The sequence below is a fragment of the Manacus vitellinus genome, unplaced genomic scaffold (assembly GCF_001715985.3).
Source record: "Manacus vitellinus isolate BGI_N305 unplaced genomic scaffold, ASM171598v3 scaffold_19_pilon, whole genome shotgun sequence".
In the NCBI taxonomy this organism is placed as follows: Eukaryota; Metazoa; Chordata; class Aves; order Passeriformes; family Pipridae; genus Manacus; species Manacus vitellinus.
In genome coordinates, this window is record NW_021939395.1 from 10,715,225 (window position 1) to 10,859,403 (window position 144,179).

Below are 144,179 nucleotides of genomic sequence, written 5' to 3' on the forward strand. Positions count from 1 at the left end.
ACTGCTGGGGACAGATAGCAGCTAATAGCTGAGCTGCTGAAGTGATACCTGCAACTTTGCTTAAACAAGAGGAGCATAAATAAACCCAGCCCAGCTTTCTCCAAACCCAAACTCCTCACTGCTGCAGAGGCATTTATGTTGTGGCATTGCCCAGCCCACTATTGCCAAAGAGGCAGGAACAGCCTGACCCACACAAGCCCCATGGGAAATTCATTGCTCCAGCACTGTGACATATCTCTTTCTACATAGCTTTTCCTCATTCCTACCAGCAGCAGCTGGGCCAAACACTCAGCTTCTGTTTGCTCCTTCACTTCAGACCTCTTCTCCTTTCAGTTTCACTCTACAAATCAGGGATAAGCACCAGCTAATGTGAACTGTGGGGCCAAACAAATCCCTATGGGTAGCACCTGTGCCCCTCTCATCCCTTTACATACATCAGCTGCTCTTTCTTCCTGGGCATTGCTTGGAGTGAAGACAGCCCTGCAGCAAAATAATCCCAACTTCAAGCCCATTGCAGAAATTAAAAATTACTTCCTTCCAGTTGGATGCAAGGCTTACTAATTTCCCACCAGCATTCAGGTGGCAAGTTTGCCACATGAATAATTGCGTGTCCAGAAAAGTGTTCCACTGGTAGGGTTATTAGCAGGAAAACAAGAATTCAGTTGGAAAGCATTAATAAACCTTGAAGACAACAGCTGTTATGGTGATTGATCCACCAGCCAAGTGTACACGATTCATGCAGGATGGAGGAGCAGAGGTTATTGCACAGGGAGGGTATGCTGAGAAGCAGGAAAGAAGGCAGGGTTGTTGTAGAGGTCAGGGATAAAAATTGGCATTGTCAGGTTCAAAAGTGTTTAAAACCCCCACACATCTTTTCCAAAGCTGACTTGAAATTAGATTATTTTAGTAGCCTGCAGCGTTTGCTACTTAGAATATTGGTGATTTCTTATAATACTCAGGGACAATGGAAGCAGAAGAGTTTTGTGTGTGTCACAGGACAATTTCTCTGTTCAGTCCCCAGGACCAGCAGATGCTGCAATGCAAAGGCTGCAGGTGCCCCAAGGAACATACATAAATGTGCCCAGTGCACCCACCCCTCCTCCTGAGGGGAGTGATAAAATCACCAAACTCCTTCAATGGCTGAAAGAAGGATTACGGGGAGGATGGAGCTGCCTACAGAAATGCCAGGAATTTCTGGCCCAGTGCACTGGGTCTGCTGCAGGGCTCTCCTGCCCATGAGTACCTGCACATTGGGAGCATCTCTCCTTTCTGCCTGTGTGCATCAGGGGTTTGTCCTTTGGCACTCACTGGAGTACGTTTTCAGTCTGTCTGGATAAGGATGCTGGTAAGAAAAAGGAGAAGGTGAACCTAAGTTGGCATGTTTGGCATGCAGGAATGCCTATATCTGAACCAATGTGATGTTCTGTAGCTCTCTTTGCCTCCCTGGAAACACCCCTTTCTGCAGGAATGCCTCATCCATCCCAGAAGTACTGTCTCTGCAAAAGCTGAATGGAAAAAACCCCAAGGACATAGTGGAGATAGAGCAGAGGGAATTCAGGTCCCTCCACCCAGGACCACCACTAGGGCTGGGCACAGGCTGTGATCCTCCCCAAAGTGTTCACATCATGGCATTACAGTTCACGCCAAACGCACTGTAGGGTGTTGAGCTCGTTGCATTATGTTTCCTTCTGAAAGGAAACAAAAACAAAATCTTGCCAGTTTATTATTTCAGCTAATTATATGAACCAACAGTATTTCATCCAAACCATTTTAGGAAAATAATTGGAGAATGTTTGCAAAACCCAAGCAACCGTTTTTCTCCTGCCAGGGTGGCAGATGCAAACATAAAGAGTAACATGTCCATACATCTCCAATCTCAACTTCTTATGAAACAAAATAAAAGCAATCTGGTTGTGAACTGATCCAAAGCAAATACAATATTTCAGAACACGCCACATTTAGTTGGTGGGGCTGATTTATATGATGCAATTTAAAGACCAGTGTGCAAATATGGAGGGGAAGACTATTTCCCCTTCACACTTTCTTACCTCGCAGACATTGTTTTTGTTTTGCATGTAAGTGAGGAGCCCTTGGCCTGTGTAGCAGCTGCCTTTGAAGGATGAGCACTGACAGGTTTCTATGGCACTTCCAAAAAGGGTTGTTTTACAGGCCAGAGGTTCCCTTCATCATACAGAACGTTTTGCCATTTGTTGAGTGATCTGTGAGATCATCACACGGTGGTCTTCAAAATAAGTGTTGCCAAAAGCATGCCCCACCCAACTTCCATTTGCAGGCATTATCTCTATTCCCAATTTACAGCTGGAAAGAGGGGCAGGGGGAAGGCAGCAGAAGGCTCTCTAGGGAAACGGTGGAGTCACCAGCCCTGGAAGTGTTCAAAAAATGAGTAGATGTGGTGCTTTGTGGCATGATTCAGTGGGCATGCTCAGAGGTTGGACTTGATGATCCTGGAGGTCTTTTCCAAGGTTAATGATTTTATGATTCGATGACCTTTCTCAGGCAGTTCCATGCACAGGCTGAATGTCAGTGTGCCACCACAGAGCCCAGGATGGCAGGATGGGATCACCCCGTTCAGTGCCTTCTCCTTTGTCACACACCATCTGAGAGGCAAAGACCTCATTGTGTTTGACGTTTCCATGACTGGTTTTCTGAGGAAGTGCTGCTCCAGCCATTGTCTCTGTTCTCTTTTAGATTTCATGGTCAGTTTCTAAGATTTACTGGCTTTTCAGCAGGCAGAAGAGCACCTCGGTTTTGTGGCACTGCAGACCTACTTAGGGATAATTGCTGAAGTAAATCAGAAACAAAGGGAGACCTAGTAAAAACTGGAAATTATGTTTTAAAAGTGAAATTATACTGAAAAAAAAAAGAAAACCACAAAAAACCAGCAAACAACAACAACCAACAACAACAACAAAAAACCCACCCCCCAAAAAAAACAAAAACAAAAAAAACAAAAAACCAACCAACCAACCAAACAAACACAAACCAACACACAAAAACAGGAGAAAGAATACCAGCAGGATAATTGTCATTTTCAGTAAGGAGGCCAGTGAAGGATTTCCAAAACCAGTCCAGTCCCAATTCTGTTTGCCTTGCTAAACCTTGATCCATCATTTTGCAATGAGCCTAAGCATATATTCCTCAGGGACCTGCAGGCTTTCTGAATGAAATCCTCCAGCCCTCCATCACAGGAGTAAGGAGGGATGCCAAGTGCCTGCTCTGAAGGGTTGCTACTGCTGCCTTAGACAGACACTCCTCAGTCCTTCCTCATCCCATTTCCTGTTCCCAGGGACAACCAAAGCTGTGTGTTGTTCAAAGGCTACACAAAGACAAATCAGTGTTTTACACCCAAGCACCCTCAATATTTGTGCCACAGCAGCCCTGTAGCATCGCAGGTAAGATACCATCAGACTGCTCTAAGATACACCACCCAGGAATGAGAGAGGTCAACAACAAGAATAAATACATGAATTTAATTCTTTCTCTGCTGCTTTCCCCTTGCTGCCAGCAGTTGCATTTCTGCATTTTGCACACCAGTGGTGTGAGGAATGTTCTCAGGAAGGTCTGCATCCCAGGACCTGGAGGACTCTAACAAGTGGGTTTCATGAGCAAGGCAAAACAGCCACTCTGTGAATTAATGGAAAATCTTATGGCAACACCAATAAACAGAGACACTAATTAATGCCAATTCAATGAAATTCATTTAGGACTCAGATTGCTAACCAAAGCTTTTCTTCCCCCACATCTGGATATTGCAAACCTTCAAGCAACACTGGAGATTTCCCTCAGCTCCCTGAGGAACCTGGCCCCATGCAATGAGCTGCAATGCAAACTGCTGCACTGCCCAGGTCTGCTGGTGGTGCAGGATCCCCATGAAATTGCAGGACTTTTCTGCAATGAAATATGTTTGACATGGGGGTCAGGTAAACTGCGTTGTACTGCATTCATGAGCATTTTTCAATAAACACTAACAGTCTAACACTGAAGATGGTCTCCAGTCTCAAATTTCAGATATTCAAAGTCTGAGGGTTGTTTGAAGTTTGAGCATGGTTGAGCTGCATTATTTTCTAAACATTGACTTTTCTGTCATCTTTATTTATTATAATTAATACTCTCTTAATGCAGACTCTCCCTGGACTTGTTCTGGGATATGCTGTACTCCTTGTTCTTGTGATGAGCAGTATTCCCCCACCAGAACGCAGAAATGGCTTAATGACTTGAATTTGCAAAGGCACTTTGTTTCTTATGGAAATCTGATTATCAGTGCAAAAAAAACCCCAAACCCTTCTTTTTCATGGCAAAGTGGCCTATTCTGCTCCAGATGAAAATGTGGATGTTTCCATAATTGCACACTGACCTGTGTTGAACAAGCCAGCTCAAATGCTATTTTAGCTCAGTGTGGCCAGACTTTATCAGATTTATTCTATCTAGAGGAAGTCACATTGCAAATAAATAACTTCAGTGGTACATTGGAGTGTTGAAAAAGCAAATTATTTGGCAACTATTCCCCCTTTCTTCTCCTTATTCACCTAGTTTATAGGGCCATTAACAAATGCACCCTGGCTAAAAATGTAGCCTCAGAATAGATGAGACAACCTCATCGCTCTTCCACTTCATGAAGTTTTATTTTGAGTCCTTCTTTCTTCTTGCCCTCTAGAGACTTCATGTGCTGTGACATTTTCTGAGTTTCTGCTGCCAGCCTGGGAGGATGGCCAGGAGGTGAAGTGCGGGGACTTTATTCAGTGCTCTCCCTGAAGGACAACAGCTCCTTGCTGTAACTACAGTTCTGCAAATCTTTTTGTGCATCACCAGCACTTTGCCTCTTTGCACACCCCCTCCTTCCACCCATCCTTACCCCAAAAGTTCTGCCATGGTGGGTTGGGCTGGCACTGGATCTGGTTGCAGGTAGGAAAGACAATGATGCCCTCTTGGATGGGTCAGCCCAGGCACTGGCTCTCCCTGCAAGATTTCTTCTTTCATTGCCATGGTCCCTTCTTGCTGCAACCATGACAAATGCCAGAGCTCTTTAACCATTTTCCTATAGGAGAATTAAAGTTTTAGTGATTAACCTTTATAAATTACAAGAGCAATACTCTAAATAATAAATAGTTTCTGGCCAGGTCTAAGCCTCTGAGCTATTATTCTCCAGCATGATATGCTGAGCCTCCATCTGCATTTATTTTCCATACAGTATTCAAGTCCTCTTATGTCATTGAGATAAGCAGTCAGGAGATATGTGTTTTCCAAAATGATGTCCTCATTCATCATTTCTTCCTCGCTGCTCAGCCTGATTACATTTAATTCAAGAAGAAAGAAGCTTCGCCTGGGCCCACTGAGCATATAAGGTTAAAAAAGCAATACAAATGAAGCAACGGCTTCCTGGAGAAGTGGCTACAGAACACAGAATAACACCATCCCTTATCAGCACCAGGACTGTGTACTCTCCTCCTCATTTTCAGAGAAAACTCACAGCACAAATGACCCATTCATCAAGATCAGCAGGTACAACTCTGCTTTAAACACACATGCACAACAGCAACCACCCTCCCTGTTAATAGGAAATGAGCTTTGAGCATTAATTTCATCTGATACTAATGCAAAGCTTAATTACAAAGAGAGATAGGGGAATGAAAGCTTGCTGCAGTCTGAGCTCTTTCCAGGGGCTCTTGGCTTAAGGAGAAATATCTTTTGTTCCTACAAGTTCCTCTCTGTCGCAGTATTTGGCCACTCCAGGATGCAGCAGGGAGAAATAATGCCAAAATGTGTCTGCACAATATGAGCAGTGGCTTTCCAAGCCTGATGAAAGATTCCCTGTGACTTTGCGCACTCACCCTCTCCCTGGCTGCCCAGGATGCAGCCTCCGGGTGCGTGGAGCCTCCTCAGTGAGCAGGGGGGAGAGAGGCAGCCCATACTGAAATTCTTGCTCACCTTCTGCAGCAATGCAGCCCCTGTGAGCTGCTCTTCACCAGCCCAAGCAGAACGATACAGCCTGTGCCAGCTCTGAGTCAGGGAGCTCTGCTCTGCCCTGGTGCCAATCCTGCACCCTCCTGGGTGCCAACACAGCCACTGCTTGTTCCCACGTTGCTCAGTGGCAAAGGTGATGCTGTTGAGAAGACCTACATGGTGTAAACAGTGGCTCAGCTCTGCGTTCAAGTCTGGACATGATGTGGATGGGAATGGGCACTGCGGGTCTTGGCTGGTGCATGGCTCTGCAGTGGCACCAACAAACCCCCCAAACCCACTCCCACAGACAAGTTGGGCTGGCTGCTCCAGAGCCAGGCTGGCACCCTCATGTTTTCAGAAGGAATTTCCCACTAGGAAAGGCAGTTTGCATATTTGCTCTAATCAGACTTCAAAGAAATGCCAAAGGAGCCAGGGAAATGAAACACATACTGAGCCAGCCAAACGGGCAAATAAACACAGGCAAAAAAAAGCCAGTCTCTGATAAAATGAACTCAGACCAACTCTGGATTTAAAATGAAAATTGAAAAGGGCTTAAAGAGATGAGTAGCTTCCTAGCATGTCCAGAGGGCAGCAGATCCATAGCTCCAAGCTCTGCCCCACAGCCACAGCAACAGTGTATGTGTGCAGCAGCTCCAGGGCAGTACAGCTGCTCATCCCACCCCTCCAAGGGGAGAAGGGCTGTGGACGCACTGGAGTCCCAGCTCCCACTGCCTCTCCAGGACTTAACATGTTCTTTTCCAGAGAAGTTGATGCTTTCTTTAGAAAAATCTGTAATAATTTTTGGTAGCTATTCTGAAAAAAAACCCTCCTCCCACCTATGTTTTGATCAACACTGATTTGGAGAGTCCACTGTCACTTAGTTTGGGCATGAAGACACGAGACTCTTTCTAAGGACCCATAAAATTAAACTGAGGTGGGAAAGAAGCAGCCCATGACCTGTCTCTCCCTTGGCCGGGGCCAAGCAAGCCCATGTTAAACCTGCCCTCACAGAGGAACCCTGGACACACAGACAGGGGAGCATGGCTGCTGGTACTGCCACCCTGGACGACAGGCTGGGAGAGCAAGGGAGGGAAGTTGTATTATCCCTTTCAAGCTACAAAAGCAGGCAAAATGTAATTATAATCACCCAAACTGGAGTTCTGCCAGGACATCAGGGCTAATGGTCTTGCTCTTGCAAGAAGTGCCATGGGATTTTTCTAATGATCACAAGTGGTCAGGACCTCGGTTTTACATCTCATTTGGAAGATAATGAAGAACTCGCCCATTTATTTTTGGTCCAAAGGGAGGTAAGGACAAATTGACTATGTCAAAGGGCATGAGGATTTAGATATGTAGATTCTTCTGCTCAAGATGTCACTGGGAGCTCTGACAGCCAGAGGGATGGCAGAGGGAAGACAAGAAGCAAGTGGGAAGCGTGTGTGATTTCATACAACTTCTGTTAGTGTTTCAACTTTTTCTGAATCTGCTGTGACTCCAGTGACATTGCTGAAAGGAAGGTGAATCTTTTTTCATGTGAGTTATTCTCACTGTAAAATATATTTGGAGAGAATGAGTTTATAAAGCTATCTTTGAGATAATTGGCAAGGATATTCCACTCTCCCGTGAAGGTCATGAGTGGGTTACAAGAGGGTCTTCACTTTAAACTCAGAGTAATGAGAAATTAATAGATCTTGTGGTGTCAGTCCCAAGGCAGAGGATCATGATAAACTGGAAACAGGAAGAGAGACTCTCTTTAAGTTACAGAGTGAGAGAAGAGAGATGTATCAAACTCCTGGGAGTTACACAAATTCAAACTGATGCCTCTGCTGAACACAAGCATGATGATTGCCAATAAAAGGTCAGTGCAATTGGAGAGGACAAATATTGCCTTATACTCGGAGGAGAAGCAAGCATGACATCTCTAGAGACCCTGCCTGTTACTTGCCTGGAATAGGGAGCTCTGCCCTGGGAAAATGCACCATAGTCAGCATAGGCAAGTGCTGGCTTTTAAAGTGAAAGCTGCTGTGTGGGTAGAGAATGATTTCCCTCTTTCCAGCCATGACTATTTCCATACCTAAATCCTTTGTAGAGCCTGCATCACCCCTCTTTCTCTGCTTAGAGCACAAGAAAAAGTGATCACACCTAGAAAGCCACAGAGAAGGGTTTGGACAAGAGGAAGAACTCACAAAGGCTGCTCTGGAAGGTCATTACTTGGGTATTGGCTGTTGTATAGATGGAGCTGCCAGAGTGGAGAAAGAACTGGCTGTGATATTGATGAGAACGAGTAGTTAAATGAAAGCAGTTTGGGTTGCAAAATATAGACTGCCATTGAGATCAGCACTGGAATCAGTTTAATTAATTTATATGATCAATAACCTGGAAGGGTGAAGGCACAGACCAGCAATGCAATTTGTTTGTGGTGCAAAACAATCACAGAGGAGCTGACAACACATGGGACGATGCTCTCAGCTCAGAGTGGGGGGAACAAGGTACGTGCAAAGAGCACAGGAAATGGAGGTAGGGACAGTCAGCAGAGTCAGGGTCCATCTCAATGATCTCACTCAGCATAGCAGAGAACAATGATGAGTATGGCTCAGCCCTTAAGCACAGCACTCAGATGCAGGGAGCACAAAAGGGACATCACAAGGGTGTGCCAAAGGGACCTCAGCCAAAGGTGGAAACAGGGTGCTGGTGTCAGTACGGAAATGGGCAAATCCTGCAGCACTGTGGTTTTGATTTCTTTGTATGGGGAAGAGCATGAATGACACATCAAAGATAAGGAGAGCTCATATATTTAGACATGTTTGCGTGGAGCAGAGGCTGAGCAGTGAGGATTAGCTGCCTCAGGATCTGGCATGGCAGCTGGGAGGCTGCCCTTGAAGAAATGGATTTCCAAGAGATGGGATGGACAGGGCATGGTGCTGGTGGAGGAGGAGGAGGGAGAACTGAGCTTCATGCTCCTTTTTTGGGTCCAGGAATCTTGCATTTCAGCCCTCAAGTGAGCATGACATGATGTAAGGTGAAAGCATCAGTGTCAGGGTTGTCTGCAGCTACAGCACATTGTTCAGGAGCTGCAGGAGAGCCTACAGAGAAGGGCTGTTGCTGGTTAGGCTCATTCCTCAAAAGACTTTGGGTAAAACTCTGATAAAACAAATTTTCTCTTTTTTTTTTTCCTTTTTTTTGTTCCTCCTTACCCCCAGGGGGGAAAAGCTTGGCTTCCCCTGACTCTGGAGGAGCCATATGCACTTCTCTCCTGCCCTCACTTGTGCATGAGCAGTGCAGGGCTGGAGCCCACCCCAGAGCCAGCTGAGCTGTGCAGTGATGGGAAAGGGGGTTTCACAAACACCCTCCCACTGTGGGGGCTGGCAGTGAGGGGGAACACACCTCAGCCACGAGCAGGAGACATCTGTGAGGGTCCTGTTGCTGGAGTAAAGAAAAGGGAGTGAGTGTACAGGAATGTAAGGACATAAATGCCAGTCCCTGGGGAGAGAGGCTGAGAATTCCCTCGTGTTTGCTGATCTGCAAACCTTGTCAGAGGCTTTTGATTCTCTTGGAGCAGAGAAAGAAAGAGACAGATGCTGAGATAATTACTACCCTGGCAGAGAACTTATTCTTGTACCCAGAAGGAGAGTTACGGCCTCGCAGCTGTCTTCAGGATAGAGTGAAAGCATTTTTTCCATGGTACATTGCAATGGCAATTAATTTTCTTGATAAGCTTAAACTAACCTTTATTTTAAAAAGGAAGATAACTTGTTGTGTGAAGTGTCTTCTAACCTGGCATTTACCAAGGGCAATGGGATAATCATTTGAAAAGCAATTAAAGGTACCTTTTTTATAAGCTTCCCAGTGCCTTTTTAAGGTGCTGCAGAGCCTATGGCCCCTCTTGCTCAGGATGACTCAGTGCTTCTTCTTCCAGAGCACATTTCCAAATGCTCAGAGCCCAGATTTTAATACCAAAGTCTCTAAAATAGGTAACTATTCTCCTGAAGGTTTGATCAGAAGGTTGGACCATTTTCTTGCATAGCAGGCATGTGAAACAGGGAAAGTTGTTCTCTTCTAAACAAAAGTAGTTGGAAAGCCTTTTTGAAGTTCCAGCCTTTCAGCAGATGGTGATAACATGTTAAATTCTGAGAGCTGTTCCCTTGACCCTACTGCTCTCTTCCACTTTTTATAGAAGAGGTTTTCCCTAGATTAACATTGCTAAAGTGCAATGTTAATGCACTTTAGCAATGTAAATGCTCAGCAACATTTTATAATGTTTATAATCCCTTTATCCTAGTGGAAACACTATTTGGACTATTTTAAATAATGCATTCTAGCAATAGAGCCTTTATAATAATACACATGTAATTATTGCCAAGAACATGACGATATCTCATTCTAAATTACAACAGAGGAGGCAGCAATGAGCCAAAAGGTGCAGTTCATGGAAAAACTACCAGCTTGGTCTTGCTGGTGCTTTTCATATGAAGCATTTAGTCAGAATTTAGCATACAAGTGTGACTGGCTCCAAAGTAAAAGAAGACATCCCTGCAAGAACACCAAGGTGGGGACCTTTGGGTCTGACACTATGCACGTAGCAATGAAACTTCTGCAGGGAAGCTCTCCCCAGAGCCATCCATTGGAAAAGACCTTAGCTGAGGACTTGACAATTTTTCTTTATTCCTGCTAGTGGAAATGAACTCATGCCAGAAGGAAACTTGATACAGGTGAGAGAGAGTAAGGCTGCCCTAGCAAGGTTGTCCTATACAGGGGCACTTGTCCAGCTTGTAGCTGGGTCCTGAGGGCCCTGTGTTGAAAACCCCACTGCACTTGCACACTCACACTGCATGGCCAGAGGAAGATGTGCTGGGAAGCACCATCAAGTGATTGTGGGGTGGCCTCAGGCAGAGCCACTCTGGGCTGCATGTGCCAGCACAGTGATGCTGTTCCCAGGGGTGGCAAAATCTGGGCTTTCTCTCAGAGTTGAACCACAGAGAGCTGGAGTAGGAGAAAGCCCAGCTTTTTTAATTTGCCTTTGCCTGAGCTGGCATCGGTCCAAGGGTGAGTGTCCCAGCCCTGGGAGCTCCAGATGATGGTAAATGATTATTATGCCATCACTCCAGGGATGTACCTGGCCTGGACACCATAGCTACTGTATGTTGTGAAGCTCCTTGTCTCACCTGACCTGCTCCACCTGCCTTGCCCAGCAGCACCATTGAAATGAAAGCAACATGTGAAAAAATATTGCTTTAAGGGTGGAAACACATTTTACTTCCAGTGCAAACAAGCACAGGGTGTGCCATGAAGGAGAGAGGCAGCCCCACCACAGTAAGGCTGGAGTGTGGCAGTGTGCCAAAGGAGGACACCAAGGCAAATTCAGTGAAAGATTTCAGGAGACTTATTTGCTGTCTTTTGCAGCCCCAGGTACATTTGGGCCAAATTCTCCTGACACTGGAAGGACTCTCCTAAACAATGTGCCGTTGCTAAAAGCAGATGGACAAAGTTTTCAAGAGCCACAAACTAGCTTGTTCAAGTCAGTCTCCATCCAGGGAGGAGGAGGAGGAAGGGAAGGGATCAGAGAGGTTACCCCAGCAGCAACTGCTAGCCCTGAAAGCATTGTTTATTTTAAAGTTTTCCTACCATCATGTTTTTGACGTGTAGCACACACAACAACATGACAAAATATCTCCAGTCCCTCCTAATTGTTTTGTGGGATGACCTGTCAAAACATAATTAGATCATTCCATGCATTGCTGTTATGGGGAAGCTTTGTGATCCTTGAATGTCAAGCTGTCACAGAGATAACTGAACCTTTGAAATAACAGTATGTTAAAACCAGGGGTTATTTATTATTGGCAATGCTCTTTACACGATGTTAGTGCAGGAGCATTGCAAGGGAACAGCAAACCAAAAACCCAAGACACAATAATGATGATATGCAGCAATAATCACAAACATGCAGCAAAATGGGATCTGATGATGGAGCCTCTGTGCAAGTCAGCAGCTCTGCAGAGAGCTTCAGAAGCCCTTCTGAAGCACTGTACTGAGCCCTGACCCTTCTGCTTTTAATATTTGATCGGCTGTACTGGTTTCAGTTGCTCTAGCATGATATCTTGGTGCTTCAGATCTCCAAAAACTATACTGCTGGATTTTAGATGAATACAGAAAGTCTGGATAAGATTGCTTACCAGAGGGAATTAGGTTACAACATTACTTTAGGCAAAGAGACCAATGGGAAAATAAATTGTTTTACAGAAATAGCTCCTTCAAAAGTGTAAGGTGGGCCTGGAATGAATTGATAAGAGAAAACAAATCACATATAAACAGATATTTTAACAGACAAAAATACCTAGCAGTCAAATCAGACAATGAAGGGGCCAGAGTGGGGGAGGCTGATGTACACTTATGGAAGCACACACCAAGGACTGACACCATCCCATTTCCCAGATAATCTGCCTGTGTCCCTCTGCCTGCCCCCACAGCACAGCTGCTTTCCTGTGTGGCACAGAGGTATGTCAGTGGGGTTGGGCAGCAGCCTGGAGACTGAGTCTCCTGCCCCCCACCTTGACCACAGACATTAGAAGTCCCAAGAGAGGAATATTTGTATCTTTGAAAAAAACCCAATCTGATTATGAAAATTTCCATGCTAGAGAACCTGCAGCAGGGTCTTTGCCCTAGCTGTCAACAATTTTCAACTTATTTTCCACTTGAATTCCTATTTTAGATATTAAGTAACTCTGCTGCAACACCCACCTGTCTTCCTCCAACACATTCACTGATGGTAATTCAAAGTAATCCTTAACCTTATGTTTATAAATTAAATGAGGCAACTCTCACAAACTCCATGGGGCAGTTTCTCAACCCTCTGATCATCCTTGTGTCTCTCCTCCAGTATTTTGCAAGTTTTCTTCATACCTTCTGAAATGTGGACACTCAAAATGAGCACAGCACCCAGCAGCTGTGCACCAGTGCAAACCCGGAGGTAACACAACCTCCCTACTCCTACTGCCTACTATACTTAGCCATATATCCAGGGAATCTTACTGGTCTTTCAGCTGCAGCCACAAGTGGGAACTCATATGCATTTAGTTTTCCACAGTCCCTTTCCTGAGTTTCTCCTTCCTGAGACAGCCTCCTCCTCCACAAGCCTGACCTACATTCCTTGCTTTTAAATGCTTGACCTTGTATTTGCATGTCTTGAAATGCATATTTGTCTGCTTGTCCTTGGCTTAGCTGGCTGCCCAGGTTGTATATCAGTGAGTCTCTCCTTGTTTACTACATTTTCAATCTTCAAATCACTTGGGAACCTTATCAGTACTTTCAGAATATTTTTTCTCCATGCTGTAGATAAAAATATTGCAAAAAGCATAGGAACGGGAGTTGATCTTTAGGAACAAGAAATTAGATAAACAGCTTTCATTTTTGATGTTGGTTGGTCACTCTTTAAACCACTTAATGTGTGCCCCAATGCCTAAACATCATTCTTGATCGATAGTAAGAATTTGCAAAATCATAAATGCATACAGACATCTACGTGTACTAGGTCAATACTATTGCTTTTATTGATCCTAGGAATAATCTAATGAGAAAACAAATCATACTAATGTTCTCACAGCTCTGCATTGACTGATACAAATTATCTCACCTTCCTTCAGCACTTTATTCACCAGAATCTGCCCTTTCATTACTTGACCCAATGTCAGACCCACTCCATGTCAGTCACCTCCCCTGAGCACTGGGAAGATGAAGGTTTTTTTCCAGGCTTTTCAAGTTGACTTCTAAGATTAACCATTTCTGTTCAGCCTAATGAATCAGGACACTTTGAGAAAATTGAAAAAATACAGCAGAGGTTTTTTTCAGAGCTTCCCAAACTTTCCCTTCTTATGAAGGTAAGCCTTTGTGCTGATTTTGGCTGGGCAAGTTCATAGCAGCTGATATGGGGCTGTGTCCTAGATTTGTCCTGGAAAAAGTGCTGATAATACAGGCATGCTTTAGTTATTGCTGAACTGTGCTTACAGTGGGGATGGGCAAGAAACTGGGAGGAGACAAACCATTTGACTCAAGGGATATTTCATACCATATGATGCCATGCTTAGCAATAAAACTACTGGAAAGTTGGTGAAGGGGCTGCTGATCAGGGGCTGGCTGGGCAATTATCTTCATTTGCATCACTTGTCTTTTTGGGTTTTATTTCTCTTTTTTTGTTATTTTCCTTTTCATTACAATTTTTATTACTGTTATCATCATCATCATCACTATAATCATTATAGTTACTATTTTATTTCAATTATTAAACCGTTCTCATCTCAACTCATGAGTTTTCTCACTTTTATCCTTCCAGTTCTCTCCCCACCATCCTGCTGGAGAGGGTGAGCAGGAAGCTGTGTGGTGCTTAGTTGCTGGTTGGGGTTAAACCATGGCAGCCTCATTTTTAATTGGGAAGGTAATTACCCACCAGCTCAAAAGGCTATGGTCAGTCTCTAACACTTCTGCTTCAAGAGATGTCAAGTAGTAGGTATGGCCTTGTTCAAGCACAAGAAATCTGTTTTAATGCTAGACTCAGTGGAGGCATCCTCCTCTCCCTGGGATTTTCAGACCAGACCAAACTATCAGAGGGGTCTCATCAAATGCAAAGGCATTTCTCAGCCCTCCCCACATATTGAAAAGGGTTTCAGACAGCTCACATCAAGTCATGTATGTTCTTACATCCCTCATATGTTGCATTCCTTCTAAACTTCAGTTTGCACAGGTTCAGTGGTTTTTTTTCTTGCCTCATATGACACTGGAGTGTACACAACCTACGAGATGATCAGCAGCTGGTGTTTCTCTTGCCCTTTGCACACGCAGCAACAAGGCTACGACTTTGTGCCATGTTTTTCAGCCAGGAGGTTATTGATATTTATTGCAGTGATATAGCAGATCATTTGGACATGGAAAAGAGACAGGAAATCAATTAGCATCGATACATGTCTCCAGACTGTTAACTTGCTTATACAAATCCAAATGACCTTCCCTCTTGACACCCCGTGGTGCTCAGGAGGGGAATAGACCCTGACCATCCTCCAAAGGGATTATGAAAACAGGAGGAAACATAGATGGGAACTTCTGGAAGAAAATAGCAATTTCTTTGCATGTAGTAAGCAGTTTGATGGCCTCACTAAGCACTAAACAGAACTAACAAAGCACCAGCAGAATAACAGCAGAGCGAAAACACTAAAACTGAGCCATAAAAGCAGCATTACTGATTCACGTGGCAAGAAGAGCTTTTCTCCCTCCCTTCTGCTCAGTCAGGGATGCACACAGTAGGCAAGACACAACACCCTGCCTGGCTCTTCTCATCCCACTGCAACCAGACCCACTGTAACCACTGTCCCGTGCTGAGCCTCATGCACTGGCCCAGGAAAGGCAAAATTTCCTGTTGCCTGGAACCCAGAACCACAAGTGAAAACTCTTGTGTGACCAATGGGAGGGCTGAGAAGGTGGTAGGATCTCTGCTACACAGGCACTGGGAAATGCTAAAGCTCCCTAGATGCCCCTTGCCATCATGCTGCACATTGTAGGTATGACACGTGTGGTCACCTCTGCAGCCATAGCATGGCAATGCTTGGTACCCAGACACTCCAACAGGCTTTCTGATAGCAAATATTCCAATCTGTGGGTGTAGGAGGATGAGATATACTGGTTGTCTGCTTGAAGATAAATCTAGGCTTTCTCGAATCTGTAAATCTCTGCAGCTAGGCTCAGGGAGCTGCAAAAAGCAAACCACCAAGGAGCTGCCTGATATGATATGGAACCAGTTCCTCTTGAATATCATCTTCGAGTGAGAGCATTCCCACTGGAGTTAGGCACAGATGAAGGATCCAGTCCATATGGGAGGAAGAAGCACAACAGAGCAAGCAAACAACACCCCCATGCTATGATACCCACAGATGTCATTGGGATGTGTCAGCACCCAACCTCCTGCTGGGCATCCCAGCACCATGAGGAGGATGGACAGTATGAGCAGAGCATGGCCAAGGGCTGTCATCCCTCTGGGGGCACCCAGCAGGTGTTGAGATTAACCAACATTCATGGTAATCTGAGTGTCACCTTCCAGCTCTGGGTTTTCACCTTAGAAAGTCACTCCCTGCTTCCACAAGGCTGTCTCCTTTGTAAGCAAAATTCCTCCCCTTAGGTGAGGCACCTCACAGCCCCCGTGGGAAAGCCCATGCTTACACATTCAGACTAAACCCCTCTTTATTTGAGAGCCAAGGCAGAGCTCAGCAGGAGCCTTGGCAAGACACAGGCACACATTGCTGTGCTCTGTGCTGCCGGGCTTCCCCGGGGGAGAGATGCATCCATCCCACAGGGGCTGAGTCACTCCGGAGACACGTTCGCGTCTGCCGATTCCCGCCTTGGCTCCTGCTCTCCAAAGCTAAAACAAGCCCTTGCCTTGTGGTTCCTAGTCACACTCAATTCTGCCCTCCCACTCCCCCCAGATGTAGGTAGTGGCATGGAGCCACACTGTTTGGTCTGGAGCAGGAAGAGGGCAGAGTCCCAGGAGGAATAGAGCTGGTGGGTACGCAGGGGCAACAGGCTGCTCTGGACACACCAAGGAGCTCAGGTAGGGACAGAATATTCCTTTTTCCTGAGTTTCTTCAGGCCACATTCCTCCTGGCATAGTTGCCAAGTGCTGAGGCTTGCACACAACCCACTCCTAGCCTCCTCCCTGCAGGCATTGCATCCACACACTTCAGACATACTGTCTTCCAAAGTCCTCTAAAAACAAGGTGTAGCTGGCTGTCCTCAAACCAACAGGCTTTAAAAAAAAAAAAAAACAAACAACAAAACAAAAACTAATAATAATAATAAAAAGTTTCTTGCAAACATCTGAAGGATACAGTTATTTGGGACCAAGACACTCCTCATGGTTACCTTCCCACAACAAACCCCTTCAGGGCTCTGCAGCCCTGTTCAAACTGAGCATCTCATCACCCTGAGCATGTGGTGATTCACCAGCCTGAGCTCACGCAAGGCAATTCTGCATAAGTCTGCTGTTCCTGTCAATCTGTCTCCTTGTGTACTGACAGAGAGAGAGAGAGCAGAGATTTCTGACAGTGGGCAGATTAATAATACATTTATTTTCTCCATGCATCATGAGGAAGAGGAAGAGCTGTAATTCAAGAGCCTCCCTGAGAGTTTTGCAAATTCCTCACAATAGGAGACAAGAGCAGGGAAGGAGCTTTTGTACTTCGACTCTTAAAGCTGGTGGCACTCTGTATTTTAATGTAACATTTAAAATGCACAGAAAGAACTGTGTGTATCATAAATACAAAGTGAAAATATTAAACCAGTCGATACAACCAGAGCATCATTTTTCATAAGCTCTTAGAATCAGAAGATAGCAGCAAAATGTGGGTGCCTGTGACATTGTCAGCTCCTCAATATCTCTAAGGAAGAGGGTTTTGAGCACCCATAAGAGTCTGAATCAGAGCATCTCTCCATGGGGAAACACCATGGCACTGAAAACAGAACTGGTCTGTGGCACCAGGGAATGTCTGATTCTCCTGCACTGCCCTTTTCATGGAGATGCATCTGCTTGGCAAATGAAACATGAGCTGTGCTTAAGGAGAATGGCTAGGTCTAAATAGCCAAGGTGGAAATCTGACAATGCCAGCAGTAACTGGCATTATTTCAAAGCTGGCAGGAGCATGGCAGCTCCTGCCTGCTTGTGCAATGCCCTCTCCTGCCTTTCCCACCAGCCAGGTGCTCCCTGATGCCTCCCAGCTCTGCCCTTCAAGATGGGTTTCTGTTCCTATCCCTTTTTTACCTCTTCACCTTCCTAAAGTTTCCACAGTGACCAGATGAAAAGTATGAGGCAGCAAGAGTACATATTGCATTTTTTGTCCACTTAAACATTGGCATTCCAATTTTAGGGAAGGAAATTGCCATTTAAAAAGCCAAAGCTATTTCTTACAGTCCTTTTTTATATACACCTTGCTTGCACATTCACCTACTTTCAAACAAAGAGGAGAAGAAGATGAGATTTTCTGATACTGGCATTACTTTACATACCTGCCTGGTAGGTACAAAACAGGGTGATAATGAAGGCATGTTGGTGTGTATTCATCAGAAACACACACTGAAAGGCACAGGCTGAGACTAGTAATTTATATGTCTCTTTCTTCACAGTTTTGGTTTCTTTTTTTTTTTTTTTAAACCTCAAGAAGAGAAAAGTGTAGAGAAACCAGAATAAAAATTAGCATTAGATGTCTGCATTTCAGAGAGCAGATCTGAGCAAGTCTCCCTGAGCACACCAGCCCTGCAAAGTCCTGGTTTCCTTAGGGCTGTGCAAACTGGAGCAAAACCAGCAAACTAAAGGAAAACCCCAAAATAAGATATGCAGATGATGGCTGAGAAAAGCTGAGCTCCTAGCTTGGCTGAGAGGCCCTCAAGCTAACCTGGTTAAGAAACTGTCTTTGAAACACACACTTGGGCTGAGAGGTTGAGCAGAGCAGTGTGGAGAGTGCTCTTGTCTTTCCTAACCTGAGACCACAGACACTGTCATTATAAGTACTAAAATAATTTCTCTTTTTAAAAGTCCTGATAAAAATGACAGCACAGGGCAATGCTGTTACCAATAGCCAGAATAAGCCATGCCAAGAACCTCCCAAAGACAACCCTGCAATACCCGTGACCTCCCAAGACAGTCTGAGTCCTTATAGTATCACACACAAAACAGATGCCATAAGGATCATGAAAAACAATTTTAAAGAAACAGAATTTGGGTAAGAGTGTAAGCCACAGTTTTCAACATGCCTACATTATCGAGAAATCTTATGATCATGACAGCATTATGCAGCCTCCTATATGCTTGTGTTAGACACTGTTGGGTCATCATTTGAGTCAGTAGAGATGCTGTTTCATCACCATTTCAATTACAAAACTCCTTTGCAGAGATTAGTAGTGTAGCTCATACTTTAAGCCATGAAGCAATTTTTTTCCCCTTAAAATTTCATTAAAGTCTGCTGATAGAGCAAAAAGCACAGTAACTTTTTTTTAATTTCAGATACTACTTCTAAACTCTCTCACTACAGAGAAATTTCGCTCCAGGCAATTTGTTCTTCACTGGGAGTGGTTGTTCCTGACCTCTAACATTTCATAGCCCCGATACCACTGCAAGAAGCCTGTGCAGCAGCAGCAATTCTCCCACTGTAGCAATGGCTACAGTCTATATAGCAGACCTGTATGTACATATTATTCTCAATATTGGCCATGTCTCAAGCTGAATACAGCCAATTCCCAGCAAAATAAAACATTAAGGTTTAATTTTGTAAATGCCTGCTTGTGTTTTTATACACATGAGCCAGACTGTAGAGTTGGATGGGTCTAACACACTATCCCAGAGCACATCAGACCATTGCATTCCCTGCCTGTTTTCCATCAAGTCAATGGCTACAGACTGTGAGCAAAACACTTCACTTCAGCCCATTATTCCAACCAAGCATCACTGTGATTTACTACCAACAGTCTGTTCAAAACAATGGAAAGAAAACATCATTTGTGCAAAAGATCTTTCTAGCAAGTCATGACACAGTGACTGAAGCCATGTGGGGAATCGCCTCCCAGTCTCTGTCCCTGTGATCCCTCCTTTCCAAAGCCTCCTCCATACACAGGCCAGGGCAAGCACCACGTGGGATAACCCTGGTCCAGCAAAGAAGCAGCAGCAGGGACTGAGTTAGAGTGTAGTATCATCCCACATGTTCCCAGCACCTGTTTAACCACACACTCTAAAGAGATTTTACTGTTGTGTGAAGCCCTTTACAAAAGCCACCAACCTCAGGGAGATGCCACCAGTGTTATTTCCAAAGTTGCTTTGCATTAAAGGGTTGCTGTCCCTTAAAGACATACCTGTGTGTCTTCCAAACACAATTTATCAGGTGGATTTGGAATATTGTCCCGATTTTCATTTTTTCCCTCATATCTCTGTCTTCTCTCCCTCTAAGTCTTTTCCTGGGCTTCAGTAAGCCAAGCAGCAGGACTGCAGAAACAATCATATTTATCTGAAGAGAAATTGAATCATAACATTATAGGATTTCCATCTGTAAGCATTCAGTTCTCAATTTCAGCATGTTTTGTCTTGCTTTGTCTTAATGGTCAATAGAAAGATTCCCTAAGACCTTGATAGGATAAAAGAAAACTTGTTAACATAATAACAGCATCTCAGGGATTTCATTTCAAAGCCACCAAGGGCTTTCTGCTCCTTCCAAGCTGCCTCAGAGGCTTATTCCTGAGTGCTGCTGGTAAAGACCACATCTCTTTGTCTCAACAGGGTCCTGGAAGACTGTGTTCCAGAGCCATCTGTAAATTAGAAATTCACATTATTAGGCGAAAAGATGGCTGCATATGCACAAAAATACACCTGCTCCTGTTATTAGCAAAAATCTACAAAACACAGCATAAAGTCAAAGGCAGAGACAAAATGCCAGACCTTCATAACATACAGCAGGGCTGTGGACGTGACTGTGCCTCACCTATACAGTACAGCCCTTTAGATAACTCCTCACACTGGCATATCTTTAATTAGTGCCACAGAAGAGCAGCAAAATTTGGACTTTTGAGTTTCCCATCTCAAGGGTCAGAACTGCCAAAAAGTGAAGCACTTTGCCTTAGAAAGACCAGGAGTCATACCAGTTCTCGGTGGGAAGAGTGGAGAGCTGAGGTTTGCGATGTTCCTCAGGTGCCAGAAAGCTCACGCCCTTGTTTTGGAGGAGGTTGATGGAAAGCCAGGCTTCTGGGACCAGCAGATGTCGTGCCTGGGACAGCACCAGGTCATGTCAGTGCTCCTCAGCATGCAGGTCCCAGCGTCTTTCTGCTCTCTCCAGCTACCTGAAAGGAGGTTGTAGACAGGTAGGAGTCATTCTCTTCTCCCATGGAACAAGCAATAGAAGAAGAGGAAATGTCCTCATGTTGCACCTGGGAGTTATAGATTGCATATTAGGGGAAATTTCTTCACTGAAGGCATTGGAACAGGCTGCCCAGGGAAGTGGTGGAATAGTGATTCCACTGTCCTTGGAAGTGTTCTAAAAGCCTGTAGATGTTGTGGCCAAGGGCATGGTTTAGTGGTGGACCTGACAGCATTAGGTTAATGGTTGGACTCAGTGATCTTAGAGGTCTTTTCCAGCCTTAATGATTCTCTGATTCTAAGATGCTAATCCCAGGATAGGGAATTTAAGCCTAGGTTTTGCTAACTGTTTCTCACAGATTCTTGAAAATGACCCATACATCTCCAGAGGGTGGCCTGAACCACAGAAAGAAAATGCCATGGCTCTATGAAAGAGAACTCTCACCCACAGCTCTCCCAGCTGATGTCTGCGTGAGCTCTTAAGCAACACGGGAGCAAGCAAAGGATGCTAAACACCAAGACCACAAGCTCCCCTTTTTTTTTTTAATGAGAAACCTAGAGCAGAAAGCCAACAGCTCCATCAGGGTTTGCAACAGGTCACAGCAGGGCTCAGCAAGGCCGACACAGGACACAGCTGGCTCGGCAGTGTTGGTCACAGCCCAACTGGCTCCATGGCCCATGAGGAGCAATCCAGCCCAGCTTTAGGAAAGACAAAACCACGTTATTAAATCACAACCTGAGTCTCCTTTAAAAAGTACAGTAGCTAGTTGTTTGGTTAATTAAACTATTAAATTATGCTAGAAAATAAACATTTGGAAGTTTCAAGCAAGAGAAAACCATGAATACTAAGAACTCCCCAACTCAGCGTGATTGATTACACAAACAAACCGTATGTATTGAAGAAGTGTTACGGAAAAACATCGCTTTCATCAAATTTTAAGTGAACAGTTGTAGAGTGGGGAGGGGGAAATTAATTAATTACACCCTGAAACATTTCACTGATTGAATCCGTGACCCCAGCACTTGTAAGGTCATCAAATGATAGATTAGTGCTGCATGGAGTATCACAAATGGCATTTGCGCTAGGAAGCTCATTATATGAGATGTCAGGTCATGTAAATCATAGGAAACAAATACAAACATCCATCAGAAAAATGCAGATAGTCATTACAGGCAGCAGAGAGGAGTTGAATTATTATGCAAAATTTATTTTGACTATTAAAATACAAAGAGGTGACACAAAATTGTCCTTTAAGCAAACATAAACTACAAGCACTCTGACAGGAGGTTTTGTTTATAAATGTTTCATCTCCTCAGTATACCATATCTGTAAACAGTACCTGAAAAACAAAGAAACAGGGAAAAACCAGAAAAAAAATAAAATCAGTGATCCAATGTTTGGGTCTTCAGAGCATTTCCTTTATTCAGGAGAAAACTATTCTTTCCACATCTGAATAATCAATGCAAGATAGGAAGAAATAGACTGTAATTACTGCATTGAGTCATTTGTTAGATCCTGTCTGCTCCAAGAGAACAGAAGCAAGCACTTGCTTCTTGACAAGCAATTTTTTTTGGGGGGGAGATGCACTAAACAATTTGGTAGAAATATGTGGGTGCTCAAGGAGAGAAAATCAGGCAGCAGGAAATACTAAACCAGAGGGGCTATTAGCACTCTCCAAATGGCCCAACAGGAGCCCAGCCACCTGTTCCCAACACCATCCATGACTCCAGGAGATGGACTGGCTTCTGCTGGAGTGCATTTCCTTGTTCATTAAAATAAACCCTTGAGCGTTCTTCCTATTTCTTTTTCATTTGCTTGATGAAGCCCAATTCATACCTGTTAACAGCACAGATGAGAGTATTTTTGATTTGGATTAGGGAAGCAAGTTCTTTCTTAAGTCCAGATACAGCATTTAAGCACTCAAGCCATAACTAGTAATGATAATTTCAAAGCACTGTAAATTACAACCAAAGTATAATTTCCTCGTGTTGAATGCAAATAAAAATATTTTTTTCACTTACGAAAAATTCAGTGACTCAATATTTAAAGGACACTATTTTACAACAATATCCTGAAGAAGACTAGTGGGTCTTGGGAACTTTCAATCTGAATTTCTTGGTTGGTTTTATGAAAGATAAAATCAGGGCTGGGGGGTTATGTTGGGTCATGTTTTCAGTGCTGAAACCCCTCAAAGGTACATCTAAATCCCCTAGACTGCTTTGGAAAATCACAGCACATCTTCCTGAGCGAAGCAAGTTCCTTCCAACAGCCTCAGGATTATGTCTAATGAGTCACATCTCCTCTTAGTCTTGTTCCATCTCTCACTATTGTAAATCACTCTAATCTCATTTTATGAACACCGCATAAGAAGGGAGGCACTGAAAATTACAAATAATAGGTCAAACTGTGATTTGTGAATAGCGAATGCAATATCCCTTCCATTACCTGGAAGTTGTTTCTATGATGGAAAGGAAGAACTGGACCTTACAATGAAAGAGAATAAAGCAGATTTATTGAATCTTTTACCATCTTAAAAAATATTTACTGTGTTACTAATGTAAGACTGATTGATACCATCTGTATGGTTCTTCTACTGCTGCTCCGTGGTGGGATAAATTAGTATGCTCTGAACTTTCCTTGGGTAACAAGCCGTGAGTGCCCGAGCACTGCCAATCTCAGCACATTCAGTGCTGCCAATAGAAATTGCCTAGTCCCTTTGCCACTAGACAAATGGAGTACAATTCCAGTAAAATAAACACAATTCCAGCACTGAAAGAAATTGCATCTGCTGGTGATGCCTTTTCTACTGATGCACAAAGGGGGTTGTGACAAGGAGCTAAACACAGTTGTTAGAGATGCAGGGAGCAGTTTTCCAGTTCACCCAGAGATAGAGAAGAAAAATAATGATGTGGGATCCAGATCCTCCTGGCCATGTTTTTGGAAAGCGTTTTGACAGCAGCTTTTGCAGGAAGCCTGGCTAGCACCTGGGAAAGCCCCTGGCCCAGTGAGCAGTGAGCCCAGCAAGCCAGTGCCAGCACCTGCAGGCATATGATGCTCTTGCAGAAATGCTGAAAAAGTCAGAATGATCCAAGAGAAAGGGGAAGATTGGGGGCAGGGGAGATTTAAAATCAATGCCATCAGCTGCTGTGCCATTTTGTATCAGAAAAGGCTCATGACCTTGTTAGAGATGGTGACCTTGAAAAGCCATGAACCCTAGTAAGTGTGGTTAAACATTTCCAACCTGAAAAGAAGGGTAGCTTCATGGAGATCTTGTCATACACTCGGTATTTTAATTGACAGACTACCTCTGAACCTCCTGGTGCAGGACCACCACAGGGAGTATTTGTGCCCCAGGGTGGTATTTAGGATTAAGTCTCCATAGAGGCTCTTGCAAGAAAGTAGATAGTGTGATCTGCCTCTGGCAAGCAGTGCCTGGCACAGCCTTTCCCGGGGGGAGCCAGCACAGCCCTGGCTCCCCCCAGCCCCACCCCAGCTGTCCCCCCAGTACCCCGTGGCTGAGTGCTGGCACAGACATCCCCCCACACCTACGATGCTTGGATGGGGTAGAGACAACACTGCCCTGTGGGACTGCAGAGTGTCTTGATGCTATGTCATGGGGTGGCTTAATATATAATCCTAGAGGAGCTCACCTGGTGACATCTTTATCTTGAAAGCAGCAGCAGCCGGTGTGTGCTATTTTGAGCTTTGCAGGCTTGTTTTGAGCATCTCCCCTGCTGTTTCTTGAGTCGAAGCCCCAGACGAGTTCATCCCAAAGGGAAAACCGGAGCTGCCTTGGGGGAGCACACAAGAACATGTTTGGAGCAGGGAAGGAGCCTGGTGGTCTGTCCTGACTTATTCCCGAACAGCAGTTGGGAGACAGGACCCCCAGCAGCTTACCTGGTCCAGCAGCCCTCATCTCCTAGGACAGGCAGGGGCTGTCTCTGTTTCTGATGGAAGTAAACACCAGACTTGGTACTGGAGGAACCGTGCCCCACACCCGCCCCTGTCACCTCAGACACGCACCAGTGATGAACTATTGCCATATCACTTTAAACAGGGGAGGTTTATTAGAATCTCCTGTAAATCAGGCCTGAAATTACTGCTGTGGTTTTGCAATAAGCCCGAGTCCTGCTGAACGGCTCACGCAGCTTCTGCTTGAAATTCCTATTTTAAAACCACTTTTGCGACTCCCCCATGAAAGCAGCTCGATTTGTAGCTGCACACCAGGACGCAGCACGGCCCGCCAAGCTGGGAGAAGCTCTTTCCCTTTAATGACAGCCATCTGCAGGTTCCTATAACTTAGCAATGTTCCCAAGCCATGATTTATGGAGGGTGCTTAGCTTTACGGTATAATCTTTACTATTTTACAGGGTTCCCTTTTTCTCAGTTAAATGTTGTTTTCTGAATAATTCCAAGCTGCCAGTAGGTTTACAGAGGAGAAAACTGGAATGAATCTCTTCTTGCTTTTATTTACTCCTATTTGAGTACTGTGTTTCTGCATCCATTTTGGAGATTTACAGTGGTATTAAGGTTGCTTCCCTCATCCTCATTTTATAGATTTCTGCTGCAATCATTTTGAAAACCAGGAAGCTGACAGGAAAATTAGGAAATTAGATAGCATGTTCCTGTTCCCTCCAGTGCCCTGATGAAGAAGGGGAGAAGAAAAAGCAACTGAAGGCATAATAAATAACACTATATATCCCAGAGTCCCCTCACTGATGCTGGCACCTCCTCTGGGCATCCCACTGCATCCCATCCCACCAGCACTGCTCTGACCCTGAGAACGTTGGGCTGTACCTGCGGCCGCTGTTGAGGCAGCAGTCATCCAAGTGCCAAGTTCACAGGCTAATTGTTCACCTAATTTTAATTGCTAATGGTGACCCATGGAGCAGCAGCTCCCTGTGCTGAAGTTATCTCAGACAACTGTTAAAGTTTTTTGAAAATAATCACCCCAGAAAGAGAAAAGTGACAGTGGTGACTACCAGTTTTAGGGATGATGGTGTGGTGGCTCAGTATTTATTACCTGAAACATCATCTCCATCACTGTGACCCCCTCTGAGGGCAGAGGAGTCTCATAAGCTTACGGAGGACCCTAGACAGAGACCCTCCTGCAGCTTGCTGCACACAGGAGTTGCACTAACTTTCTCCAGCACCACCAGCTCACCAGACAAACAACCTCCAAATCAACCTTTCAAATAATTCATGTGATCCCGTGGGCCAAACTTAGGCCTTTCCAATCAAAATGAGCATGCTGAGCCTTTCAAAGGAGTGGCTTATCTAGTTATGAACAAAGGCTGGTTATCTCATGGGACCTTGTACCACCAGCACTCAGAGACAATCTCATCCATAGCACAGGCAGTATTCACCTATGTGAAGGTTTCTGCTCTACTGCATGTGTTAGTCGTTATAGGCAAACCAAAAATTCCAGAAATCATCCCAAATCACAAAGTTACCTATTTCTTCTGGTTTCTTTCCATCTTGGGTTACAAAGATGGGTATTTTATATCATGTCTCCTGCTCCCATTTCCAGTGATGTGGTGATTAGGAAATGGGGTTTGCTCGTTCATTTTACTCCAGATATGGTTGATTTTCCACCTATCTATAAAATCTGACTCATCCATTTTGTGTCATACATTAGCCTTGATTCATGTTGAGAACAGGTATTTTCATTTAAACAAAGAGAACATCCATTCTATCTTTCCTGTTCTTTATGGAAACATCTGTGAAACGAAGCAACCGAACACTGCAAAATGTTGAAATTGCCCAGGGAGCAAAATTCTGAAATTGTATCCTACAAAAATGTCATTTCATTTTAGCCCAGTGAGTTAGAAAGAGATTTAAATATAAAGTATCACTTTGGCTTCATGGGCTCAACCTTTGTACAACAAAAACTATGACTTTATGTTAATATATGACATAATATATAAATAAAAACAAACCCAACTTTTTGTTGTGGTTTTTATGTTTGCATATTTTTATACCTTAAAATGCATGTGTAAAGCTCATTTAAATTATAATATAAATTAATCTCATTGAGTGACTTGTGCTTTGCTTTGGCACCTGATGTTCTGACAGGCAACAGGGGATTTTCTGATGCAGTAAGTACATTGGATATAAAATATAAAGATGAAAATGTAGGAAAAAACGCAATATAAATAGAACAATGATGAAGTAAAGAGAAATCAAATGGGCTGCTGGCTGCAGTGCAGGGGCCCAGCTGTCCCAGGGAGCCAGCCAGCTGGGCAGCAGGCAAGGAGGCCAGGCAGATGTCTGGCTTCTGCTGACAGCTTTGATAGCATTGACGTGTTCCCACAGAGCATCTTGATACCATCAAATCAGCATTTTCCGACAGAAAGTAGCTCAGAAAACTATTCTGCTGGAAAATTGTTGACCCGCTCTACTGGCTGCTGATCATGGAATCATAGAATAATTCTATAGCATAATATTGGAAGGGATCCATAAGGACCACCGAGTCCAACCCCTGATCCTTGAAGGACCACCTAACACTAAATCATATGACCAAGAGCATCCTCCAAATGTTCCTTGAACTCTGACAGGCTTGGTGCTGTGGGGGGCCTGTTCCAGAGACTGACCACCCTCTAAGGGAAGAACCCTTTTCTAATGTCCAGTCTGAACTTCCCCTGACACAGCTTCATCTCATTTCTTCATGTCCTGTTGCTGGTCACCAGAGAGAGGAGATCAGCAGCTGCCCTTTCACTACCCTCCCCCAAGGGGGGTAGACTGCAATGAGCTCCCCCTCAGCTTTCTCTTCTCCAAGCTGAATAAACCAAGTGACCTCCAACACTCCTCCAAGTCTTGCCCTCAAAACCTTTCACCATCTTGGTTGCCCTCCTCTGGACATGCTCTAAGCTGAGCGTTGCAGTTAAAAATAGAATAAGAAATTAAAAAGTAAGCCCTCCTCTCCCCAGACTAGGAGTTTGGCGCTCTCCCTCTTGCATTACAAGCAATGTTCATTCTTATCCACTTTCACATCCCTCAGGATGGTGCAGGCCTCTACCCTTTACCCATCAGTCACAGCTTTTCCAAGCAAGAGCCCCCAACATACAGAGCTTTTCCTGTCACAGAGGTTGGTGCCTGTGTCTGAGATTTGTTGCCTTCCCTGTTCCTTCTCTTGTTCTCCTGCAGCCTTTCTGCAGTGGGCAGCCAGACCTGCATGCAGGATCAGAGGTGTGGGTGTGCAGGGATTTGACCTTGGCATAGTGGTGCCTCTTATTCTTGGAGCCTTCCTCCATCCTCCCCATGGCCACGAGGATGGTGCCAGCGTTTGGAGAGGAACAGCTGCAAAGGTTCCAGTACATTTTCCTGCTTAAGGGCAAGTGCTAATTCAAAGCTCACCATTCTATGTACATAGGCAGACCTGTTTTAACAGGGGCATTAATTTGCACTTATCAGTACTGATTTTCACCTGCCAATTCCTATCACCCAGACACTTATTTCTGTAAGATCCTTCTGCAAATCTCTGCTTTAGGTCTGGCTACTCTCAACAAATCTGTGTCACCTGCAAACTTCACCATCCCACCATTCACATCTTTGTTCCAGGTAATCTCTGAATATGCTAACAGTGTCCAGCACAGGTACCTGCAGGATTGCTATTCTAATTTCCACCCACTGCTAAAACTCATATAAGACTTTATACCTAGTCCTTGTTTCCTACATGTCATCAATCCATAGAAAATTAATCTTGTGAAAATCTAGTTCCATTAACTCCTTTCAGTGATTCTCTTCTGTGCTTCAGCCCTGCTGGCTGCTTCCTGGTGCATTTGCCTGCTTTCAGTAAGCATTAAATGAGCAATCTCTGCTTGTAGGTAGTATAGAAAAGGTCACCTGTCTTGGTTTTTTAAAACTTTTTTAATTTAATCTCTTCCAATTCCATCCTAATCTGTTTCCTCATTCCCCTTTAGCTTCTTCGTTTAAAATGAAATATAGCTGTGGTAGGAGGTTTTTTCCACAGGGATGCTGAATTTGATAACAACAGTCACTATTAGAGCAACTCATCAGTACTTACATCTCGAATGAGGTCATCAGAAATAAATCAAGAACTGATTCTCCCTATCTGGGCTTTCTGACTGTTCACCCCCTCAAAACAAAGGGACACTTTTGGTACTTTCAAACCTGGTCTGTGTGTCATTACCCCACATGACATGGGCAACTATGGCAAAAACTGAAATCTCCCATTCAGGGACAGACACTTTTTCTGCACAAATTCTGAAAGCTCATAGGATTTAAACAATATTCAGAAAAGCTTTGACACGAGGAAGCTGGGAGGGATATCTCAAACCTACCTTGGCAAAGCCAAGCCCCCACCACACTGGGGCAGGTGGAAAGGACTGTCCCATGGCTGGGCGTGCAGCATCCATCTCCCAGCCAGCCTGGCAGGGCTGCTCCGTATTGACCTGTTTGGAATGAGAATTGATTTTCATAGAATCACATTGTTAATCCTTTTGGATCACCGAATGGTTGCATTACTTTCTTCTCTGGCTGCTTGCATCCTCCTTGCCAAAGTTGGAGCTTACTCCACTGTGTTCAGCTGTGAACAGAGTTCCTGTTAGAGAGCTGGGAGAGAAGGGGAAGGGGCTGCAGCACTGGGAAACAGGCTGCACAAATACTACACAAATCCTTTCTAGTAAATCAGATTTAATACTTTTATGCTATTACAAGCTCCATTGAAAATAGTGCAAAAACTCTTAGTAAATCTGTCCCCTAGGTGCCTTATATCTGTATTTATTCTGTCTTTTGAAATTCATCCATTTACCCAGTTCAGTTTTTGCTTCTGGGTGTTAGTTTTTATCCAACATGATTTAATTTTATACTGGGGATTGGGTTTAAAGCTTGCACCATGATATCTAAATAAGTTCATTAAATGCTCTAAGTTTCTCTGGTTACAAGTATAAATTCATCAGCATGGAAATAATGACATCTTAAACCTATTAAATTTAAAATATCTTTATGCACAACCCCAGAGCTCAGATATGCCAGCCAATGATAATCAAATGCCACCCGACCACTTGAAAATTCCAGGGAAGAGAAAATGAGCTGGTTTGAGGATGCCTGCGAGGCAAATCAGGCTGTCAAAATCCTATCATTTTTGGGAGGAATTTACATAGCTCATATTAAACTCACCAGAGCGACTGGAAACCTGGAGTAATTAAATGCTGGGGCAGGCAGGATGCTGGATGTGCCTTAGTCAGGAGGTCTCTGCAAATAGAGGAGGTTCAGGTGGGGTTCCCAATGAACTGGGATGCCCTGGGGACTGGGGAAGCTCTGAGCTGAGCTCCTGCAAAAGGGACAGAAACATCCCAGGCCCCCTGTCATGGGTGTGGGTGGGTGGATGAATGGATGCTCAAGGGATAACAGCAGAAATCTCTTGGACTTCAGGAAAACTCCTTGACTTCCCACCAAGCACGCTGTTTCCTCCCCCTGCGTGGGCTGACAGGGCTTTACATCCTCCTGTCCTGCTGTCTCACAGCCAGGCACTCTGCACGTACATTGCTCCCATATTTCAGAGAGAAAACACACTGCCCTATTTCCATAAAGAGGACTGGGAGCTACTCCCAACCTGCTAGTTTGCTCCTTTCTCCATGGCAGATGGCCCTGGCTCCAGCCACCACGGCACAGGAGCAGGTGAGCCTGGGGGGCTGGAGAGCAAGCACCATCTTTGGGTTGCAATAAAGGAGGGCAGAAGCAGCTGCCTCTGTCCAACCCCCAGTCCCCAGAGCACAACTGCACTGCAGGGTGTTTAAAAGGCAATGGCTTTTGTTTCACGCCAGCAGATAGACTCTCTCACTGCACCAAGTGTGGGGGACCTTAATCCTCCTCTTGTTGACATGACATACCGTAATGGCTTCTGTGGTTACCTATCAAGTCACTGTGTACTTAGAAAGCTTTAATCTGTAGATTATTTACTCAATAGACTGTAACGGCTCCGCATAATAGCACATAACAGCTTCCAGCAGTTACGGCCTATTGTGTCACAGGGAGTTTGTGTTGATTTTCCCCCCCTAAATCTAACTCAAAGCATCTAAGAAATATATGGTATTGTGCTGGCCTAATAAGAAGTACCTAAATTCTGACTGTTTCTTTTTTTTTTTCACTTTTAAAAAGACAATATTGAAAATGGTGTTTGTTTTCCAAAAACAGCAAGAAGAATAGAAATCCCTTTTCTCCACAAACCAGAGAACTGAAACGCTTCCATTGGCTCCCACTCTGATCTTGCTGTGCCTTATCTCCCTTCAGGAGCAGGCACCTTCCCCATCCCAGCTGTGGATTTTCACAACACCCGCAGGAACTCCGCAAATCTTGAAATTTTTGTCCCACTACCTAAAGTGGCCAAAAATGGGCAGGAGGCTCACAGGTACTGGAGGCTGAGCATAGAATACCCATATCCCGCTCTTGTTCAGCAAACACATTAACAACGTACAAAATTACTTACGTGCCCACCTTCTTTACTTACCTGTTAGTGCAAAAGCTGTCTTGCACCATGAGAAGTTGTAATAGAAAGGGAAACCAGCATATTCAAGACTGTACAAGCCAGGTTTGACAAGAGTACTGCATGTCTGGAAGATGTTGTGTTAATGCTGGTCTAAATTACAGCATAAAAGGCTGTAATTTAGACATACTGTTGTTAGAGCAATGACAGTAATTCCAGATTATCAGAATATTGGCCATTCTCTGAGAAAAGGGAACTATGTGGATGCAACTTCTTTAAGGCATTTTTAATTTTCTTTGTCTTTAAGAATTTGAAGGACATTCCCCACCAGGTGAAAACAACATTAATTTTGAGCCTAACTGCTCCAAATTGATTTGATTTCATTTAAAACCTAGCTAATTAATTAAAACCACTTGACAATGCCCCTTTAATGTTTAACCAAAGAGCACACCGTATTCCAGCTGAGCTGCTAAATGTTTATGTCTTATTAGCAAGCTTCCCAAAGCTTCGAGAAAAGGATTTCCATGCAAGTTCTCACTCCTTCTTTTAATTACACCTAAAGAGCTCAGCTCATTATAATTCTACTACAAACTTTGCTCTCAAGAGCATCCTGCAACATGCATTTAGCAGGTACCACCACTACTTACTCCCACACCCGTACTCTCATATTCCTTCATTTTTAAGTGGAAATTCCTCAGCTGAAGGCCTCAGAAAGTCACCCTGCAACGTTTCTGGCACAGTGAGCACTTTGGAATTAATTGCCAATATGAAATAAATACAGTGTGAAGACATGCATTAAAACCAAGTTATAATTAAGCAGTATGGAGATTAGTACCCGGTAATCAATAAGCTCAGGGAACTTCGGAGTAGTTGGGGCTGTGGGTGGCACAGGGAAAGGGTGTGAACAGTTCTCCCTCATGGGGTGTTTCACCATCTGCTTCCCACTGTTCTCCCCCGTGGAAGTTGTCCCTGCTGGCTCAAAGCTGGCTGGGTGCTGCAGTGCCCCCACAGAGTTTGCCTCTTCCAGCCACTCCCTGCACTCGGGTGTCTGTCTCCAGGCCAATGCTCTCCCTGTCCCACCCTGGAATCACCCCACAGCCCCCTGCAGCTCACACTCAGGGGTTCAAAGTGGGGAGTGGAGCCCTTAGAGCCACATCTCTACATCTCTCATGCTGCAGGGGCGAGATGCCAGTGCTGCTCTGCTAGACAAGGGTGGGGCGGGACTTTCAGCATCTTCTGTGGTATTTTTCCACAGTAACAGATTCCTCCCGACTTGCAGATGGTTGGTCATGCAAAGCAGAAAGAACACTGAATCCAGTCTTCAGGTGTCATCAGCTTGGGCCTCCCTTCTTAACTCAACCCAGGAGCTGAGATGATAATTTGCATGAGTTTATGGAGTCATTTTTGAAAACATAAACAACATCTTGCCATGTGCTGGCCTTTTTCTGTTTACTGGGTTTGATTTCACGCCTGAAAAACAAGCCCATTGCAACATCCTGGTGGAGGGATTCTGCAAGAAAGTGTTGGCTGAGTGAGGAAAATCATTAATGCCAGCTCAGAAGTCCTAATTGCCCCAAATGAATTACAAGCTAAAATAGTCTGCCCCAGTTATTAGCAACCATCATATCCATAAGAGCTTGGCATGGCAGCACAGAGGGAAGGCTGCATGCAAGATGCAGTTCTCAACCCTCTCCCTTTTCCTGTTGCTTTTCTAAACAACTCCATCAGGATTTACACTGTTGATGTGGGATTATTTCCTATACTTCTATTTCTTGTTCAAATGTATAGAAATTAATTTTCTGGTCATAATTTCAGTACCTCTGGGACATTAGCAGGCTGAAAGTAAAAATAGAACGTCATTACAGTGTCAGGTAATGCGGATGAGTGTGACTAATAACCTGAGTGTCATTGATTTAATAATCTAATAATGTCTCTGCACACTCAGCGCTCAGACTCACTGAGTGCAGATAAAGATTTAAGCCCGGCTGAAGCTGCAGATAAGAATCAGCACCTTGGCTTTAGGGATCAGAACCAACGATAAGCAGCCCATAGCTGGTATCCAAAAAATGAAAGCAGAGGAAGGAGCCAGCTGGTATCTGCAGCTCAGGCTGCAAAGGAGGCAGGTTTCCCTTCCCCGGGGTTACAGCAGCAGGAGGCCACAGCTTTGCGTCGGAGATGCTTCTCAAGCTCAAAGAGAGATGCTCACCAACTAGCAAAGGTCTGGCAGCTCTCAAATAGCTGCTGGTCCGCCAACACCTTGGTCTATGGTGGTCTAAAACACAAAGGAAAAGCCTATTAATGTCAGTTACAACACCAGCCTGGCAAGGTCTGATCCACAGCCTGGAAACAGGAGGCAGAGTGAAACAATTGGACTTTTGATTGGGACCCAAATCTTCTGACTCAGGATAATCTGGGTTATTTATTCAAAGATAAGCTACCACAACAGCCCATTTCCTTACAGAAAGCTGTAGAAAGGACCTCTGTCCGTTCAGAGCATCCCTTTATCCAGGCCCATCCCTTCACCTCCTCCGAAAGCGATGCCAGATCTGGCCCCCCCATACTGCTGTTGGATGGTGGTAAAGGTGTTGCTTCGCCCTGGCAGCCCCTGGATGAGCTGGGAGATGGATCTCATCCACAGGGTATGAAACCACACAGAGATGCCTGCTAATGAGACATGACACCAGGTTTATTATAATTTAGTTGGAACAGGGACAATCGATCTTCTCAAACTGCCTGTGAAAATCCCATTCCCCAGCAAGGCACCTCCAGGCTTGGCCGGCTTGGGCTCTGTATGCTTTAGTATTAATGCAGCAAAATTTGCTTGTACCTGGGACTGCACTGGCATCACAGAGGGCAAATGCACTTTAGCCACAATCTTTGACTGCAGGAGCTTCAAGCCTCTTACAGTGAGGGAAGTTCTGCAAATAATTCAGCTTTTTTTCAGACCACGCTCTGAAGGCCTCATCAGTCTTCTACGACACCACTTCATCACAAGCATATTTACTTGTTTCCAGTTAACTTCATCCAGATAACAGGAAAACTCCCTGGGGAGTTGCTATAGAAACACCCGATGGAAGCATCGTAAGATTAGGGCAGCAGAGCCCAAAGATACCGTTAAGATTAAGAGAGATTTCAACTCCTACTCTGTAAGTATCATTGCCCTGGAAAAGGAGCAGAAATGGGAGTTCAAATGGAAAATGCCCTGCGTGGTTAGTGATGGAGTGATCGTTGATAACTCCACTCTCCCAGGGAGATTCACCACTAGGAAGCATCAGAAAAGCCTTTCCAGGTGTCCTCTCCAAAGGTTTCCAACCTTAGTGAGACTGCTGACTCTCAACAGGACATGTTAGTCCCATCTGCAAAAAGGTGTTTAAAACATCCCCAAATCTTTCCCAGTGTCTGATGACATTGACAACCCTTTAAGCAAAGCAGTGTCCTTCTGCATAATGGTCTGAGAAGGATTAAATGCAAGAAATATAACGAGAAGTCAAGGAGCTACCTACCATTAGCAGCTATTTGAGTGTCAGGCAGTCTCGTTTCGGGCGATTTATCAGCGCTTTTGTCCAAGCCATTCATTCCACAAAACACTATTATGAAAATAGATGTCATTAGAAGCACTTTTAAATATATAAAATATTCTCTTTTTTTTTTTTTTTTTTTTTTTTGCAATTCAACTGTGTCCTTAACTCAATTTTCTCTGTGAAATTCTCTTACATTTCCTAGACTTTGATCAGAAAGACCCAATAATACAAAACTGGTGTTCTGATCTTCTACCTAAGCCAGATTTTTGGAACAGTAACTGTCCTTCCTCCTATCTACACACAGATACTGAGGGTCATTAGAAATTAGTTGTCCTTGATTGCAAAATAAAAGAAGATTCATCAACGATATTGATTTTTCTCATGTACGTGTATATCTGTAGCTCCTTTGGCAATTAATCATTAAATAAACACTGTTTCATTCCTGTGAACCAAATTTTAGTTGCAGTTTCCTTCATTGTAACTTTGCACTGTTTTTCCTCATGCGGATTATCTTACAGCCAACGGGGTGGTTAATTAACACTTACTCCAAGAGCCAAAGGTGGAGCTGATGGGGGAGCCTAAAGAAAACAGGGTCTTCATCAGGAATGGATGTGTGTCTGCCCATGAGCTCCTGGACAGACAGCCCTTAGTAGACAATTAAAAACACATGCAAATTCAGAAAACTCCTAAGGCAGGAAAAAAAACCAGTTGGTGCACATCAAACACCTGAAAGAAATTTGGAAGAAAAAAGAAAGGAAAATAAAACCCCAGCAATTTTATAGAAAAGATACATACTATAGCCAAATATCACCTTTCTCACACTAATTATCATCAGGAGGTTGGCTGGGCTGGGTGGAATCTGCTGGGGTTTGTGAGCATGTTTATCTTAATTGCCTTCATGTAGTTGTGGGGTTATTTGATTTGATCTTGAGATAATTGATGTCTGATTTTTATATGTATTTCTGACAGGCAGGAAGGACACCCAGAGCAGGGAATGGACTTTGTCTATGCACAAAGTTGTGTAAAATGTTCTTAAGGCAAAAACAAAGTCAGGTGTTAAATCTCATAAAGAAACAGGCAAATTCTGCATCTAATGACTTACCATGTAAAATTGTAGTCAAAGGAAATGATATCAATTTCTGTGGTTTATGAGCACCACAGAGATGCTTCATGAAAGGAAGAATAATATGATTAAAAGGAATATAAAACATCTTAGGCAACATAACTTTTAAGTTTCATTTTTCCAATACTGGGACTTCCAGAACTACTTAGAATAAAATAATCTTAGAGCATATTGCTTTCCACTGTAAATACACACACACAGAAATTAATGTTCCTAGAAACTAGCATTTTCCTGAACAACAAAAGCATAAGTGATGACCAACCACCTTCATCACCCAAGCAAACCCTCATCCAAATCACTCAGCTGCTCCAGGTTCATTACTCGGTGTGCTAATGTCCTATACAATAAACACAACAAATGAAATATGGAATTACTCTAACCACAAATCATTGCTAATTGGTAATCCTCAGCATACCAAGATGCAAGGAAGAAATATTACTTTGAATATCTTCCTGCAAAGCTATCCCTGGACACACTTTCAGGTCTGCATCCTCCCTGCCACAGAGGAGTGGGAGCTCAGTGAGTCACTCAGAATGCTCTTCCCATTCATCACATCTCACCCATCCTGAGTTTCATCATTCCATGCTATATCCAGTCATTTCAATTTCAGTGAACTTAATTACAAAATTTTATCTTGAGTCTATTTCCCCATAGATTATTTGTTTCTTAAATTCCATACTGATCCATGATGATTGTCTAAAACAGGATGCAGCCAAAGTCTTCAACTCTGTATTAGCTGAACCCCACAGATTATTCTGGAAAACACAGCTTAAACAATGCTTAAACCATTTACAGGTTATCTAGCCTTAGTTTTCTTATTACATGCAAAACAGCCTGAGGATTTAATAAGGTGTTTCCAGTTTTTGTTGCAGTTCAGATTGTGTCACCTCTCCTACACACACTGCCTGCCATAGAGATCATTTAATCATTCTGAGGATAAGATAGCTGCATCAGTTGCCTGTGAGGGCTTCTGGAGCAACACAGCACATTTGCAAACCCTTGTGTCTTCTATACAGTAGAGAGTCCCCAAACCTACTCTTAAGTATTTTGAAATGGTACTTTGTGCCTCCCATCAAAGCTGTTATTTAATTTCCAACTGGATTTAAATTAATTAAATTAAAATAATTTTATTAACCAAACAACATTTAATTCTGTAGAAGAAAGCAGCCTCTTCTCAAAATTGTAGCATGGCCACTGTGAAACTCTCCTGGCTGTGCTCATGAACAGGCATGGATCTTTTTGCCACCTCAGACATGCTCAGAGGATAATGAAGACAAAGCCCAAGAGAAGCACATGTGAAAGGACAAAAATTTTTTCCACATATTAGCTATAAAAATGCAGCTTACATAGCACAGTGTTCCAGGCACCAATGAAGTAGAATTACCAGCAGAGCTAATCTAGGGGTGAAGTGTCTTAATGATAAGAATACAAAAAGAGAAATTAGCCACACATGTATGTGGGCAGGATATTAGAGCCTGGCCCAGCAGGGCAGTGTATAATTCTCCCATTTTCACTGAAAAGTAAAAAGCCTCACATAAGACCTCATTCAGGAATTGCTGACAGAACTTCATCTCTCTTTCCTGCTCTACTTATTCTTCAGGTAGGAAAAAGTAAATGGATGTGAGGGATGAAGTAGAAATCTTTCCCAGAGACAAGTAAGACCTGGGTGACTATTCCAGCACAGAGGGTAGTGGCTCTGCAGGGACAGCCCAGGGAAAGCACACAGGACTCCTGGCCTAATCTCTCTGGACCACCCAGGTAAACCCCTAACAGTAAGGGTCCATGGTTTTCTATCTCCTTTTAAAAATATATTTCCTTATGGTAGCTTGATTTTTTTTTATTTTTTTTTTCTGTTATGCACATGAACCCTGGCTGCCATCCCCTCTGGTTTTTAGATTTAAAAAGCAAAAACAGAGAGGCTGCTGGATCAGCACTGGTATTTCAATATAGCATTTTCCTTAGGGAAACATCAGCACACCAGGTAAAAAATAACCCTTAGAAACGTATGGCCTTTGATTAAGCTTTTTTCTTGTCAGACCATAGAAAGAACCTTTGCCAGCCCTGTAGCTGCATACCAGCATTCCCAGTCCAGAGTGTTCCAGTGTCTCTGAGCTCAGCACAAGCCTGTTTTCCCCATCCCAAAGACAGGGATATCCCAAGAGCTGAGAAGTCTTGTGGAAACCGCTCTTACATTTTAATTTACTGAAGCAGCTGGTGCTGGTCCTTTGCCATGTGATAACCAGTTGCCCCAAGGGTCTGCCAGACCCAAGGTCTCCAGCTGCAGCCTCAGCTCCCAGCAGCCATCAACACTGGCGATGAAGTTGTCCCTATCATGGCTCTCACTTAGTGAAGTGACAAGTATCACAAGACATCTCTGTTCTCCCTGCCAGGACCACTTATTGCTGGTTTTGGAAACACAAAGTGAAAATCCATAGTTAACACAGTTCCCCAGAAGACCACGGACCTCCACACCTTCCCAGTTAGAATAATATCAAATCATAGCATGTTTGGGATGTGCATGCACCTGGATTTATGGACGACCATCAACGCTAAATACAGGCATGGGACCTTGTGTTTGACTGATTTCAGCTCTATCTAATTAAGCTTTTAGGAGGGTCACTGGAATCCTAAGACCTTTATCCTCATAAACCTTCTGGATTTAATAGTGACAACTTCTACTGGGTGAATTAGGCAAGTCAATTTTATAGCAAAGGCAAGTCAAGTCTGCTATAATTAATTCAAATTAACACACCCACGAGCTCCTGAAGCCTATCACTGGTAAGGTGTCGCTTCAGGGACGACTGCAAAAACATCCAAATACAAGTCATTGTTAAGAACTTTAAGGCTAAACATTTCACAGGAATCCAAAAGTAACCTGCACAAAAGCAGGCTGGGTTACAGAAACCCAGATGTCCTCTTTCTGCAGAACTTTATTATTAATATGGTCAACAAAGCAAAACAGTTTCCTGTAAATCTGATTATTTAACATTAGTTTTATCTGTTCAATATTAAGTCTCTGTGGAGAATTACTGGAGTGTATCCCATGGTACATATGGTCTGCAATAGGAAACGATACCTCTGAAACTCTGAACAGCACAATGCCATCCAGGAAATGAGAAAGGAATGTGGTTTGCAGTTACAACCTTCACTATTTTTTCTTTTCCTCGAGGAAATATCCAGCATGGATATTTAACATGATGAGGTATTTGTGACAGGAAATATCAAAGCAGCAGCTCTAAGGCCAAAAAACCTTATCTTTAGACAAAAATAAAAATATTATTTAGATGCAGAAAAATATAATTTTGATGTTAGAATGTGAACATGGCCCAACTGCTTCTGGACAAGGTTGCTGGAAATGGAGGCCAGGGAGCAATTTTGGAACATTAGGTTGTGGAACAGGCTCATAGATCATTGCTGGAGCACAATCAAGCTTTTCTGAGCTGTCAAATGCTAAATAGTTAATTGTACAGAGAGGGAGAATAGCCAGAGAAATGTTCCTAGGTGCAGAAGAGGATATTGCTGGATAAATACTGTGCACACTACCCTGATGCAACCGTGGAACAAGCTGGGGTAGATCCTGTCTGCAGCCCAGCATGGATACTTGGCACTGACTCGCTGCTGCAAGAACACTGCTTTGGGCTTGATGTTCATGTCAGAATTTTACTTCAAATACAACAAAAATGGTCACATTTGCCACTATCCAAAAAAAAAAAAATAATGAATTGGCTTCATTTGGTGATGAAGTCCTGCCAGAAGACCAGAGAGGCAGTAGGCAGAAGTGAAATTGGATGGTGAGTGTCCAGAGAACCCAATGATTGCTTAGAACCAGGAAACTTTGCCAGCAGAAAAAGCACAACAGCCACACACCAATGTTGCCAGCCTCTATTCACCTGAAAGAAACTGGCTATTTGAGCAGAGATTCACATGAGAAAAATATGCTGGTGTGTTGAGGCTGGACACCCAGCTCTGCTCTGTGCCAGCCCTGCATCAGCCACCATTTCTCCTCCACCGAGAACTGAGGCTGCTCTGGAGATGCTTTGCATTAGATGAACTCCAAAAGCACCAAACACCCCCTGGCACAGTGAGACGGGGCAGGCAGACACGTGTGACAGGGCAGGGAGGCCGAGCAAAGAGGGGCAGGTTTTCTACAGGCTCTCTTCAAACATAAATGGCACTTCTGTAAGCAATGCTAAACGACACCACCTTCCCTCCACCCCTCGCTCCCGGTTGCCTACTTACATTAGCATTTGCCAGCTGTCAAGCTCTTGCTCAGTTTCAGTGAAATCTCCTGGATTTTCTCCTCTTTCACTGATTGTGCTGAACTTCTGGGATCAGCTCCTGGTGACACTGGAATTGCCAGATTATCCTCTGCTTTTTTTGTATCTTCCCATTCCCTTCTCGTTACTAACTTGAATCAATGTAGAGCCCAGCACAGACACGATGCTCTCCAGCAGGACACAGGAATGACTGCCAGCCTCCTCAGGACTGTCTCCTAACAGAGAGTTGAGGCTCTTTGTAACACAAACAGCTTTCAGAGACACTGAAAGCTCACATCACTTACCCAAGAGATCCTACAGATTTCACATCTTCAGGAGCTGTCTAAAGCAGAGATGAAAACAAGCCATCTCCTTTTGCTCTATGAGAATGGTCAGGCTTGCTCTGATCACCAGTCCCTCTAGCCTAGCACCCTGCCTCTGACACCAAATAGTTGTGGATGTCTACAGAAAAGCTTAGGAACAGGAGAACCACACAATAATTGCCTGGGGTGCTTTGATGGGCCCCAGTAATCTGGGTTTAGAGACTTTCAGTCTCCTGGGGTGTAACAGCCCTTGCTGCATCACTCTGCCATGAGCTCATCTAATTGTTTTTTGCACCATTTAAAGCACCATTTGACCACCTCAGCCTCCCACAGCAATGAGTGTCACAGTGGAACAACATGCAGGAAGAGGGGACAGCTCACTGGTTTGTGCTGATGAGGTCTCCAGGTGCAGCTGAGGTGCAGCTGAGTTCACTCTCTCTGCAAAAGCCCGGTGCACTCAGCCAAGGCACTACTCTCCAAAGCAAGCCCAGCCTTGTGGCCTCACCCATATGTACCAGCCCCAGCACAACTTTTGAGCAGAAGAAATTGTTAGAGGTTAGAATGAGACCAGAACCCCATCAGGACTCATAATACAAATAATTGACTAAAAATTAGGCATGGTTCAAGTTTTACTTTCTCCTGGATCCCACAGCTCAGCAGCTGCATTTGGACAAGCCTCTAAACATCTGGCTTGTCTTAACACCTCTGAGCCACTTTGGGATTTAGGATCAGAAAATTTTAGCAGGCATGGAGATTCAAGATGTATGTAGGCTTGTAGACATCCTTCCATTTCACTCTCAGGTTTTTTAAAATCATTTTCTCCTAAAACCCAATTTAGCAACTGCAGCAGAGACTTGGTGTTTTTATGCAAATTCTCAAATTTACAGAAGTGCTGAGCTGAACTGGGATTTGAAGGGAAGGCTTCCTTGCTATTCCTCCTGCCATTTAAACACCAAGCAGGGATACACTGGTAGAAGTGGACAGAAATAGATCCAAAACTTCAAAAGTGTCAAAATTGAATTCTGAAGAATAGGGGATTGAGAGAGAGCCAGCCAGTGCAGCCTGGGTATCAGAAGTCTGAGCACTCACACAGGGCTTCAGAAAATCAGGTTTAGATAACAAACTTCGCTGGTGAATGCCATAACCCTTGTGCTTTGCCGAAGTTAGAATTCTCTGCTGAAAGTTTTGGGACAGATAAACGAATATTTCCTGATGAGAAATTGTTTTGCTGAAAGTTTCTGACTATCCCTCCATATCACAGAGCACCCAGATGTGGGATCACAGCCTTTGCCAGATAACACATTCCTGCTCCACGACACTCAGACCAGGCCAGGCTGCAAAAGTTAATTTACTGTGAGTTACTGATAGTGTCACTGATGCTTTATCATTCCCAGGCCAGTATGTATTTAGTCTGATTTAATCTGCTAACAGTTTGGCTCTCATTTTTAATTGCACTTTGAGTCTATCTGCCTGGTTATTTGTACAGGCAAAACTATTGGTGTGCAAATCAGGTCATAAACTGTCACTCAGCCAGATCATACAGATGAACAGCTAAAATGTCATGTATGTTACCATCACAAGCATCACTCCTAATAATCGTGTACTCCATTCAATTCATTTTTTAGCAGGTTGTGTGCAAAACCAGATTGCAGTTCTGATATGCCCTGCACATGAGGTATTTAAAAGTGCTGTGCTGGCTCTAATGTCCCTCTTTTGCATCCTTTTAAGGAACAAGAATAGATTCATCACCATCGTGACATTAGCAAATATGGAGACTGCAGAGATTACATGAAATAAATTGGGAATGACAGGCTATAGTGCTTGAATTGACAATGCAGGAACCATGGGGCCTGTCACATTATTGCTGGGAGAATCCACACTGCACCTCAGCATTAACAACTGCAGCCTCATCGGCTGTGCAAGGTGGGAATTCAGCTGCAGCATCACCTTCACACAGCCCAGCTCAGGCAAAATTAAGAGACTTCAGCCATGCCTTGGTGGGTGATCTCACAGCCCCCCTGCTGCTCAGCCTGCCATGAACTTCACCTGCTACTTCAAATGCGAGTTTTCTCTGTAAATGCCTCAAACACATCAGCATCAGCCTGTCAGAGTTGCCTTCATGAGCAGGGTGACCTGACAGCCAAAAAACTCTTGACCTGATCTTGGGCTTGATGCAAGAATGGTGAAAAAAAAAAAAAAAGAAAAAACAAAAAGCTTACATTAAGGACTAAAAATAAAACATACAAAAAGGATTACTAATTTTAACAAAAAATGGAATAAATAGGCAACCTATTTGTGTGTTTCTAATCTAGAAATCAGGAAGAGAATGGCATTTCCAGACATATTATCTCAGCTGTGAAACAAGGTGAACCAGAAGGAAGCACGACCTTGGCATTCAGCAGACACAGGCTGCAGATTCAGAGCACAGTCACCTCCACAGGGTGACCACCATCAGCTCTAACCTGCCAGCACAGCATGTCATTACCACACCCACCTTCTCTGCTGCTGGAGGAGCAGGCTCTGAGGTTCACCCCAAGCACCATTCTCTGGGTTTCCATGGAAGATGATGCCCCATGGCTCTGCAGGAGGCACAGACCCACTGGAAAAACCATTGCCTGCAGAAAGATCAAGTAAAACAAGCAGGCATTACGTGTGTAGTCTGACAATAAGAAGGTGGGAAGCGACCAGCAGATTTCCCAAGCAAATCACGGCAAACCAATTTGTCAGGATAATTAGCACAGAGCCAAAGGGGAGCGGTAGATGTGATACATCTTGGCTCAGGAAGGCTTGTGACACCATCCCATTTAACTTCCACGTGAGCAAAATGAGGAAATGGAAGCTAAATGAAAATTTACCACAAATCTACTCTCTCAAAATCATTATCCACAGTTCAGTGTCATACACAGCCCTGTCCTGTAGCCCATTGTTCTGCTGGCAGGATGGCTAGTTCACCCACAAAACTGCAGATGCATGGCTGAAAAGGGTATATCATTCTGGGCAACAGCATCACAGCTCAAGATGACCTCCCCAGGTAGGAGAACTGGCCCAATATCCCCATGGTAAAGGTCAAAGCCACCTGTGAAGCATCACAACCCAACAAGTAGGTTGAGACTCTTTAAACCCACCCCTTTTCTTCTTGTAGGATGAATCAGTCCTTTTCCTTGTGAAGCCTTCTGCTGAGGCTGCCTTGAGAGATTCTCCCTGCAATTAAAACTAAGGGAACATTTCCAGCAACAGCTGGGCTTCATTGTCCCTCATTTCCAGATGAATGGTTGTGTGCCTTGTTCCTCTATGCTGCTCATTCCTGAGGGACCTGGGTACTTACCTTCATCCCCAAACTTGGGCCACAAGCCTCTAAATTACTTTTGCAAGTGACACTAAGCCTTACAAAAATCAAAGCTTTTTCCCAAATTTTAAGCCTACCCTTAAGTTCTTCCATTCTTGGTGAGTGCATTTTTTTACCTTTTAGCATGATATTGCCTTTAAAGTACCACAAACAACATTTCAATAGATAAATTATTTAAAGAAAGCAAATAGATGCTTTATGAGAGCACCCAGCTGCTCAGCCATCCAGCAGGCCATGTAGACTGGGGGTAGTGGAGGGCTTTGTGTCGACCTGATTGCCCATTAAAGAGGCCCACATTTTCACAATGCCACAATCAAAGCTCTCTGGAGAATTAAGCATTGTGCCCGCATGTAATATATCAGTTATTTGCCAGCAGGGGAAACACTGCAAGAAGTGAATGAGTTTTACTCTGTTCAGTGACATTACTAATGACTCATGCAGGATTATGGGTAACAAACCTTTGAAATGAGAGGTTGAGTTGTACACTACATTATACATCTGAATTTCATGGTATATTAGTGACAGTGATTGGTAATACAATATGATGGGGAATTGCTAACATCAGGGAGAAGTTAATACGATGCACTGCAATTTCTCAGAGAGTCCCGTACTTTTTCTAGCGCCACCCATAATCTGCTCATTACAGTTTGGCAAAGAGCAATCCCTCTCGTGGAGTGAGGGGCACCAGTGCTCTGACAGCTGGTCATAAATTTGAATACAAGATACGCAATCTGAAATGTTCATGTTTCCATGGATCGTTACCCAATTGTATCTCCTCTAAGAAGCAGGTGATTTTTTAACATCCTGCCACACTTTATTTCTGCTGGTATTTTCTCTCCCCAGACAAATCTGATGCTAGCTTATGTCTTAGAGCATTTCTTCCCCATCTTGTTTTATTAAAATGGCTGATACAGCCTACACGCATGTTAACTAAACACCAGTTAATGGAGCGTAACCAAGAATGATTAATATATTTACCAAAAAAAAAAGTACTTCTAGACCATCAACATCAGAGCAAAAATGTCTCACATAAGGCATTAAAATTGCAAACGTGACCACAAATTTATGTTTACGGATTATGGCAAATCACATGGCCACATGTGTCCCCTCAGTCACTCCTGTTCCAAACAGCACAAGCAAATGTTTAAACCCTGGAATATTCTGTGACTGTTTTACAAGGTTGGTAAATATCCACCTGACCTCCACTTGTAGAAGAGTTGGTGTTTCCTGCTGGAAGTGCCCATGAATAGAGAAGAGTCCTGGAGAGGCCCTGAAGGCCAAACCCCACCTACTCATAAAGCAGATGCACCAAGAGCATGACCTTCACAAGGAACTTGAAACTGGGAGTCATTCCTAGGGCAAGATGGGAACACCAGTTTCCATGCCTTGTCCACGCTCACACCAAACCCAGCAGTGCTTCACCACCGCCAAGTACCTCAGTGCTTGCATGTATCAGACCTGCCCAGCAGCAAGGGGCTGATCCTGTAAGATATTGAGGTCAGTGGGTCTGAGGCTGAAGCAAAGTCACCCTTCCACACTACCCACTTGTCTGTGTATCTGCTCACCCTCTACCATCAGCCTGTTCTGTGCATCTGCAGCTCAGCCAACCAAACATCTCCCAGAGCTGTTCATGCAAAGTCTCCAACACAAAAGGGTCTTCATCTCTCCTAGAGGCCCCTGATGATGCCTCCAGATAGGCAGCAGACAGAAGAATGACACATCCTGCCACTGATCTGGCTCAGGTGCTGTGCCAAAGAAATGGGATTAAAGACTGCATATTTGTTTTAATCCTGCTTTTGCTGGAGAGGCTTTTGGAGAGAGGCCCAAACCACTTTCTGTGGCAAGTCCATTGAAAACCATAGCTGAGATCCCATCAGCAGGAGAACAGGAACTGGATGGTGATGATGACAAGTAAATGGAAGAAAGTATCTCCCTCAAGCATTAAATTCAAGCCCTGACCTTTTCCAACATAATGACTAACTCAACCTTTACATAATAATGTGTGTGATATTTGGAGAGTATAACATATGTGTCATTTTAATTAATTGAACAGAAATAGATTCACAGAAGAAAAATGAATTAGCCAATCAGCAATCCCCTTTCTATCTATTTGATGTCAGAATAATTAGTTTGTTCTTGTAATCTCTTGACCCCTCAAGAAATCATAACCTTGCTGACCTCCTTGAGAATAGAAGCTCATTTGAATGGCACCATAATTGTGCTCTTGGTGCATTATCATCTAGTTTCATTTTTATTAAGGTAATCTTATCCCTTCCTATTATGTCTCTCCCTGAAAAGCTGACCCAAACCCTGGGAAAGACTGCAGGACTTGGCTCAGTAACATCACTGTACTTTGGATCAAGACCATGGCCAGCAGAATCCTTCCTCCTAGAAGGTGGGCTGGTTTTCTTAGCTGGAGGATCAGCAATAATTTTACCACTGTTCTGTCCATGGACAGCAGTATTCCTACATATGTCCTGACATTGGCAGTTGCAGACTGTTACCAACTAGCAAATGCTTAAACAAAATCACAATTTGTTCCAGAATGATAAAATGACCCTACAAAGTGAATTACACTGTGAAAAATAAATGTAAAACACTGTGTAGATGCACAAATGATTATTTCATTATCTGGCCAATGTAAGAACGACAGATACAAATTGTTCCAATCATAGAGTGATGAAAGAGTAATGAACAATGGGTTCTTGAATGAGCACAGGAAGAAAATAATGAATTGCAGTTTAAATGAAATCAGGAGTCAATGGACTGGATCACAGACTGTCCTTCAGACATAGGAATTCTGCATTAGTTAAACATTGTCATTTGGAGAAACGTCCTTTAAGAAGGAGGAATCTAAATAGGTCAGAGAAAGAGACAAATATGATGAACCTGGACACTGGTTGGCTTTTAGCAAACTGGACTGGAGCATCCCCATTCCTGATGCTTTGCTAATTGACAGTGATCTACTACAGATTAGCATCTTCCACTTTGCAAAGTTAACACACCATTGGTACTTTTGCCTCTTCCCTGTTTTAACTTTGCTCTTCCTCTGCCACTCAGTTACTTTGATGAAACACGTGACGAGATCTCTACACAGAATTTGCGCACAGAATGAAGACCAAGACACCAAAGCTTCTGGGAAAGGAAGTGTCAGTTAAAAATAACGTGGCAAAAGCTTTACTTATTTTTTTGTTGGAAAACTTTCTGCAATAGATGGATTTATCTTCTTTTCTTTTGTTTCATACCAATAAACCAGGAACAAATCAAGGATTTTTAACATTATTGTCAAAGAAACATGTCACATTTCGTGTATCATAGCTATCCATCACATTGCACAGCACCTTGTTAGCTCTGTACTGAAACTACATTTCTCTCCAGAGCGCAGGACATCTGGCCATTTTAGCTCTCTGTACAGAATTTCTTTACACTCTGTGAAGACATCTTAGAAATGAGCAGAAACTCGTCGGTGTCACAGGCGGGGCTCAAAGAGTCTCATACACCAGCTCACCCCTCCTGCTGCTCTGCCCCTGCTGTGGCCAGGGCAGCACCTGCCCTCCTGCCCCTGATGCAATACCAAGCACAAAAGCGAGTGACAGAGCTTAGAGCTTTATGTGCCTCAGCAAAGGACACGGTGCCCTGGGATGAGCATCCCCGAGGGAAAGGTTGTCTTTCATCCTTTGGTGCTCAATAGCCTTGAGACTTTTGAAAACTAGAAAGTCCCAAATCCAGCAAAGAGGAGTGCCTTCAAAAGCCACAGAGTGGTGGTAACAAAGTGAAAAGCAGCAAAAAGCAGGTTTTGCTTGCCTTGTGGACAGAAATATTTATTGGAGAGAAAAAACTACAGGAGAGAGGGTGGCATCTCTGCTGTGCAAGTGACTGAAAGGCCACCTGTTTCTGCCTAATTCAATGACATCTTCTGCAAAGTTTCTCTCCCCTTCAAGGTCAGGGTAAATATCATGTGCCTGCTATGTACACCTGAGCCAACATCCATAAAACATTACCCGTCGCTGTATGTGGCAGCCTGTCCAGGCAGAATCAGATCACAATCAGAAACACCACTTACAGCCCTTCACCCTCTAGTGAGATTTATGTTTCAACAGATCCTGGTGCTAAGCACACCAGCCCCTCAGCAAATGTCCCCACAGCTCCATCGGGGAGTCCAGAGGTGCTGAAATAGCCCAAGAAAACCAGGGCAACTCCCCACAGGCACACACAGAGCTATACAGCACCCTTAATGTACAGAGAGCAAGGGTAAAATACCTTCCAGGGGATTTGTTCTGGATATTCAAAATCTTTCCTCATTGGCTCAGAGAGACAGAGTTCTCCTCATCTGACAGATGAGTTTTACAAAATGTGATGAGGATTGCAAACTCCAGAGTATTTTGGTTCCCCTGAAAGCCTGGTACAGGGATAAAACCGTGCTGCAGTTCCATGGAGTGGGAGGGAACACTGAGGATGGGCTCTCCTTTCCCACTGTGCTGTCTCTGGAGAGGTGGATTAAGGCACAGCTGCCTCGACCTGCCCTTGTGCCAGGGGAGTTTTCCACTTCCCAGAGTTCTGTTCCTGACAAAACTACAAAACAAGGAGATCCTATTCCCCTGGAGTTTGATAAACAGCTCCCTATAGGGCTGTTCGGCAGAAACTCCCACCATTGGATCCAAAATCAAGCTGATCCTATGCATTAAGTTATCACTGGCTTGCTGCCAGACCTCTTATACAATTTTAGGTCTCAGATCATCCATAGCATAACATGATATGATCTTTCATGGTCTCCTCCAACCAACCTGGTGTCAGCAATTCATTCAGCCAAGCAAGACAGCAGTGTAAACATCTGGCTCTAAGGAGACACCCAGCCACCACCTTGGATCTGAAACCAATTTGAAAATATTCTCCAGTTCTCACTGCAGACAGCCCTGTTTCTGTCCAACAGTCGGATCACTGCCTGCAAAAATCCACAGCACCCTACCTGGGTGATTGGAGAGGTGGCCCTGCCCATGGAATAGGGCCTGGAATTAGATGATCTTTAGGGTACTTTCCAACCCAAACAATTATAGGATTCTATGATCTCTACTGGGACCAAGTAGCATTGCTCCTGGGAGACCTGAGGAAGCTTTGAGTCACACCTCCATTCCCCAGCCCAGAGCCCACCTCTTGTGCTGCTCAGACCTAGGAGCTGAAGCAAACTGATAAAAACTGAGTCTCACAGCCAGACACTCAATCTGTGCCCCCAGCCCTTCTGACTGACCAAAGTCTCAGTATGTGGTGCTTGCCAGCTTAAGAAACACCTCGACAGGAAGGAGCTGCTTGCCAAACCTGCCTCCATCATTACGCTAGATTTTGGAAATTACCACAAATGCCTCCTTACCCTCTGACAGTGAGTGCTGTACCCGCGGGCTGCCGGGAGCAGCAAGGCTACAATGTAGGTTGCAAGACTGTACAGGAGGGAGGGGGTGAGTGCCAGGAGCCAGCCTCTTCAATAAGAGCAATCCACAGCAGAAAAACACCTGGAAAACAGTGCATTATTCATTATCCAGAAAAAGAAATCCAGTGCACAGGGTGGAGGGCACAGCATTGCTTCTGCTGGGTGATATGGGGAGCAGTGAGCACTGGAGACAGGGAGGTTGGCAGGCTGAGCCATACGGACATGCCGGGTACTGCAGGGCTCTCTCGTGCTGGGCTGGGCTTGCTCCGTCCTTCCTCGGCGTGCATAGCTGCACAAGTAATAGATGTGCCTATTAAAATCCAGCCAGAACATTTGTCTCTGTAGCTGACAGTGAGGATCCACACCTCGGCGATGCGCTGCATTTCTTTGTATTTGCTCTGAATGCTCCACACACTCGGTTCGGGGTTTTTAGGCTCTGAGGCAGATTCTGATGTAACTCTCATAATTACCTACACTTTGTAATGGTCTCAATGCAAACACATGAAGCAGACATGGAGGCAAAGACTTTGTTGCATTATACCACGGCTTCCCACGTACTTTATGTGGTTCAGAGCACAGTGCCTCGTTCTGGCTTAGTATTTGATAAACAGGAGCTTCAATTACCCAGTTGAGCATCAAAGGACAAACATGCGGTCAGTAGGTGAGCACAGCTTCACTGAAGCCATCACTGGTTACATCATAATGACTTGGTTTTCAGTGCTACATTTAATTAACTGTTTCATTCAAACTTACCTGGTTACCGAAATAGTTTGCACGAGATTCCAAAATTTCATCGGAAAAAAAAAAGTGTATGGCTCATAGTGTTCCATGAGGGGTCCAGCATGGCCCTTATCATCTGAAGAGCTGTTAATTCAGAACTTCAAGATGATCAGAGTGGGCTTTCAAAAACAAAAAACAAAAAAAAACCCAAAAAAACAAAACAAAAAAAACCAAAACCAAAACCAAACAAACCAAACCAAAAAAAACCAGAAACAAACAAACAAAAAAACCCCAGCATCTCCTGACTCCTACACCTTTGTCTTTCCTTTCTCATCATGACATTAACACTTTTGTGTTATAGAATATTTATGAGGCACACCACATGCTTAATGGTTTCCTCCTTCATTTGCAGCTAGCCTGCATTAATACAAGACTCACAGTATTCAATCTGAAATCCATCAAGGATTCCCAGGCTTAAATTCATCACCACTTTTAATGAGAAAGGAAATCTGTAAATCCAACTTGCAAAAGCAAAAACAAAGCCTTATGGGAGCAGCAGAAGCAGTGCAACTGCATACTTCACTTTAAAAACATCTGGAAGAAAACTTCTGTCATTTGAACCAGTTCTAAAGCTGTGAATTACAAAGTAACTCTCTGCCCTAAATCTTTGCCATAGTTCCCCAAAATAGATGCCCACATACCATGCTGCATTCCCCTCCCTGCTGTCTATCCTGTAATGGAGGGATACATGAGCAAGGTGAGAGGTCAGGTGCATTACAGCTGGCCTGGGGACTCTGGTGGTGCCCAAACCACTCATATTTGTGTACTTTCATGGCAGTAAGAGATCAGATGAAGTCCAGGCATCCATTATAGTATATATGTTTAGATCTCATTTGCTGGGCATGAGCTGCTTAGCCTTGTGCTGTTGGCACCACTAGATGCAGGTGAATACTCACCATTCCTCAACCTTTTCATGTCTTAGTGCACCAGCAAACCTCTGAGCACACGTATGGTGTAAGGGGTTGGGTCACTGGGGCAACATGGACCATCCTCGGCAAGGGAATGCTCTGCCTGGTGTGACTGATCAGCTATTGCTGCCAACTGATGTGATCTCTGAGACTTCTCCCATATGATTGTGTTTATAGAAGTCATTCTTCCCTATCAACATTTCCTCATCATTATCTCTTACACACACATGTGCCCAAAAGTTAACCCTGACTATTAACATAAGACACAAATCTTGCTACTAATGAGACCACTGCAACCCTATATAAATCAAGCCAATTGCATGAAGTAAGAGCCCAACATTTAGTGCCATTTAGCTGCCAGACATGCACTGAAAATAAAGATGAAGGTGCAAAGACAAGCTGATGCTTCGTCGATTAAAAAAAACAAACAGTAGGTTGTACTTTCCTGAAAGACCTCTGGAAGCCTTTAAGGCCAGGCCTTCTTTGAAATACCCTAATGCAGACCCAAGGGGGTCAGCAGAACACCTCAGAATTTTCTGGCAGAGGCTCTGAGTCTGTGGATTCACCCTCTGTTAACAGCAGGTGTCCCTGGGTTTGTGTCTGGAAAGGAACCTCAGCACCAGCCCCTGTGCACACCCACTTCTCCAGCTGCTTACAGCAAAGTCTCAGCACCACTAACAGCAAATTTGAGCTCCTTGTATTCCTTCTGTTGTCAGGCTCTATTTCAGGAAGGGACCTCAGGATACGCCTAACTTCCAGCTACAGCCCTTTGCCTTTGAAGATAATGGGGTAATCAGACATTTAAAGTTAGATGTCTCTTCCTCTCCTGGGAAAAACGGTCCTTAATACCTCTGAGTTTAAAGAAGATCTGGCAATACTCACCATCGTGCAAAAGGCAGAATTTGCAGATTTAAGAGGGAAGGCAATTTCCCCTTCTGTGTTCAGCAACAAAGAACAGTGCCGTAGGCTTTCCAACAGACAATCCATTTGGTACTTCACTGACAAGGTTAAAACAGTCAGAAATATATTGTGCCACCCTTTGAACAGAGGTTTTTTGCTCATATGTAACTAATTTCTACCGAGATGTTGGTTAAGGAAAAAGCATTAGATTATCTGAGTTTGCAACTGGTGGCAGAGTCACCAGGTGGGAAACAAAAGAAATTCAAACACAGGCTAAATTGGTATTTGCCAAGCACTTGATTTCCAAGGAAATTAATACATTCAGCAATTCAAAGGGAACCTGACAGTGCAGGAGAAGAGCTTTGGAACAGCACATTGTTCCTGGGGTGTGTTCAGGAGAGAAATGCGGACTAAGGGGATGTCACAGGCTGGAGACAATCTACCCTGAGGCAGCTCCACTCTCCTCTCTAAATCCTGGCTGCACAATTGGTCAGAAATGGGGTGTTATCAACTCCAAAAGCACATCCCAAACAACTCTAGTTCTATACTTCCCTGGATGGATGCAGGTCCTTTTGGCAGAGCTTCCACTGCCTATTTCATGGTGTGACACGGATGGGGAGTGGTACCCAGCATCTGACTAAATCCAGATGGGAGCCTGAGATAAACTACAAAAGGAAACCAATGTCTGAATCAGCACATGAAAAGGTGTAAGCAGAAATAAATAGATTTGTCTGCTCTACAGAGTTTCTGCTCAAAAATAGGAGAGGCTGCTGCAAACTTAGACCCCAGGAGAGGGAAAAAGCCCTTAGGAAAGCAGAGGGGCTCAGGAGCACCACCTAAAATGGGCCCTGCTGCTCCATAAAGACAACATGCCAGGTTGTGAGGAAAAGCAGCTCCAGCAGACAGTATTTTGGCAGGACAGGCTGCCCAGCAGCATACTGCAAAGAGTCCCCTGCCAGCACCATGCTGTCCTCATCCAGTGCTTGGCTCTGACCACGCTGCAGCATCTCATCTGCACAGCACAGATAATGCTCCCACAGCTGCCTGCCTGGCATTTTGAACCTGAGGTTCGTGGTTGTGCAAACCACCTCACACATAGGGAGACCTCCATGGAGCCACCCCCCGGGTGCCAGCACCATCTCCCTGACGAGCAGGTACCACCCACTGCGCCTGGATGTGCCGCAACCCATCCCAGTCCCTGGCTAGACCTGTGCCAAGGGTATCCCACAGGCACTGCCACTGCTCCCGGGAGGGCTGGAAGCAGCACAGGTTTGGGCTGGAAACAGCTTCTGGAGAAAATGGCACTCCAAATCTCACAGCTTCCTGATCCCCCCTAGGGGAGCCCGGCTCACACGCCTGGGCACATCTTCTGCATTCAGCCAAGCTTTTGTGTTGCATTATTTAATTTTTCCAAGCATTTTGAAAAAAGGTTATTTTTTTTCCCCTGCCCCTTCAAATAATGATGGCATTGGAAATGGATGGGCTCAAAGATGAAAGCATGGTCACTTGGTCACCTTTGGAAAAAACAGTAGGAAATAGCAGCCTTGGCAGAGTTTGAAAAGCCTGGCCCCTTTTGGGCTAATTGTAGTAATTAGGTCATATGGGGCAGTGCCCTGACAGAGCCTCAGCCTTATGTTTAACTTACACCAGGGAAACAAAGCACAGTGGTGGTGAGAAGGGGAGGAAGATGCCTGCTGAATTAATATCTACTCCACAAAGAGTGTTCAAGGTCCACCAGAAAGCACAGAGCTGGGGCTTACCTCCTGCTGCAAGTGTACCCTGTGTGAGGTGAGACATCTAAGGGAGTGAGCTCAGCCCTGCGTGGGGAAAAGAGGAAAAACAAGCCTCAGAAAGGCTCTGGGTCAGCACAGGTCCCAGGCATGGTTGGTGCTGCCACCTCCCCAGGGGACTTTCCACAAAAAGATGCTCTGGGAAGGGGGGAAATCACATCAGATGGGGGAATGACCAAGACTACCCCAAGAAATCCTGCCCAAGGGGAGACCCCAACCCACTCCACAGTTATCTGAGCTCATTGCTCTAGCTCACCATAGGCCTGTCAGGGATAGTGTTGCTGTCGGCTGCACTGCATCATCTCCAGGATCCTCGCTCTGGGGGCAACTGGGAGCTGCCTCCGTGACATCAAGACTCATGTTGCATGACTTAAGCACAATTTAAGTGTGGAGCAGAAAAACTATATGCAGAACCAGCAATTGCAACACTGAATTAGGGCTGGTCCTGACTGAAACTCAGCAGATCGACACCGTCAGATTTTGTTGGTGCCTGAGACAGAACCCCCCCGGCATTTTTAGATGACTTTGTGATAGTTATCTTCCCTTTCTACTATTTGCTTTACGCTTGGAAAAAAAAGTTATCTCGGGAGTCCTTTGAACATTAAAATTTATGCCATGCATGCTACTTTCTTCAAATATTTTAAAATATTCGAAACGTAAGAACCTTGGCACAGTGCCCAGGATCCTGCCTTCTCGGATAAAAGTTTCAGATAACTGACACTTCCAATTACCGTTTCTCCCTGAAGAGGTCATCTCTGCTTCGGCTCCAGAGCAGAGCAGTGGAGGTACCGGAGGTCCCCGAATTTCACAAAAGGTTAAAAAATCTGCACGGGTGCTAATTAAAGCCAACGCACTCCGTGTCTGACCTAGTTCTGCCTTGCTTTCAGGAGGCTTTACCCGAGTATCTTTCAAACCACTCAAAAATTAAAATGGTTAATAATGTATCAGAGCCAAACCTTACCCAGGGGCTCGCTGCCTGGGGAAGATCAGTTTTGCTGGCAGATGCCAGCGTTCCTAGTGACTGAGGGTGGGGAACACTACCAGCCTCATTCTCTGCCTTTACTCCCACTGTGCACACCTTTATGACACTTACCGATGCCCCAAACCTTTTTTAGCTGGTTTCTGTAAATGTTAAATATCATGCTGGCCAAACCAGCATGATATTTAACCAGGAGGTAGAAGTTGGCTGACTTGTTCATCTGGTCCCCAACACACCCATCTGTACACTGAGACTCTGCTATGAAAAACTTGTACGTATTCCTACAATATGTGTATCACTGTCTCCTCTCAAGGTTTAATTTCCTGGGATAAACAGCAGGGCATTTCCGGGCTGAGGAACAAGGGCTTAGAAATTTTCCTTTTTGCTTCTGCACCTTGCATTGGCATCAGCTAAAATATTTATCCAGGAAAGTTTCATTTTACCATATTTTTTACTCGGCTGCCACTTAGTGGCAATGCAAAGTCATAGCTCGGGGAAAGGCACGGGTAAACCCACAGTCAGCAAATCAATCTGGTGTTTCAGTGATTCTTCCCAAGGCTGTGGGGCAGGTTACTTGCTCACTAATTCAGCTTTCACTCCACTTTCCACAGGTTACGAAGAATGTTATGGAGCCCCATCTCATCTGAAAAATCATTAATAATATCACAGTCACTATGAAGGCAATGGCAGCCTCTCAGTGCTTTTTTTGTTCATAAAAGAAGGTTGGTGGTGTCCACCAGCACACACCTTGAAGAGACTTTTAGAGGTCAGCGTTGGAAGTGCTCACCTGCCCCTCAGCCCCTCACAGTGGGGCAGATACAGCATCACATGTGGGTCCATTGCTGCTGCAGCCCAGGAGAAGGGTCTGTCTTCTGGGGTTAAAAATATATAGATGTTTCTTGCTGAAAAACCAAACTTCTGCAAAGTGAAGTGAGCTGTTTCATAAACCCCAGCACTATATCTCATGGGAATTCCCAGTGTGAGGTGAGGACATGTCCAAGCTCCCACTTGCCTGCTTGCAGCTCCTCTGAAGCAAAACAGCTGGGTTTTCAAGTTTCTGCTGAAATGTCAACATTTCCTATGGAAACAGTGAAAAATGAATTATGGCATTGTAATTTTACAGGGGGCAACAACAGCAACATGGTAATTATCACACCAGGGCAGAATCTTAAAAAGCCAAGGGAGATTTTCAAGAGAGGGAGGTTGCACACTTTCTGTGGAAGCTCTGTGCTCAAAGTCTGGCATCCCTGCGACATCCCAGTTTTCATTTCCATAAGTTTCATTTCTATCTCCATAATTGCATTGGAGATATCAAAAGAGTATTTTTTTTATTATTCTCCATGGAGGTAGAAGAGAAGGAGCTGAAATTACAGTGTACTGGAGCATTCACATTGCAAATGCTTGAAGTTTCTCTTGTTTTCTTTTCTTTTATAACCTGCATTGATTACTGTCAAGACAAATTTCTTGCTGTGAAATAGAGGTAAGTCCTTGTAACCAGACCCTGAACTCAAAGTGACAGTCACATTATCTAATTAAAAAAAAAAAAGAAGAAGAAGAAGAAAAAAGCCAAGTTAAAAAAAAAAAAAAAGATAATATTCAAACCTCCCCTAAGGCCTCAATCTCACCTCTCACTCTAATCACAACTCCTGCAGAGGTATAACTTACAAAGTCACCCAAAGGACTCTCCTGCACCTGGGAGCACCCCTTGGGCAGTAACCCAGCACATACCATGGCAATGGCACTCTTGCAGGATAGGGTGGCAATTTGTATTCCCTTTCCCTCTCACATCAAGCAAATAAAGGATATCTCAACTCCATTTCCTTGCAGCATCTGAACTCATTTGGAGATCTCATCACACTGGGACCAGGTTGCAGATCTGCTTTGCCCTGCACAGCTTCAAATGTCATCCTGGGGGTGGAGGAGAAGCCCCTGCCAGCTCACACACAGGGGTGCTCTGGATCTCTAGGTCTGCTCTCTGTGTGTGTGGGGGCCCCTCATCTTGTCCATGGGGGCCACAGCAGCACCCTGACACAGCAAGCTCAGAAATAGGTCAGCAGAAACCATTTTTTGTGCTGTGGATTTCTTTGTTATGAAATTTAATGGTACTTCAGATTAGTTCAGCTGCTGAGAGCAGTTGGCATCCCATTTGAACAGCTCTACCTGTGCTGGCATTAAGATGAAATGTTTACTTTTCATACCTCTGCACTTTAAGCTGTGCTGCGGGAATCCAGCTTTTCAAAGCCTGAGCCTGCACAGGCATCTATTATCCCCTTTCATCCACTTTATCAATTGTCTCCTTGAGGAAACATTTTGCCAATGTTGCAGACGATTAAAGGCTCAGGAGCAGCACATGCCAAGAGACAGCCAGGAGTGCTCTGCCATGGGACCATCCCCTGGCAAATGCAATGGGACCCTGAGCAGGTTGACTTCAGGCTGTTTGCCATTTCTATCTGAGGGGAAATGGCACTGAAGGTGCAGAGAGATCCTCACAGTCAATCCATGGGAGCAGCAGGGGCAGGGTCTGCTCTCCTGCTGCCAGTATTTGTCCCTCCCCAGGAGGACGTCTTGCTCAGTGCACCTTGAAAAGCCCCATTTCATCTGGCACCCACTGATGGTCAGCTCACAACCATCCCACCCTCCAGCCTGTCTGCAGCACAGGGAACTGGAACAAAAGTTGGCTCTGGTAGCCATTTCCTCTCTGTCTTGTGATATAGCACAGAGTAACACACAGCAGAGCAATCTGCAGAGAAACAATGCACAAAAGAAATTCTTCATGGCTTCCATGACTTTGCTGGACTAATTTCCAACCCATTTTACTCACTTTGAACCATGAGAAAGAATCAGATGGGGCATCTTGGCTGGTGCAGCTGGACACAGCTTTACAGCCAACTGTACCTAAGAGGAAGCAGGGAAATTAACAGTTTTGCTAACAATTACACCTAGTTTACCTGGTCTAGGAAGAGCCATTTGACAGGCAGCTGCAGGAACAGGTAACATTTAGTTTGCTCCTTAACAAGAAAGAGATGAGAGTAACAACATGGAATCAAGAAATATAAACACACACAGAGTAAAAACAAATCACCCAAGTGGAGCAAAACACAAGTTGTCTGTTGTGGCTATTCAAACTCACAACATTTAAGGCACAACTGGTTATTGAGGGGGCTCTTGATCTAAAGATATTTTGCCTTCTTTGGGAGGATACCACAAAACACCCACTGGCCCTAGGGATTTTTGCTTGCCCATGCACCAGGACATCCTGGGAATGCACTTGCAATGCCCATTTCATGCTCCCAATGCAAAGTTCAAGGCACTTTGTAGGTGGGAGAGATTCCCCTGGCCACCATCCCAAAGCAATGGGCTCGGCAGGACAGCTCTTTTTCCTTTGAGATAATATATTAGGGAAAATGGGATAACTGCATTTTTGTCAAAAGAGCAGCGTTAAAATTCTGCCGTGCTAGCCTTGCCTTGCCCAGGGCAAGTAATTTTTTTGACAGGTGAATAAAATATCATTAGTTTCTCCACTGTCATCAATCATCAAAGTGAAGGCTGGGCGAGTAACCTCTCCAGACAGTCCTGGGGACTGCATTAGCCCCTGGTTTCTAAAGAAGCAGAGAGGGGCCAAGACAGGAGGCTCCCTTTATATCCAAATGCATGGGAGGCAGGCAGCTAAAACCTCTCCCCAACTTTGACTTTTTTCCCCGAAGTGTTAGAAGCTGACAACAGCATAGAAATGGAGATTTCACGTTGTCACTCCAGCCTTGCCCAGCTATTTGTGGCCAGGTAGCCCAGGCTGGGCTAGATATTGTATCAGGGCATTGCTGAGAGCAGCAGCATAAGTTAAGGAGAGAGAATGACAAATCTGAAGCTTTTGTCCAAAGGTCACACACTTGAAGCTTCTTTCGCATTTGTGTGAGTTAATTTACTTTAAAAAAAAAAAAAAAAAAAAAAAAAAAATCTTCACAACAAAGAAAAATGAACAGAAATCTGTCCCTGAGACTGCCATGGCCGTGAACTTCCAAAGCTATTGCGATTTCAATAGAAGAATAGGAGACACTGCCATCGAAAATGCCATTGATATTGTAACAGATCATTGCCTAAATAGACCATAACAGCCCCCATTTCAATGGTTACTGAGAAACGCGTTAACCCCTTCCCGTCTGAGCGCCTGCACAATCTCTGCGTGACACATCAAAGGAGACACACCAGATAGCATGAATTTCACACCCTTTTTCTACCCCTGTCAGCTCCTCTGAGCTTCCCTGTCCCTTTCCTTTTCCACACCATATCAGAGCTACCCACAAGGGCAAATCCTTTTAAGCACAGGCAGAAAACCTGGGGTTAGTGCATTGTCTCATCTCCCCAGCCCCACTCCCCAAACCACCCAGGAGAAGGCAGAGCTTTCCCCAAAGGTCTGGAGCTCAGGGGCAGGTGAAATGCCAAAAATTTACAAAAAAAAAGATAGATAGATAGATAGATAGATACTCTCTCTATATGTAGAGATATATTTTTAATTTCCAGTGGGCCAAGCCCCAAACCCTTCCAGCTCTGAAAGGGCTTTCAAAGAAAACAAAACCAAACAAAGTAAAACAACTCCCCCCTCCAAAACCAAAAAAAACCAATAGTACTTTCTTTGAACTACAGCTCTTCTCTTCCAGACCCAAGGAGCCTATTCAGTAGACTCTCACCAAGCTCCTCTTTGAGGTTACTCATTTAGCTTGTTCTTAAACACTTAGCCATGTTCTACCTCTGGGACATGAAATATTAAGCTACTACTGAAAATATTAAGCTAAACATCTTTCAAAATGCGTCATTCCTCCCTGTCATCTTGATTTACACATCTTGGGGAGGCAAAGAATAAAAACAGGTTTCTTTGCAAAAAAAGGATGATTTCCATAATGCTCCACATTAATTGAATCTCAGTCCTTTAATTCTTTACTAATTGAATTTGCCATTAGTTAGCAAAGGATATATGCCAGGCTAAGCAATGCTTGCAGAGCATCCTCCTGCTTTTCCTGCACCATACTCCAGGCAAGCACTGTTCTGGATTTGTGACATGCTTTCTTCACTTTTCAGGCATGTACATATAGGTGCTACATATATGTGTATGAATAAATATAAATATAAATATAAATATAAATATAAATATAAATATAAATATAAATATAAATATAGCATGCAAACCCCTCTAATTTCCTGTCTTATTCAATTGTTTATCTTGAGTTTCTCTAGGCTGATTTTTTCCTATGAAACAGTACCCTGTTATGCTCCAGCTGTTTGATGTTTCATGACTTTAAAAGCTCTTTTCTACAGTCTTGATGTCTCTTCTACGGAGGAATATGAATCAGAAACATAAGTGCTCCAGATTTCCATGGGGCAAGGATGCCTGGCACCAAGCTGGCACCTGTCTCTTTGCTGGAAGCTCACAGCCATGGCTCCAAGTCTCTGCTCAGCAATTTGCCACCCAAAAGTCCCATGGGGCCACCAGCCACATAGGGATACTTCCTGGAGCTTCCAGATGTTACCAGGCAGCTTTGAATTAAGAGATAATTGCAAAAGGCAACTACACTCTTTGGTGAATCCTGCAGGAAATGGAGGTCCTGGAGAGGACATTCCTTCGACTGAGGATTCATTAATCCTAATGAAAAGACCAGAGGTTCATTAATCCTACACAACTTAGGCTGCTCAGGGTCTCCTGGGAAGCTCCTCAGCTCCTTCTGACATCTCAGGGAGAAACCCACCTGTGCAGAGCCTCTGGCAAGGCCCTGGGCACATCCCCCAAAGTGGCTGCTATAGGATCAAAGCTTTTTGCAGCTGGGGCAGCTGGACCAGTGGCTGCTTTGGGAGGTGCCACAGGGGTGACAAGGATAATCTTGGTGCCTGGCACGGACAAATGCAACACCCAGACAGGCAGAGATGCTCTTGGTGCCTGACAAGGCAAATGCAATGCAAGGGCAGGGTGGGGTGCTCTCAGTGCCTGGCATGGATGAGTGCAGCCCTCACACTGCAGCCCACTTCATTGCTAAGGTCTGAGCATGATCAAGAAGACACCAACTGGGACATTATTTTCTTCTGGTTTCTGGGGAGAGATGGCTGTATCTTCAATTCAATCCCATTATTTATGAGTCTTAATTACTTTTTCTTTTCCAGAAGATTCAGAGGCAAGTAGCCATCTTGTAAACAAAAAGGCAACAGATTCAGAGAGTTGCCACAAAATGACTCCTATAACCCCCTGTCCTATTTCATAGAGACCTTGGGAGAGCCCAGCACAATGAGAAGTAAAGCTACACTTTGCAGGGCTTCAGTGGCAATTTCCTCCCCATATGTTTCTCAAGACATTCTGTTAATTTAGTTTGTCTATAATGAATTCTGTCATTATTCCAAACATCCATTCTCATGACCTAGTCTTATAGCATATCACCACCAAGTATCTTTTTTTGGCTATACAATCTCCCTGGGGAACTGAAAATTGTCTCCGTCTGCAGCACAACTATGCTGGGGAGCAGCCTGGAAAACAGATCCGAGATTATTCCTTTCTGTGTCAGTCATTTAAGCCTCTTTGTGTTAAAGTTGACATTTGTCTCGATGCTGTCTCAATAGGCCCCGCTGGCTGGGTTTCATTCAGTGCTCTGAGCCGGGGGGAGAACTTGCCTCTTGTTTTACTTTCAGGCCATTATTGTGCCAAAGCGTGAAGGGAGGGAGCTGAATAACCACAAACAGGTGAGGCAGGGAGAGGCTTTCTGTCTCTGCTCTCAGCTTGCGAGAGCTGAGCTCTTTGGATGCCTTTCAAAGCCAGGAGAAGCCAAAAGCAATAATCCCCACCATGGGAGCAGGCAGGAAGGAAGGGTATCTGGTGTTGGCCAGAGATGTCCCAGCACAGGGGAAGCGCATTCCCGCGCGGTGACATCGCGGTGAGCCAGAACGGCCTCTGCGGGGCCAGAAACGCAGAATTTGAACAATGTCCAAGCTCCACACCCACCCTGACTGGAGCTGCAGAGGAGCAGGGAGGCGAGGGAGGCTCTTTAAGTTTGTGCATGAGAAACGGCTGCTAAGAGTAAGAGGTCCTTTCATTAGCCACCGCTGCCTCTGCCTGCCCCTGTTAGCAATCCGTAGGTGCCAGATGTAGGCTTTTTGTCAAACCACAGCCATTTTTCCTCCCTTCTACTCCCTACCTCTTGCTTTCATTTAACCAGCGTTGCAAAAAGAGCTATTATTTTTGCCTGACCTTCACACAGTTGCAGGCTGGCTGGCAGTGGGTGGGTGCCAATGGGAAGTGCAGGGAACATCCTCCATGCTGAGATTGGATGTGGAGCTTCTGCTGCTCGTGATTTTGCCTTCACCATGCAGTGCTTCTATATCCATGTTTTCAGCACCAAGCCAGAAGGTGGCATTATCCTGAGACATCCCAAAAGTGCCCTGTCCAAACCGTAACTAGAGCCCCTCAGAGGTTCCAAGGAGTAGGAAAAGCACATGCATGCTTCTGGAGGTGAACAGGATCAACTGTTATTCTCCCTCCTATTCCATCCACCCTGGAATTTCAGTGACAACTCCAGCAGGAAGGTTTGGCTCACGCAGTCCCCCTGCTCAGGAAGGCTCTCCAAGGCATGGCAAAGCACATGGCAAAGCATCCCCCCTTTAGAGAAGCACAATTAGGCACCTGTAGGAACATTCCAGCAATATCTGCATCCTTGCCTCGGCCAGCATCCTGGCTCCAGCACACGCTCACTCACTTCAGGCTCCACGTCCTGGGGAAATGTAAGATGTTATGCCAGCATTGCCCTGTAAAGAGAGAAAGGGAACAAGAGCCTGTTGTTTGGTAGCACCAGGCTTTGGCTCCTGCAATTGTGTGGGCTAATCAGCGCTATTACATGCATGTCCTCGTGCGACTTCAGACGCCTCACCCCAAAAGCTCCAGTAACAAGGGATTAGGGAAGAGGCTGGGGAAGTCAAAACCTCTCCACTGGAAATTTGTTTCAAGATGTTTACAGCCAGCTTCTGAAAAGAGTTTGCTTTGTCTGTGCTTTACCTCATGAGCCTGAGGATTGTGGGTGCTCGGGACATGCCGCTGCCCTGCTCTCACCAAACAGCCCTGCAAAGATAAAAGCAACCAGCAGGGTTGTGGCACCCCAGGTTGAACCCATGCCAGATCAAGGACAAAGCATCTGTACACGTCATGTTCTCTCATGATAAAAGTCCTAGTTTAATTCAGACACCCACACAGGCACGCAGGATCCCTCAGCAAACAGCAACACCACCCAGAACGCCTTGTGTGATGGAAATGAGCCCATTCCACCTGAAATATCCAGGGGCCATGGTCGCTGATGAGGGGCATTGGAGGGGATATCCCTGTCTAGGCTGAAAGGTGTACACTTGCCCATGCCCAGCCCAAAATCTAAGAATTGCATGAAGCAGAATGAATATCCAGGGTTTCAGTGAAAAGGTGAACAACAATTCCAAAATGGGGAAGAAAATATCCACAGAAGCCATTCACATCATGGTGATACAGTTCCCTGTAGGAACTGTTCCCTGTAGGAACTGTATGGGCAGATAACCCAAGCAGCCCAGCAGCTATGCTGGCCCATGCTGGCCCAGAGTATTCACTCAGCATCACTCCTAGTTGCAGATCTCAAGCACTTGAGCACCTTCATTTAGCTCTTTCTCAGCACCTCTTGTCTTATCTCTTTAGAGATCTCTAGGACAGAGCAGCCATGGCACCCCAACCACCAGCACTTGCTGGTTGACTGCACTGAGCATCCATCCCATGGCAGGCACAGCAGAACACCAGCACTCCCTGCCGGGACCACCTTGTCACAAATGTTTGTGGTAGAAACAACAATTTCTCTTCTCAGGACCCAGTTTGGACCAATGCATGAAAGAAAAGGTTTCCCAGCCAACACTAGCTGGCAGAGCTGGTTTGTAATCAGCCAGGACAGATGGGAACATACAATGCCTTGAACCCAATCAAGAAAACATCCCAGGAATGCCTGGTAATGCAAACCTTTAGAGGGGTAAAACGGTCATTCAAATCAGAGCAGGAAGATTGATTCCAACCTAGGAGAAAAGCACAAATCAAACTGATTTCTATCCAGGGGGAAAAAACCAGTTTGATCTGCAGCAAGGCTTGACAGCAAATTAATTCAAACTTTTTCAGATTCCAAGATAAAATAATACAGTGGAGATCTGAATGCATAGGCACTGAGGAAAGCTGTGTGAGTAAGCCCCGTCTGGATATTTTGCAAAACTAAGAGTGGTTACACTCAAACTCTCATGGGCATCACTTTCCTCCCAGGAAGCATCCTTTGCTTCTCAGCTTTACCTGTAAACCACATTTAAACCCTCTGTGTCACTGTGGCAGTAAGTAATCACCATCCCTTTGGAAGAGCTTGGGCAGCAGCTCCAGTTCGTGCTAGAGGTCACCTCCTCTTCTTAAAATTTCCCTTCAATACAGAATTATAATCTCATGTGTCAGTATGAATTTTGGTTTATAAAACAGGCATGCAACACATCTAGAAGAAAAATTGCACCTGTCAAATGCCCTACCCCATGAAATAAACCTGTGCAATTTCACTTTTCACCTAGTAAATACCCAAGCGCTCTTCAGAGCGGCCCCTTCCAGTATTCAAATCTGTTTCCATTAATATTAGAAGTTAGGAGAGTTTGGGAGAAAAGGAAGGAATTGATTAAAAGCAGATGGTATTCATTATCTTGCTAATCACAATCCTGCAAGGGTTTTTACAAAGAAAAAAAGAGAAAGAAAAAGCAACATCAAGAAAAGGTCATGCTAGTACTTTTCAAATAAAACATTAGAAAAATAACACTTCCAAGGATTTGCTCCTCTCTCATGAGAAAATCAGCTTGTTTCATATCACAGCTAAGCCATGCTGGGAAAATGTCTTTGTGATACAGTCATCATTCTCACATTTTGTGCTGGGACTGCAAACTTTTGCTGAATGTCTGAGAAAAAAACCTGTTGAAAGGATCATTACCACGTGCACCATCCCACAGCCTCCAGTGGCACTGCTGTACTTCCCAGCCTGCTCTTTTCTTTTTTTTTTTTTTTCCTAAAGGGAAGTCACAAATAAGCAAATAAAGCAAACAAAACCAAATAGAACTGAAACAAGTAAGCAGTTTATTGGCCGGAACCAGTGTAGTGTAGGAAAACCCAAGGATGGATTCTGTTTGAGCTGACTGGCTGGAGGTCATTCTGAACAATTTTCTTGGGAGGATTTTCACTCCTGGTATCTGATCCTTCTCCCATTAAAGTCAATGAAAATGTTGTTATTGAGCACCCATAGCACCGAGAGAGGGTGACATGCCTATACCAAAGGCCTTGGCACTTATTCACATTATAAGGTCCCCAGATTCCAGCTGGTCATACTCAGCCTTGGTTTGGGACAGCAGAACAGAATGACAGTCACCAGGAGAGGGAGGCTTGAGAAGGAAAATCCCAGTGGAATTTCCAACGGCAGGAGCACAACTGTTAGCTTGTTCACCACCACACTCTCCTCTGGCCTTTCAAAACCCACCAATTCTTCACAAAAACTCCCCAGAAAGTGTGTGAAACCAAACCTGTGGGTGGCCCTGGCCACCTCTGGGTAGCCAGGGCAGGGGCTACCAGTCTCCACAAGATAGCGGCATCTTGGGGTGGGTTCAGCGAAGACAGAGCACAAAATCCAGTTAGGATATGCTCAACCTCCTGGAATGAGAGGCACTAGGAAACCACAGCAGTTGCCCCTGACAATAGACTTTATTCTTTTCCTATTATATTCTTTTTAAAATAGGAAGCGGTTTTACAACACGCAGCCAAAATATTCTGCAAGTAGACATGGTGCTACATAAGCCAAAAAAGCTATGCACTGGTGAGATTTTGTGGTCTTCAGGCTGAGATTTCTAAGCAGCTATTTATATGATAATTTATTTTTTAAACCACAATGACTCCAGGCTGCCCTGAATGGCAGCAGATTCATTGTTAACAGTCTTTCTGTGCCATCTCACAAGGTATTAAATAGCTCAGAGACAGCCGAGTCCCAAATATGCCTCAACTCCACCCCTGCTCCCTGTCTGGGTATGTACAGCACTTCCATGCTGATATTTAGACTTGACCTAAGGTTTTCCTTCAGCTATCCCCTCAGCTTCTCTTGCTGTCATTTATTTACCCTCAGGTCAGTCCCTTTGCAACTCAGGGTTCCTGCCTGCAACACATTCCATTTTCAAGATGAGGTGAAAACGTGTGAAATGGAAAGATAGATGTAGGTCTGTTTACAGGCACACATACAAGAAAAACAAGGAGACCTGTGAACAGTTAAACTTAGGAAACCCAGTTTTCTGCAGCTTTCACTTGCAGGTTTCTGAAGGCAACTGAGGTAGAGGCTCACACTACAACCTTCTCCCCAAACTTGAGTCCTTCTTTATAATTCTGCTACTTAACTTTATAAAATTTAGAAAAGCTTGATCTCTCTGGCATACCAAACCACATATCAGACAGGGCTGGAATCAGGCAATTGGGCTAGAAATACTTCCCTTTTTTACCTAAACACTGTTATCTTACGAAACCAAGTGAAAACTCCAAGTTCATTCTTTGAATAAATGAGGAGGAATCACACTGTACCTTCATGGAATTAAAACTGGTCTCTGCATCCCATGTGCATGCAGAACTGCTGTATATACAATAGGCAGAGTGTAGAAGTCTGTCCCTGCTGCAGTGAAGAGCACCAGGAGCTGGGCACCACATAGGGGTTTGGTTCTCATTGGGAAGTGGATGCTTTGGGAGACAGGAGACACCCACACAGTTCCAGACCTGTGAGTCACTGCTTATGTCAAGGGCTGGTCCAGCACTGCATTTAACATCCATCTTTTCAGGTCTAAGCTGCGAGTACTCCCAACATGAGATGGAAATAATACCAGAGCACAGCTGGAGCAGCATAAGAATCACTTGAGAGGAAAATGCAGGACTACAGCACCTCCTCAAGGAGCATGGCAGTATTCAGAGCTGCCTTTTCCATCATCCCTATGCTCCAAGTCTGCTCCTCAGCCCAGAGAGTTAAACCCAACTGTGCCTGCACCAGGGCATTGCAGGCAAGGGCTCACCATTCCCCCAAGCCCTAGTTTGCCCATTATTTTGCCTGCAAGTCCAAGTCTCTCTGGTGCTTGTGAGAGGGAAGCTGGAAAGCATGTATTTCTGGTTAGCACTCATTAAATAAAAAGATCCCAGATAAAAGAAAGGAATACAGTACAGTATGTAATGCTGACCATCTGAAAGATAAACAGCAGCCTGGAGTCCTCTGGGGCTCTAAGTTATCTGGTTAAATAAACCACCCCACCCTGTGTGCCGAGAACAAAGCGGGCTATGTGGTCCTGGCGGGCTGCGCGGTGACCGCCCGGCGGTGAGCTCAGCCCAACACCAGGCCAAGAGAGACCACCACACCCAAGAGAAGCAAAACCCTTCAGGAAACATGATTCTCCTTCACATCAGTTTTTGTTTTAATAATTTGGGCTTGCTTCCATTTAACTTCCCTGACCTGCAAGCAATGCTGCTGGGTCAATCTTCTGCTTGGCCAAGGCTACAGATCAAAAGCTCCCCCTTCTCTCTCACTCCTCCCTCCACACATATAGATTATTTAAAGAAGGGGAAAAGAACCCCATAGAACAAGCCATCTTTCATTTTCACTTCACAGTCAGCATCACACACAGCTATTTTGGAGAAGGACAAGGAAATATCCCTGGTATTCCCACCTTTGCCACTGGAGCCCATTTCCACTCCTTCCCAGCTGAACGCCGTGAGCTGCCAGAGTCACACAATGTGCTGTGATCCTTTGGTGAAGCCAAAACCAAGACACCTACACAGAAGTGGAAGGAAAGGCAAAACATCTTGGCCACATCTGGCTCCCAATCCAGCTGGGCTTTTGGGCTAGGGACTGGTGCCCGAACCCAGCAACTCCTTGATGGTCCCAGTTGCAAACCCTCCAGAGCATTAGTCTTTCTCCCTCACACAAGTCATTTGGTTAGATTAGGACTAGATCTTTCAATAATATTCTTTTGGGTTAGGACTAATTATGTCAGAACTTCAGCCCAAAAGGCCAGCTTCTCAAAGCAAAGCATACTTACCAGGCAGTCACAGAGGCAGAAGGGACATTTGTTCATCATGTACAGTGGGAACATCAAAATTTAGCCAAAGGGAGGTTTCCTTGGCTGGAAAGACACCACCAGCAAAAATAAATGTGCAACATATTCCTTGCAATATTTCTTAGATTTTTGTTTTTTCTTTTTTAACATGGTGATTTTGGGGCATGGGGGAGGTTTGGTGGCCAAAGTCCTTGGGGACTTTAGCCCTGGGAATCCAACCTCATTACTTCTGCACATGTGGCACAACACAACCACATTATCTGCACCCAGGGAGAACATCCCTGAGCCCCCAGTGCACAGAGCACAGAAGCAGCCATGGGAACTTCAGCAGCTCCCTGGGTCTTGGGAGAGCAGCTTTGCAGGAAAGGCTCCAGCTGAGCACACAAGGTTTTCCTCAAGACAAAATGCCTTTCTCCCTTTTTTCTTTTTATTTTTTCCCCCTCCTCACTGAGTTGATGGGAAACTGTTTGCAAAACTAGAAACATCCCCTGTGGAAAAGTCTGAAAGAATTCAAAACGAGTGAAACAGCTGCATTCTTTAAAAGTCACTGGAGTGGAATTTGATGGAAGGTAAGATCTACTCCATAGTGTTTTCTAATGCCTTTAAGAATTCAGTGGCAGAGATCTAATTTTCTGTTAAGTTCCACAAGGAGCTTATGAACAAAATCCATCGAGATAAAACTCTCTGTTTAGTACCATATGCTTAAGGTTTTTTTTCTTTCTTTCTTTCTTCCTAGATAATCAAACCTTCACCCAGATACTAAAATGCAGAGGTTTAGCTGTAATTCTAAGATAGAGCTCACACACTGAAAGACAGATCATGTCTCGAGCATATTCTGAAACATACTTTTAGGTATTAATTCTGTTATGAAAGCACTAACATCAGCCCCCGACTTCAGATGGAGCTGGCTCGCACTCACAACAGAGTTAATCACACTGACACATGTGAAAACCACCAAAAAGAAATACTTTCTCCAGGCATATGGCATCAGGAGCATCTGATTGCTAGTTTGCAAGATGGACTCACAGGTTTGCTGGTCATCGGAATAATTTAGAAGTTATTACCTCATTTTTGGGGATCCCTTTTAGAAATGGACAGTTTGTGATCAGACTACTTTTCACCTGGATTTTAGTGCCTGAAGAGCACAGACCTGCTCCAGCTCCTCCATTCAGAAACCCTGACTATAAGGATGGGAAGGGATCTGTTTTTGAGTAGCAAATGGAGGACACCATCCCTCATTGGATAGGTGTCAATTGCAAACTGCTCAGCACAGAAGAAAACAGACACAGCGCTGACACAGCGTGCAGAAGTTACCATGATGATGCACATTATGTTTTGGAACTCGATCTCCAACTGTTTGAGTTGGAAAGGCCATGGTGAGGATCAGCATCCTGTGGTTCCATGAAGTCCTGTAGCACTGGGAGCAGTGGGCTGCAGTTTGGGCCACAAATGCTGCCCTGACCTCCCTGGGCTGCCACTGCACGCTCAGAGACTGGAATACAGAGATGGAGTTAGAGCCAGTGGCAGCAACTCAAGTGGGATGATGTATCACTGCACAACAGTTGGCCCTGATTGGGAAAGACAGTACTGGGAATTGCCTGAGTCAAACAGGAAGTTTTGGGTCACATCTCTGAGGAGAGTTTCTAACCTGCTCTTCCAAATGAAGTCACATGTGGTCCTGCCACCTCCAAGGCAAGTCCTATCAAGAGATTTTCTCAAGCTGCTGCCGTGATGAGGAACATGCAATGAAAGTAGTCCAGCCCGGCAGAGCGAGGGCCAGCTGAACACTCACACAATTTCAACTGTAAATACCAGTATCTCACTTTTTATTTACCTAGAAGATGAACACCACTCAGAGTGACTGTAGCAATCATAATGTTTGGAGACTGGCACTCCAAGTCATGCATGTGCATAACTGGCTCATTTAATAAAGCTGAAGACTGACACACTCTCTTACCCCCCTTCTCCAATCACTTATGCTTACAGTAGTCTCTAGGATTGTGTCCATACATATGCTTCCTAATTTATCTCATTAAGAAGGACATTACAGATGCTGCTGGTTTATTTTCATTGTCTTAAAGACACAGGCTGCACTGCTGGAGGTCTGGGTTTTGCCCAGGGAACATAATTGGTTTGAGATCACATGAATTTAATGAGATTTTGTCCCTATGAGAGCACTAAAAATACACATTTCCTGTCCACGTCACAGTCCCTGGTACAGATGTTCGGTTCTCTCAATATGTCACATCACACAGGTCTGCAGGAATACCAAGGAATGAGTTGCATTTCAGGTTAGTCAAAAGGGTTGGTGGCAGCGAATTCATATACGTTATGGAGGCAGATTTTTTGGCTCCTAAGACAACTGGTATGTTTGCATAAAGGAGAAGCAAAAATTAAATTCAGCTCAGCATTAAAATACGAACCACTAAGTTTTTGGGGTTTGCTCAGCATTTCAAGCATGAGATGGCACACGCTGGTGGCTCACATTAACAGGAGAATCACCATAATCCATCAGAGATGGCAACATGTGGCACTGGTGCAACGGGTGCAGAGCAGTAAATCAGGGGGTAATGGGAGCAGAGAATCCTGCAGCAGCACTTCTAGCTCGCAGCTATTAGTCTTTGCTAGAGATATGTTCTATGTCTGTCCCTCCAAGGGGGTAACAGAAACAGAGAAGGGACTTGAAAAGATCCTACAAAATATGCCTCATACAAAACAAGGCATGAAACAGAGAATTGCTGATTGACAGTGCTGTGATGGCCCAAACAACACACTCAGGCCAAGTCCTCCTGGGAAGCTCAACTGAGCACAAATGCTTCATTTTCCAAGAGCAGTTCAGCTCCAAGCCTTGCATTTCCAGTCCGGAAAGGCAGCCAGGTTTCCTCTCCATGGAAACTTAAATACCCAAAGTGGTGTGAGCAGCTCTCCCCACAAACAAACTCTTAGTTACATACAGAGAGAAGGATTCTGCAAGTCTGCAGAGGAGTGTTGCATCATGAAGTATCCCACATCACTAGTTTTTAGAGGGTTCCAGTAGGAATGAGGAGACTTATCCTGAACGTTTTTCATGAGCATTTCTGCAGTGCCAACACTGATCACACAGCTGAGCAGCACAGAAAGTCACACAGATACTCTGAGATGCTAACACAACACAAATAATACTTTTGTTGATCATTAGATCTGTTGGCAGCCACACACCAGTGCCCTGAAGGACACCCCAGGCAACCAAGGGAACTCTAAATGAAAAACAAGCCGTCAACCTGCCTGAGGACACAAGCTGGAGACAGCAGACGTTTCTAGGGGAGCATATTCCTCACTGTTTGCCATCTGGGAAAGCAGGAACTGTTTTACTTGAATGATACTCAGGATTTAGTTTTCAAGAGAAACTGCAAGGCAGGATACAAACAATGACACATTTGTCCCAGTGAAGCCCTGGGGCTGACACTGCCAGGGCAGGAGGTGCTCACAGTCTTGGAGCACAAACACCCAAGAGGGCACTAAGCAGCTCTGGTTGCTTGTTCTAGAACTGTTTAGCCTCCCAGGGTTGCACAGTGGGGTGGACACCCTGAAGAACCTGCCCTGGGATGGGTTTCCTGCTTTCAGGGATACTACTGTGCTTCAGATCCAACCCAGGCATTCCTCCTTGATTTTATGGACTTGGTTTGCTCTCTGCAAATGCATGTAGGGATATAAAAACAACAGCGAGGTACCTTTGGCTCTTAAAAATCAGCTCAGATTCCAAGGATAAAGTGACAGTTTAAGAAGACTCGCAGGATTACAATTCCTCCATTTCTGGCATGGTTTTCAGGCATTCAGTGCTAGCTGCTGTACACAAGGAACCAGGTCACAATCCCTCAGGTGCACCCTCTTCCCACAGCTTTCTGTTCAGCTTCAGTGCTACTGATCTCAGCCCATCATGCACAACCAGGTGAGAATCTGGGACAGGGAGGACAGGTGCAAGGCTCTCACTGGACACAACAAAATGGAATAAAAAGCCTGAATAGGGAATCAAGAGGTGCTGCTGAACTCCTGATGTCTCTGTTGTTCAGGTTTCTCCCTAAGATCCCACTGACCCAGCCTCTCTCATATTTGCCCACCTCACCTGTAGGAGTTGTTGGCAGCAGCAAAGACCATTTCTTGCCGTGTGTTCAGCCATTACCCAAAAGCAGGACCCCAGGCTGGATGTCAGCTGCTAAGGATGAGCACAACCTGGGCCCTAGTCACACCCGCTGTGACAGCAGCTCTGGGATGCCCAGGCACCAGCTGGAGCTGGAGCTTGTCCGTGTCAGACACGGCAGTTGTATCTGAGAAGCTTAAATATAAAAAGTAAAAAATCACAGATTATCATCAACAGCACTGCTGATACACAGTGTGCAAGAGCTTGGATCCCTGCAAATGATGCCAGCCTCCAGCCCTCACCAAGCACTAGCCAGGAGGATGCCACTGGAGCCTGTGGCAGTGCCAGTGTGCCCAGACAATGCCGGGGTCGTGGTTCCTCACCCCCCCCCCCCCCCACTGGAGCCCACACTCCCTGTAGCTGAGTTGGCAATGCCATCTAGTGCATACAGGCAGAAACAGCACAGAGCCCACGGGTGGGCAGGTGTGCACAGCCCAGATGTGCAGCCCAGATGTGTCCTCAGCCAGGGCGACGGCACCAGGGTACTTGTGCCCTTGCCACACTTGTGGCCCTTGTGCCACACATTCATCCAGGCTGATGCATTGCCTGCCCTGGAGTTTTCCCACACAGAAAGAGCCTGGACTTATCCAGAAATCCCCACTTACCTGGAGAGGGAAGGGAAATCCTTCCCTTTCCCCAAAGGCTTTCAGCTGAATTTTTCCAGCTACATCAGCCTGTGGTCATTACTGCCAATATACAGCTCCACATTTTGGCTCTCTGGCGTCACTCAAATGTAAAACATCTCCCACACAAACATTTTTTTGTGCAAGGCAAACACTCTCTCAGTAACTAGAACCATTTCTCTTAGACATGAATAAAGGGTGAGGTTTCTTCAGACAAAGGAATCGAAGGTTTCCCTTTATTGAGAGTGTTCTCTGACGCAGACTGAAATCTTTGGCATTTTGGGCTGGGATTTTTTTCTGAGAGCCTACTTTTAAAAAAAATATATATAGGCCAATTATAATTTTCTTCTTGTGTAACTTTTCTGGAATTCCACCAGTGATTTAAAACAATATTTTTTTTTAAACGGTAATAATTTGGCTTTTAAAAATATTTTTAACTGAAAAAAGATACGTCTTTCACCAAGAATGTGTGACCTCTACAAGCAAAATATTTCAACAGCTATTGAAAACAGATACTTTTGTTAAGAAAATGATGAGTTATGAACTCTTTGTTTTGTTGAAAAATGGGTCCATTTCTAGCTCTAAGATGCAGCTCATTCCTCAACTGTTATTTTAAGTTGTTCTTCAATCTGATTTAAAGGAAACAACCTTTTTCCCAAAGCTTTCCATTTTTTCCATACCTTTAAGAAAACATTCAAGAAGACTGTTCTTCATTACAAACCCTTTGCCTTATAGTTGCTTTATACACTTAATAGGCACAAAAAGTCAGAGGAGGGGGAAATTGGTCTACCTGGGCTTAATTTAGAAATAGAGTTTAATATATAGACCAGGTCCAACCCACTCATCACTGCTGCATGTAAGAGCCCAGGTTGGCTCCTGCTGTGACGTGGAGATAGAGCAGAGGGGATATTTCAGTGGCTACTGATGTGCTCCAAGGGTTAAATCCACCTTGGCCATGCACAGACCAGCAAAGCCTCCCTGCAGATGAGGCTGAAGCTGTCGGGGCTGGATGAAGCAGGACCGGAGCAGGCTCAGTCCGACTGCTGCTGGAGTCAGCGGGAGCCACTCTGCAGGCTTGGAGCTAAGTCAGGGCTTAAATAGGAACTGGAGGGATAAAAGCTTGTGGGATCAGGCCTTAAACCAACAGCTCCTGACTCAGTACAGCCTCAGAGAATATCTAAAATAACCAATATTGTTACAGGTCTGCATGTCAAAATAAATGAAAATCAATAATGTTAATAGACATTAATTCATGCTAATAGAATCACCGCTCCAAAAGCAGAGTTAATAAGCTCAATTAGACCACTACCACTGTCTACATATTAAAAAGATCCAAAACATTTAAATATTGACCACATTCCTTTGAAATTAATAGTATTTCCTTTGGATTACGCATTGATCTTGGCTGAGCCACGCTTGACATCTGGAGCAGTTAAAATAGCAACCTGAACAGCCCTAGTCTGCCACTAATTTTCAAAAGTTAAAAAACCCCCACAATTTTAACTTATGTGCTCTCATTAAAACCACTCTGCTGTCTCAGTGCTGGGCCCAGAAGAGGAGAGCCAGCAATACACTGTGCATGGATGGATTAGCTGAGCTGCTGCCAGGGCTGGGGGTGGCTGTACCACCACAGCCCCAGCTGGTCTGAGGTTAAGCCCAGGGGCTGCTTACAGAGGTCCCAGAAATCCCTGTCTTCCTGGAGGAAAGAGACTGCACAGAGCCAGACCCACAGTGGAGACATCATTTCACTGCCCACTTTCACAGGAGTCTGCGTTCACCACAGCCAGGACTGTTCCTGTGCTCAGCTCTGAGCCACAGTCCTGTCTGCTCCCAGGGATGTGCAGCCTCAACACAACCTTTATCACTGGTGGGGCTGGAGGGGTTTTGGGTGCTGGTGGGATTTTTTCCCCTCTTTGATGCTTTTGAAAAACAAGAGTGGAATCTATTGCTTCCTCCATTCACTGAGATAGGACAAAAATATATGTTTGGCCATGGTTTTACTCAAGTTTTCCATGCACCTCACAATTGTATACGTTTAGCAATTCCTCACAGCTGGGGTTCCTGCTTCTTTAACGCTCTGGGTGTGAGCAGCAAGGGCAGGACACCAATGAAGGGATCAAATGCAATGGGGCCAATTGACAGTGGAGGATATTTTTCCTTCCAGAAGCCTCAAATTAATTTCTGGTTCCCACAAACCAGGCTGGAGGGTGCAGTGTAAAACCCACTAACAAACCTGGCTCCTGCACCTGGCTGCCAGCCGCACCTCCCTCCCATCCGAGCTCCAAATGAAAGGCTCTCACCCTGCAGCAGGGTTTAAACACCACCATAAGAAGCGACACTGCATCAATGGCTCTGTTGGGAGGGTGGTCAGCAAGAGCCTCTGCATTGTTTGTTACAAAGGTGGCCAACAAGAGAGGAAACCCAGGAAACACTGCAACCCCACTACCTTTTGATGGAGGTCATGCCACGTCTCAGAGAAAATCAGCAGGGCAGTGTGGGCCAAAGGATGCTATCCCAGCCCCTCAGGAAAGGAGCTGCTAATACACCACCAGGAGACTGATCTCCACTTGATGCACTTTAAATAACAGAGTGAAAAAAAGGACAGGAAACAAGGAGGTGGAAGAGATGCAGCTCAAGTGCTGCCCAAGGCACTCATCTCCTGTCTCCCTCTCATTTCTAACCATTGCCTGTCAGCTCCACAATGCTGGGAGCTCCTGGATGAGGCCCATCCCATGTCAGCACAAGGCTCCCCAACAGCTTCTCTTGCCTGATATTACCTGTGCAAAGCACAGCCCCATCTCCTCCGTGGGTGCTCCCTCCCAGGGGCAGCTGACAAAGGAACAGCTGAGGTATCTCTGTATGTACATTATTCCTTTCCCTAGGAAGCCAAATGTCAGAATTACTTAGCATGGAGCACACCCAATTTTTTTGGCTACTTTCAGACAGCAAGGCTCCAGAAGACCTCTGATAATCAAAGACAACAGCTTCTTTGTAATGCTGACTCTCTTGGCCCCTTGCTCACCCACATAAACTCTGACCCTCAACTCTTCCTGCTCAAATCTGAAAATCCCACATCTTATAGCAAAAATTCCCATTCAACACTGGAGTGGTTTTGGATGCACAACCATCCAAAGAACTTAACAATGAATAAAGAGTGATCATGTATTTTAAGGTTTTACAAATTCAGATTGTTTTTCCTATGAGGAAAAAAAAAATAGAAAAGTTGTGATACACCAGCCAAAGTTCCCACTTGCCTCAGACATGAAGGCCCTGGAGCCTCTCAGAAATCATCACCTGGTCTCATTCTGTGAGGCATTTTACCTTGAAGCACACTCCTGAAAGTGACAATAGCCTATGCAAGTACATGAGAAATTCAGAGCAAACAACAGTCATTTAGGACTGTTCAAGTGAGAGCCACTTATTCTCGTATTCTATTATCCCATACATTTACCAGGGTGTCCAGCTCCTCACCTGCAAATAGGGCAGGGTGGCTGTTCACCCAAAATCAGAGAGGTGGTGTAAAGACATGCATTGAGAGCTGCCTCCAGAGCCCTGCCATACAGGAACAGATATATTTAGGATTGCACATACCAGCATCAATACAAACACACTCAGTTATGAGGATGCAAATGAAAGCAGCCATAAAAAAAAAAAAAGAAAAATAGAAGACTCTTGGTTAAATCAGAATTGTCTTTTTGCTGTAGGAATCCAGTGGTTAAGTATTTGTGACCTTGCTTCCATTAAAAAGTTCCTGGAAATGCAGATGCACCTCCTGTTAACGTCAGTGAAATGTCTCCTGTGGACTTAACTGTCCTCAGATCTGCATCTTGCACAAGACAGCGAGCGTGTGTGTGGTACTGGCATGGGGGAAACAGCTGAACATGTACAACAATTAGCTTTAAAAATGTAAGATTCCGGCTATTGTTTCATTTGCCTGTCCCTGGGGATCCTCAGCATTACTGTATTATTGGTGATGCTAAATGGGGTTTTCAACAAAGCTGGTCTGAAGGCTTGTGAATGCCAAAACAGCATTTCAACCCATTAAACTTCACAGACGAAACAACTTCTTCTAAAAATAACCATCGGTTCTTCCCACTAGAAAAAATAAAAGTCTGGCCAATTCCTACCATGCCAAGTTTTCAGGCAGTCCTGATTTTTATGGCTGAGCTTATTAAGCTCTGAAGAAAAGCAGATTTATAATGGAAACAACCGACAGAGCCGAGTTATAGGTAAAGAGCAGCCACCCTACACAACAGAGCTGCCAGCAACTGCTGGCAAACACATTCCACCTTCCTAATCCTGAATTTTCCTGTTCAGAGGAAAAGATGAGATGTCTTAGCTCCTGCTAACACCCTTGCCATTATGTTGATGCAAATACAGTCACGAGGCAATTACCAGCCCAGCCAAGGGCCAGCCATTGTGGGGCTGACAATAGATTGTCAGAGGAGAAACAAATACCCTCAACCTTCTCCAAGATTTTAAGTCTCATTAGTATAAATCAGTAACCCAATTAATGAGGGGTTTAGTATATTGATTTGCATCAGGTTACATAAATTAATGACACACGTAGTGGGAGTCAGTGTGGCAGGACATGCTGGGAAGATGAGCAGCTACCTAAGGGAATACGTGAAAGGGGGCACAAGCACCCCAGATTTTGTGATAGGGATGAAGCTGCTCCCACCACTCAGCTCCTACACAACCACCAGAGAGACAGATGTTACCTGGTTGTTGAAATGAATCATGGGGTTGGAAAAAACCTCTAAGATCATCAAGTCCAACCATTAACCCAGCACTGTCAGGTCCACCACTAAACCATGTCAATTACTAACAACTGAGGCAAATCTACTGATGCAAACCCATTTCAACAGTTGCAGGAATCTCTGTCTAAGGGTTAAATGAACGTAGCTTGCAGGGGATGACCAAGGTCCATGGCTGAGACACATTGCTGCCCTGCTCCTGCTGGAACACAGGGCATAGATTAAGAGGGGCAACCTTGTCTGATTTGGGAAAAAGGAGCCAGCAAAGATTTGGGAAAAAGGAGCCAGGTCAGAAAGGAACCACGAGACCAAGACACAGTGAGCAGGCTGAAAAGGAGACCAAAAGGGCAAAGGGCAATGAGGCAGAGCAGGTTCAAGGAGGAAAAGCATCTCCACCAGCTACTCTCCACCTATCCACCCGACAGCACAGGGATAGTAACCAGAGGAAGGCAACACGACATTAGGATGCGCCATCAGCATCCTCCAAAACCTGCCTAAAGGTTTAGCAAAAGCCTCTTTTTCAGGGCTGCCTGCTCCTTCTGCACCCAGCTGGGTCCCCAGCCCTGCCAGGCTGCATAGCCCAGGGGATCATGAAAAGGATAGTCGTCCCTTCCAGAGGAGAGGGACAAAGGGATGGGCCATGCCCAGGGTGCTTTCCCCTCCTCCCAGGGCAGGCAGCCCCTCCTTGCTCCAACAGCTATAAAAGGGCTCTCAATCCATGTAATCCATTAGATACAAATTACAGCGATTTGAGCACACTTGACCCAGAATTACAGCATGCCAATAAAGAGCTGTGTCTTCCCAGGCAATTTACACTGTTACAAGCCCTCAAACAAACCACAGCAGAGGATTAAACAACAAGAAAAGCAAACCAAACCCAGAAAACTTAATGCTGAAACAGCATTATTAAGAAATGAAAACCATTACTAGGGTTACTTCACACTCAGGTGGTCCTAAAACCACCACTATTGCACCATCTCTAACCAAAATGTGTCTTGCAGACACCTTAAACCATTAAATTCAGCCACTTGAAAGAAGATTCCACAAAGCACAGCACTACACATTTGGGATGGGGACTGCAATGTTTCTGCATCAATTTTCACCCCCTTCTACACAGTTTTTGTGTTCTTTTTTTTTTTTTTTAAATTACCATCAGTCCTAGAGAACATTCCAAGGAAGAAAAGCAGTAGAGATCAGGCAACCCTCCTGCCAGCCTGGCAGGCACTGCAGTGTTGACTTAAGGACCACTGCAGGCAGATGGCCACTAGCCATCACATCTGGCAGAGTCACTGCAGTTATCCCAGTCAGTACAGCTTACACAGAAAAAAAAAGCCATCAGCATTAAAAAACAAACCCAAAAGTTCAAGTTATTTTCTTCCAACAATCAAAGGTGGATTTATCCAGGCTCGGATTTCCTGCAGCAGCAATGCCCACCAGCTTACACACACACAATCCTTGGTTCTCAGAGTGTCCAGGATGCTCCAAGCTTGCCAGTGCTGGCAGGACCCGGGTGTTTGCCTCTCCAAGCAGTGCCAGTGGCACAGGCTTTCCCAGGGACAAGAGAAAATGCTGCAGTTTTATGCTGGCAAGCAAAGGGCAAGAACAGGGCAGCAGCCCCCGGTGCTGGCTGTCACTGATCTGGCTACTGCTGTCACCACGGGGGCACACTGCCACATTTATGGGCAGGAGGGAAGAGGGTGGCTTTGTGGGAAAGGAGACAAACAGGGCTGGCAATTACTATGGGACACAGGATCATTAAAAGCATCCCAACAGACAGAAGGGATTTTTATGTGCCATGCTCCGAGATGCCCAATGCCAGATGCTACCATGAGAAAGGAGCCAGGACCACACCAGAGGCTTGCCCTGTCCAGCAAGGCTTACATCCAGCAAAGCAATTAGGGGATGGTGATGGAAAGTTCAGCACCATCTGGTCTAAGAAATGACCACTGTACTGAGAGGTTGCACCTCCTGATATTAATACCCCGGACTGCTTGTGAGGACAAACCCAGGTTGGCTCAGCCAGGGGGAGGAGTAGGACCCTGTCCTGGGGTGTGGAAGGGCTCCTCTTGTTGCTGTGGCCATTTGCCCCAGCTTGGGGGGGCACCACCCATCGAAGCACAAAACAAAAGACTGATCACAGCAGCCCCATTATGTGCTCTCCTTTGAAACACTGACCACAGCAGTCCCAGTAAGTGCTCTGCTTTTCCCCCTCCACGTGTTGACTGCAAGGCTGTGGCAGCACTGAGCTGCACGTGTTTCAGGAAAGGCACCTGAGCTGTTAAAGCTTTTAAGTCCTTTTAAGGGCTGGATTTTTTGTTCCAGCTCACTGGGAGACAGCACCTCCCATGCTGCCAAGGACACCACCTTTCTGTTTCATTTTGCATTTGAAGCTCATTACCAACTCCAGTAACTTTAATTATTAATTCTACGTATGGGAATTTTTCTTTAAATCATGCTTATAATGGCAATGGTTATGTGGAAAAAAGGGAAATACTTGAAGGAGGGGAGTGCATGCTTTCCCTGAAGTCAGCAGTATGACTTGTCCCTACCCGTATGGTTTAGTTTACAAGCTCATGTCAGAGAGCCAGTTTCACACACAAACACAAAATAAAAGCAGGAACACAACTTTTGATCATCCTACATTGATGTTTACTCTTGTTTCCTGTAGCCCCAGGTGACAAATCTGTCCTTTATAGAGTGGAAGATCACTGTGCTATTAACAAAGTCAATTGGACACACCTAAAATTGATGGCAGGTCTTTCCATTGGCGGCTTGTAACAAATTAAGGAATAATAATTAGTAAGCAATTAGTTGTAAAACGATAAATATAAATTCAGAAGTGTTTTTCTTTTCTGAGCAGAAACGCTCAGAAGCAGGAGAATTTACAAGCAACTTTCTTACATATGAACACTTACGCCAAGAAGGGAGATGTTGGAGCAGGCAGCCCCTCCCAACACAAGAGCTTTTGTTCCACCAATCTCTGAACTCTGAAAAAGTTTTATTTTTTTATTCTTTTTTTTCTTCATTTAGCTCTGCTGGCCTGCCAGCTGGGTATGAGCCAGAAGGGTTATCCAGTCAGACCTTACTGCGATATATTTACAATGGTAGTGCATCTAAGGTTTATTTCAGGATTAAAATTCAAATGGCTAGAACCATTTAAATAATTAAAGGGCAATCAGAAAATTCCATGAAACCAAACAAATCAGGAAAAGTCATGGAAACCATCAGTAATATTTAATTCAGAAATTCTCTTTGTTAGGGAACTTAGCTGAAAGAAAACAGCTGGATGTAGTTCAACCCTCTAAATTAAAAACAATCTAACAAGGTCTATAGGGATAACTCTTTCAGCTACATACTGGAGACCAGATTCACTTCTACCAAGTAAATGCAATAGCACTCAAAGCTAGAAAGGAAATTCCTCAGAACTGAGGTAGTTTCTAAGTATCAGCACATTTTCCAATTCCTTGCAAGGCAACTTAGCTATTTACAATCCACTTTTTCCCACACATAAATTTATAACTTTTTCAATTTTATGGTTCCATGATTTATTTTCTAAAGAAAAATAATCTAGCCAGAATATCCCTAACTCTACTAACATCATGTTTTAATAAATAACTGGCTACTTCTAGTAAAATTAAGCCTCCAGGATTGTTTATACCAGCCAAGAATACGTCTTTATAGCTTTGCAGAAATTTGGTGTGAAAATAAAGTTGAATATAATGCTGACCCTGAGCTAACAAGTAATTAATGCTTCAATATAAAAATAGAAAATTATCCTTTATGACACAAGGGTGGAGTAGAGCAAACCCTCTCTCTCTGGGTTGCTCTCCTGGCCAGATCTCAGTGTCCAGTCAGACCTGAAGGCTACCCAAAGCAGGAGATGTGCAGAATAATTTTGAGTCTTTTCAAAGACACGGCTTTCGCTAAACTCTTTTAAAAATTATTTCATTTTTGTTTTTAAAAATATACACTTCTTTTATTCATGAGTTGCTGTTCACCACAACACTGTTCCAATTGCAACAGCACAGGTAGAGAGAGGAGAGTGTCTCAGGTAGTGCCAAAAAGCTTCAGGTGCTGGGCATCAGCTCCCAGGAGGCCAAACACCAAAAAGGACATGTCTTCAGCCCTGCCAGCTCCTGCCTGCTCCTACTCCCATCTGCCTGCAACAGTGCCTGCTCCTTCCCTTTTGCCCCCATCAGAGAGGAAACAAAACTCTTGTAGAAACAAACCCAACACCCCCCGCCTACCCTCCCACAAAGGACTCCTTAAAACCAAAACCAAAACAATTAAAAAAAAAATATCAATCCAGCATCCACCTAACAAATTTGCAGACAAGACACAAATTGGCATTTGGATCTGCGAGACGACAAGTTGCTTCCAACCGAACAAGTTTAATGCCTCATTCCCATAGGGGATGCACATCAGGAACTGACCCACGGGAGTTACAGCCAATTGTAAGGATCCTGGGGAGCAAATGACATCTCTTCTTAGCGTCTGCAGAACGGGAATTCTCTGTAGTCCCTTTCAATTTAACCAAACCTCCTGTAAAGCAAGCACAACCTGCTCCTGGCATTGATGCCCCATACAAACAGGGCCCTTGGCACGCTGACCAGCTCTGCCTTCACCTTCTGTTTTACCACATAATAAAGACAAATGACTTCCACCTCTCTCCAGATAAGGCAACTAACATAATGTGGATAAATGGGAAGTTAACTACATGAAACATTTTCTGCTTGTTGGGCAATTATTTTTTCCCCATAAGATTACATGATAAATAAAACCTGCTTCTGTACAGATATTTCTCATTTCAGAAACACATACTTGTTACAGGCCAAGAGAAGACCCTGGGGTTTTTGTTTTTGTAAGAAATACAGCAAAAGAAAAAAAAAAAAGAAGTGATAAAGACACAAATGCAGAGCTAACTACAGGCTTGTATATACATTTTTGTTATCCACCTCTAAAATGGACTCTTGGAGAACAGGATAGACTGGTAGTCCCCGTTCCTGTTATTCCCAGAATAGCAAGGGAAAAAAAAAATAAATCAGTATCTTAAAACCAGTGGCAACATAGTAAAAACTGTACACTGTTGTCCATTAACTTAAAAAGCAAAGTCTCTAGATGGTATAAAAGTGAAAGCAGATGCCTTCTACCTTTGATAATAAAAGTCTTTCCCCCCCCCTATGCTGCACAATTATCTCCATTGTCTTTGCATGGCCAAGAACAAAATGCTAAGGAGCAAGGCTGCTTGTGATAGACCGCTCCTGGCAGCGGCAGAAGTGTTCACGTTCTTATCGCTCTTGTTGGAGTTCCGAGTGACCTCGGTGGCGTTGAACTCGAACTCCGGGGAGCACTGCTGGAGCTCGCAGCCGCTGCCGCTCTCCTCCCCGCTGCTCTCCTCACCTGTGGGAGACAAACACACCTGCTATCCTCCTCTGCTGTCTGCAGCCCCAGGGCAGAAGGCAGCAGGGGGAAATGGCAAGAGAATGGCTGTTTTGGTATTTACAAGATGTCAGCGTGGGTCCTGCGGTTAATGTGACTGCTGTGTGCATCTGTCAAATCTGGGCAAGGTGTGCTTGCAGCCAGTTGTGTCCTGGGCTGCACCAAAAGCAGTGTGACCAGCCAGTCGATAGAGGGGATTTGCCCCCACTACTCTGCTCCTGAGACCCCAGTTGGAGTCCTGCCCTCAACATAGGAAGGATCTGCAGGAGCAAGTCCAGAGGAGGCCACAAGAATGCTGAGGGGCTGGAACACCTCTCCTATGAGGACAGGCTGAGAGAGCTGAGGTTATTCAATTTGGAGAAGGGAAGGCCCCAGTGAGACCTTACTGCAGCCTTTCAGTACTTCAAGGAGGCTTATAAGAAAGGTGGGGACAAACTTTTCAGCAGACCCTGTTGCAATAGGGCAAGGGTAACTAAAAGAGGGTAGATTTAGACTAGATATAAGGAAGAGATTTTTTTATGAGGGTGGTGAAACAGCGGCACAGGTTGCCCAGAGAGGTGATAAGTGCCCCATCCTTGGAAAGACTCAAGGTCAGGCTGGATGGACCGGGCTCTGAGCAACCTGTTCTAGTTGAAGATGTCCCTGCTCATGGCAGGGGGGTTGGACTAGACAACCTTTAAAAGTCCCTTCCAACGCAAACAGTTCGATGACTCTGTGGGAACAACCCTCTTCACACAGCCCGTCAGAGATGCCACTTCCCACCCTCTTTACCAACACGCTTACCCAGAGCTGAAGGTTAACCAGCTACCCCATGTTAGCATGAAATCCAAATAAAAAGGGAAAAAAGAAAAAGCAAAAGGCGAACCACAGCAAACATACTTATGTCAATGAAGTCGACGTCGTTCCCACTGTACGCGTTCTTCAGCTTGTTGGTCATCACCCGCAGAGCCATGATTTGCCGGCGAATCACCATGTCTGGCTTGGTAATATCAACTTCCACCTCCGGGTTGTTCACTTGACTCGCTAAGCCATTTCCAGTCACCGCAAAGTCATACCTGAAAAGAAACCATTCCTGCTGGCACCAGAGCTGCAGCCTGGCAGGGTCCCTGTGCCAAAGGGTGACAGCATGGGAACTTGGCAATGCCACCCCTGTTTTCAGTCTGGGTGATACTCTGAGCCCAGTGTGATCTTCCCACGTGCTAAACCTCACAAAGCACCTCTCTGGCTTCTTACTCCATCTTCCCTCCCTGCAATCTCTGCAGCATGTGGAAATAAACACTGTTTTCATTTATGCTGTGCCACATAGGCAGGGGAAGGACAATTTTCTCCCCAACTTGAAAAGAGAAAGAAGATCTGGGGTTTATAATAATAATGGCTTTCAACAGCATAAATCAGCTTGCTGCAGGCAACAGAGCAAAACAAGGTGCTGAGATGCCTTGATGCCCAGTTAGATGACACTTTTGGGAAAACAACCTTCGAGGCCATAGTTATCCCAGAGAAACCTATAGTGACTGTTGGAGGCAAGTGTGTCATTCTGGCTTTGCATAATGCACCTAAACCATCAAGCTGGGATATTGAATGTGTGCTTCTCACCATGCAGACATGAGATGCAATTTCCCTAATAACCCCAGCAGGAGAAACACCTGTGATGCTGAAGATGAGAACCTGTAGCCCCACACATCAGAGGAGGGAAGAGCCAAGCTGCTCAGCCTCAGAAGGCATGCATGCTCAGGTCTGAACACACGTACAGCCTCTTAGTTAAAAAGAGAGACTAAGCAACAAAATCCAACAGAACACATCTCCTGAAACTGGTCTTTGGAGCATCATCTTATAGAGTAAGAACAGGACACATTTCTCCTTCCTCCAATTACCTGACTTGCTAGAAAAATCAGTTTAACAGAAGAAAACATTACTTTTCTTAGTTCTGATACCAACATCAGTATCATGAGAGAGAGAAAAGCTTTTAGCACAGTCTACTGATTCTGGAGACCAGGCAGTGAGACAAAGCATATGTGTGAAGAGTATGCTCAAATCCTGTCCTGTGTATGGGAGTAACAATGATGATGATTATTGGTAGTGGTAGTTTTGTTATTATTTGTGATCAATATTATATGTTTCAAAGAAGTTGAAGACCAAAGTGTGGAAGACTACCAAACTTTTAGCTTCTCAGTCACTGGGAAAATGCTAACAGCAAATCAAATTATCTTGCACAACCCCATATGTCCAGCCCCCCCTCTGCCTCCTTGCCCAGTGCTGCCAAGTCTCCATCTCTCCTCTGTACTCATGTGACCCTTGCACACACTGGGGATACCTGCTATGAAAAGCCCTGTAGAAGCTGCTGATAAACAAGACTTCAGGAGGCAGAGCCATTTCTTGTCACAGAGACCCAAAGCATCACCCTGGCCAAGTATGGCAGAGTTTCAGGCACAAACAAAACAGCGCAAAATTTAAGCAGTGTGTCTTAGTCCTGTGGCCCAAAAATATCAAGGGCAAAAATTGCTATTACTCAGAAAAACTGCTGGAAAACCCGGGACAACTGTTTTTTTTTTTTTAATGGAACATCTTGGATTGTGCTTATTTCCCCAGTAAGCAAAGAGAAAAAAAAGAAACTTGTATTTCCAAAAAAAAAGTTAAACAGTTACATAAACCATATGACAGAAGAACTTTGGCTTACTCATGTGTTGGCAATTTCTTCCCTACAAGAAAAAAAAAAAAGAGTTTCGTAACTCTTTTTCCATCAAAAGTGTGAATGAAACCACTGGCCTCCTTGTGCCACTGACCTCAGCAGTGGAGAAGGTCTCCAGGCTCCATCACCCCTGCCCTTGCTCAACAAAGAAACCAGTTCCTGGTGCAAATACCAACTGGGAGCACTGGGGCAGCAGCACTGTCAGACAACACAAGCATCCCTGCTCTTTGGTTGTGATACAGCATTTTGTACAGATCATTTCTCCAAATACATAAACAACCAATAAGAGGCTTAAGTCCAAGAAGAGGTGCCCTATCTGGGTATCTACACTTAATTCTCTCCTCTAAAGCAACCCCCACACAGAGCTTGGACATCCCTTTGGCTTTGCGTTCCAGTTCTCTCATTTACAAAAACAAGAGGGGTAATGGCAACAGCATGTCTTGGGAAAGCTGGAGTCACTCCAGTAGGAGAAGAGGGCTCAGAGAGAGGGGCCAGCACACTGGGAAAGGCTGGGGCAAGAGGGAGAGGGTTAACGAGGGGAGGCAGCATCGCCAAACCTGCTCTTGGCGCTCCCATTCCAGCACTCGTTCTCATTGACAGTGCCTACAGACATCTTTTCATCATTGCAAATGTTGCCAGGGAGAGATGACCAAAACTTTTTGGCTTGCTTCAGCTTCTCTTTCACATCAGTAACCTATTAAGCCAGAGAAAAAAAAGAAATACAAAACATAATCCAGAATACCAAACGCTCATTAAAAGCAAAGTAAGGAAAGTATTTTTTATCACAACAGACATACACAGGCCAGATCTTCAGGCTGCGTGTTTTGATGGTTGATTTACTTTTTTAATACAAAATTAAACACTGCTCCTCAAACACATATTACTCATAAGCCAAGCCTTTAGCACAGGCACTTCTCTGACATAGAAGCATTGAGGTAATTCACGTCTAGAGCCATGGGCAGATTACACCCCTCAGAGAGTTAAAGACAGCCAAGGAATATTAAGCAACCCTATAAATTAAAAATGGAAAATTACACACTGTGGTACACGGGTGTGAAGCACCTGAGTGGCACCAGCAGGACCAGGCACTCACCAGTCGGTCCAAGCTCGTGCCAGCAGCTGTAGTTGGCCGCTCCTCGGGGTTGTAGGGTCTGAAACGAGCACTGAAACCACTTTCAGAGACAGAGCGAGCAGTCCGGCCTTGGGCAAGTGTTTTTGGCTGGCCACATCCCTGGAAAACCTATGTGAGAGAAGGAAAGGATTTTATGAAATGGGATGTCACAGAAGCCTCCCTTCTCCAGGTTCCAACCCAGCCCCTGCCCAAAATCATACATCAACTTTATATATATACTAGAAAAGGCATTCAGGAAAAAACATATTGATGAGAATAGCAAAATAAAACACATTGAATAAATAAATCCCAAATGTCCTCTTGGCCCATTTACCTTCTGAGACACCTGCATGCTGTTCTCCTGCATGTTCATGATCGCATCTGAAATTTTCACATCAATGGGGTCCATGACTGACTCAATGTTGAAGGGACCCTCCAGCCTTTCTGCTACCAGCAGCATCGAATCTAACACAGAGAGAGATGAATGAAGGTTTTTAATGGAGGAGCTGCGAGAATAACGGGTACAAAGGATAACTGTTTGAGCACACAGACATTAACCACTGCAGTGTTGCCTCTGACCAGCGCACGTCTCCAGGAAACATTTTGCTCCATTCCCAGAGCCTACACCTTCACCAGGCACTTAGAGGTTGCCAGCACCAAACCACTGGCTCATATACATCAAAAGCCATGTTAAACGAGGGGGAGCCATTGCAGCCTGCCAACAGCAGCCTGTAATCAGTTCCTCCCATCAGAACAAGCATTACTAACAGCCTCCACTCCGTGCTCATTTATTAAAGGTTGCCTTGTGTCATTTGTTTTTCAAGACTGCTTTCAAAGCCACTGGCTTCCTCATGCTGGTCCTGAGCACAAGACACCAACTTCCAAGGGTCCAAGATGATCCTTGATACCATTTTTCCCTTACAGACAGCTACAGGGTTTTTGGTACCTGGGGAAGGCAAAGGATTGCACTCCCAGCATTACATGGACAATCTGCAGGATGGAGTCTGCAAGAGACCAGCGTGAATGCTGTGCACTCATGATGTATTTGGCACATCTCTAGGCAAGGGGAGAAGGAAAGTCCCTCAGCCAGCACTGGGTCACTCCTCCTGTGCTGACATGCACATCCTCATCAAATGCATCATTAAACGCAGCAGCTACTGAACATCCACCACTTCCTCTGGGAAATTACAATTGGCAATTGGCATTAAGGCTTTCACCTTGTACTGTGTTTGCATCCTCTCTCCGCTTCTCCTCTAGAAGGTGCCTCCAGGTACACACCTGGCACTAAGCTCTTGTTTCTTCTCACCCATCACAACCTTAATTTAATGGCAGTTTTCACTGCGGTCCCTCAACCCCAAAGCATTTGCTGGTCTCATCTCCTGCATCACTTCATGATGCTCTGCCACAGACTCATCTTTTTCCAGTTGCATTTAATTCTTCAATTTTTCCTAGCCTGAGTGATGAGGGAGGTCAGGACACAACAGTCCCTCCGGCCCTAAGGAGCTCCTCCCCGCTCCTAAGATACGCCTGTTCCCTTCCATTAAGGAGAACAGGTGTTTCACAGTCAGTCTATTAATCCTGAAAAGTGTTTCTCATGACATTCATCCTCCTCCTAAGTGCAGAAGGTATTTTCAACAAGCAGAAAACTTCTGTGGGCTCTGGCAATCTGTTAAAGCCCTATAAAGAAATTTGACATACCAAACAATTTAGTAATAGCTTTGCCTTAGTGCCCAAGTCATGTTAAACTACATTAAAAACCCCACAAACTGGTGACAACTATACGATTAAGCTATGTGTGCATCTAAAATGATAATAATAAGAGGAAGAGGAGGACGAGTAATAATAATAATAATCCAACACCAAAACTCCCACATGAACTGCAGATGTCTTCCTAGCCTGTAAATTCACTTTTTAAAGACAATTCAATATTCTAAAGTTTTGTTGGGTGTCAGTCAAAGGACTATCAGTCGATTAACCCACTCTCACTCACGCAGCTCCTCCAAGGTGTGGTTGTTTGGGGAGTGAACCTCAGGAGGAGCTGGTGTCCCCAGGAAAGCCCCTGGCTCTGGAGGCACACACCACCAGCATCAGTGACAGAGCTGTTGCAGGGCATGGCTGGAATTTAGCCGTCAGGGACTACAAGTAGGTCTGAACTAAATGCATTTAAAAAAAAAAAAAGGAAAAAAAAAGAAGGTAATAACAAATGAAACAAAGAGTCTTAGACTGTATTGTGGTGGGCTCCAATAAAGTGATGCTTCAAATCTCTGAGTAATGACTGCTAGCATGAATATACTATTGTGCCGGAGGAGAGAAAAATGCTTTTGATGTGCTACCAAATGGAGACTTTTGTAAACAAGTGGAGCACAACTTAAATGTGTTCATCATTGTCAAAGCTTTTGGGGTTTTTCACGCGCATAAAGAACATCCCAGTGCAGTTTTGCAGGAAGCCGCTCATTTCAAATAAAAATATTATGAATTGACAGATAATAAAACACACAAAATGCACAGGGCTTTTAAAAAAAAAAAAAAAAGAAAAATCATTCCATTTTGTAACTACTTAATTCTTCGAGTGGCCAGGAAAGGCCACAGATCAATAAAGTGTTTGTGAAAGACTGAAAGGAAACATAAACCCCAATTCTTCTGGCTGTTTGGCATCTTTGTAAACTTTGAGCCGGGCAGGCCATCCACAAGACCATGGGAATGTAGAGCGAATTGGGTCCTTTGTTAGCAGGGGTGCCATGGCGTTCCATGTATCACAGCCCAGGAATGCAGCCTCTGCTTTGACTGCCGATAGAGAAAATGCATTCGGCCTCCAGCAGAGCTGCCAAAGCTGGCGAGAAAAGATAAGGAAAGTAATAATTGGAGTTGGGATTGATACAGGCGAGGAGCACTAAATGAAATAAACTTTCATTAAAAAGCAGGGAGGGGAGAAAGGGGCTGAGGGTGGGGGGCTCTCCCTCATCTGCAGTTTTGATTTTGGAGGCATCCTGCAAACTTTTACCTCCCACCAGGAGCTGGCTGGTGTCCCCAGCTGCTGGCGAGCAGCAGTTCCCTCTGGCAGCCCCGTCTGACGTTAATAAGGCTGGCTGGGGTTCCGGGTACCGCCGGCACCGCTGCCCGCAGGAGGGGAGGATGCTGCTCCAGCACCAGGAATGAATCTTCGGAGCCATGCCTCTCCCAAAAAAGATTTTCCATTATTGGGAGAGAGGAGTTGATTATAAACAGCAATTACTTTGCCCCAGCTCTGGCGCAAAGTAATTGATATTTATAAGCCATAGCGAGGTGGCTCAGCTTTGCTTCACGAAAAGTCTGGCAGAGTGAAAAATGTACCCTGGCCATGTGTTACAAACACACAGCATGACAAAGACAGTCTCTCCTCCCTGTGATGGGGAGATACAAGTGGATTTGGGGGGGGGGGGGGAAACACAACCATCTAGCACCATCCTTTAAAGACCCTTTTCCTCTTGCATACATTTGTCCTTGCTACTGGCATTGAGACAATCCTTGGCAACAAAGCACCTCGCTCTCATGAAGGAAAGCAATTCTTTTGCATTGTGCCACCAATAATCAGAAACCCACATCTTCAGCCTCACTGTCTGACTTGAAGAACAAAAGGCAGTTTTCAGTCTTAACCCCAAGATCTGATTTAAAAGGGGAGGGAAGGAGGGGGAAGACCTTGACCATTCATTAACAACAATCTTTTTTTTTTTTTAAGGGGAAAAAAATTCTTTGCACACAAAGTAGTACTCCAGATATGTATATGGAGCCTGAATTCAACATCTTTGAGCAGAGTAAACCTTTGTGGGGGAAAAAAAAATCATGAAAAGGCACTGGAGATTAACACTGTTCATTCAGGAAAGCTCCAACCCCCCAATAGCCTGTTTGAAACAAAGTATACCCCTGTCTAATTGGTGTACAATTGTGTCAGGAATAGAGGGAGAAATAATTTAGATAGTTAAAGGGGAAAAAAGAGTACAATTCGGTCATTATTTCATACTCCACAGATTTAAATGGTACTTTGGAGAAATAAGGAATTACAAAGTCTTCTTGTCTCAAAAAACCTACAAACTTTATATTTGAGCTTGGAAAAGCTTTACGTAAGTGGCTTAACATACAGACCCACTAACACACACACGTGAGTATTTCATATGCACATGCACCCAAATTAATATAGACTGGCAGCATTTGTTGCAAGTTCTCCTGTTTAACTATCTTTAAATTGATTTGCTAGGTTCAAAATCTGATTTTGACTCATAATAAATCATCGCCATAATGTGGTACATAAACTCATGATGCAAAATCGCATTGAGCTCATGCAGGTGGGTTTTTGGTATTTTGTGGAGTGGTTTTGAGAGGATTTTTTGGGGTCTTGTTTATTTATTTAATTATTTACATCTTTAAACACAAACACACAAGAGATTTGTGGCATATGCCCTGCCCTAAACACCAGATCTACCTAATTTAATTTGTCTCGAGAGGAAAGTTGAGACAGAAACCAAAATCTGGAACATAACCAGCACCTGTTCAGTTATTAAACTGTCTAAAGAAAGCACAGCTTAAATTTTCTGTATCCGTACTCCACTGCAGGCATCAACCCAAAGTGCACGAACCAAGCAAATACTGCCAATAAACTTAACAAAGCTTAATACCATACTTAAGTAATGAGTGGGCAGGAAGCCCCTTGGGAAGGAAGCACTTCAAGAAGAAAGCTTTGCTTCCAACCTGGAATCACATGTATTTATTTTGTCTTGTTTAATAATCTTAATTATTGTATGCAGTCCCTATCAGTCTCGTGTGACAGGGCTCGCCAGCTTCCCCCGAGGTTCGAGGTTCGTTTTTAGCCGCATACCACCTACAGCAATTAGCTGCTTGTGCTTTTGTCTGTTTTCTGGCATTATGCCCTTCCCTTTCATGGGATTCCTCTTTTCTACTTGGACTAGATGTTTGCAAGTCTCCTGGCTTTGAGCTATTTCAGCAACAATTGTAGTTGAAATACTTAATATTCTCATGAGAAAGACTGGCTGGGAGGAATGGGGGGGCGGGGTGTCAGCCTCCCAGAGAATGACTTGGAAACCCAATTTAGTGTCACATTTAACTCCCTATATGGAGTACACACACACAAAAAACGCCTTCTGAAAATAACACCCTGCACATACCCAGTTGGCAGAGCAGCAAAGTGAAAATCCAGTGCACAAAACATGGAAAAACACATTCTAAGATGTAAATCTAGCCTCAAATGCCAACTATCAGCAATTTCCCCTTTTTTTTTTTTTTTTATCTTGCAGCTCAATGAAAGGGAAATCTTTTCTTTCTAACAGTCTTTTTTTTCTTAGAGTGGGATGGGAAGAGTACCGCAGCCTTTTCAGTAGCAGCAGATACTTTACATGTGCACTTCATCACACATTAACTGGAGTGAAGCGACTGCTCCCAAAGGATGCTCAATCACAGATAAATCAAACCTCCTGGAAAAGGAGCACAAACGAAAACATTTAACATTATCTATTGCCTGTGCCCACAAAATGTGATGCATTGCCAATTCTGATGAGCCTTGACCCAAGGAGGAATTTAACATTTCAGTCTAAATTTCATGTATCGAATGATACCGTGTGTAAGCACGGAAGAGAAATAACAACCAGGAGGAAAAGGATGGCAAAAGCACTCACATAGCGTCACGCAAGACCTATCAACAGTGCAAAAGGATGGTGGCTGAGTGCCAAATGAGCTGTTTAAAAACAGATTCAGACACATGTCCTATTCAATTTTTTAATGTAAAATCCAGGTCTTCAGCTTTTCCCAAAGCTCATCATGGCTGGCAGCAAGATTCCCAGGCTGCTGAAGAAGAAAGCTGGCTTTGGAAAAGACAGCTGTATGGTGACAATAATGTATAAGAAGTAGTATGGAAAAAACAGACTGTACACACGCTTGGTCCAGCAAGAAAAGACACTCCAAGCCTACAAGCACATGGCAGCTCCATGCTCCTAAAGCTTGCTGCAACAGAAGTCACTGGCATAACAGAAGTCTCATTTATTTATAAGTTAATGTGAATGGCAAAGGTGTGCTGTATAGAGAGGTGTGGAAGGAAAAGATATCCATCATAGACACCTGAAAAATCTGCTACAGCTCAGCACAGCCACTCACCATTCAGGTGAGGGACACAGTATCAGTGTAGACTCATATGCAGTTTTAACCCATATTGCCTTACCCATAAAGATATTCCACTCAGCGTCCAAGTCCCCTTGGTTGGCCAAGCAGCCTCTCATGACGTTAAAGCAATAGTTGTAACAGGGCTTCACTGATACCAAACCTCGGCAGTGTGGGCAGTACATCATTTTCAGCAGTGCTCGTGTACCCTGTGGCGTGGGGTTCACCTTTAAAAGAGAAAAAGAGAAGAAAATTAGCACTCAGTCACTAACCCACACATTTACCCCAAGGTGCATGGGACAGAGCTGTGCAGAGGAGATGCAAGGGCTCAGCCATCACCATCACCATCCAGTCAGAGCTCCCTGTTTACGTGGTCCAGGGATGTGGGGAAAGGATGAAGGGGTCTAGCTCACCTCCTTGGGTGTACCTGCCACTCCAGGGGTCACAGACAGTCCTCATCTCTGCAAAACATCACTTGTACTGCAATACACCTTATGTGTCATGGGACCCCTCCCAGGGTTGCAAGAACAGGAACTACAAGGGGACACGCAGCACTTAAGCTCAGGGAAGGCAGTAAAATGTGACCAAGTCAAATGATGTCACACAAAGCTGCACTATCTGAGCCCTGCTGCAAACACGTGCTGAAGAAGATGATGCTGGGATTTTTCAGGAAAAAGCGTCCAAGACAGGATATCTGCCACTGTCCCCGTACCAAACCCGCTGGGAGTGTGCCCTCCTCCTCGGCGCACACAGCACTGGCTCTTCTGGGACAATCGCCCAGCAGGGCTCTCCGGCACAGAGACCAGCTCCTTTATCTCGCATTCAACTCAGCATTTACATGACAGATACCCGGGTTCATTTACACTCAGCACTCATCACACTAAGTAACAGTTCCCCACACCCGGAGGAAGTGGCAGCTACAACCCCGCAGCTGAGGACAAGGCGGGGAGGACCCTTGAAGCCAACACGCAGCCACTGGGCGTGTGAGCAGAGCTGTCTGCAGCAGGCATGTCACCCCTGAGCCCTCAACAGGGCTATTTTCCAACGTGACTCATGGTCATTCATGTTTGATTCACTCTCTGGCCCAGCTTCAAAACATTCATTGAAACCATTTCCACCCAGCCAGTCCGAGGAGCATTAGCTCCATCCCAACACACTAGTGCCGACCACATGGTGGGTCTGTCTGAAGTGTTGAACAGAGAAGCTCCCTCAAGAGCAAGTTTAAGTGTTAATTAGCCACATAGGAAAACAGGAAATTTAGATTTTCTGATTTAGTGATCAGAGATACACTGACAAAACAGAAGTGGTCTCTGGTGTTTTAAATGATGCACTTGAGACTCCTAGTAAGGCGTTTAGGGAAAGTGCTCTAAATAGGTTGTGATCCATGACCATGCTGGAGGAGACACACAACATCCCTGAAAAAGAGGGAAGTCACTCCATACAAAGCACTGGAGATGTGGATGGCCTCCACATCTCATCTCTGGAGTTGGGAACAGACTTCATGGCAGAGAGGACAACAGGACTGAATGGAGATGAATGTACACGAGGAAGATCTGGTACCGCACACATGCTGAGGACCTTACTATTGCAAAGCCAATCTCAGTGTGAAGGATATGGAGAAACTAAACATGATCTTCTGGTGCAAAAACTAAGTGGCAACACATGAAACTAGGAGCAACAGATTTTAACAAAAATAAAACAGAAAAGAAAAGCTACATAATCAGGCTGGCATCAGCAGAATTTTAAACCCTCTTTTCTTATGAGAAGAGATGATAGATAAAAATCTGCTGTTTCTGACAACCCCAGAAAGACCACAGTTTCCCTTCAGTAGGCAAGCAAACTGGTTAGAGAGGCAGAAGGACAGTTTTCTGCAGCCGATGGAGCTCAGTGTTGGATTTTGGCTGGCCAGCAATGTTAATCAGACAGCATTTTACCCTTTTTTTGTCCATGAAGAGCCTGTTTGGCTGAGCAAAAGGAAACTCCATGTAGAAAGCTATTTGTGGTGATGGTGGAATCTGATTCAGATCCTTCAGAGAATATATACATTTTATATTTATATATATATTTGGAAGGCATAGTGGGAGCAGGAGCCCTAGCAGAAAGCTCCCTGTTGGGACAGCATGGCTTTAAAGCAGAGCTGGTTCAAACACTGGGAATAGCTCAAGCAACAGAAACCAGCTAAATCAGATGATTTATAGTTGGAAAACTGGAAACAGACAAATGTAAAGGTATCATCTGCCATCCAGATGGTGCAGTCCTTGCATAACAAAAAAGTTGTGAGGAGAAAGAGGGAACTGAATAACATCTCGCACCCAGAGATGAGCTCTGAAGGATGCTCCAGCTTAGCAGTTTACTTGTTTCTCTGATAAAAATCCCTGCCTATGTCACTTGGCAGTAGGTGCCAGGACCTCCATGCCTAGTCCTGAGGCTTATCAGCAGATCCTGGCCATTCTAGCGCTGTTGGCCCTCAAAGGAGTGCTCTGCATCCTCCTTGGGAAGAAAAGTTAGGAAAATGTTGATAGTACCAGCCAAGTGCTAAAGTAGTTTGAAGCTGAATGAGGAGCAGGAAGCTTCCCCAACCCTATCATGGAAAGCTGCAGCTCTATGGGAGGGATTGCACAGCAGTGAATTGCAAAAACCCCCACACAGAGCCATGACCCAGGAGGCCCCTTCCCATCTTAGGTTCCCCCCTCGCCCCACGAGCGCCAAGTGGCTGCAAGCCTGCAGCATCCCCTGCTTTGATATTTCATAGGGGTTGATCTTTAAGAATCCCAGCAGATGCAGGGGAAACTGAAGCTGCTTTCCCACGTTCCATAGCAGACGATATGCAATGGTCACTTGGATTAGGTCCTTTGAACAAAGACCCAGGATGATTTTAAAAGCGAACAAGGTTTCGCTTCCTTCCCCAAGTAGGTTTGTGGCTCTGAGTCCTGCACAGAGCTGAGCAGAGGGTGCTCACAAAAGGGCAATGGAAAAGACAAACCCCGGCCTGCAGTGACTGCTGAACTGAGCCCTATTAGTGATGGACACCATCCACAGGGAAGCTGTTAAGTGTGCAATACAGCTAACACAGATAAAGAGGAAAACAATGGACAAATTCATCAGTCCAGAGTTGGCATTTTATGGTGCCAGAAAGCAACAGGAAGGCACAAGCAGAGATCACCTCTAAGAGAGAGTTTTGGGTAACATTATGAGCAATTACACCTCGTTACAACAGTGATAAACGCTTAACTGCTGGGTATCACTGCAATGAGAACCTTAACCCCTGGCACAGGGCCCATACCCGGTCCAGACCAGCTCCGGCTCTGTCAGTGGGATGTGCCATATGTTGCACTGGCAATTCTTCACAAGCTTTTAATGCTGGCCCTGCCACACCAGGTGCAAGCTCTTAAAACACCATTGTATGTAACAGTAAATCCAGATATGCTTTGTTCTAGGGTTGTGTTTATCTTGGAAAGCAACTCAGGTTCATTCAAACTCTACTCTAGAATGACCCTCAAAACCAAATAGTCTCCTTTCTAATAAAGCAGAATCCCAAAGAAAGTTTTATTTGCTGGAGAGGATTTACTCTGCTAGATCTGAGCCCAGGTACTAGTATGCTGCAGTACACATACCCTGTAAAAGCTTCTAATAGAAGCAAATGCACTCCAGTCCCTTCCTTTTATCTTGTGAAATTTATTTCCTGCCCATGGCATGCCATGCCACTGCAGCAATCCATCACCCTGTGGTTTCATGTAAATTACAATTTGTCCATATCTATACGCTTTGTCAAATGTGAAGATTAAAAGCTGCTAACAGATGTGTTTTGGCACCAATCTTCACATTCGTATTGAACTTGCTCCTTAAAAATACAGATTTGCACACAACTTACAAAAATTAAGTGAAAAGAAACCAATCCTGTGCTTAATGCAAACATTTCGTATCATATTTGTTGGGATAACTCCCCTACTCATATTGACTGGTGAAGGTAAAATCATGTTCTTGTAAAAGTGCCATGCTCTTGGCATAATAAAATCTGGGTTTTATTGGTACCTTGTCACACCCATCCCATTTCAGAGTCTCACATAAGGGAAACTGCCTTACATCCTTAGCCTTTTCCAGCCCACTTGCAATTGCAGTTGGATGCATACATCAGGTAGAAACTTCACCATTAAAGTATACACCTATCAAGTGCAATGCCTTGATCACAGCCTATCACAAAGCCATCAAAACTCAAGATAAACTGATCTGTGTAAGCAGTCAAAGTTCAGAAAAGCAACCAGATTCTTTTTTATCTCCTTCCCAAGGCAAGGAATAGCTGAGAAAGGATGACAAAGCTCCAGCTATGGACAGTCCTGCAGGGAGCTCCCACCAGCTGCCAGACAGCCAGAGACACGTTTCATTCTCCCACTCTACCCTCAAGTTAACATTAAGAATGTTAATAATAACATTTAAAATCCTGTCAGCTTTAATAACTATTTATAATAGCACTGATAACTCAGGCTTTCTTATTTTCCAAGCTTACACAACAACAGTGTTGCCATGCCAGCAGCACAGCCACCAGAAAACATAAAAATCCAACAATCTGAAAATAAATGCAGTGAAATTACTTTTGGTTTATACTGTGTTTTCTTTGCAAAAAAACTAAATGAGGGCAATACTGGCTAAGGAAAACTAAAGGAGTAACTTCTCAGTGACATGGAAAGATGATCTCAGAAACACAGTTCAAAGCTGACTGTGGGATGCTCCAGGTGAGCAGTCAGCTTAGACAACTGAGGTGTCATCGATTTTTAGGACCAACACAACCTTATTTGCATCATTTTTTCCTTCTCTCAGTGTTGTGCAAGAGCATCATCTTGGCACACACTGGTCCAGACATTCAGCTCTCTGTGAGGCAGAAGATCACTCAGGAGGCTCTTGGTTTGCTTCTCCACCCCAAATATTCCAATGAAAGTGTTTTGGAATTAACTACGCATTTAACCAATTTTGCTGGCCCGGTGCTAGGACATGAATAATTTAGACAGCATCTGTTTCAACCACAGAGTTGGGCCTCTGAGGTCTAGCATAAGGGAGCATATTTAGGAATGGTATTTGGGAACTGCAAGACACTCTGTCTCATCAGTATTCGCTCCCCATGGTGACGTCTGCTGCAGCTTTATCTTTTGCAAGGAAAAGCTCAAGAGTACATTTATGCTCAATTCCCTATTTACAGCTTGCTCCCCCCACTCCAGATGTGACACTGCCCAGAGGAACAGCAGAGCTCCTGAGAATCACACCACTGGGGACTCAACCTGCTCAGTCCTAACACTAGCGTGTCAGATGTGAAGCACCATGTGCTTGTCTTCCCCAACGGGGTAAAGGGGACCTCAGGGCACCAAGTGGATGCCTCTCCCTCTGAAAACTTGAGTAGCAATGCTAGGGTCAGCATATCCTGCTCCTGGTACCCTTGGAACCAAAGTGCCTTTCACACCAAGCCTGTTCTCTGCAGGACCCACCTCTCCCTGCCTCAGACACTGCAGATCACGAGCAACGTTCTGTTTGCTTTGATGAGCAAAACAGCAGGAACATTTATCTGTGCAGCTACAACCAAAAACATCCTTAGTAATCCCTCACATTGTTTTCAAAATTAGCACCAGAACCACAGCGTGAGGGGGGAGGCAAAGAAAGAAAAGAACAAAACCAACCCAGTGGACTGAAGGGCTCCTGCACGACGCCATCGGCTCCAAACCCACAGCCACATCCACGCGCTCCCAGCCCCTTAAATCTGCGATGACTGCTGCTCCAGCATGCTTTGAAGGCTGTGCCTAGCACAGACCCTCGGATGGCTGGAGCTGAGGCAGATGCAGTCACATTCTTGGCAGGTCTTCTCAGGGTCATCTTTGATGTGGAGAAGTGCTTGGTATTGTTTGCTGCATTGATGTTTGCCCTTGGTACGTGGAAGGCAAGGTCCTTGTGCACGGCAGCCCCTCGGTCTGGCCCCGCAGCTTGTAACCCACTGCCTGGACAGCACTGCCCCTTTGGAGGACCCCCTGCTATACTAAAAGGGCTTCTTGGTTTCTCTGGCCATTTCTCGGTTGCCCACAAAGCAGAAGTGCTGCCCCTCTGTCCCCTCCCAATGCATGCATGCAACACATTCCATTTCTGTCACTTCCCTGGCAGGGTTTGCTCTCGCCTGAAGGCTGCCCAGCTTCGTTGCATATAGGAACATGAACTTCTTCCTGAAAGAGGATTACAGTCACATTCCCCTTAAGTCAAACCAAGGACAAAGACTGCACAGAGGGAGGTTGGACCTTGGCTCTCTGACTAAACTTTTAGATCCTCAAATGGTAGTTACAAGGGGTACAACTTTTACCAAAACGAGAGCTCAGCGCCTTATTATCTGTGATGACAAACAAGCCTTGTTGTTTTATTATTTTCATTACTGCTTCTCCTAAACCAATGTCTGGTCCACATTCAGCATCCACGCCGAAAAGGACAGGAACCACAGTTCAGGGCACAGGTCAGTAGGTTGGTTGACAAGAGGTTCCAGTCTTAACTTATGCTCCACAGATGCCTTATCTGAGACGAGGCAGCTCAGAGTAAAAGGGGTTAAAAACCTACCAGGCTCCCACTCCAGCTCTGAAGCGGTGTGGGAAGGCAATCACCTGTCCCCTCTGCAATTCTCTTCATAAACAGTTGGAAGAAAATTCCCTCCTTGGCTGCTATCATTACACTTTATTAGGGAAGAAATGCCAAGACCAAGAAAGCTGACCTCCTCCACCCGCCGTGAACATCTCCAGCAGTCTCCTCTCATCTGCTAATGTCACCTGAGGACAGCAGATGAGGAGAAAAATTATTTCACACGGTTCATATCTGTGCTTCCAAACTAAACACCATTTCTTGCACACAATTTTCAAGCTGCTGCCTTTCCCAGGGTTCCCAAGGATAGGTTGGAAGACTCTTTCCAGCAGCCCAGATGCTTTGGTGGCACATGCATCTCAAATGCTTGTTGGGGAGGTAGTTTGGGAGCCTCTTGAGCTCCCAGCAGTTCTGCCTCAAATGGCAGGACATGAGGGCAAGAGGGAAAAGTGGTAAAAGAATCCCAAAACAACAGTTCATCAGCATAAATTTCCTGCGGGGCTCCAGAAAACTCACACCACCACTAAAACTGCAGGAGATCACATCCACAAGTCCCAGCCTGCAGGTCTGTGGAGAGATGGTGATGTAGATGCAGTGAATTGATGCCATGTGACTTCATGCACACTTCATCTTTCATGTGCCTCTGCTGCTGACCTCCAGCCAGACCTCCCCTTCCAGCTCCTCCTGACCCTACGAAATGTCAGAGCTCAGCCCCTGATTTCACTTCTTCCCCCCCCACAAACAGGGACCTCCGCTCCTTACCTACAGCTGACTCTACAAGCCCCACCACACTTTGCCCTCAGAGGTGTCATGACCCTCAACCAGGCTGTGGTTTTAATTGCATGCAACTAATTACAGGAACATCTCTGCAGCTTGAGAACTGCCCAGTTGCACGTTCTCATCCTTTTTTGGTCACTCAGGGCTCTGGCTTGTATTTGCTCCTTTTTTCCAGCCCTGGCTGGGGCAGGAAATGTCACTGCTGGCAGCAATTTAACCTGGCTGACTTCAGCGTTTGTTGAGGGCTAAGTAGCAGGTGAGTGATTAGGGGATGGGCAGATTTCCGTCTCCCGAAGGCAGGGGCAGGAAGGTCAGGGAGAAAGCACCCAGTGTCAGCAGATGACAGAGGGAAGCGCCGGAGGCCCCCAGCCCCTCACAGCCAACCCCAGAGGCAGGGTACATCTCTAACAGGCAGAAACAGCATCCTGAGTTTTCTCCTCAGATCTGTGTTCAGGATAGATATGGAGAACTTTGTACTTTTTGGGTCCAAAGGAGGGAATTTGAGGCATGAAGACTCGAGCATCAAAATTGTAGGGTTTAGACATAGTTTGAAAAACATTTTTGCTTTCTCTCAAAGCCATACAGCTTTCTCTCTACTGTGTATTTGGGCACAGTGGCACACCTGATCCATTCAAGGCCAAATTAAAAGTTATTTTCTAGCATTCTGGCTTGGAAATCAAGCACACTTAGTTTTTCAATATCCTCTCTTCTTTTACTCCTTTACTTCCAAACTCACACAAGAACAATACCCTTCTAAATTCATCTCCCTAGTGAAGATGTAAAAATATCTAGGATCATTAAAAAGCCATCAAGGCCATTCCGCTGTAAAGTGCTCTTTGCTCTCCTGATAGTATCCCGGGAAAGTATGCAGCTAGGTCTTGCACTAGTTTGTATTTCTCCTTCTGAGGATTTTCAATTAAGTATTTTTTACTTACTTGTTACAAAATGCATTAAAAGTAAAACTAATTTGCATTCCTTTGGACATTTTTTCATAAAGAAGAATTGAAGATTTATCCCTCAAGTTAATCCCTGGTATAAGCAGTCATTCCACTACAACTCCTGAGTAAAAATAATAAGGAAGCAAAGTCAATGGAATCATTATACAGAGCTCAGCAAAGCCAGGCTAATCTATATGTAATGTGGGAAGCCCCAAAACACAACCGCAGAGCAGCAGGCATAAAAACATCAGCTTTTAAACTCACGTCTAGAATTTCCCATTGTGTCTTGCAGAAACGTGATGTTAGATTTCCACTGAATGAGATTAAAACACTAGAGAAAAGATTATTATTTCTTCTACTGCTGCAACTAAACCTTAGGTATTCAGCAGCAGGGACTTTTGTTACTGCTTGGAAAAGTCAGTCTGTTGTAGAATTTCCAGTGCAACTTGTGAAAGTGAAGTGGAAAGTGCAGCAACTGTGATCGTCCACGGCACGTGAGCTATTTTTGCAGCTGCGTGGGACTGTGGGTAGCTTTCCACACTCGAGCAATTAATTCTAGGGTTGAAGGCAACTCTACACTCAAGGATCTTCAAAAGGGAAAGAGAAATCACGACGCCACCTCGGGTTCACGACTCTGATTCGTAACAGATGCGGGGACCGTAGCCCTTGTGGTTCCGTGTCAAGTCTGGAGACGTTTTGATGAATTCTGAGCAGATGGAGCATAAACACGATCCCTCACCCATGCACATTTACTGCCTACCAAGTGATTGCACATTCCCAAAACTGTACTGGGGCTTAACGGGCAGACCTCCCACCCGAATATTTCATCCACACTCTACAGCAGTGCAAACACTGTCCCACGACCACAAGATCTGCCACACAGCCACAAACAAGGGACACCAAATCTAAAACCCCAACCAGGAGATCAGCAGGCTTGGCCAGTGACCTGGCACATAGACACTCGGCCTCATCTGGCACAGACCCTGCCTCCCACCACAGGACGGCATCCCCGAGGCTGGAAGATTTTGTGGTCTTGTAAGAGTGACCCACATGTCACACATGGAGTTCCACACACCCACCCTCAACCAGCAGCACACATCTAACACATCAGACACATCTAACTTGAGACTCATCACTATCAGATGGCGAGTTGAGGGGGTACAAAAACCTAAACCTGACACTGTTAACCTACAACTAACTCCCAGAACTTGGATAGATTAGTATAGCAACTCTTGCCTTGCTGATATTCTCTGCCCTGCCACACTTGTGGTTTATTGCAGTCTGTTTTTCTCATTTCTCTTCAAGAAAAATTAACGTGGAAGCAGACTTTTTTTCCCCCTATCCTCAGAGAGAGTATTTTAATATTATCCCTGTAAGTCAAAGAAATTTGAATAATTATCTCCCTTAACAATGCTGCTTGTGCTGCCTACAAAACTGCATTCTGCTTCTAAGAGTGTCTGAACGCTCTTCTTTCTTTTCTTTTCTTTCCTGGCACTTAGGCTGATTCAAACTCCTGCCTGCTCTTTCAGCTTGGTGTTTTATTACTCTGTAACCAGGTAGAGAGAAAATAAACCTCTCTCTGCCTGATTAAATTATTACAATAAATCTTCTACAGCCTAAAGGAAATGAGCTGAGTTTGTTAAAAGGAAATCACTAATATTTGTTATCTTATATAATTACTTAAAGGGGATTATTGATTGTTCCCTATACCATACAACTCTACCTAAAATTAAAGACAAATCTCATGTCAAAAAAAAAAGTCACCCCACTTAAACAACTCTAAAGTGATTTATATGAAGAAGGAGGTACATATATAAGTAACCAACATATTGCAGCTGTTTGATCCCCCAAAAAATGACCTTACCATAAATGTTTGAGGTCTAACTTGTGCTGTGTGTGTGTGGCACCAAGTACAACTGCCTTCTGCCCTGTGACTCCAGCTTACTGTTATCACAGAAGTGCTGTTTGTTCATGTGAACTGCCTCTCCCCATGCCCACGGTGAGGAGCAAATCATCAGCTGCTCCGTAATGGATGCCTGTAGCGTCCTTGACTCACCGTAATTTAAAGGCAATATTAAGAAGAAGATACGGCCATTACACAAGCAAACATGGTTATTTCCACTGGAGAAGGTATTTAATTTCCTGTTGTTACTGTTCCCTAGACAGGAGCAAAGCATCCACCTGGGGAACATCCCTGCTGCTGGGCTGCAGGTGTCCCTAGAACGTGACTCTACCAACACAACAGATGGAGTTTGTCCCACTTGCACTCAACCACCACCAACACCTTTAGGTACTAGCCAGGACAACAGGGACAGATGCTACCCATCACGGGTCCATGGGACACGGGAACAACCACAAGACGGAGCTCACCGCGGACACTTTGCTCACGACGTCCCTCGCGACGGCAAGGCCCTGCGCGAAGGTGCGGGCGGCCACGAAGGCTCGCGTCACTTGCAGCTTGAGCTTCCGCGGCACGTCCCCAAAGGGCTTCAGCTGCTCCGTGTACTTGCTGACACACTCCAGGTACTCATCCGTGAAGTGGTACTGGGGGTTGACCAGCCGGAACATGCGCTCCAGCAAGCGCGCCCAGAACTCGTTGAGCATCTCCTCCAGGTTGACGTTGCCGCCCACGTAGTAGCGCTTCAGCTCCACAAAGAGGTCCTTGAACAGCTCCGAGTTCTGCATGTACAACCGGCCGTACGTCCGCACGAACATGTCGTTCAGCGACTTCTCAGCGTTCTCGAGAAGCTCTTTGAAGAACTCTAGGAAAGAGGAAGAGAAGATATGGTAAACGTGGGCATTGGGTTGTGTGTTCACACACTTCTAAAACCACTGCTGTTGCTTAACTGGAAAATTCAGCACAACGAGGCCACCATCCAAATGAAATGGAAGGTTAAAGGACTCTCTAAAAATTTTCAAATAATTTCTATATCTCAAAATTTTTGATTACTCTTCATAAACCAACCTCCACAACCTCTCTCCAGGTTGGATGACTTTGCATAAGTGAAATTTCTTTTGATGCAAATCTGAATACCGTGACAAGAGTCAGCAAAAAGACAAAAAAAAAGTACCAGTTTCTTATGTTTCAATTCAGCCATCTTAAAAGAAGTAATTTCAAAGCACAAGAGTATCGGAAAGAAAAAAGGTGGTTTTGTGTAAAAACAGATGTTTTACACAAATGGGTCTTTCTTTTCAGTTCTTGACAAATTCTTTTTCCAAAATGATCATAAACCAGCCTCAAAACCAAATAAATTTTAATAAATTTTAAAAACAAATCCAAAAATCTACCTGCTGGTTCTTCCTCTGTCCTGCAAGTTTGTCATCTCTCAGGGAAGGGCCTGTCTCTAATTACCTAATTGGTCCTGATTGCAGACAGGGCTTCAGATGCTTGTAGCAGTGCAAAACCCCCCATAATTATACCAGAATTTGCTCAAAATCCAAGGTTAAACACTTGGCAGAAGAACAAGAGATTTTTCAAATGACAAAGGACAGACAGGGGCCCTCGGGATTTTTATCACTTTCTAAAAGCAAATCCCCACTTTGGTTTACCCTCTGAGAGCACTGGACGGCCCAGAGAGCGGCTGCTGCCAAAGTGTCTTGGCAGTGCACCTACATCTCCAGCACTGATAACAGGCTCACCTGATGATGTCTGGCATGTCAGACGCAGTTTAAAGAACATGCCCTGCCAAGACCATGCCACCAAAGCCTTGGCACGTGGGTCTAAGCACAAACTACTCTGCCAAAAAACCTTTGCCTTGGAGATTTGGCATTGATGAATTAAAACAAAACACAGGGGAGGGGTCCGCTAGGCCAAAAGCACTTGGGCCATTTTGGAACAAAACTCTGTTCTATGTGGCCCTGGGAAGGAGCTAAGGAGAGCAAGGGTGGGCGCTGCCGAGACAAAGCATCCCGTGCTGCCTGTTTGCTCCAGCCCCACGGGAACACCGGCACCCTGGGGCGCGGGCACAGCCTCTCTGCCGCTACGCACGGCGCAGGCAAGGGAGCATATTATTTTATGCATGCCACCAGCAATTGAGGATTCTGACCTCTGCTTTTCTGTGACTCATATTCAATAAATATTCTTTAATAAAACATGCCTCTGTGGTTTTTTAAATCCTCAAAGGAGCAATGTTTAGGGCCAGAAGTTGTTAGAAGGAGGAGGGGGGAATATTTTGGCCCAGTGTGAATTTAAACCTTGTTAAAAGACATTAAAAGTATGCTGAAGTTCAGATTTTCGTCTTCAAAGTGCTCCAGTACAAACAAAGCCTAACACAGAAAACATTTTCTGGAAAAACTGAAACATTCCTTGAGTTCCTGATGAACAAAGTCATGGAGTCCAGTGCCTGACATGGCTGTATATAATGCGGCCTCTTAGGAGTACAAGAGAAATGATCCAGGGAAGAGGAGATTGCTTTCAAACACCCAACACATCCTCTGTCCAATATCAGCAGGAACCTCCACTTTCGTTCCCATGACTGGCATTTCCTCTCCAGGAAGATTTTTTTCTTTTGAGTTTATACTATAGAGATTAACTTGGTATATATTAATTTCTAATTCACTTAATCATTTTGAAGGCTCACTTCCTTCCTTTGCTCAGACCTTTTAGTATCACCAAATAAGTTGTTTATTTAAATACTTTTGTGCCAGGCACAAGACCTGCTACATTCATCAGCAAACTCTTCAATAAGAATTAGATTTTGAAATTATATTGATGGCAAGTCTACTAGATAGTTCCAACCACCAGTCTAAAGAACCCAAAGCAACATTTTCAGCCAAGAAAGTTATCTTTAGTAATACATACATATTACCATAAACCAATGTATTTGCCTGCCCAAACTCATTTTATTGGTTACACTCCAAAGTGGAAGTTGAATAAACTGTATCCAGGCATTAGAGCTCTTCATCTCTTAGCAATTTTTCATGTGGGCTAGAACTGGGTATGTTCATTAATTATCCTGAAAAAAACCTGCATTCTAATTAGCAGCAAATACCTGTGCACCTGCAGTCTTCTAGCCAGCAGCTTCCCCTTGCCCGAAAGGAAGGTAAATAAAGGAAATGAAAACCTCCCACCAAAACCAGGCACTTCTAAAAGCCCAACGCAACACTGCTGACGGAGGCAGCAGGCACACACAAAGCCGTCGTCTCTGGCTTGAGCTCCAACCATATTTCCATGGACAAAAAACACCCCTTCTCAAGTGCCACTTCCCAAATAAAGAACGGGAGGAGGGCAGAGGACGCTGTGTGTGTGCAACACAGAGTCAGCATCCACCCTCCCACCCGCAAAGCCCCCCTGCCAGCACGTGCCTGCATCCCCAAACAAGGTCAGAAAGGATGTCCTGACTGGCAACAGTGGCTTTGCCCATAGGTGCCACTGCTGGCATCTTGAGGCTCCTGGGGTGAAGATGAGATTGAGATGGTGGGGAGGAGTGATGCCAAGCATGGCACCAGTGATGAGAGGCCACCCAACACCAGCAAGCAGGGATGGACCCAGCAGTGGGATGTGGATGGTGTCTTCCCCCATGCGATGCAGAGCACTCTTAATTTGGTCAGCAGCAGTGATTAAATTATATATATAGGCATGTTTTAGTCCAGCTATTAGCATAATATAAGTCTGCATCCTCAATTTCTATCTCCACGTCAAGAAATCGGCTTGGGTGCAGGAAGGAACATTAATCTTTTCTCTGTGCAAACCACGGACAGAGATGTCTGCAATGAAGAAAAGAAAGCCCAAAAGTCCTTTTTATGAGTTAAATGCTAATCTGACTAGTAACTCCCTACATCTAATTAGATATTAATTCTCCCCTTCACGGAAATGAGCTGATTAGCAAACACCAATGTAACCCAGCATTAACCTTGCCACCACAAGAAGAAAAATGGCAGGTTCCTCTCTTACGTCTTGACTGTTTGCTGGGTAAAATAAATGACCACCTTTCATTTGTATTAGAAGTTGACTTGTTCTCAAACAAAGCAAACACACAAAGGCCTCGGTTGCTTATTTTACAGCACTGTAAAAGCACGTTTTACATCTGTGTTGCAGGCAATCTGTACTCATTAAATTATCACTCTGACAGGCTTCCTGTGAAAAGCTGTCAAACGCAAACATTTTTCACAGACGACAAATCATACTTTGCCAGTGCTCTCAGAGACACTGCTATCTGGAGGGATGGCAGGCTCTCTTTTCCCTCCAGTTATCTTGTTTAAACTCCCCGAACAAGGGCTGGCCCCTCTGTCGACAAACAGGCACAAGCATACACACGGCTGGGAAGGGCTTCACAAACTGACCTGCGGGAGCAGAACGTGGCTCAAAGGGCTCCCTGGTTCTCCTGGCTGAGAGCAGAGTGTGGAAAGATAGCTGGGTTACACAGAGAGGACGGACCACAGGCAAAGCATTGGGCTACCATGGCACAGTCAGCTCTGGTCCAACCTGACACAGGAGCAAGTCCACACTGTGCTGCTTCAACACCTCTCTGCTTAGTCCCGCTGATACAAAGTCACCTTCTCGCTCAGGACAAAGGCAGGGGTGAGGGTAGCAGTGCTGCTGAGCTGCCTGGTGGGGCCAGAGCCACAAAACCTTTCCTAACACCAAGAAACAAGTTTAAAATTTGTCTGTACTGTAAAATAAATCCTGTGGATGCCACCAGCTTTGATGCTCAAAGGAAGACGACATTTCCAATGCAATTAACTTTTAGAGACAGAAAAGGCAGTAATCTGCAGTCGGGCAATCTACAGCTCTGGGTTCTGTTTATTCTTTTAACACGTTTGAACTTCAAGGTAGAATTTCAATTCCCAACATTCGGCAAAAGCCTAGAGATGTCATGAAATGGTAAGAAAGACTAAATGTTACATATCTGGTATCTCTGCAATAAAAATCCCAGGGAAAAAAAGTCTCTATTTTTAAACAAATCCTTGTATAAAGGAGCACAGTGGGAAACATAACCATAGCTACTTGGCAATTTCCTTTTTTTCAGGTAATAAGACGTATTACCTGTTTGCAGCTGGAGGGCAGACCAGCCCTGCCAGTAACCCAGCACAGGAGAGCATAGCATCTCCCCAAGGTGCTTCCACATGACATCAGATTCCACTGCCAGAATAATTCAAAACAATCTTTCTTCCAAATTGCAGATACATGAGCTAATTGAAGAAACACAGTCACTCCACCTACTGTGAGACCGAGCAAATCCCACCTCCAGACAACACATCCACCTCCTTTGACTTTTGAACCCAGTATTTTTTTTTGATCCTGGATTCATGTCTCATCTGAAAAAAATCCTCTTTTTTTTTTTTTTTAAGTAAGAAGGGAGACAACATTTTCCTATTCCTCGTGCTAACGTTTTCAGGTATGTTAAGACTGGGATTTTCATACAAGAGGGCTTTTGCTGAGGAGAGCCTGGTGCTGTAGGGCACAGTCCTACCTAAATCAAAGGCAGCTCCTGGAAATGAGATGAACACATCAAAGGGGCACATCCCCCTCTACCCACAGGCAGGTTTGGTATTTCCCTATGAACGCTGGTGACAAAGGAAGAAGCAGCAAAACTGCCTGGTCTGGGCTGCCTCCTGCCACTGTATGCCCTGTGTCAGAACCAGAGCACCAGTGCCCTCTGCCTCTCCAGCCCTGCCCCAGGCAAAGTCCACAGGGTTGAATCTGTAGCCGACCACTGCAGGAATGCAAAGTTTTGCTTTGAACTTCTTGATCTTCAGGAATGAAACACATTTATTTTAGAGAATAGTTTCACACAGAGAAGCACATTATTCCATGGCACCCTGACTGCTCCTCTTCCAGCCACTGCAAAGAGTTAAACCATCAGTGACCCAGCACCTGAAAACTCCACATTTTATAGAACAAAGGAAACCTTAACTGTGGTGCAAAAAAAGTAGAGTCTTATCCAAGGGCCGTTTAGCCAACATGCTCACTACAGGCACCCATCTGTTGGCCATGTTCAGGTGTGCTGCCGCCCTTCCAAAAAAAGACCAGGGTTGCCACACACCTTTCTGCTCCCAAAAGCCACCAAGCATGCTGCATTTCCCATATACCAGCTTTCCTTAGCTTAGAGCTGAGTTTTCAACTGTCCTTATTCTGTTTGAGGTCTGCAAATGAACTACACAAACATATTCCAGGTAGACATGCAATTACTCAACACACATTAAAAAACAAATAAAACCAGGTTCAAGTATACAGATGGAACATGCTGAATTTTTATAGGCACAATTAATTAGTTTCAGATAATTTGCCATCCAGCGTTTCAGGCATACTCTTAATATGTTGTCCAGATTATGATTAATTAAGGACCGTCTGTCTTACCAAAACCTTTAATTTGCTTGTCTGTACAGACAATTATGCTCTCTAGTGCGTACAGGAGAACACTGCCACAAAGAGATTAATTATATTTTCTCCTTAAATGGTTTACTCATAAAATGTCCACAACAGCAAGATGGATTCCCAGACGAATGCTCCTGCCCAAGCCACGGCCCCTCGGGCTGTGCCGCGGAGGGGCCGGCGCCGGCACCGTCCCAGCGCCTTCTCAGAGGTGCATCTGCGGACGCAAACTCCACCCTGCAGCTGCTCCTACCATGCAAAGCAAAATTCAATCCAGACAGATAAAAGGAATTTGGAAGAAGAGAGACGAGTGTTTCACAGCTCTCTCTTCACCTGGAGGCCGAAGCCGTGCACAGCCGTGCCACCTAGTCCAACGCGAGAAGAGGGATTTTTTTTTTTTTCTAAATGTGCTTCATTATTTTTAATATGCCTTCACTTCCTTTATTGCATATACCGCATTTGTAATTTCCACCAGGGAAAAACAAACTGTAGCTTAACAACCTTTTTCCGGAAGTGTCGAGAAACCGATGAACACATAGTGTTAACACATTTATGGAATATGAACTCAGGAAGGGCAGGGCAGATCCACAAGCTGTTTCTGTGTCCTGTTTTCAAACATGTGTTAGCACTTATTGACATGGGAAGAACTCTTTTCACAGAGCTTGAAGAAGTACAGGCTTAAATCTTGCCCGTGCCACAGCAACAGCCCCAACATGTGAACCCGGGAGAGCTGAGAGGAACATCATCATCTGCCCTAACTTTGCTTGATTAGTGAAAAGTCAAGACAATAACAAGAACTGGGCCGCAGCCTCATAGGTTAAAAAAAACAAACAAACCACCAAAACCCAGGATTTTTAGAAGTTCTTGTTTCTAAAGCACCATGGGGCTGGTGGGAGCTCAGAAGAGCAGGGCAGAAGAAAACACAGTGCCAGATACCACCATCACACTGAGACTGAGCTTGTTGGAGAACAAGAAGCAATGAAGGAGGAGGAATAACAATGTGGAGATTGCTGCCTGTGATTCAAGAAACAAATAGCAGCACATCACATCCTGATGCACACACCAGTCATCCCACCAAGAGAAATGCCCTTGGTCCCCTCTTAGTCCATTCCGCTCTGCCACATCCCATGCAGCAGGATGAGCCCAGTCTCTGTAGCCTCCTCCTCCCTGTTTTCACGGCCTCTCTGCTCATGCATCCTGTTCTGGGTCAGCTGTAGTGGGTTTCTCCCACTGCTCCCATGCTGCCTCCTCCTTGAGCTGGTCCATCATTCCCAGCTCTTCCATCTCCCTCCTCGTGACAACAACTCAACAGTATTCTTCCCCAATCCACCTCCCTTGCTACTGCTTCTTTTCCCTCCACTGTTTGCTCTTCCCTCCACTCTCCCCAATGTCTAATTTTCACTGCACACATTTCTCAGTCTCAACTGACCTTTCAGGCACATCTATGATTTCTCAGCGGCTTCAGCCTGCTGATCCACATCCATCCAGTACCAACCCACCAACTTCCCACCTCAAACAGCAAACTCACATTCACCTGGAAGTGAGCTCCTTCAGGCTGCCTCTACTCAAAGGAGCTTTCTGGGACACTCACTAAGGTATTTCACACATATGTGTTTTCCCAAGCCTCCCTTTCCACTGTTGTCAAAGAGTGTGAGGAGGGCCTGTGCTGCTGAACGGTGGGGATGGCTTTCTTGTTCCCATTACCTCAGTTGCCCTCATCTCGTTACACTTGCACTGAGAGTTCTTCCAGCTGGGGCCGCCTCTTATTTGTTCAGCCAGCACAAGAATAGCTGTACACTGAGACATTACAGTACATTAAACACTAACAAAATATCTCCAGCTCTGCACTGATGGGTTATTACACCCCCAAGTCCACCACAACATTCCAGAACAGCACCACCTCAACAGGCATCCAGAGGAGCAGCTACCAGGACTGTGCACATAGGGTTGGTGGCTCCTTTGTGCAAGAAGGAGGAAGAGAGAGTTAATTTTAAACAGACAAACAATAGCTCATTGACTGGTTGACAGTAATTAGTAACCAGAGAGCACTAGCACGTTTCCTGTAGCCAAGTACAAAGCCTGCTGCCTGCATCTTGGTTTTTGGGAAAAAAAACCCAAGTGGGTAAGAGCAGTTTACCTGTGACCTTAACAGCTGAACTGCTTGGACCTGAGGTCACAGAAGAGCGTTTGAACCCTCCAAGCCCATACACAAAGGGCTTTTGCCCATTGCTAAAGTCTTTGCTCAATTACAAGATCTAGTCTCTTCCCCCCCCCCCACAACCTACTGGGCAGGAGCTTCTCCTCCCTTTGAGATTTCCTCCTTCTGAGTTAACTTCACTTCAGGATCTTTCCAAACCTCCCAAAGAGAGATCTAGTTCCTGCCACTTTCAGATAAGCATCACCTCTCCTCAATGAACAGGACCAAAAATCATAGTGGCTTATGTACCTCCTTAAAGACCTCCAGATGGAGAGGAGCCAGTTGAACAAAAACAAAGAATAAACAAACTTCCAAGGCACAGACAGCAGACAATTTGTTTCATTGCTGTTGCAGTGAGTGGGAAAGCAAAAACAAAAGCCTACAAGTGGGATTTTCTAAAGGAAGTGCGTTGGTGGTTGCTACCATCACCCTGGGTATGCACTGGTCCGAAACCAAGTCTGAAGGAGCCTCTCTGCAAATGGTTCTTCCACAAAATTTGAGGGATCTTTACACTGTTTTCTGCTCTGGTTGGTATAGGTTTGGTGCCACCCCTTTCTGGAGAGGGAAGAACAAGGCTGTGCCTTTATCTAGACATGAGCAGCAGCAGATAGACCAAACCACTCTACTACTTGTACATTAACAATGCAGTCATCATCAGTGCACTTGCCTGAGGGTGGGTTGCAATGGGAGAGTTCTCTCCACTATGCAGGTTTATTCAGAAGCTCGAATACCATGCAGCTCTGGCTCAGCAAAGGTCCAACAGGTCTCTATTCAGTGCTCCTGCTGTGCCACACACCTGGAGATGCCTCCTGCAGAGATGAACATGCTGGCAGCCAGTATTAACCCCATGGTCCTGGGTGCCATGGACATGGGGGAACCCTGACAAAGGAGCAGGATGAGGCCCTGGGTCTCTGCCCTTGCAGGCAGTTTCCAATAAAAGAGTTAATGTGAGATGAAGGTCCCCAAAGGGCAGTTATTTCGGTAAGGCAGAGTGCCCCGATGGTCTGCCAAATTCTAACTATAGGAGCAGCAGGCTGGGCACCTGCAGGGCTCGTCTTTCACCGTTTGCCTCCACACTGCCTGAAGCAGCAGAAAGAAGACCACCAAAAGCTCTCCCTCCTCTCTTCTGCCTCCTTCCCAGTTACTAACATATCCCAGCCATGTGCCGCACTGCACCAGAACACCTCCCTGTTAACTCCTACCTGGAGACAGCAGCTGGAAGCCTAGGGTTATCTGAACAACAAAAACTAAATTCAGAAACAAGATTACAGGCTTTTTTTCTCCAGCTTCAGCACAGTTTGGAAGGTATTTGGCCAGTGTTCCCCCGACCAGTCTCTCAAACTCAGCCACATGCCAGTTTTTGGAAGTAATTCACGCACTCAGGAGTAACGCTGGGCTCACACTAGAAGGTCAAGGGCACCTTGAGATGCTTCAAAGATGCACATCATGATCACACACTTTGTACCTGTAGCTACCCTGCCCAACACAAACATGGAGCCCACGAACAGGAATGCCTCTCCAGCCCCTCTGCCCTCTACCTGTGCAGTAGAAGGGCTGTGTGCACCACAGACTCGGGGACCCCTGGCCAACCCTTCTTCCTGGATTTGGTTTCTTTCCGCCCGTTGTCCCAAAGGGGTTTCCTTTTACATTTCTGTATTTGTTTTATCTTAAATGTTAATGGAAAAGTCAGGGGGAGTGTATCAGAAACAAGACTCTCAGCGTTTAACAGCTTCCCAGATGCTGGGTTGGGCTGTACCGTTTTGTACAAATCCTTCTGACACCTGGTCATTGGGAACACCAAACCTACTGCCAGCCCAGCCCAGAAAAGGACCATCTCTCATTCACCTCTTCATTCCCATACAACAAAGGCTGCAGTAGTTTGCTGCCTTCCCTAAATCTAGAGCACACAGGAGAAAGGAACAAGACTTGATTTTAAGTGCAACAGCAAAAGTGCTTGTGAAATGCAGTGGCAGGAGAAACGAGGACCCAGCAGCGCCTCTGGGCATGGGGGATTGGGGCTCTGCCTGCCCAGTCACTCTGCAACCAGCCTATACAAAATAATTTCTCTCCCCAGAAAAGGGCTTGGCACAAGTTACATCTTCTAAGAGATTCAGGAAGTGCCTTTAATAAGAAAAAAGTAAGAACATCTTATCTAGGAAGAAACCGAATAGCGGAAACACTGCAGAAGAATTATGGGCTATGTCCTGTCCCAGCTCCAATTCCTCAAAACAGCTGAGCAATTTCCCCAAAGCACTGCTTGGCTAGCACAGACCCCAGCATGGAAAACTTCAGCCTCAAAGGGCAAAAGAGGTGAAAATTTGAATTTAATAAATGGGATTGAACATTTATGCAGTCTTAATGTCACTATTAATTCTATTAATGTTATTAATCCCTGAGAGAGGGAAGGGGAGGGCACTAACTTGTGAAGATAAGGCACAGGAAATTTTATTTTAAAAAACGGGGGGTGGGATCTTTAAAGCCCTGACTGCTATAACTGCTTCTGTGGCATGAGATGTCATCACAGTGGCTTTCCTGTGACTGTCATTGTCAGAGAGGGAGACGCTCACTTGGCCAGAGAACCTCGCCTACTAATTTCTCAATGAATTCCATAAATGTATCGGAGATGATACTGGAAAAAACAGCAAATCTTCACCTCTAAAATCATTTAGCAACAGCGAATCCAACAAGTCACAAAGTGGTTTTCATTTTATCAGAAAATCATCTCCCTTACTGCTGAAAATACATACCTTACTGCTACGCTGGGATCAGGCTAGTGGTTTAAATTACAGCAGGAGAGACCTCCAGGAGCATACGTAGCTGTACTGTAAGCAAATATTTAGACAGGATATATAAGATATGGGACTCCAAAGCTCCCAAGTTCTCCCAGTGCCTGCAAACCAAACACATGCAGGAGGATCTGACGCTGTCACATTACGCATTAGGAGCCGAAATGACTCCTGGTCAGCCCTCTGGGGATGGATAATCAGCAGCTTGTTCCATGCTCCCGATTAAGAGGAGATAATCCATTTCTGTATGGCTTTGGTGTCAGATCAGAGCAATTCTGGCAACAGTTCCAACAGCACACAGCGCTCCAGCAACAGCTGATGCAAACACTCCAGAAGCCACAGGGCATCCCAGCCTCCATCCAAAGGACATGCCGCCACTTCGACTGTCCTTCTGCAGCAACAACTGCTTCAAAGGTCAAGCACATAACGGAGGCAGTACAGGTTTGCCTCTCAGACCTGAATGTCAAGGCTGAGAGATTAGCAGCCAAAGAACCCACAGCAAAGATTTCCAAAAGGCTGGAGGACAGGGTTTGCTGCTTGGGCTGCATCCTGGAGTGGCCATTTGCAGCATGGGGATGTGTCACTCTGCAAGAGAAGCGTCCATTCCACTTGCTGGAGTGAATTTTGTCTCTGTGATAACTCATCTTGCCTGTTCAGTCATTCTGCACAGCTGTAGCACAGAGGATTTCATGTGAAACAGAGGAAGGTGCACAGCTCCTATTTGTCGGCTTCATTTTCATTTGAAAGGATTTAGCTGTGAGTAATGAGGAAGCCCTGAAGAGCTGCAAATGGTAAAATCAGAGCACGGGTCCATGCAGAGGAAGAGCTCTGGAAGGGATCGTGTCCTTTTCCAGTCTCATTCCTAGAGATCAGGATAAATATATGGATCTCAATTGCCTCTCCTTCCTGTAGTAGTTTGGGCACGTAACATCAAAAAGCGTGCAATGAACTATGTTAGACAAGGAGAACTCAAATGTGCAAGGCAGAACTGACCACAGCTGACCTGATGACCAAGCACTGGGACAAAAGGAAGGAAACAGCACCCCACAAGCAGACAAACACTCAACAGCAGGCTCTTAAACAAACAAAACACAGCAGTCTAGGGTATGGAACTCCAAAATTTTTGCAGAAGAGACTGAGAACCTCAGAGGGGAGACTCTTCAACCTGCCCCAGCCACCAGCAGGAGCACTGCTGAAGGTATGCCTCCAGGTGACTGGGCTGGAGGGAGAGAAGCAGTCATGATTAAAAGTCTTCCAAGAGGTAAATGATGGAGGGCGGTAATCAGTTCATCTCTGCTTCCACTCCAGGTAAGATTAAAAAAATCCCTAAATCAGCTTTGTCTGCAGCAAATGAAGATTTAGATCTGATATTAGCAAACACTCAAAGACAGAGCCATTAGGCTTTGGGACAGGCTGAGGAGGTTGCTAATTCTCCTTCATTAGTTTTGTACGAGGCAGAGAAACACCCTTCAGAGACAGGCTGGGCACAGTAAATCCAGTTTTCAGGAATAGCTGAACACCACCATCCCCTTCCAGATTTGCCGGTCAAGGACTCTGCAAGCTAAAATGGGAGTGAGACCAGCACAGGGGACACTGCAAGTGTCTGACAGGAGAAACACAGCACAAACAGAACAAGCTTGTACAGGGCTCCCTCCCAAAGCTCACCTATTTTGAAGCCTTGTGCTTCAACAGGTATCCAGCGCAGCTTAGCTTAATATCTCCCTGCCCTCACACAGCCCTGAAGCCATTTCTCATCCCACAAACAGGTAGATGCACCTTGCAGTATGTCTGCTCCATGTCAGGGATGCTAATGCAGGGAACTGTGCATGCTCTTTGTTTTCAATGCAGCATTTCAAAAAGCTTCGTCGTTCATTTAAGGTGAAGCAGATGCTGTTCCTCTGGTCTCTTTGAAAGGGCTTATCTATGGGCTGGATTTCATTAAGTGTCTTGTTCTGCATTTAATAAGCTTGCAAGTCTAGACACTTTGGTTCTCCCTCTATCACCCCTTGGTGTACCAGCAGGTAGAGACAACAGAGGTTAAGAGGGAAATATTTAGCTAGCAGATTTAGATGCTATCAAGATGACTGCGTAATTCCACTTTGACTCACTGCAATTTCGTACCCAGGGATTTTTTCCCTCACCCCAGTGCCAATCCCTTTTGAAAGAAAGAGGCTGCTACCTGCTGCAGTAGTGTAGGGGAGGTTGCTAGGAGGTTCAGGGCACAAAGTCTGGGATATTTGTAGAAAACTCACATGGAACCAATGATTAAACAAGGGAGAAAAAGGTCCAGAGGAGCTGCGTGGTAGAATCACCCTCTACTACCAGATGGTGATATACAAGCAGAACAACTATCTGAGCAATCCAGTCCACTCGACTCATCATACATTTCCATGTGCAACTGGCTGTCATCTCATTGCCCCAGCCAACAAGAACAACCCAAGCAGCAGCCTGACACCTTGCTCCTCCCTCCAGGGGATGCCCAGGCGCAGGGGCTGCAGCGTCCAGGAGCGCTGAGGTGCCTGCAGAGTCCTGCAGGAACTGACCAAGAGCTCAGCAGCAAACCAAGAGACGCTGCTGGGATCTCAGATGGGTGCTGTGCCTGATGTCTGGGCATCGACTGCAGCTGTTTGCAAGAGGTGGTCTCAAAAGAAAGGCACTGGGCTGCAAGGCAGGCAGTGCTGGAAGGCTGTGTGCCAGCTGCCTGCTAAGGGAGCTTCTTCCTGCAGCTCCCATGAGCCAGGCATGCCCTATGGAGGCCCAGTCTGACAGGACACACTGTGCACCCGAGGGCAATGCCGAGACCAGTCATTTGCTTATCTGTCAGCAGTTCACATCACTGCAGCGATGGGAACTCAGCCGAGACTTGTTCGTTTTGGTTCTGACCCTGCATCACACTTGAACCCTCGGCCTCCACACAAAACCAGCTCTGTGTTTATCTGTTGCTCTGCTTAGCCCCAAAGGCTAGAAGTAAGATGGATACAAATCCTGTGGGTTCACAACATGCTGGGAAATATCAGCATTGCTGTGTATCGGGGCTGCAAGATGTGCACATTACAATTACACGCGCTGTGGGGATGCACCAACAAAACTAACTGCAATCTTACATTAGAGCAAAATGGCTTTTCGAAAGATTAATCAGAAAGAAAGATCTCTCTCTTTGAGAAACAAGCAGCCATAATCAGCAAATATTTCTCTCTCACGGGATTGCAAAACAAGGCATGCTCTGCCCTCTGAGCCACGAGTCATGAACTTTCCCAGCAAAGGGGGAGATAGAGCAGAACGACTGCACAGAAAACAACAGGATGGGGATTTTTCATATTTTTATCCCAAGGAGAGCAAGTTCAAGGTCACTGCACTCACCATCAAACTTCTTGTATCGAGAACTAAACATGGTTTGTAGGTGATTGCTAAGCTCTACAACAGCATTTCTGAAGTCATGTTTACTCTGCTGACTGTACTTCTCCTCCATTTCTTGAGAGCAGCATGTGTAGCCTTGCGAGCAGACTTTCAAGTGGTCACCTGAAAAACAGAGAGGAAAATATCCCAAGTTAAAAGGATTCTCCACACACGGGCAAAGAGGTCGGCTCGCAAGGCAGGGAGTGCAAGGACCTGTAGCACCACCATCTCTCCCAGGGAAACCCCAGCTGCAAGTGCTGGACCAGGCATATCAAAACTTGATTCTGTAGAGGACATTTATAGCAACACATGGAAAAGCCTTGTCTTTCTGCAAGAACATTAAAAAGTGTCCTCTTACTTATTCAGTTAATAAACAGAATAAACAGTATTAAAAAGTGTCCTCTTATTTATTCAGGTAATAAACGTAATAAACAGATACTCATCCCGTACAGTAGAATTTGAAGAACCAGAAAACTGACCTGTATGTACTATGATAACTTCCATGAAGTTTTTGCTGAGTATTTTAATTACTTTCCATTCATTCAGTTAATACACAACATCAGTGGCAATGGCCCTTTTTGTACAGGTAAGTGCTGTTTTCTTCACCCTTCTCCTGTCCAGTTTTCAGAGGAGACCCCTCTCAGCAGCCCAATTACCACTTGATATTAAAATATAGTTGTTTTATGGAATGGCCCAGGAAAATGCTTTATATTTCCCACCTCCTAATTTTACAGTTTTCTGTTATCATCTGGGGTGAAACTGGGGGGTTGTTTTTGGAAAATTAAACCAGATTTTTTTTCTTCAATCTGAAAGATAATTCTTTCCTAGGAGTCATCTGGCTCAAGCTGGCTTAGTCAGAGGGATCATCAAATGCTTCAGTATCTTCCACAGGTCCATTTCAAAATCTCTCAGAAAATCTGGACATGGGATCTGGCCCCATATACTTTGGTTTTAGATGCCTCACAGCAGTGCAAGATGAAGCTGTCCCTTTCCAGCATCACCCATAAAATGCTGCTCTCAAGTTTTGTGGGCCAAGATAAACCCTTGGCACAGCAATCCTCAGATCCAGTTTTCTGACAAGCCCCACAATGCAGCACCACCACAGGCAGGTGGGCTGATGCTAATGTGGTTCAAATTTGGGCAAATTGTGCAAATCTTTGTCAACACTGAAGATACGATCAAAACAAGCAGTTAGGATGAGAAACTCCATCCTTCCAAGTCAGATGGTATTTTAAAAGACACATCCTACATGTAAGCTGCTGCCTTCTCTCCCATTTCACACTCTGCTGACAAACCTTATCCTTCATTCTGAGGAAGCAGATGGAGACAAGAAGGCTCTTCCCTACCTGCTCACACACTGGAAGCTACCAACGACCTCCAACTATCATGGAGGTTCAGAGACTCCCTGCCAGAGCTGCAAAGCACTTGTCAGCCCCCATGCAGAAAATAACCTCTTCTTGACAGGCTGCACACCACTCACTTACCCAGGAGCCATCCATCCTACCTGCTAGAGTATCAGAAGTGGGTTTAAAGAAACAAAAGCAGTTTTTGCACAGTGCGAAACAAAGCCTGCCCGTGGCTAATGTGAGTGGTTGATGCTCTGCCTGCCTTGTACAAGATTTCTGAACATCTTTTGCCCACATATTGAACCTCTGTATCACTTTGCATAACTTTCTAGCCCAGAAAAGTTAGTGTCTCTCCTCACAGGCACTTAAGGACCATCTTAAAATAAGAGATAAATATTTTTATATCCATCTATATACATATATAAGAACCTCTCCTCCTGAATCTACTTCCCTGTTACACTACAGGGTTTGTTTGTTTTCTGTGGCATTACAGAGAGACCTTGACCAGCAGATAATTCCATCACATCTAATCTATTGCACAAGACCATCCACTACTCTTCAATTACGGAAAGCTCAAAGTCTGCTACGGGAAGCAGCACTGCTTAGGCAGCCTTCAGAAAACACAGAAAAATATTGTTGTCTCCTTACAGATATATTTTTCTTCCATGGACAATTTCACTCTGTCTCAGAGGAGCACTTCCAGCAGCAAATACACAGCACTAAGGGGTGCAGCACTAAGGGATGCAGCTCCAGTGAGGCTTCACAAGTCTTTTAAAAGAGAGGAACAGGCGCATCCAGATTTTCAGATCCTGCCCAGTAAATCCATCCTGGACACCCCTCTCTGAGCCTGTCTTACCAGAAAGCATTTTAAAAAAAATGGTGCCCAAGCACCACTGCTTTATTTCACTTTGAATCTCTTTGCTCCAATTCCAAGACAGGACTAAGGACTCCGACACAACAGGAACCATAAATAGCAGCAAAGCAAATTCAAACCTACTGATAGTGGGATTTCTTTTCCTGCTTACACTTCGCAGACACTTCTGAAGTTGTCCACAGATGCCCTAGGATCCCTAAGACAGTGGCTTTAACAACTTCTCCAATTTATTTATGATTAAAAAAACCCTAAAAGCCCAGTGTATTTTACGAATACAAGTTTTACATCTATTTTTACTAGCAAACTAAAGTTACCATTCCACCTAATGTCACAAAGCAAAAACATTTTCTGATCTCCCTTGTCCCAGATTTGACAGTGCCTCCCCAGGACACATGCAAAGCCAAGCAAGGAGAACACTACTGACAGTAAATCAAGCTTGCACAGATCCCACTTGGTTGATCATTAAGAAATTATGCTCCAAAATGCAATTCAGACATTCAAAAATGAATGACCAAGCAATCTAATTATGGAAGATATTTCTCAGTCATGTCAGCACTATGTGGTCTTGGCTTGTGATCAAGAATTAGCTCTGTCTGGAGCTGAGGAGCTCTGGCTACTCAGTGCTAATCATATGAGGATGCACTGTGTTACCCAGCATTAAAAAACCAGAAAGTTTAGGTCTGTGGGCTGCTTTTCTAGCAGTTTTCTTACAACACAGTGGGAGATGCCAATGGAAAGTCCCTAGAAGACACTGGGGGCCTCAGTTTTCCCACAGGGAGGTTTGTCCTTAGCACTGCCACATCCCTGAGAATACATCCTCGCTTGAGCAAACTGACAGGCACTGACACAGTTGGTGAGAAATCTCATGTCTAGCCTTTTAAATCGCTAGCAGAGCTAATCCATTCAGGATCCATCCACAGGACTCATCCCATTCCCAAGTCTGTAAGGAGAATGATGCAACATCCCAATGTCCCATCACGTGCTTGGGTGTTGGATCCATCACGTGCCCCTTTGGTGAGTGGCTGCGGTGTCGGGAACTGCTCGCACCTCCATGGGCAGAGGACCAGGATATCATCAGGCAACAGCTTCCAAACACAACAGTGCTACAACCAGGGAAATGGAAGCAATGAAGCCTGGAGAGCCATTGCTGCCAGTGGTCCACGTGAGCATGGACCAGTCATGCACACACAAACACCGACCTAGAGTCAAGATCAAAGCCAATGCTCTTTGTCCAACTGGCAGTGAACTCCTCTAAGGAAAAGGAGTGAAAAATATGTGTATTTAGGCATACTTAACAGAGATCTAATGCTTAGGTATATTATGCAGAGAACACTCATGGTGTGTGCTCACTGTCAAGGACACATTCAGCAATAATTATTTCCCGAGTTAAAACTCATCAAACAATGCCCATACAAGGCAACTCTTCATCTACTGTTGAGTGTGAAAAACTCGGCAGCTTTTGTAATTTATCACCATGTGAGCACAGCAAAAATATAACACTACCACAGCCTCCTTTCAAGTTGGGCTTTTTACTGAATTGTTTGGCAGGGTGTGCAATCATCACATCAGGGGCTGCATGGCAAAAGGAGCTTAAGTAGCACAGACTGACTCCACATATCTACCACATATGCACACCATCATCACAGCTTGTCGTGGATTTGCAGCAGATCTTTCCCATGGCCTGTTGCAACAGGACTTTTTCCTCTACTTTATGATACTTACGAATACAGAGAGAGAAATGAGGGACCAAAAATTATGAAAGAAGTTTGCTCCTTGGCCAGTTAACAACACACCTCTGGCGAACGGAGGTGGTGGTTTAAAGATAGAAATGTGATGGTACATGATGTTACCATCTGTACATCCAAGGAAACGTGCTCAGAAAGGTAATCTTGCAAACTTATGATTTAAACCGTTACAGAAACACCACATTTAGCAGATTCCAGGCACACAGAGTTTCTTCCAAATCAAGCAACTATTTTGCAATGTGTTGGAAAACAAGTTTTCAGCAAACGAGTAAGTGAGCAGCACAAGCTTAGGGGCTACACTATACTGAAAAGCAGTTCTCTTTACTGAGCAATTTTCCAAGACCTTTCCAAAATGTTGTTTCTGGATGTCTAGCATGCCTCCCCAGCCTGTTTCTCCTCACCTTGGCCAAGTTCATACTTTAAGTACAGCTAACTGCAAAAATAGATAAACTTTCAGGAGCAGTTTGCTGTGAGGTGGGGGGTGGGTATTTCTTTAAAAGACTCCAGTACACAGTCTAGCCCTTCACTGCAGCTCAGTAAGCAAGCCAGAAGTAGTTTATGGTCTGAGATGTTACTGTTGGAGTTGCTCCCATGTGAGAAATCAGGCTGGGGTAAGGTGGGGTGGTGGAGAAGCAGGAGGCAAACACTGCCAGTGTGCGGGGCCACCATTTCAGCCTTGTGCTCTGCCTGTTCCCTGTAGCACACATGGGCTTGTGTCATCTTTAAAGGAGTTTTATGACTTCCTCTGAACCAACTACCAAAGGAATCCCAGACTGTAATGCCGAGCCCTAATCCGATTTCACACTAGACTTGCCTTCTAATTATCACAGAATATTAGGCTTCCACCCATCATATATAATTGACATGCTACTGAGGCTTTACAAAACCCCCAACAAAGATGACAAGAAACACTAGCATCACCCCTGAGCACAGCTCCACTGCTCCGGCCCCACATTAACAAGAGGCAAGAAGAAGAAAGAAAAGCGTGAGCTTGTGATCGACTCCAGTGGAGTCATTGAAACAGACATGGCTACCGAACTGTCCACTCAATCTGATCACCTTCAATTTACCCAGAATGCAAAAAAAATGCCTAGTTTTCCTGGCTGCAGAATGATCTGGGGATGCTCAACACCCCTGGGAATGGTCTGTCTTCAGTGGTGCTGCTGTAATCCCTATGGGCTGTTTAGGTATCTGCTGACAAAGAGCACTACAAAAATGCAGAGAGCATCTCGGCGTACAGAGATTTCCAGGTGAAATGACACTAAGCTGTGAACACCAAAGGGAGGAAAAAAAATCCAGCTCTGGGGTACACCATGCACCCAAAGCAACCCTGCCACCTCCTCCCAGGCTGTCACACACCCACGCTGCTTCAGTGCATGCTTTCTGTTGAGCAGAAGCAGCAAATTTGAATTTTTAGTTGATGGTTCTAATCAGTGCTCTCCTTTTTCACTGGGTGGTCATTGTTCTCCACTTGCTTTAAAGCTGTGCTGCAGTCAGCCTCGTGTTTATTTTACTGGAGACAATACTCCTGGGGAGATGGTCGTGTGCCAGGAAGGAAGAGATGCAAAACAGCATTGAGGTCCTGCTAACAGCAGTGACACAACCACTAAGGGCAGCAGAGTTAGAATCCTAAGCTCACATCCTGCAAACGACACAGCATTGCTGGTACACTGATCAGAGCAGGGTAAAACAGGCTGGCACATTCAGAGCTGTACTTCTCTCTGTGCTCCCAAGTGCACTGTGTTACATCCAACCCAAACCCTTATTTCAGCTGCACATTTCCAGGAGAAGCACTCTGTGCAAGATCTATCACCAGACACAAAATAACATACCCCATTTCCAATGTAAATCATTTCCTATTCTAAAGGCCACCACCACACAACCAGAGTCAGCCTTCCTTTCTTCCCTACTGAAAAGATTTGTAATTCCTATTGAGATCTCAAACCCAAAAAGCACCAAAAGAGAGAGCACACCCTCCGCACCCTAACCCAGGTCCTCACCGTGAAGGTCAGCAGCCAGCATCACTCTCCACCCAGGCACAGGGCTCCAGTCCTCCAACAGTCACAGGTCTTGCTCCTAGATTCAACCATCACGGATTCTCATGTCCCCCCCAAACCTCTTTTTTCCAACCACCCAGGACTTTTTAAGCCAGAAGACATCCTCATGTGTAGTCAGCTCCCCAAAGCTGACTGGTAGGGTTATGAAGTACTGCAATTTGGCAGCATGTGCCAGTGTACAGTATATTTAACATCCCACTCAATTAGCAACCGTTTTATATAAATGGTTTATTTGCCTTATTAATGTTAAAGCCACTTGTTTCCCCTGCGCTTCCACTTAGGTTATTAATCAACATGCATTTCAGTTTTTTGCTGATTACTCTAATGGCACAGAAAAATTCCCCAGACTCACTGAGAAAGCTTATAATATTGAAATGATTTTTTTTTTTGTAAACTTATCAAGCAGTCAAAATACACTCTTTGATATCCAAACCAAAGCCCTTTCACCTATGCTTAACAACAGTGAACTATTTTCAGTTGAGCTTTACTGCATCTGTTAACTCAGCTGCTAATCCATCTTGCAGGCACGGGAAACACCAGTGCACACAATACCTCGGTGACATACCTCCCTTCACACAACAAATAATCCTAATTATTTCCATAGCATGTACCTATGGTTACTTAAAATATTGTACACAACCAAGGTCTGTCTGGCTTTTATTTTTCCATTTTGCTTTGTTGACAGCTTTGGGTTCCTGAATTTACTGCCAAGAGGGTCAGGGACTGAAGAGAACAAGAGAGATTTATATCCCTGTGTGTACATTAAGCCAAACACACATTAAGAACTTTAATTTTCTACTGGAAAGAGCAACTTAGGACACAAAGAGGGCTCTTGCCTTCCACCCACCCAAGTCCAAATCACCACCACAAAGCTTGTCTTGGAGATGATGACAGAGCCAGGTCCCTGAAGGACCGAGTCTGAGTAAGCACTGTCTGCTGAGGGTCAACCTCAGTGATTTTCGGACATCCCTCCTGGACAAGGATAAACCAGGAGAGCCCTTCCCATGCTCTTAATGCAGCTCTTCAGCCCCAAATAAAAGACAAAGATCTGTCTCTGCTTCCCACACCAGCCCTGAGAGGCATCGCTGGTCAGCTGTGATCCTCTCCTGCCCAGCTCTCACGTTGAGGCTGCAGCAATGGAGAGGTTCAGGTGGAGATCCCCAAGGACCAAAAACTCTCTACAGCACATCTGGGCTGGGGACTCTGCCCTTTGCTGCTGATGTCCAAGTGAGGAGGATGCAGGATCTCACCTTGAGCAGGGTTTTAAGAGTTCATTAAAAGCTAAACCCCTGCTCACCTGAGGAAAAATACCATCACTGCTTCATTTCCACAGCACAGCCAACAATTTCCTACCCGACAGGGTGGCCCAAATGCTGCAAGGTTTTACACCCTGGAAAAATATGCCATGATAGAGCTTGCTTTCATTCCAACAAACAGGATATTGAGTCAATTAGTGGCACACCAAACACAAACCAGACAGATGAAGATAATGCATTTCTGCAAACATCAAAAGAGAGAGAAACCACACAAAGACCTGAATATACAAATAAGGCAAGGGGGGGGAAAGTATTACAATATTACATAATTAAACTTATTATTTAAGCAAATTCAGAGAAGAAAATAGCTCTGGTTAACTGGAGGATTCTCCCTGGCTCTAGCTAAGACAGAAACCTTCAATGAAAACCAAGAGTTGTTTCTTAATTAAAAAAAAACAAAACCAAAAAACCCTACTTGACATCGCTGAGTGAGAACTTAGGAAATGCAAATTCTCTTTATTATCACTGAATTCTTTAGGCATGAAATAGTTTTCATAACGTGTCTCTGCCTACGTGCTCTAAGTGAGCAGTGTTACACAATGGACAAGGTATGCTCAAAATTATCCCTGGTTATTTTCCACTTCTCTGGTGAGAAGGATGGATACACAAGGCATAAAATAAACCAACCCATCTCCAGGATGACTGAGACAGGTAATGCCCCTGCCCCTCCACCAGCCACCAGAGAACAGCTAGAAAGCCAAAACACCTGCAGTCAATATTCTTACCTTTACATAAAGATAAAAATAAAAGTCATGGGGGGGGGAATATTGCGTAGAGCCAGTGATGAGACTTCAAAATTCAACAGAACTTGTCCATCAGATTTTACAGGGGTAACCCAAGAAACCTCACCAAGTATAATTTCATGCAATTAAAGGGGGTAAAAGGGGCAGCAGGGAAGAGAATCCATTGGGAACAATAAATACACAGAATTACTGAAGCTTTAGACACAAGGAACAATAAATAGAAGAGATCTGGTTGGGAGAAAGTTACTTTCTTTGTGAGACTTCTCATTTTTTTCTTCAAATTCCCATTAAGAAGGCAAAACAAGGCCAAAAAAACTGCCTGCTTGTTTTGCTATTTTTTGTTTCCATAAATCTTTGGGTTATTTGCCAAAAAAGCAGGCTTTAACCAAAACTGATTCCACCACAAACTCTGTCATTTCAACTGGAGTATTTTTCCTTCTTAACATTTTCTCCCTCCACTTTTGGCCCCTCTCCCTCTGCACGCCCCAGACCCTCCACTGAGCACCTCTGGGAATGTTCACCACTGCAGGGCGGCACCACACACGGGCAAGGCAGGAGAAGCAGGAATATGCTGCTGGCAACCACTTTTCCAGTAACTTTATGGGGTTTTTTTTTCCTTTTCAAACACAGCTGATTCCACTGTCAATGCACAAAAACACGTTTCAGAGCCACACAGTAGGTTCTTGTGAGATGTGCCCAGGCTCACCTATTTGTGCCAGCAGACTGGTCATCCACTGGCAAGCCCCAGATCTGGCAGTAGATGACTCCTGTGATTCCGAGGATCATGCTTTATTTGGGAAAAAACCCCACCAAAATTACCAAAAAACCTCAGAAGGAGGTAAGATGTCCGTGGTTCTGTGGACACACTCTGTAAGATAGATCTCTGGTGGTGGCACTGCCACGTTTCAAGGCAAGGACCAGTGTCCCAAGGCAGTGGTGCTGTGGCTGTGTGATCAATCCCCCTGAACATCCCACCTTTCTGATGTTACCAGCTACACAGGTGCTCAACAGAAGTGAAGTTTTCCTGCTTGCAAAAGCAAAACCACACATGCACCACAACACAAAGCAGAGCTACCATTTCCACGAGTTCCACAGCAGTAAGAGCACTAAGGGCACACGAACTGGCAGCTATGACCCAAGCAAAAATTTTAAAAAAGCCCCAAAACCTAAAGATGTTTTTAATTCCTTAAATAAGAAACAAAGCTCATGGAATTCAGCCACAATTTCCTGTTTTCAACTTAAAATAAAATAAAAAAAAAAATCCTGGGCTTTATACAAACAATAATCTAATCTATAAATTGGAACGCAAGAGAAATGTTAATTAACTTCCAGAGAGATTGATTCTCTATTGCAGGATCCAAAATAGGCACTGTGGAACCTGCTGCAATTCTGAGACCAACTTCACACATAAGGGAAGGAAAAGGGGGGGAAAAATAAACAAACAAAACTCAAAACAAAAACACAAGATCAACTGCAAACAACTACAATGAAGGGTAGTGTACAGATAAACACTGGGAAGCAGCAGGGCAAGGTTTTCCATACATAAAGACATGTTCCTTCACCCTGCTTAGGCTAGTTTTGGGCAGAGAGAACAGTCAGCAGAATGCAGGAGCTCAGCAGAGAGCCAGGACCAGCCAGGGTCATCCAAAAGTCCCTAACTGACATGGACAGGAGGTCTGCTTTTTGCTCCCCCTGCTCAAATAGCAAAACCCACATTAGTCCCTTGCTGCACACAGCTTCCATTGCAGGGATCACTTCCCATCACCACAGACAGCCTGGACTTTGGACCAGAGCATCAACTCCTTATCTCCTTCCTCCTGACACCCTGCTTGCCAACAGCCACCACATACAGCACCCAGTGCCACTGATCCCAGGAATCCTTCTTGGGAAAAGAACAAAAGCAAGCCTAAGCTCTGCTTCAAGGAGAAACACTTGATCTTGTCAATTTGCACGAGTGTTGCTTGCTTGGGGTTTTGGGGGGCAGGACTTAAGACTTCTGGTAACTGAAAATATGAACAAAAAGATGGCAAGCTCTAAGGGTTCAGGAGAAGGAAAGTCCAGCTGTAACCTAACAGTTGGGAAACAGGGCATCGCCCCTGTCTCTGCACACCCTGAATATCCCCAAAGGCACCTCTGTACATGACAGAAAACTGTGAGCTTTGGACTGCTTCCATCAGGAACACCTACAACCCAAGGGCCAAGGAAGAATGAGTTCGCTCGGGCAGGTTGCCCATCCACACCTGCCGAGAGTCACAGGTCCGTGCTGCCCCCAGAGCTTGCCCAACAGACCCCAACACCACCACTGATCCCCTCCCTTGACACCAAGCCAAGTAACCAGGGGTTTGCCTGGAGGGTCCTGCTGGTACCCGCAGCATTGAAGGGCATAATCTTTCCATCCTCCGTCTGCGACACCTACAAACTTCTTTCTGCCAGGCAGGGAAAGCACAGAAATACAATGTGATTAATTCTTTGGTCTGGTTGCCCAGCTCCCTCGGGTCCTGCTTGATGGATGGTCAGCTCCAGCCAGCATTTCACGCACTCTGGCTCTCTGAAGACCAAGCCTGAGGGCTTCTGCTTTCCAAATCCCTCCTTATTCAAGCCTAGAGATACCTGTGGCCTTTCTGCAAGACCTGATAACCGCCCTGACTTACGAGGGGAGGCAAGGTCCCCTAAATACCTCCAACAGCATTAACACCGTTGCTCAAAACAAACTCTGTGGCACGCAAAGTCCTTCAGCAAGAGCCTCCTGCCAGCCCCAGGACGAGCAGTTGGGGGACGTCAGCTCCTGCACAGAGCAGCAGTTGTACAAAGCCAGCAAAAACACAGCCCAGACACGGCGAGGATCGTCCATTTGGAGGATGCTTCCCACCAACTGCAGAAATATTTGCTCTAACAGCCTCAAAGTTTTTAAGGAAGAACTCAGTATTTTATTTTCCTTTCCAATCCACCATTTTCCATTTCTCCATACAGTGACTAAACCAACCAAAACCCACCTGGGCCCTGCACGAACAGAACCCTTTAACTACCAGACTTTCCCCCCCTTGCAGAACAGAGCTGCTCCCCGCACAGGCCACATCCTGCCGCCCCCCTCGCCCCTCGCAGGACAATTAGCCTTAATCCTCGTTAGTTCTGTACGTTTCCTTTAAATCCTGTTACCGCATTCCTCCGTGCACTCGAGCGAGGCTCAGCCAGCCTCCTCCGCGGCGGTGACGGTGACCCCGCGGTGCCTCCCGGCTCCTGACCCGCCGGAGCTGCACGGGTCCCAAGGGCTGCAATGCTCCCGGACTAATCTATCTCCACTGATTAGTTCTTAATCAGGAAGGCAGACGCGAACAAAGGGTGCAGATGAAAAGAGGAAGGGGGAGGGAGGGCTAAACAGGAAAAAAAAAAAACAAACAAAAAACAAACAACAAAAACAAAAAACCGCCCAGATTTTCTTCAAGAAAAGGTTCCTCTTTGCTCCTTTAGGAGTCACCTCTGAAAACCTGGTCCAAAAGCAGCATTTGAAGTCTACCTACTTTCATATTTATAACGTTTGAGTCACTCCAGAAAACCTACACCAAAGCAGGCTGAATTGGACTACTACATTCATTTATTTTGGAAGTTTATCCAAGCCTTGGTTAAAGATAAACAACGTGCCTGGATGTGAAAGAACATCAGAGCCAGGCTGCCAGAGCGGCAGGGAGCTTCCACCCGCTTTGATAGCGCCAAGGCACAAGATGGTATCAGCACAACCCAAAATGTACTTACTCCTTCCTGCAGAGGCACGGGAAAAGCCTGGGAAGTTCTTGCTTGTCCTTGGGAGAACATTCCTGCCATGCTAATGTTATGTAAAAGATTCAGCTTAGAAATCTCAGGCACAATCAAGGCATTTAGACCTGACTCATTAATGGCCAACAGTTAATAGGCTGGAGCAGTAATTCCTCCGTCTGGGGACTTGGGGGTGTTTAAGCCAAATCTGTAAAAATATATATATTACAGCTGCACTACTGATCTGTTACTGATGGTAGGAAGCACCTTTCAGGCCAAAACACTCTGAAAACCCAAAGAAAACCAGACCTTTTTCAGGTCTCCACTGATTCCCAAAGCCAGTAAGTCTATCAGTATTCCTAAACCTGTTTCCAATAGGACCACAGAAAAAAAGTGATCAGTAATACATCTTAATGCTCGGGACTCTTTTGCCTAAGGAAAATTCTCCACAAAACGAAAGTTTTACAGAATGTAATTCCCTCAAAAGCAGCACCTGCATGTCACGATTACAAATCAGTCTTTGGAGCCTGACACCTTCCTTTCAATTTAAAGTTTAAGGCAACACCAACACAGCAAAATCCAGGGTCTTTCATGTGAAAAACTGATCTGCAAACACATGGTTAACATATTGCCAAATTGGAGAGACACCCCGAAAGAGCGACAATGCGAACTTTTGGGACTTCAAATAAACAAATTTGAGCTAATCAATCTGGAAAGTCTGTTTTCTATTTGTGGCTTTGGGTTTGCTGTTTTATGTTTCTTTCTTTGTCTTAGCTGTTTGTTTGCTTTCAATTACGCAGGCTCCTCCTTATCCTAACCTCTAAATCTCCCTGTGCCGTGCGGGCGGGAGGCAGGCAGCAAGACACCATACTCATGGAATATCAAATGTGAGCTAGAGGATGGGCTAGGAGAGGCTCCTTCTTCAAAAGCTGCTGGTTTTGCTCTCAAATCAACTTATTTTGGTGCCTCCCCTCCACGACAAAGGTATGGCACCAGCAGTTTGGCATCCTCTCCTCCAGAGCCGGGGGACTATTTGCTGTTTCACAGGTCATCAAGAGGTAGCAACCAAAGCTTACCAGATGTGGCTTTTATCACCTCAAGTGGAACTACTATTTTCTTTATGGGAACCCTGTTTTTTAAGGTTTTATCAGATCACTGCGATTACAAAAGCTTCACTAACATGCTCAAAAGCACCTATAAAACCACTAGTTCAAGGTTTATTTGATCTAGGTGGTTTTCAACTTGGAAGAATGACTTGCAGACACAAGTAATTCATCCTATAAGCTTTGACTGACCAGTTGCAAAGCACACTCAAACTGCGCCTGCCTCCTGAGCAAAATTCCATCAACTCACTGACCAAAAGATGTTCTTTTAAGAATATTTTTAAAAAAGAGAGAAAAAAAAAAGGGGGGGAAAGGGCTTGCAGCAAAAAGGAAGTTTCAATTACTTTGTGAAATCAAGCAGAAAAATTAAGATCCAAGCAAACTTTATTAGCTCTGACAAGCAAATGCTGATGCCTTTGTTTCCAATGTGCGCAAAACTTTTACTAAGGAGGGGTGTGTGTGGTTTTGGGTTTGATTTTTCCTCTTTTTAAGCCACAGAAATATGCATTTTTTTTTTACAAAGTGCTTTACTACAACTGGGTTTCGTAACTATATTCAAACGAAGGAACTGGCACAGAGCTATCACAAAGCAGCTGATCCTTCTCTAAGCATCCAGCAACATTTCCATGTGTCAATAGTACTTCACAGTCACATTTATCTATGTAAAAACTCACATTAATAAGCCGTGCCCCTGTCTGCAGAGCATGCCAAGCAAAGTAACAGTGCAGATAATGTAAGAATTTAGAGGAGTTTAAGAGACCCCAGGAAAAAAAATACACAACAGGCCAGATTTTTCAAATGTATTTTGCATCCACACGTTTTTCTAAGCAGTTTGGCTTCTATTAAGCATTTCATAGTCAGTTTGTAGTCTGCAGTCTGGGGGGTGACTGCAGGGGTCTGTACGGGCACACAAAGAAATAGTAGTCTGAAGCTTGCAATATAGGGAGCCGTGGTCCCCCTGGAAATCAATTTTTTAGAGGGCTCACAAACTAAGACAGTTCAAGACAGCTACGGTACCCACTGCCCCACTCAGCCCCTACATGGCTCCTGCTGAACAAACCATCTCCTCTGACAAAACCCCCCACTGGCTCCCAGCCCCCTGACGGCGGGTGGGCTGCAAGTTGGTGGAGCAGTTATTTCCACCCCCTCAATAACCAAAAAGTCTCATTTGCTTAGAAAATAAAATTCAGTCCAAGACCAGGTCCTGGGCAGACATAAATGAGACTTCAGTTATAAGTGGAAAGTTTTCCACAAGACGTTTTCATAGCAACACGGAGACGGGTTTGGCAGCAGAGGGAAGGCAGAGCACTTGTGCTGCTCCACACTTTTCAGCCCCCTGGTTGTCCCCCCTGTTTAGCTTAGTGCAGGATGACCTTCTCGGCCCTGTCATGGGCAATGCCCTTTCCACGACAAGCCAGTTTGGGGCCAAATATTCCAACTGAAAAATTCCACTGCAGAGCAGCTTTCCAGAATAGGAGTAAGAACTACTGCCATCGCCCCAGAGATGCTTCTCCAGAGCATCTCAGCCACAGCTCAGTTCTGAGGAACCCATGTTACATCTCAGTACACAGCTGCACGCTACAAACACGCACTAAAGCAGCAAGTTTCTGGCATGCTGAATTTTCCAGCCTTGCCCACAAAACTACGCAGAGGCTTTCCTTGCTTCCTGGAGGACCCCAGTAATGCTGCCAACCCCTTGCTCCAGCCTTGCCTTCCCAGGAAGAAAGATGATGCTGCTCTGCCCCACGTCCTCACTTTGCTCAAGACTGGAGAAACAATTTCCCAATTTCAGCTGGACCAGAAAGATGCACCAATTAAAGGGGTTTCAGAAATAATTAGCTGGCATCAATCTGATGAAAAGCAGGATTTGGGAAACAAGCCCAGACGAAGGGTTCTGGGAGGGATGGCCAGTAGAGCTTGATCTCACAGCTCTTCCACTGCAGCTGGAGGACCAAGGCACAGATGTGTGTTTGCTTCCAAGCTCAACTCCTTACTCAGTCAGAGCTCCCACAGGCTACCAGGAAATGCAGTGGGGCTCTCTGTGGCTATCACATCTTGGCCTGCCAGGCCATCAGAAGAAAGGCTACATGGGAAATAAAGGAGCAATATGGGTATATGATACTGTATCAGGAAAGAAAAATAATTTTTAAAAAAATCATATGCTGCTGCCTTCAGCAGGACACCACAATTTGACGGGACTTTCCCATTTTAAAGGTTAAAAAACCCACACCAGGTTATTGCAAAAGGCAGGAAGAACACGCTGCTCAAAGGAGATGCCAGAACTGAAAACAAGGAGGTGGGTCAGGTTTAAATCTAAACAGGTCCACCGCACATCCATCCTAGGGCCACTGTTTATAATCAGAGAAAGGCAACTTTATACACAAAGATCACACACTAGTGATTCCTGGCTGTTCCCAGGAAGAAAAGCTGCTTTTCAGCTGAACTTTCCGAGAACTGTTCGTGTAAATAAGACAAACCTCCAAAAACACACATGGCCAAAGCTGAAGCACCACATGGAGAAAGGCAAATAAGCAGCACAACAGGAGACAGGGGAAGTCCAGTGCCAAAATCCCAAAGTGCAACTTGCCAAAGACTTTTGAAATGCCCCTGAAGTTGGGCCACCATGCACAGGGAGGGAAGAGAGAAATGGTCAGCAAAACCCTCCCTCCAGCAAGAGGCACAGCTCCAGGTTCAGTCCTCCTGAAAAAAAGGGGGACAGACCCCTTTCAGGCCCCAGAGAGGCAAGAGGCATCAACTCCACCTCTGCCTTACCCATGGCACAGGGCAGGACATCCCCCAGAGATCCCAATGGCAGGGTCACTGACTTCACCCAGGGGCATTTATTGGGAGCAGCAGCACTGGGACAGGAGTGCAGCCCCCCAGCACCAGTGACATTCAGAACCAAACCCTATACCACCCCACTCTCAGCTTTATCTTCCCTTGGACAAACCACCTCAGAGCTATGACTACAGCTGAGTTCGTAAGCAAGACTTTCTGACCTGAAAAATGTGCTTTTAAGCCCTTGCCTGCTACTCCCACCAAGTGCTACTTTCCCAACAGCAGGGTATCCATTGCAGAAGCCACCCAGCTCACACAAGCACTGCACTGTGCTCTGCCAGCACAACACGACCTACGTCCGAAAACCCATCCTGCTGCTGAAACAGACTCCCAATGTATTCCCAGGTCTGGAACCACCAGCTTGCCAATGTTTGTGGAAAAGGCAAGGCTGAGTAGCTTAACCTACCCTGGAAGAAGCAAGAAGGGGGGGTGGCAGAGAGGGGAGAAAGGATTAACTGAAAATTCCACCTTCTCCCCCTCTCCAGGATGCCCTACCTATCCTGCTCTCCTTGGTGCAGCTGTGAACACCAGCCTTATCTGCCGGGAGCTTCACATGGGCACTCCTCCTCCTCACCACAGCATAGATAAATCCTAGCATCTTTTCAACAATTCCCAAGCCAGTTTCTGCACTGCCACCTTTGTTTGAGCAAATCCCTCCCAGGAGGGAGAGCAGCATCCCAGATGAAGGCAACTGCCCTCGGGGAGGGCAGGAGAGCACACGAGACCACTTCAGCCTTTAAAAAGGAGACCTTCCTTTTGAATTCCCTGCCCCCCTTCCAAACACATTTCACAGTGCAGGCACGTGCCTTCTCATTGCTGTTCCACATAGGAACATGGCACAGGGTCACATTTTCTTAGGTATTTTGGAAAAAGCAAGTTTGGGAGACCTCAGCCCCAGTATTGCAGAGACTGCCCACCTGCAGACCCCACTTTTGATCCCTCCTCATGCGCAGCAGCTGGGCTTGTGCAAACAGCTTTGGTGGGGTGGGAAAACAACACACTGGGCTAAAAGTACCCAATTGTATGAGGAGACAATTGCACCGAGGTTTTGCTGGCAGGCATCGAAGGGATTTATTTTGTCTTCTTAAGCACAGCCCTGAGCAACCTGGGGGGAGGATGGAGTGCAAACAGGACCTTTGCCATCCACCTCCCAGGTGGTACCATCCAAAATCCACCAGGAGCAAAGTAAACAGCTCCAGCACACGGTGAGCCCCAGGGAAGGGATGGCTGATTAGAAGGATGGGATGGATTTACCAGTTGTGTTAGTCCTTCCCAAGCAGGGAGAGGGGCTCCCACCCTCCCCATAGCCACCGCTGTGCTGTCCCAGCACTCTTTGTCAGCAAAACCACTCTATAAAAAGTTTGCAACTAAAAAAAGCACAGAGGAGCGATGGGCAGTCCCTGCAGAGGGGAGGCACTAAGTGATCCAGTGATACCAAGTGATGCTGGCAGGGCTGAGACAAGGCTTTGGCCTGAGGGCTGCTGTTGGTGCGAATCCTTGTGGGCTGGGTGTCTCCAGTGGATACTGTGCTGTGACCAGAGCAGCTTCCCACCATGGGGATGAACCCATCCTGGTTCTGTCCTGACGAAAAAGGCCAAGAAGCACCCGGACAAGTGCCTGCAGCAAAGTGGCAATGGGCCATGCTGGTTCAAATCAATGTGCCTGGGGCTCAGCCAAGGAGATAATGCAGGGACAGGGCAGAAAGGACACAGAGGGCAGAAAACCAGGAGCCAGCAGCTATCCCATGAGAGATCAAGTACTGGCCACCAGCCCATCAGTGGAGTGGTGTCCACAAGCCAAGACTTACTTTCTTTTTTAAACTCTACCCACTCTTAAAAAAAAAAAAGCTTCCCATCCTTAATCATTAAAGGGAGAGGCAGGCATGGGACAAGTGTAGCCTTCCAGCCTGGACACCCTGGGACAAAAGTCCAAGCTAACACTTAAGCCTTGAAGTTTCACTCGAGCCCCCAGGCAAGATTTCCAAGACTGTCACAAGCTTAGGGACAGCCCCCCTCCTGCTCTTGTGCTATTTTCAAACAATGACATTTTTTCCAAAACAAAGTGTTTTGCAATCATTGAGCAATCCTTTCCTTTTCCAATAAAAAGTGAAATTCTCTTCATTCTCAGCCGGTTGAGATGCACAACCACAGGCACAACCACCAGCTCCAAATCCATCCACCCTGCAGACAGCCACGTCAGAACCCTCACTCCAGGCTCCCACACTGGGCTGGCACCAGGCAGGTCTTGCTGCGCCACTGCTTGCAGAAGACCAGGAAAGGTTAAATTTTAACTTGAAATTCCTTCCCTAAGCTGCCTGACTCCTCTTCTGAACCTTGCTCCTGTAATTGAGGGATTTCACTTAATCTATTTAACTTTCAAGTGTGCTCCTTTTGCCATAACTTGTTTCTCCAAAAAAGAAATTGCTTAATGTCTTGGAATATTTATATATATATACACATATATATATAAAACTGAAAAGCCATGGAGCTGAATATGACCTATTTCTCATAGTAATATAAGTATTTCCAGGTCCTGACAAAGGCACAGTAAAAGTAGCTCTACAGCAAAATGAAACTGAAGCCAATAAAGAGATTTGCTCTGAAAGAAATTAATATGAATCAAATCCAAGGAAGCAGATTTCATGGCACAATCCACCTATGTTAACTGCCCAGTAGTCTCACAAACTGCCAGTCCAAAGGCAACATACAGGAAAATTTACATTCTGTGGTCACTCAGACAGACATCTGGTGCAAAGGCTTGCACTTTAAAATAAAAACCCATTGAAAGCACTTCTGAAAGAACTTTGCAGTTTAAACACAACACCTAGGAACTAAGTGGGATTGAACAATTTAATCCCTGAAGACGCACATGGGCAGCCCTGGGGCTCATCCCCAGACCCAGCTGGGAGAACATGAGGGGTTAAACTTGTGGTGGGCTCATGCAGCAGGAGCATGAAGGGCCTATTTAAAAAGAAGAATCAGAAATAAGGAATTTTGCCAGTTTTTGCCCCTGATAAATCCGCATTCCAGTCTGTCAGCTATCTTGTTATCCCCAGAGCTGCTGAAGTGTCTTTGGCTGTAACTATGCATGACTCTGGCTTTGAGTAATGGAAATAAAGTATGTGCATTGTGACTGCAGCGTTCCTTTCCCAACCCCAGAAAAAGAAAGGCAGAGCAGGAGGAGATCCTAGAGCAGCTCAGGAATTTTCTACAGAGAAGCTGGAAAGCTGTTCGCACCCTACATCGGCTGCCCACCCTAGCAAACCTGCCTGGGGAGGGATGCCTACATGTTGTAAAGGAGATGCCAAGTTTTAGCCTAACACAGCAGCTCTTACTGTCTGCAATAACAAACAAATAAATACTCTTCCAGATTCACAAGTCCAGTTTAGCTGGCAATTCATACCCGGCAAACATTTGGAAGCAGTATTGTAAAATTAAACAAAGCTATCATTTACAGGAAACCCTGCCTCGAGTACAAATTATAGAGTTGTTAAGTTTATCTGGGAATGCCTTGCCCCTGAGTGCTATATAATTATTCCTAAATCTTTCAGGAAAGAATGCAAATATTTTCAAGCCATAATTCATTGACAAGGAGGAAGTCTCGTTTAACCTTTTGTGCATATTTTGATACCTAGAAATTAACCCCTACTTTCCACAACTATTTTTCAGGATCCTCCTGAGCTGGCTGGGCAGCGAGTAGACCCAGCCCTTGTTTTGGCAAGGTTGGCCAGGAGCACCAGCCTTGCCTGGAATCCTTGCCTCCTCCCAGACTGCTTCCACAGCAGTTTTGGGGCTGGTTTGGAGCAGCATCATGCCAGCCAGGCTGCTCCCCGCATGGAACCTTCCCAGTCAGGAAGGTTTCAGGCTGCTGAAAAGGCTGGCTGTTCTCACAGGAGTTACAGCAAAAAGAGGTATAAAGGAGCCTTTAATAAAGTGGAGGGCTGAACTATGTGGAGTTTTCACTAGCCTGGCGCCTGCCACCAGGATCTCTGCATCCCTTTGGTGGGCTGGATTCAACAGGGCTGATGCAGCCCTGAGCCCCATCTCTTCCAGCCTCCTCTGCCCACCAAGCCACAGCTTTCCAACCAGCCTCAATTAACTCATGTTAATAAGCAGAAGCCACGTGGCCAAGAGCAGTGCCACCTTTCCCAATCCCCCACAAAAGTGTTTTGTTTTGCACAGGCAAAGACAGTCAGCTCACCCTCTGCTCAGGCCCTCCTTCCAGGAGCAGAGCCTTAATCTACCACTGGCAGCAAACTATTTGAGGTATATAGATAGAAACAGTCTCCTGCAGCCAAACGGGGGGGGCACGCATTCCCCAGGACAGGTCAGTGGCATCTGCAAAGCCACATGCACAGCTCCCCATGCTCCTAACAACATCCCTAAGTGAGCACCCACTGCCCCATGGGGGCCCATCCTGCTCCAGATCCATGCTGTGCCCAGGGTCAGCTACACCGGGCGTGCACTGTTGGCACTTGGCTCTGCCATCAGGGCTGCTCTGAAACCCCAACACACCTGCTACTAAGCTATAAAGGAAAAAAACCCATCCAACCAAACAACACCCAACCTTACCTCTTCAAAAGGTTGCACTCAGGCTATTGTATTCTCCTCGCAGTGGAATTATTTATTCAATAAGAGCTCTGTGGTGGGTGTTATCCTCTGGTGCTCCCGGCAGCTCCCTGGCACAGCAACTGGGTGCTGCGGGAGGCAGGCACTTGCAGCCTGTTCAGCAGCATCACCCCTGTTCACAATTAGTCAGACATGGAAAGCAAACAAGCACTACATCAAGATTAGGCTGCAGCAGCTAATCCAGTAGCTTCATACACACAAACGATATCCATGATGCACATCAACCGTCACGGATTAGTCCTGATATGGTAGAACTGGGAGGTGAAAGGAGCTGGCTTCTTCCTCCTGGTAGAGGCAGATCACTGGATTCCCTTCCTTGGAAATAGGTAAGCCCAAGACTTTTCAGTACAAAGATGAGCACTGCACTGAGAAATCATGCAAGGTGGATTTAAACACAGCTCCGCTAAGATGCCATGATGCTCCAAACCACCATCTGTGTCTTTCACAACTTGTCCCAGCAACACAAACCCCCTTCACCTCCTCTCCTTTGCAATGACAAGTTGTGAGCTTTCTTCCATGCCTGGAGCCAGGGAAGGGAGGCCAGGTCAGGCACAGAGCCCTTGTGCTGCCTCCTCACCCTGCTGCCATGCTCAGAGAGTGGGGAGGCAGAAGCGTGTAAAACCAAACCAGCATGCGACTGCACTGGAAGAAAGCAATCTCATTATGAGAGCTAATGAAAGTGAACCACAATTATTATGTAAACAGCACTGAATCATTAGCAGACGCTATCAAAGCCATTTTTCCCCCCACCGAGAAGAAAAGAGTACGGCCCTATGGCACCCTCAGTTCTGTCTCTGAGCCGAGCCAAAACTCAGGAGGAAACCTGTTTGTTTTCCTCCAGTCCAAACCAAACCAGTGGTACCACTCTGACCCCTGATCTGCACGCTGAGCATCTGCCAGCTGCCTGCTCTCAATGCCTCTGCCCTGGCAAGGGGGCATGGCCACTAGTGCCTCACTGCCAGGCACCCTGTGCTCCCCCCAAAACTGCCAGCCAATGCATTTTGGAAACCCAAAGGTTGGCAGGTGAGCAAAACCAATCCACCCTGCACTGCTGAGAGCAAAGGCAAAGCCTGCCCGGGTGCCCACACGTACCTGGCAAGGGAATGATTTTCCATCAGGCTTACAATTGTGCTTGTTTCTTTGATCACATAAATGCCCCGTCCTCTCATGGGAATGGGCCAAGGAAAGCCAGGGAAGGTACAGGAGGTTATTTATCCCCCTTATTGCTGTCGTGCAAGTCTCTCCTATCACAGGTTTCTTTCCAATAGCACCACCCACCACAACTGGGTGAAGCTACTTGCTCTTTAATCTTCCGTGGGGCAAAGTTACCTTTAATACAAACAAACAAACCAGTTAAGAGGACACTGTCCCTTGTAAAGAGGACACTGCCAGTTAGCTGGCTGTAAAGACATTCAAACAAGATCCTCATGTTTGTAGGAGAAGCAAAAAAACTGCATTTCAGCCCAGTAAAAATCCTGGCTCCGTCTTTATGTTCCAAGAATGCTGAATCAAAACAGGCTCCACTCTTTAAAAAGAAGAGAGTACAAAGAAGCAAAAAGTTTGTATTAAAACCCATGTAATCTTTTTAAAACACCATTATTAGAACCTGTAGCACCAGCCAAGAGTGATTTATCACCTCCTGTCATCACAGCCTGCAACACAGAGCTTTTTATACCAAACTGTCAATGCTACCAAGCTAAAGCCCCAGCTCATAATTTCTTAAAGCTGGCCCTTTGCTGCCAGCAAATCCCCTAAACCCTGGGATTTGGGGGTTCAGGGCACTGCTGCTCCTCCATCAGAGCCACGCAGGGCGATGCGACCCATCACCGAGCATCCAGCACAGGTTCTGCACAGTGCTTGGAAGCAGGAGGATGTTTTAAGTCAGTGGAGGTAAACAAATTGCCCAGGGTTGTTTCGGCTTCTTTCAAAAGGAAAGTCAACGGGCCGTAAAGGCTTTAACTGCACTTTTCCATGAGAGCACGTCCCTGGAAGGGACTACCTCGAGGTGCCTGGTTTTCACAGGGCAAGTGGTCAGAGCTCTCCGAAAACCAGACACCCTGACATTTGGGGTTTTCCTGTGAAGTTGTTACGCTAACACACCCCAAATCACCAGTAATTTCTAGAATAGCACTACAAACCACAAGAGGTTAAACCGACTGCACATTACTTAAACTAACCTAAGGGTGACCCCTGGAAAGGAACAGCTATTGGATGTTGTGGTTCTGTAGAAACTCAATTACCAAAGCCAATTTCCTATGAGCATTTTTAAAAAAGGAAAAAGAAGGGGGAAAAAAAAAGCAGCAACAATGCTGACAATGTGTAAGGGCCACATATTTTCACCTCCTGAAAGCTGCAGCCTCGCCTGTACAAGAACAGTTCCTATTCCCACAAAAATGTTGAAACATATTTTAAACATTTCATCATTCTTTGCTCCCATCTGAATTTGCTTAAAATCCAGACAATTCCCAACTTCTAAATTGGAAACATTAAGAGAAATACTCCTTCAAAATCGTTTGCTCAGGGCAGGTCCCTTCCCACCATCCATGTACCTTTCCAAGACCAAAATCTGCAGAGAGAGAAGTCCCTCAAAGGGAACTCTCACAACTGCAAGTCAATCAGCCACTAGTTGTGTAAGCCACAGAAAATATGAGTAGAAAGACAGGAAATGAACAGATTTTATTCTTCTACTTAAAAGATGAACAACAAAAAAAGTATTTCTAAGAGGCTTTTTGGGGAGGGGGATCAGGCAAAGCTTTACACTGGGAAAGAGGCACTACAGTCCTAATTTCACATTAAAAGCAACATCAGGCAGCCCTTAACGAAGACCAATCCCATCAATAGGTACCCACACACACATTTTTTAAGCACCATCTCCATCCTTTCAAGCATTTTGCCAGGGAGGTGATGCACTGCTACCCTTGGGGACCACCACCCCTCACCCCTCTCCCAGGCCCCACAGAGACCTGAGGGGTGATGAACTAGAAGGCACAAACTAGTGGAGAAGACAACTGTGCTGACCATGGCCATTTTCAAACAGAAGAAAACATTCCAAGAAAACCACCAAAGGCACATCTTCACGGGGCCGAAGCCTGCCCACAGCCCACATGGCTGCCACCAGTCCCACACACCTAGAGCCTCCAACACCTTCTCATCAGGACCCCTCTTCCCAACACACTGCTTTTATCCAATCTCCTTTCCAAGACCAGAAAGATGTAAACAAGCAGAAGATCCTCCAGCACAAACATGGTGCTTCAGCCACAGCCTTTGCAGGGCTGCACGTATTCTGTACAGGCAAAGAAAAATAGAAACAGCCCAAAATCTCTGCTAGAAAAGCAAAACAGTTTCATGAAACACTAAGGAAAGCCGGGAAGCAGGTAAAACGAGCTACAACAAAGTAGTAATCCCTTCTAATTAAAACACTTGGCAATTAAAAAAATACAGCAGCTTTCTTCCCAAGATGAACAAACCCATGCCCATGAAGAGCACAAACTGCACCTTTCAGGGGACCAGAGGGGTTTGCCATGGGGCATCTTGGAGCACATAAGGTAATTTAGGGAGCAAGGGGAAAATTCAAGAGTTTTGCTGGGCCTTGCATTGCTTAGCAATGGGAGAAGGAAGTTATCTTCATAATCTCAAAAGAAAGAGAAAGCAGGAGGAATGTGAGGAATGCAAGGAGGTTATTGCCCCGGAGACCGGGACTGGCAGCTCACTGCTCTCAGCCTGGCCCGCCGGGCGAGGAGACACACATCCTGACCTCTCTGGCTAACAAGAATTTCCTTTCCCCCCTCTCTTCCCCCCCCACCCCGCCCCAAAAAAAGGCAGAACAAAAGCAAGTCATCAGGTCCCTGAGGGTTGTTCCTCTGCTGGGAAGAGGCAAAGAATTTTGTGGCAGGATAATTCTGATGCTCCATCCTAGTCCTGCCCAAACCTGTGCAAGATGTCAAGGACTGAGTCTGTGCAACTCAACACACGTGCACATCCACAGAATTCCACAGTGAACATGGAATTCTCCCTCTACTTATCAGGGGAATGGCTGTTCCCCTGACAGGAGGTGAGAACCACATGTCTGACACCTCTCGAGAAGCACTGGCAGACCTTCTCCATCCATGCAGGTTCTGGTCTGCACAAGCCACCAGCCGACATCACAGAGTGGGCTAAGACCACAGACATCACTGCCTCAGGTAACTGGGACCCACTCAGCCTCCTGAGAGAGGTCTCAGCCCTACTGGACAGATGCTACCTCCAAGTCAGAAGATGCTTGTCTGGGACCTTCTCCTAACAGAGCCATCTTATACCATCTCACACACACAGCAGCCATGCTTCATCCTGAACTTCCTTGGCTCTACAGGTATCAGTGAAATACAACAGCAGAAGGGAGATCCAGAGACCCAAACCAAACCCAGTGCCTCACTGTCGTGTCGGCCTTGCTCTGCTGCTGTTTCAGGGAGAATAAAAAGCCTGTTGACATACGAAAGCCACAGAAAATCTCCCTGAAACTACAAAACAGCACTGAAAACATTGTGCAGCTCTGGCCTCCTGCACAATGTACACACGCCTATTCAGCCTCTTAAAAAACAGCTACATGTCTAAGGAAACATCTGATAATTAAGGCAATTTTAACAATAGATAATAATTTGACTATGAATTGTATGGAATGTAATGACTGCTTATTCTGGCAGAAAAAACAGAACTTTCTATGAAGTGTCTGCCAAGGAAAACGATACTCCCACTCAGCCCGGACCACTGCAAGCAGTTGCTGTTAACCACATGCTTCGCGCTGCCGGCTGCTAGGACACGGCGCGCCGCTGCAGCCGAGCAAAACCCCGCGCTGCAGATTTGCAGAGGGAAAGCAGCGTCCCAGGCGAGTGGCCGGGGCTGTGACTCAGCCGGGAGCCGCCAGTGCCAGCTCTTGCCAACGCTCACCGAGCCGCACGGCCGCCAGTGCCGGACGCCGGGGCGCTTGTCGGTGGCCTGCGGGCAAGTTGCACGCTGCCAGCTCCCCCCCTCCCGCTGTTTCCAGTTGCTAAATGACATTAGAAGCAGCTAAAAATACTTCAAGCGATTCTCTCATTTACTTTTCCATGGCAGCACTTGTGTTTGCCACGGGGATGTTCTCCAGTGGTCACCTCTCCACCCACAGGTGGCCAGGCGATCACTCCATTAATGCATGCCAGGCAGGAGAAAACCCCCTGCCTGCCAAGGACCACTGCCTTCACTGGACAGGAATCATGGCAAACAGGTACAGCTGGTGGCCAGGTCGCCCTGCACCTTCAAATGGACAGTGAGGAGGACCAGGCATTATCTGGTACTTATAACACAGAGAGTCCAGGAGCTGCCTTGTGCAAACCAACTGCAACAAGCTCAGCAGTGCCAGACGGTACAAGTAACACCGGTCTGGACAGGATCCAGAAACCGTTTCTCAGTTGGAAGAGGCCGCATGGATGAGAAGCATATGAAAAACTAAAGGAGCGTTTCCTGAACTTGACAGGTAAAACAATGGGCTCGTTTTGGCTGGAGGAGAGTTAATTTTCTTCACAGTGGCTGGTATGGGGCTGTGTTCTGGATTTCTGCTGAACACGGGGTTGATAATATAGAGATGTTTCTGTTGTTGCCGAGCAGGGCTTACGCAGAGCCAAGGCCTTTTCTGCTTCTCGCACTGCCTTGCTGGAGAGGAAGCTGGAGGTGCACGGGAGGTTGGGAGGAGACACAACTGGGACAGGTGACCAAACTGACCAAAGGGATATTCCAGACTATATGACATCACGCTCAGTACATTAAGTGGGAGGAAGAAGAAGGAAGAGGAGGGGACATTTAGAGTGATGACATTTGTCTTCCCAAGTAATCATCAGGTGTGATGGGGCCCTGCTCTCCTGGAGATGGTTGAACACCATGGGAAAAAGTGGATTAATTCCTTGTTTTGCTTTGCTTACATGCACAGCTTTTCCTTTCCCTATTAAAGTGTCTTTATCTCAACCCACAAGTCTTCTGGCTTTTACCCTTCCAGTTCTCTCCCAGATCCCACTGGTGGGGGAGTGAGTGAGCAGCTGCGTGGGGCTTGGTTGCTGGCTGGGGTTAAACCACAACAAACAGCAATGCCA

The 144,179-nt window shown here is 45.2% G+C and overlaps 1 protein-coding gene across 1 annotated transcript; it reads right to left on the reverse strand.

Annotated features, from left to right (window-relative positions):
* Window positions 1–79,925: 79,925 nt before the first annotated feature.
* GPC4 (glypican 4) lies at window positions 79,926–117,804 on the reverse strand. Its single transcript, XM_008930705.2, has 8 exons — window positions 117,646–117,804; window positions 103,359–103,750; window positions 92,738–92,903; window positions 86,870–87,000; window positions 86,518–86,664; window positions 85,982–86,118; window positions 83,618–83,793; window positions 79,926–82,699 (listed from the first exon to the last, which is right to left on the reverse strand). The coding sequence occupies exons 1-8, from the start codon at window positions 117,752–117,754 to the stop codon at window positions 82,491–82,493; spliced, it is 1,467 nt and encodes a 488-aa protein (XP_008928953.1). The 5' UTR covers window positions 117,755–117,804; the 3' UTR covers window positions 79,926–82,490.
* Window positions 117,805–144,179: the final 26,375 nt, after the last annotated feature.

What these genes read in the sequence shown, in the direction of transcription:
- GPC4 (XM_008930705.2), bottom strand. Translation starts at nt 117,754, where the DNA reads ATGGAGGAGAAGTACAGTCAGCAGAGTAAACATGACTTCAGAAATGCT. An exon ending in TGAGTGGAATATCTTTATGG is followed by an intron (nt 87,001 to 92,737) that starts GTAAGGCAATAT and finishes TCTCTGTGTTAG; the next exon opens with ATTCGATGCTGCTGGTAGCA. An exon ending in GCATGCAGGTGTCTCAGAAG is followed by an intron (nt 86,665 to 86,869) that starts GTAAATGGGCCA and finishes TCTCTCACATAG; the next exon opens with GTTTTCCAGGGATGTGGCCA.